General features: G+C 42.8%; 1 protein-coding gene across 1 annotated transcript; it reads right to left on the bottom strand.

Annotated features, from left to right (window-relative positions):
* Positions 1 to 65305: 65305 nt before the first annotated feature.
* Positions 65306 to 132246, bottom strand: LOC121279076 (cytosolic non-specific dipeptidase-like). Its single transcript, XM_041189965.1, has 11 exons — positions 132033 to 132246; positions 115042 to 115185; positions 114581 to 114743; positions 89815 to 89903; positions 82737 to 82937; positions 81941 to 82025; positions 80628 to 80788; positions 77838 to 78002; positions 74101 to 74242; positions 66814 to 66961; positions 65306 to 65445 (listed from the first exon to the last, which is right to left on the bottom strand). The coding sequence occupies exons 1-11, from the start codon at positions 132156 to 132158 to the stop codon at positions 65379 to 65381; spliced, it is 1491 nt and encodes a 496-aa protein (XP_041045899.1). The 5' UTR covers positions 132159 to 132246; the 3' UTR covers positions 65306 to 65378.
* Between the last annotated feature and the right edge of the window lie 11933 nt (positions 132247 to 144179).

The raw sequence follows: 144179 nt of genomic DNA, 5'->3' as shown, positions 1-144179 counted from the left end.
ATGGTATTTTTTGTACCAATAGGCAGGGTATGCAGCATGAATGTTCCATTCGTTGGTAGTAGACATTAAGTGGCCTGAAGGGTCTACTTCAGGTTATATTTTTATTTAAATGTGTTCTTTCATGGAATGTGGGCATCACTGGCTAGGCCAGCATTTATTGTCCATCCCTAATTTCCCTTCAGATGGTGGTGTGTGCCACCTTCTTGAACAACTGCAATTCATGTGGTGTAAGTACATCCACAGTGCTGTTAGGAAGGGAGTTTCAGGATTTTGCCCCTGCGACAGTGATATAATTCAAATTCAGGATGGTGTGTGGCTTGGAAGGGAACTTGCGGGTGGTGGTGCTCCCATGCATCTGCTGCCCTTGTTCTTCTAGGTGGTCAGAGGTTTGGAAGTTGCTGTCAAAGTTGCTTTGGTGAGTTGCTGCAGTGCATCTTGTAGATGGTACAAACTGCTGCTACTGCGCGGTGGAGAGAGTGAATATTTAAGGTGGTGGATGTGGTGCCAGTCCAACTGGCTGCTTTGCCCTGGATATTGTTGAGCTTCTTGATGTTATTGGAACTGCAATCATCCAGGCAAGCGGAGAGTATTCCATCACACTCCTCACTTACAAATCTAAGAGCAATGACAGACAAAAAAAGACCCTTTGGCATATCAAGCATGTCTTACACAACTGTGACACCTTAACAAATATATGTTTCACTCCACACAAAAACCATGGCATGAATTTTCCCATCAGCAATTTGGGGGTTGGGCCCGCTCGCCGATGGGAAAATGATGCGGGATGACATCGGGAGAAACCCCTGACGTCGTCCCGGTCCATTTAAATATTGAGGAAGGCGGGCGGACAGCGAAATCAGCAGTCTGCCCGCTGACCTGTCAATGGCCAATTAAGGCCATTGACAGGATAATTAAGGTAGTTAAAGGCCCTGCCTGTCCAACCTTAAGGCTGGCGGGCAGGCCAGGAGCCCCAGCGGGCAATAGAAAAAACATAAAACCTCATCCAATGGTGGAAAGAGGTTTCATGTCTGCTTTAAAAATGTGTAATAAATTTTATGTGATATTTGTTAACATGTCCCATCTCATGTGTCACATTGTCACTTGAGGGGGACATGTTAATAATTTTTTTATTTTTCTATTTTTTAAGTTTGTAACGCTTTCACTGATCTCCCTGAGACAGCACTTAGTCTCAGGGAGAAGTGCGCTCATTTGCATGTATGCGCGAAAGAGCACACTTTGACAGATGGGGAATCCACCCCCCCACTCACAGGAAGCGCATAGCACTTCCCGTTGGGCAGGACACTGGGCAGGCCTTAATTGCCCACCCACTTAAAATGGCGGCAGAGTTCGGCTGCCCACCCACCGCCGAGCCGGTGGGGCCCGCCTGCCAACCTAGGGCAAAATTCTACCCCATGACATTTCCTGGGAGAAGCGAGAAACTAGATAAAAACTCAGGCCAATTTGGGAAAAACATATCTGAGAAATTCCTCTCTGACCCTTCCAGGTGACTGAAACTAGTCAAGGAGATCACTCTGACCCAATAATTCCTTGCAGTACTCACCTTTTTGTATGCTGGAATCTCTGGGTGGGATTTTCCTCACCCGCCCACTGCCAGGATCGTCTGGTCCCGCCACACGTCAATGGACTTCTGGCTGGGGCGTCGCCTTGCCCACGGCTGGAAAATCCCGGACTCTGTCCAGTCAGAAACTGGTCCAGCTCTCGTTTGAAGGAATTCATTGAATCAGTGTCCATTCTGTGAGCCTGTTCCAGAAGTCTAGTATTCTCAGAAAGCTACTTCCTGATATCTAGCCTAGGCCTGGTTTAAAACGTAAAATTGGGTTCTAAGTCTTGCCTAACATATTTCATTGGAACAAACTGCCAATTAGAATACAATTCATCATCTAATAAACCTCGATCAGGCCCTTAAGTCTACACTTCTTTAAAGTGTAGAGTCCCAGCTCTCTTAGTTTATGTTGATAACCGTGTTGCTTCAAACTGGAAATGACTAATGTGGCCCCTCTCTGCAGCTTTACATGGGCTCAATCACCCACCATGCAAGGAGGCCAAAACTGGACACAATATTCCAAGTGAGTCCTGACCACAGTCTCGTACAAAGATAAAAGAGTATTATTTGTCTTATAGTTGATTGTCCTATGAAAGCAACTTAACACCCTATTTGGAAAAACTCAGCAGGTCTGGCAGCATCGGCGGAGAAGAAAAGAGTTGACGTTTCGAGTTCTCATGACCCTTCCACAGAACTGTTTCCAGCATCCGCAGTTTTTTATTTTTAACACCCTATTTGCTCTATTTGTCACTTCACAGCACTGTTCATGGGCCTTTAGAGATCTATGCACCAGAACACCCGGATAGCTTTCTTTCCCGATCCGCTTTAATGCTCTGATCTCTGACATCTTCAGCATAAGGGTTTTTCATTGTGAATATTAATGCTGGTGACGAACCAGGTAAAATGCACAAAATGTATAATCCATTTACTAAGATTGATGTCAGTTGATGTGGGAAGTGGAATGGGACTACCACAATATGTTGCTAAGAAAATATTACTGTTAATCTATAAATCAGGGGGAGGATTTTCCCCTCATCAGGCTGGCACAGTGGTTGGGCCCAGGAGTGGCCATGCAAAGGTCCGCCTTCTGCGATCGGGCCCTGACTGCAATTTCATACTGGCTGGCCGATTAACAGCCAGCCAGCGTGAAACGTGCGCTGATGACTTCAGCGCTGCCAGGGTGGGGGCGGGAGAAGCGTGAACGCTGAAGTCAGCGCATGCATGCAGGTGTGTTCAGTGAGAGCTCCTGAAGGCACAGAGCTGCCTCAGGGAGGTGAAGATTTTAAATATTAAAAATAAAGTTTTCAAAAAAAAAGGAAAATGTCCCCTCATGTGGCTCTGTCGCATGAGCAGGGACATGTTGAAAATGAGTTCTAACAATGTTTAATTTATTTTAATTAACATTGGAAACCTCATCCCTCCTGTGGATGAGATTTCCTCAAAAATCCAAAGGCCACTTGGCCTATTCGCCCGCCCACCAACCGTAAGGTTGGACAGGCAGTGAAAAATTCTATCTAATTAATTGATTAATGGTCCTCTTAATTGTTGGCTGGCACAGGCGAGAGTCGGCAGCGTGCCCGCCAACTGAAATATTGTGCGAGTGCATGATGATGTTGGGATGCTCAGTTGTTGTCATCGTGCACTATTTTAAACTTGTGGACGTCGGGCATGCGCCTGCACACCAAGCTGAAAATCCTGGGCCAGGAGGTTATGTTTCAGGGGTACTCATACCTTGTTGCACTACAGTGCATTTATCTGAAAAGAAAACGTGATTCCACATCTTAAATGAGGCCTATTTAAATTTTATATTTAACAATAAGCCCTTTAAAGAACTGCTTTGAAATGATATGGAATGATTATAGAATCGATTTCTTTAAAGATTCCATTCAGTCCAGCTGGAGTGACAGATACCCCAGCGAGCCCCACTGTACTTGTTATAGTCCCAGGTGGTGCACTGAAATGTCAGCCAGGTGATAGGAGAAGGAACATTCAGTTGCTTAGCCTGCCAGCCTACACATGCCGTTTGACTTTTAAATGGCAGAAATTCTACTGTAAATCAAATATTTTAAGGAAGGGCATGAGCATGCACAAGAAAATATTTTCAAAGAGACGAGAGGAGGGGTCCCTTTAACTAAACAACTCAGAAAATAAAAATAATTGAAATATAGAAATGTAAGTTTTCATGGTTTATTCCACAGTCTTGCACAGAAACTTGAATTAACTGTAGGAGAGATTGTGCACACAACTGGATTACTCACAATTATTTAATTTTTTTTTATTTGTTCATGGGATGTGGGCATCTCTGGCTAGGCCAGCATTTATTCCCCATGCCAAATTGCCCTTGGGAAGGTGGTGGTGAGCTGCCTTTTTGAACTGCTGTAGTAAACATGGTGTAGGTGCACCCACAGTGCTGTTAGGTAGGGAGTTCTAGAATTTTGACCTAGCGACAGTATTATATTTTCAAGTCACGATGGTGTGTAACTTGATGTGGAACTTGCAGGTGGTGGTGTTTCTATGTGTCTGCTACCCTCGTTCTTCTTGGTGGTAGAGCCTGAGGGCTTGGAAGGTACTTTCAAATGAAGCTTGGCAAGTTACTGCAGTGCATCTTGTAGATGGGACACACTGCTGCCATTGTGCACTGGCAGTGGAGGGAGTGACTGTTTAAAGGTAGTGGGCAGGGTGCCAATTAAGCAAGTTGCTTTGTCCAGAATGGTGTTGAGCTTCTTGGGTGTTGTTGGAGCTGCATTCATCCAAGCAAATAAGGAATATTCCATTCCACTCCTGACTCGTGCCTTGTAGATGACTGACAGTCTTTAGAGAGTCGGGAGGTGAGATACTTGCCTCAGAATCCCCTGTCTTGGACCTGCTATTATAGCCACAGTATTTATATGGCTAGTCCGGTTAAGCTTCTGGTCAACGGTGACACCAGGATGTTGATGACATGGATTCGGCGGTGGCAGGTCAGCAAAAAGTCTGCCCACTAACTTAGTTTCTCTCTCGACAGATGCTGAGTATTTCCAGCATTTTCTGTTTTACGGTAACCTGATCCAGCTTTGTCTACTCTTCTCGAATACTTTAACATTAACTTCAAAAAATCTTCACTTTTTTCTTTGTAAGTTGAATGTTCATGACACTATGCTCTTGAAAATGTTACATGCAGAAAGCCCTGAATGATAGCCTCCTTAGCTTCTTTTGTTGACAGACCTCTGTTTATTCCAGGGGCAGAATTTTTCTGCCTGTTGGGTGGGCGGAGTGGGAGTGGGCATGGGCGGGCGCGGACCCAATTTTACGGGGGTGGGCCAATTGAGACTCGCCCAGCATGAATCGCGGCTCCCAAGGACAGCGGGGGTGGGACTGCAATGACCACCGGGTCCAATGGCGACCCGATGGCCTGTTTTAAAAAGCTGCTTCAGCCTTTCAAAGGCTGCAAATTATGGCCAGTGGAAGGGCTCCCCAGAGCAGGTGAGCAGGAGGTAGAAGCGTAGGGCAAGGGGGCACTGTGCCCCTCGTTTTTCTGACGATTGACTTGCTGCCCTCCTCGAGGGGGGGGTAGCAGCACAGTAGGAGGTCCTCTAATCCCAGGATGGGAAGAGGAGGCCCCACTGATATGACCAAACGTGCCTGGGAGGAGGGGGCGGGGGTAGTGAGCTCCTGCTACGTGGTGCAGCGCACCTGAATCCAGTGTTGCAAGTGCTTCGATGATCTGTTGCGCTCAGGAAGGGCGAGTACCATGTTGGCATTGGTCACTTAACCCAACAGGTAGGCTTCCCGCCCGCATCCTAACTCTGAGTGCAGTGACTGCATCGAATCATTGACAGCATGTGTCCTTTGCTGGGTGGGCCAGCAGATATTGCCCATGCCGAGGTCACCCTGAGAGGGTGGTGAAGAGATGGGCTCTGCACCACAGCATGTGGTACACTGAGACCCACATTACTGATTTGGGGGCAACCTGGAGGAGCTGCGCCTAGGCGCAGTGCTGGAACTCCAGGACATGTCAAAATCAGGGTGATGACATGCTGGAAGGGGAGCTTCAAGGTGGCGTTGGCACTGATCAATCTGCTGCCCTCTGCACTCCAAGTGATTGCACCTCCTTGCTATGGAAGGTTAGACCGTGTGATGCCTAATGTGAAGTAGGCAGCATTTGGCCAAGGAGATGGAGGGATTGGAGGACAGACCTAGCATTTGTGTGAGTGTTCGGCAGCAGTGAGGTGAGGAGACACTGGAGCCCTGCAGTGTCCACTCTGGTTGGGGTGGGCCATCCACAAAGAGAGTCCAGGTAAAGTAGCACTAATCAATGCTCAGGAGACGAACGCACATAATGCCACTGAGCGGGTGAGGATTGGCGGCGGCCCGGCACAGTTGGCGATTCTCAGCTGCTTCGAGCAGGAGGCTCTGGATTTGGAGACATGCCATACGCCCAGGTCCACCAGTGTCGGTGAGGCTAGGGTGCCACGAGCAGATTTGTTTGCCCAGCAGTGAGGTCACCATTGTTCTCCCAACAGCCATGGCAGTGCTGAATGTTCAGCGATTGAAGTTTGCAACATGGCTTGACCATTGCTTATGGAACGATGAGCACATAATGATCCGGGGGACAGAGATGCACATTGACATTGTCTCCACGTTAACTGATCCAATGCCCTTGTTCTTCCTTTCAGCATCAGCAGAGCAGGGCCGGGAGGAGGAGCAGCAGAGGCCCCCTCTCACACCTCAGGGCTCTGAAGTCTCACCAGCATCACACCATCTCTGCCAGGCAGGCACCAGTGCAGATACTAGCATCTCAGTGGGAATTAGAACATCGGCTAGGTTCCCAGGACACAGCAGTGAGGGCACTTCACAGTCACTGGAAGAGCTGGTAGAGATAGAGAGTACCCATGGTGCCAGCAGCCGGAGGCACATGCTCAGACACTGCCTGATGGTGCACCTCTGGATTCGTCCGTGATGCAGCAAATGCAGGAAATGCGGCCAGGTGTGCGGGAGCACCTGGTGGAGACACATGAGGCTACACTTGGTTTGGTGTCCATGGTGGAGGAATCTACGCGGACTGTCGGCGATGCAATGAGCCTCATGGCCGAGCGCCATGCGTCCTCCATGGAGAGAGTGGTGACTCTTGTGTAGAGGCTTCTCCAGGAGACCAGTCAGGACTTCCCGGGGATGCGCTTGAACCAGCAAGCCCTCACATCGGCATTGGCCTCAGCTGGTCATTGCCAATGTGGGAGATGGTCTGGTCACCAAGTTTCCCAGTTCAGTGCCCATCCATTCAGGATGAGCAGAGAGGTCCGAAGCTGCTGCCTGGCGTCTCTGCGGGCTCCTCTCAGGGCGCTCCGGATGAGGGTGGCAGCTCCTCCGCCCCCTACCAGTGACCGTGGCACCCGGTGAGGCCGCGACGGCTGGGGAGATGCCAGCTGTGGAACTGGCCACTCCATTCCAGATGAGGCCAGCATAGGATCCACGGGCCAGAGGACCACTGCCAAGGTCATCGAGGCTAGCAGGACAGCAGATTGAGCAGGCTGTCTCACATGCCACTCCCAGCGAGGGGTCAGCACCAAGGCATAGCACCCGAAAACGTAAACATAAGGCACCTTAGGCACACCACGGGTTTATCACTGGTGCTTTTGCTAAAGAGGTCTTTATGAGTTGGTGTGATTTTTAACACCTTTGTCATTTTGTTTTCTTAAGTTTCTTTGGTTGTAATATTAAATGCAGACATGTCACCATGGCTGAGGTTGCCTTGTTTCTTCTGCAGGTGGGTGGTTACCAAAAATGTTATGAATGTTTTGTGGGACATTCAGCTTTATTAACAAGGACCTTAGTTAATGTTCCTAACCAGGCAGATTTTGCACTTAGGTATTGAGTATGGAGCCTACAGTCCAGGCTTGTCCTGGTGGTCCATCTGTGGTGTGCTAGCTGAAGATTCATTGGATTAAAGGTGTCCCTGCCTCCCTGGAGTATGCCCGGGTCAGCATCTACCCCCTCAGCATTTCCCTGTGCATGTTTATCCTCGGATTCACTGTTGGACTCATCGTGTGCAGCCACAGCCACTGCGTCGATGTCTTCATCATCCATAGCGTCCCCCCTTTCCAGCGCAAGATTGTGGAGTGCGCAGCATGCAGCTACTATCAGCGATACACAATCTGGGGAGTATTGGAGTGCGCCCCCTGAGTGGTCCAGGCTTCGGAAGCACAACTTGAGATGCGCCCGTGCACCGACCCGAAGATTGCACGGGTGCCAAAAAATCGCCATCGATTGCTGCTTCAAGTGGCCGGTTAATTAATGGCAGGTATATCATCGTGTGCCCACCCAACAAAATATTGCGATACAAAAACAGAATTACCTGGAAAAACTCAGCAGGTCTGGCAGCATCGGCGGAGAAGAAAAGAGTTGACGTTTCGAGTCCTCATGACCCTTCGACAGAACTTGAGTTCGAGTCCAGGAAAGAGCTGAAATATAAGCTGGTTTAAGGTGTGTGTGTGGGGGGCGGAGAGATAGAGAGACAGAGAGGTGGAGGGGGTTGGTGTGGTTGTAGCGACAAACAAGCAGTGATAGAAGCAGATCATCAAAAGATGTCAACAACAATAGTACAATAGAACACATAGGTGTTAAAGTTAAAGTTGGTGATATTATCTAAACGAATGTGCTAATTAAGAATGGATGGTAGGGCACTCAAGGTATAGCTCTAGTGGGTTTTTTTTTATTTTATATAATGGAAATAGGTGGGAAAAGGAAAATCTTTATAATTTATTGATGCTGAACGTTCAGTGCTCAGCAAAGGACTTAGTTTCATACCCTTACGCCCTCACCTCAATGAATTTCGGGCTCGGCATGATACTGAACTCTTCTTCCGCCGTCTTCGTCTCCGGGCTCACTTCTTTGGGCAGGAGTCCTCTCCCAGTTCAACGGATCCTTTTACCCATCTTCAATATTCTCCCTCCACCTGGACCCCTCCCTCTGGATTCTTACCTTCTCTCGATCTTTTCATTGAGAACTGTCGGCGCGACATTAGTCGTCTCAATTTCTCTGCTCCTCTCACCCATTCTAACCTGTCTCTCTCTGAACTTACTGCACTCCATTCTCTCAGGTCCAACCCTGACATTGTCATCAAACCCGCTGACAAGGGTGGTGCTGTTGTTGTCTGGCGCACTGACCTCTACCACGCGGAGGCTGAGCGTCAACTCGCAGACACTTCCTCCTACCTCTCCCTGGACCATGACCCCACCACTGAACATCAAGCCACTGTTTCCAGGACTGTCACTGACCTCATCTCCTCTGGGGATCTCCCTCCCACAGCTTCCAACCTGATAGTTGCCCAACCTCGGACGGCCCGCTTCTATCTCCTACCCAAAATCCACAAACAGAACTGCCCCGGTAGACCGATCGTCTCAGCTTGCTCCTGCCCCACAGAACTCATTTCTCGTTATCTTGACTCCCTTCTCTCTCCCCTTGTCCAGTCCCTTCCCACCTACATCCGTGATTCCTCTGACACCTTACGTCACATCAACAATTTCCAGTTCCCTGGCCCCTACCGCTTCCTCTTCACCATGGACGTCCAATCCCTCTACACCTCCATCCCCCACCAGGATGGTCTGAGGGCCCTTAGCTTCTTCCTCGAACAGAGGCCCGAACAATCCCCATCCACCACTACTCTCCTCCGTCTGGCTGAATTTGTTCTCACGCTGAACAATTTCTCCTTCAACTCCTCTCACTTCCTCCAAATAAAAGGTGTGGCTATGGGTACCCGCATGGGCCCCAGCTATGCCTGTCTCTTTATGGGGTATGTGGAACATTCCTTGTTGCAGTCCTACTCCGGCCCCCTTCCACAACTCTTTCTCCGGTACATCGATGATTACTTTGGTGCTGCTTCATGCTCTCGTCAGGACTTGGAAAAATTTATTAATTTTGCTTCCAATCTCCACCCCTCCATCATTTTCACGTGGTCCATCTCTGACACTTCCCTTCCCTTCCTTGACCTCTCTGTCTCAATCTCTGGTGATAGACTGTCCACCAATATCCATTACAAACCCACCGACACCCACAGCTATCTCGACTACAGCTCCTCACACCCCACTTCCTGTAAGGACTCCATCCCATTCTCTCAGTTCCTTCGCCTCCGTCGCATCTGTTCCGATGATGCTACATTCAAAAACAGTTCCTCTGACATGTCCTCCTTCTTCCTTAACCGAGGTTTTCCACCCACGGTCGTTGACAGGGCCCTCAACCGTGTCCGGCCCATCTCCCGCGCATCCGCCCTCACTCCTTCTCCTCCCTCCCAGAAACATGATAGGGTCCCCCTTGTCCTCACTTATCACCCCACCAGCCTCCGCATTCAAAGGATCATCCTCCGCCATTTCCGCCAACTCCAGCATGATGCCACTACCAAACACATCTTCCCTTCACCCCCCTTATCGGCATTCCGTAGGGATCGCTCCCTCCGGGACACCCTGGTCCACTCCTCCATCACCCCCTACTCCTCAACCCCCTCCTATGGCACAACCCCTTGCCCACGCAAAAGATGCAACACCTGCCCCTTCACTTCCTCTCTCCTCACCGTCCAAGGACCCAAACACTCCTTTCAAGTGAAGCAGCATTTCACTTGCATTTCCCCCAACTTAGTCTACTGCATTCGTTGCTCCCAATGTGGTCTCCTCTACATTGGAGAGACCAAACGTAAACTGGGCGACCGCTTTGCAGAACACCTGCGGTCTGTCCGCAAGAATGACCCAAACCTCCCTGTCGCTTGCCATTTTAACACTCCACCCTGCTCTCTTGCCCACATGTCTGTCCTTGGCTTGCTGCATTGTTCCAGTGAAGCCCAACGCAAACTGGAGGAACAACACCTCATCTTCCGACTAGGGACTTTACAGCCTTCCGGACTGAATATTGAATTCAACAACTTTAGGTCGTGAGTCCCCTCCCCCATCCCCACCCCCTTTCTGTTTCCCCCTTCTTTTTTTTCCCAATAAATTATAAAGATTTTCCTTTTCCCACCTATTTCCATTATACAAAATAAAAAAAAAACCCACTAGAGCTATACCTTGAGTGCCCTACCATCCATTCTTAATTAGCACATTCGTTTAGATAATATCACCAACTTTAACTTTAACACCTATGTGTTCTATTGTACTATTGTTGTTGACATCTTTTGATGATCTGCTTCTATCACTGCTTGTTTGTCGCTACAACCACACCAACCCCCTCCACCTCTCTGTCTCTCTATCTCTCCGCCCCCCACACACACACCTTAAACCAGCTTATATTTCAGCTCTTTCCTGGACTCGAACTCAAGTTCTGTCGAAGGGTCATGAGGACTCGAAACGTCAACTCTTTTCTTCTCCGCCGATGCTGCCAGACCTGCTGAGTTTTTCCAGGTAATTCTGTTTTTGTTTTGGATTTCCAGCATCCGCAGTTTTTTTGTTTTTATCAAAATATTGCGATGGCGCGTGGTGACGTCGGGACAATCGCCCGATGTCACCGCTCGTCATATTACGCGCAGGTGTTGGTGGGGCCTTCCCCGACACACCAACAGGAAAATTCTGCCCCTGCCCTTTCTGCTTCAGTTGAAATGTTGAGTATGCATATGGTATAAGATACTCAGCAATGTACAAAATGGGCAGGTTTAAAAGTTGTTGAAAGAGGTAAAATTGATTTTGGCTGATGAGGCACATTTGGAATAACAAATTGGCAGCCATTTTACACCCTACCTGACTAATTTTATCAATGGAAAAAGTATCATTGCCAACACCCCAGGATTGGCTCGAGGTCTCCAGGAACTGAAGATCAAACACCAGGCCATCGCTGTGTGTGCAGCCCTGGAGAAAAATCATCAGGACAATAAAAAAAGATTCTTTTTGTAATTCACTTTACCAGATATAAAAATTTTGAAAATGGGGTGGCGGGGCTGAGAAAGGGAGTGCGGCTGACACGTCATTCAGTTGGGTAATGAGTCTTTTTGCTTTCCAATTGGCGTCGGAAGGCAGTACGTCACAAGAATGGGTGCGTTAGCAACTAATGGCAAGACTGTGAGGGCAAGTCATGTGATGAAATCTCCAGGGGTACATTTAATCACAGAAAATAATGGAAAAGCTCAGCAGGTCTGGCAGCAACTGTGGAGAGAGAGACAGAGTTAACATTTCAAGTCTATAATATGGCTCCTCATCATGTTCTGAAGAAAAATCACATTAGACTTGAAACGTTGGCCAGGATTTTCCGGCCTGCCTATGGCAGGAAAATTTGACCGACCAGTGAAAGGTTTATTGACTTCAGATGGGAATTTCCGGTCAAATCCCAGCCATTAATTCTGTTTCTCTCTCCACTGATGCTGCCAGACCTGCTGGGTTTTTCCAGCATTTTCTGTTTTTATTTCAGATTTCCAGCATCTGCAGTATTTTGCTTTTATTATACATTTAGTCAGAGTTGGCAACCCAACATGTGACATGAGAAGTGAGCCGCTGATTTGCTATCAACCTAGACCATTTTCACTCCAGTGTTGTTTGAAAATATTGCCTGATAAAAAGTCATGACCTGAAACGTTAACTCTGTTTCTCCTTCCACAGATGCTGCCAGACCTGCTGAATATTTCCAGCAATTTTTTGTTTTTATTTCAGCTTTCCAGTATCCACAGTATTTTGCTTTTGAAAATACTAGGATTAGATTTTCAATTTGCTGCCTTGGTGTCTTTGCAGAATTACCTCCTGTTACACAAAACACCTGATTCAACGATATGGGACAGTTATTGAGTGGATCACTGTAAAGGGATTTAAATCACTAATCTTATCAAGACAAAGCAGCCTAGGACAAAAGTGGTTCAAGAAATTCAAATATTGTCCATGCAAATGTAAAACTCATATGCCAGTAGCTTTTATAAAGTAAGGAATAGCAATTCTGAACATTGAATTTATGTTGAAAGGCTTAACGAACCAAATCTACATCATCCCAAACGATAATGTGACACGATTGTTGTAATATGGGTGTTTTAGCTCTCTCAATAATTAGATCTTGAGACTTGTATATTTAAACATGAACCCTTTATTGTTAATCTTTAACTATTTATAGATTCCAGGTTAGTGTCATGCATAGGGCTGTTACTTCCATCCAGGATGGTTGCAGACTTCTCTGAGTCTATTACCATGTGACTCTCTGCATCATACCATGGGCGGGGCTATTCTCCAGTCTCACATTAACCCTTGCTCTGCCGAGCACCTTTACATTACATGGTGTGTCAGTACATAAAATATCATACAACATTTCCCTTCTCCAAAGAAAACTTTCCTTTCCAATGGAGTATAACTAGTTGTAATACAAGTAATCTTTACTTGCTTTCCTTGCTCTCCCATCTCAAGTCTCTGACTTTATAAATTCAGATGGTCTTGAGGCTTGACAGTTCTTCCACATCTCAGTCTGTCACATTTGGAGTAATGGTACTAGTATTCTGTGTTTCTGGTACTTGGCTATCTATCTCCATTTGATTTGCTTTTTGCACTCCTTTGAGTTGCATTTCTCTTTATTTACAATTTGTCTGCTTCTTTTGGACACTGTGGGTTTGTCCTGTTTCTTCTGAGGAGAACATGCACTCTGTTTATTCCTAGAGTCGACTCAAAATTTACTTTTCCGTGGTGTCTGCCATGTTCTTGCTGGACATATGTGCTTCGCAAATGGAACCTACATTCCCGCTTGTTTCACAGTTTCAGCCAAACACTCATTTGCTGTTTTATTTTTAAATCGTTTTGCAAGCTTATGAATCTTTTTCATTCAGTTCAGCTTTTTCTTCTTCTAGGGCCTTGCACTTCAGTGTCAAATTTACATTTTCTGATCTTGTTTCTGTCTTTTTTTTCTTTTTCTGCCACAGAGCTTTGTCCTTCTCCTTCATTTTGTTTTCACTGTTGGCCAGGTCTGTCTCCAGTGAAGTCTTAACTTGTTTCAGTTCTGTAATGGCGCAATTCATGGTTTCGTTATCCACTCGCAGTTTGGTCTACAGCTTTTCTTTTCAATGCCTCATCTTTTCCATTCAACTGCTTCTTCAGTTCTTCAGTCTGTTTCTTGGAACTTTTGGCTTTCTTCTGGAATATTGAACAGTTTTTGCCAAGTCTTCACTGCCAACTGGTTCTTCAGTTTGTTCAGAGTGATGTCAAATTCATTTTGCTTCTCTTTGTAATTTTCCAGAAGAATAATTTTTGTCCTGAGGGATCCTCGTAACATGCGAAGGTCTTTCAATAGGTTTTCCTTTTTTTTGTGAAGCTCGCTTGTTTCACCTTGAGCTTTCCTGTAATTCAATAGAGTCTCTTTAAGTTTCATCTGTTGTGCTTCCATTCTGCTGTTAAAGACAGTCTTCATTTCTTCATGTTGCTGAATGCTCACACATTCCTTTTGCATTTGCTCTTAAAGGACAATCAGTTGTTCTTTCAACTGTTTATTTTCTTGTTGATCTCTTGCAAACTCACTCTAGACTTCAGTGCACCGATTTGTTACTACTGATAATTCCAACGCAGCTTTTCCTGAAGTAATATTCAACATCCTTTTTAGCTCCTCATGTTTTCCATGGCTTCATATTAATTCTTCAAGGAGTCTGTCAGGGTCACAGCTTCTTTGCTTGCCTTTTCTGCCTGCTGTTTTGCCTGGCTGTACATCTGGTTGAGATTCCTCTAACTCCTGCTTTGATTTGCCAACTGTAGAATTGAGGATCGTATTTCCTCCTGGTACCTTTGTGTCGTCTGTGAAATTTGTTTGTTCAGATCCCGAAGAACTTGGCTAATTGAAGGCTTCAGTTTATCATGTGTCCTAAGAGGTATTTACTCGATTTTGTGCTTCAAATCTTCCAGTTCAGCTCTGATGTGAACATTTTCCTGTAGAACAACTTCATTTACTTTTTGCATGTTTTGTCCTTTTGAGTTATCTCAGATAGCTTTCCTTCATTCGCAGCCATCTTCTCACTCTGTATTGCCATCTGTCTCCTACGCTCTGGGGTCTTTTGTTGCCCTCAGCGGAATTGCCCTCTCTCTGGGGTCTCTTATTGCCCTCCATAGAGTTGGCCTCTCTCTGGAGTCCCTTGTTGCCCTTGGCACTTTATTGCCCCCCCTTCTCTTCTAATTTGCTGCTTTTTTTGTTGCAGTTACAGCTTTAAAATGTGTTGCCTTTTTAAAACTCAGTGCAGTAACCATTTTTTCATTTCAGGTTGTCCCTGCAGCTGCCGGTTTTTTGATGTGAGTTTCCCATGCTTTTCCAATGTTGGCAGGTTCTCCAGTGCTTGTGGGCCTTCTTTGTTTAAACTTTTTCAACTTTCAAGGTAGAGTCATATTTTCATAGAGGTCTACAGCACAGAAAAAGGCCCTTCGGCCCATCGAGTCAGCGCTGGTCAAACAAGTACCTAACTATTCTAATCCCATGTTGCAGCACTAGGCCCATAGCCTTGTATGCCATGGCATCGCAAGTTCACATCCAAACACTTCTTAAATGTTATGAGAGCTTCTGCCTCAACCATCCTGTCAGGCAGTGAGTTCCAGATTGCCACCACCCTCTGGGTGAAAAAATTCTTCCTTACATCCCCTCTAAACCTCCTACCCCTTACCTTAAATCTGTGCCCCCTGGTTATTGATCCCTCCACCAAGGAAAAAAGTTCCTTCCTGTCTACCCTATCTATGCCCCTTATACACCTCAGTCATGTCTCACCTTAATTTCCTCTGGTCCAGGGAAAATAACCCCAGTCTATCCAATCTCTCCTCATAACTAAAACTCTCCAGCCCAGGCAACACCTGGTAAATCTCCTTTGCACTGTCTCCAGTGCAATCACGTCCTTCCTATAATGCGGATTCCAGAACTGCACACAATACTCTAGCTGTGGCCTAACCAACATTTTATGCAGTTCCAGCATAACCTCCCTGGTCTTATATTCTATGCCTCGGCTAATAAAGGCAGGCATCCTATATGCCTTTTTAACCACCTTAGCTACCTGTCCCGCTACCTTAAGGGACCGGTGGACATGCACACCAAGGTCCCTCTGATCGTTGGTACTTCCCAGGGTCCTGCCATTCATCTTGTATACCCTTGCAAGTGTCCTGCCCAAGTGCATCACCTCACACTTATCTGGATTAAATTCCATTTGCCACTGATCAGCCCATCTGACCAGCCTGTCTATATCCTCCTGTAATCTAAGGCTATCCTCCTCACTATTTACCACCCCACCAATTTCCGTGTCATCCACGAACTTACTGATCAATCCTCCTACATTCAAGTAAAAATCGTTTATGTATACCACAAACAGCAAGGGACCCAACAATCTCTGTGGAACCCCACTGAATTCAGGCAGTCACAAAAACACCCCTCAACCATCACCCTCTGCTTCCTGCCGCTCAGCCAATTCTGGATCCAATTTGTCAAATTGCCTTGGATCCCATGAGCCTTGGTTATCAGTCTTTCATGCAGGACCTTATCAAAAACCTTGCTGAAGTCCAAGTAGACGACGTCAAATGCATTGCATTCATCTACACACCTGGTCACCTCTTCAAAAAATTCAATCAAATTGGTCAGACATGACCTCCCCTTAACAAAACCATGCTGACTGTCCATGATTAATCCCTGCTTCTCCAAGTATAGATTAATTCTGTCTCTCAGAATTGCTTCCAATAGTTTCCCCACAGCTGAGGTTAGACTGACTGGCCGGTAGTTCCCTGGTTTATCCCTTCCTCCCTTCTTGAATAACAGTACCACACTGGCTGTTCTCCAGTCCTCTGGCACCTCTCCTGTGGTCAGAGAGGTATTGAAAATTATTGCCAGCGCCCCTGCTATCTCATCCCTTGCCTCACTCAACAGCCTGGGATACATTTCATCTGAGTCTGGAGATTTATCTACTTATAAGCCTGCCAGACCACCTAGAACCTCCTCCTTTTCTATGCTAATTTCTTTAATTATATCACAGTCCTTCTGCCTGATTTCCATACCCGTGTCGTCCCTCTCACTTGTGAACACCGACACAAAGTATTCATTTAGAACTCTACCTACATCTTCCAGCTACCACTATGGTCCTTAATGAGCCCTACTCTTTCCCTAGTTATCCTCTTACTCTTAATGTACTTATAAAATAACTTTGGATTTTCCTTTATTTTACCTGCCAATGTTTATTCATGTTCCCTTTGTGTTCTCCTAATTTCCTTTTTAAAGTTCCCCCTTATACATTTTATACTCCTCTAGGGCTTCCGCTGTTTTGAGCCATCAGGTATCTGCATTAAGCTTCCCTTTTCCTCTTTATCCAATCCTGTATATCCCTCGACATCCAGGGTTCCCTGGATTTGTTGGTCCCACCCTTTATCTTTACTGGAGTAAAGATACTACTGTCCCTATTTCCTTCTTAAATGAGTCCCACTGCTCTGATGCAGATTCACCTAAAAGTAGCTGCTCCTAGTCCACTCTGGCCAAATCATATCAGAGCAACCTTTATTTTTTACTTGCAGCTCTCTTTCAGCTGCCCTCTGGATGCTGAGACTTAGGACTGCCAGCTATTCTATAATGTAAGTACAGCAATTTTTTTGTGTAATTTTGCTCACTGTGTTGTGGACAGATCAAGTTCTTTGACTTTGCGCCACTCTGGGTCCTACAATTTTTGTAGTGTTGTTCACTATCTTATGACCAAACTAAGTGTTTTAACTCAGCATCACTCAGGGGTTCTCGCAATGCATTTCCACTCACTGTGGTGGACTCTTCAACTTCTAAGTCTGTAGCGAAGCTTCTTCAACTTTTTCTTCAAGTTTTCTTCTCAGGTGTTCAACTCTCTAGTTCGGCTTCTGCTGCTTTCAGTTTTTCATATCTTGGGAAGCTGTTCTGGGTTCATGCATTTAGCTGCCACCTTTCATATCGCTGCAGATCACCATGCCAGACTATGGTACTATCTCTGAAGTGATATCTTTTAGGAGCTTCCACCGCTGCCAACCATGTTGTAATATTGTGCATGGTGGTGTCTCAACGATAGGATTTTGAGGCTTGTATATTTAAACATGAACCCTTTAGCTATTTGTGGATCCCAGGATTACTGTCATGCATAGTGCTGTTACTCCATGCAGGCTGGTCCCAGAGTGTTCTCTCTGGACTGTTCTCTGCCATGTGTCTCTATACATCATACCCTGGGCGGGGCTATTCTCCAGTCCCATGTTAACCCTTGCTCTGCTGAGCACCTTTACATTACAGTGGCATGCAGGTACATAAAACATCAACAACAATGGCGACTAGGTGATGCGCTGCCGTTCAGATTTTACACTCGAAACCATCAGCAATATCAAATCAACATTTTCCTTTAAAGGTGTGAAATTATTCGTCAATGTCTGCGTGAAACGGCCATGCATTATTTAAAGACTTGTACCATTCCTAGTCAGTTTACCACAGTGATGAAAGGGATTCGTCAATCTCCAGATTGTTTCACCCCCTCCCCCTTTAGTATGATACATGACCCGAATTTGGAACTGAATTAGCCGTTACTAAACTATCATTCTTAGCATGTGTCGCACACTAGCGACTGCTGCTCGTGACAGCGCTGTGTTTAAGGACTGTAATAATGCTCGGAGCAACATTCGCTTTCCAAGAACCCCTTCGATACAGTGCTCATATGGAAAAGAGCAGTTTGGCCACGCCTTTCGAGCCAACAAACACCCGCACCCTCGCCACTTTCAAACTTTCTCTTCATTTAGTTTAGAAAAGGGAGGTTAAACTACTGTGAGCTGGGGAGCCAGCCTAGTGGTGTTGTCATAGCGACCAGACACTTCAAACAAGCTCTATTTGTCCTGGCTTCTTATATTCGTGTTGCAAAATACACCTCCCTCCCCCATCACCCCCATCTGGCCGTGAATTAAGGCTGCGCGCAGCGCGGAATAATTGGTCAAGTGCCTCCTGGAGCGGTCCTGGTGTTAGTGTGAATTACCGTGCCCTTCCAAACCGATAGCCAAACACTGCTGGAATAAACCGCTGGCAGAAAGGGCAGGTTGTTAACTAAAACCCGGGCTCAGTGTTAGATACAGTCACAGCATGTGTAGAAAGGAAAAGGGATGGCAGCCGTGAGCACTAAAGGATGGAGAGAGAGAGATGCTTGGCTAAACCCTAACCCTAAAGCACTCCTGCCGGCTGCTCACCCCTCATATCTCAGCTGCCCCTGAATTACTGGCGCGCCAGTGTTTTAAGTAATTTACTGACAGCTGACATTGTGCATTCGTAAATGTAAACAGGTCATTTTCTCAGCATCATCCTGCACCCCACCTCCCCCGCCAAAGTAAGCACCCCAAACGCAGAGCTATACTTACTGGAATATACATATAGGGAGCCTTTGTCCAATGCACTGGGTTCGCTCGTGTCGTTGCTGCACCTGTTAGAAATGACTGGCAGAGGTGCATCTGTATCCGTGTTGGTGAGCCACGTTGATTCGGTTTCCCTGGTCCAGCTTTCGTAGTACCTGGGTTCGATAGTATCAGCCCGGCTTCCACCACAGCCCATCCTGTAACCCCAGTGCCTTGCCTCCCTCCCAAACAGACCTTATTCCAGTCCGCAAATCAGCAGCAATTTATCTTCGTCTCTCTTCTCATTTACCAATTACGGCATGGCTCATTTGTCCATTGGAAAGCCAAAGGGAAGCATTATCTGTCTGCCTCTCTGGGGCTTTTTTTTTAAAAAAAGACCCTGAGAAGTCTTATTTGGCAGGAGTCTGCCGGAGGAGCTGCTCGCAGGCTCCTCACACGTTTCTGCTGCTTGTCAATCTCAGCAGCCTGACGTCAGGGATTGCGTGCTCACCAGACCAGGCAAGGAGTCATCTTCAATCCTTGGAAATGGATATCATACACCTTGCTGGGAATTACATTCTTCTGGGGAATTCAGTGATGAATCCCTTCGTGGAAACTATAACAGTACAATCCATTTCCCGGAAATGATCGTTTCTGTTGTGTAATAAAAGGCACGGCTGCTCGGAGGCTTATTGGGTCTGTGGTCTAACTGCAGGCACTGTGCAGGGCACTTGAAGGATTGATTGGTGGTCTGGACTTTGTGCTTTTTTTCCATCATTTTCTGCAGATATGTTGGAATCCAGTCTATTCTCAATTTTTGCAAACTCCCATCCTGCACCATAATGCAACACAGCACGAGTGTGTACCTGTATTAGTCAGTTACTGAGGACTGCAGTGATGCTTCTGCATTGAAGTAGCAAGATGTCCAGTGTTTAAAAGCTTTTTCAACGATTTACCTTAGAAAGCACAGTGGCACAGGGTGTTGAGGCACGAGTATGTGATGGGGCACAAGTCTAATTTCTGTTCTTAGCTCAATTTTTGATTGCAGCAATGCTGTTCTGAAGATTCACTGAATGAAGACAAATCACTTCCACAAAGGGGAGGGAGAATGACTTGTGGGTTACTCTCATGTACAACTTAATGGCTGACTTGGAATGATACTGATTGGGTTTTGGGAGATGAACAGTCACCTGTATTCTCAACTGCAGTCAATGACGTCTTGGTGGGATGAGAGCTACCTTAGAGAATAAACCAAAGCATGGTGTGATGGAATGTTAGGACATGGGTTCCTGCTTTCAGTTATTCCATCCAATGAGTTGCTGACCTTTGGTGTAGGAATGATGGTGCACTGAATGCAGTCAAGCTCATGCTCATGGGGAAGGAAAAAGAGAGAGGCATCCTCATGGTACACTCATGCTCCTCCTGGAAGCTCATTCAGAGTACCACAGATAAAATACTGGGAGCAGGTCACTTACCCACCTTATGCATGTTCCAGGGACAGAAATCGAGAAAACTTGGTGTCAATGCCCTAACATTCTCGTATTTATCATTCAAAAATACTTGGGATCGTTTGACAGGCATTTTGATTAGAAAACATATATCTTGGCAGCTTAACTTTTTAAAATTACTAATCAAAAAGTTATTAAACTTTGCTTTTGATGCCCTATCTTATGATCACTTCATATTCAACTGCATAATAAAATTATTTAAATTTGTTTAGATTTTTAATATATTACATTCAAATGACTATTTTTGCTTTTCCACAAAATAGTAAGTATATTATTATCTCTTTCCCAATACTGTTATCAACCAAATTGTTTCTTAGTTAGAGATTGTTTTCCAATGAAACAATAAAATATTCGAGAACCCCTTACAGGTCAATCCTGATATGACTAGTGTAGGAAGCATGAAATGTGTTTATACTTGTAATATCATTTACAATGCATTAGCAGCAACAATAATATATATTTATATAGCACTTTCAACATGGTAAAATGTCCCAAGTTGTTTAAAATGGTGGAAGGAATATTAAGCAAGAATTTCTCTTGAAACCTTCGTGTCTGTGATGTATGTACACTGAAGATCCAGGATTGGTAGAGTGGTTGATAGGGTAGTAATCAAACTGTGGGCTCAGTTGGCATCATAAACTACAAAAGCAAAGAGCAGCCATGAATCAGTCATCTTTACTCCAGGACTCAAACATTTATGTCATCATCAGTTAATGCTATCTGCCTTTCTTCTCTTATTTAACCACTGCAACTCTCAATGATTTTTCACTGCTGCTTTGTCTCCACCACCCTCGTTTTGACTCAAAGTGGTGCAGAATCACATAATGTGCTGCATTCCAAACATAAGCTGAGAAAGGATCTCAGGATATTGGCGTCTTTCAGATAGTGAATTACAAACAAACTTAAAATAATTATATAATTGCTCTAATAATGACCTTCACTTGTTATGGAAGAAGCAATAAAATGAGTTTTACTGTTGCTACTTAATCATTTGAACTTGCTATTGTGAAAGTAAATAAGTTACTGAACCAAAATCAGAATGTGTGTTTGCCCGTTAACAATATGAAGCAAGAAAAACCCATTCAAACTTCTCCCTTCCATAGATTATATTCAGTGTAACCAATCATGGGCTCTCTGTCACACAGTTCATACAAATGCCATCTCATCCCCGAAGTTTATCAACTCAAATGCCAGAATATTTATCCAGCCCAAATCTCTATTTACAGCAGTCCATAGATGATACTCCCAAATCAGCAACACAGGTGCCATAATGTTAGATGAAGTATTTAATCATCTCAATATATACCTAGGGGTGCATGTAACAAGGGTAATGCAATAATCATGGAGGGGCTTTAATCTTCATATAGACTGGACAAACCAAGTTTGCTGCAATAATGCAGAGGACAAGTTCATGGAATGTGTACAAGGTAGTATTCTACATCAGTATGTCAAAGAACCAACTAGATTATTTTGAATCCAGTAGAGAAAGGGTTAAGTAATCTTGGGGTAAAAGAGCCTCTACATGATAGAATTTTATATTGAGTTTGAAAGCATTCTGAAAGTGTTTGAAAGCATTTTAGTTAAATGCAAAACCACCCACTTCAATCTAAACAAAGCAAGCGATGTTGAAATGAGGTGGCTAAGGTAGATTGAGAAACTACGTTAAAAGATTTGATGGTAGATGAGCAATGGCTAGCATCTAAAGAGTTAATTTATTAATGGCAACAAATATACATTTCTTTAAGGCACAAAAACCCCACAGAGAAAGTGATTGAACCGTGGCTAACAAGGTTGTCCCCCTGAGGATTGGAAAGATTTTACAATTTAGCAAAGGAGAGCCAAGAAATTGATAAGGTAAGAGAAAAGAGAATTTTGAGTAGACGAGCAAGGGACATAAAATAAATTGTAAATATTTCTATAGGTATGTAAATAGGGAAAAATATGTAAATGTGGGCCATTAGAGGAAGAGGCGGGTGAAATAATAATGGAGAATAAGGAAAGGCAGGGACATTAAACAAATACTTTGTATCTGTCTTAAGTAAGATCACAAGATCATAAGAAAAGGGGCAGGATGAGGCCATTCAGCTCCTCAATCCTGTTCCGCCATTCAATAAAATTATGACTGATATATTTATGGCCTTAACTTCACTTTCCTGCCTGACCCCATCACCCTTGACTCCCTTGACAATCAAAACCTGTCTAACTCAGCCTTGATGATATTCCATGATCCAGCCTCCATTGCTCTCTGCAGAAGAGAATTCCAAAGTCTAACGACTTTCTGAGAGTAAAAATTTCCTCATCTCCGTCTAAATTATGAACATCTTATTTTTAAACTGTACCCCTTACTTATACCACAAGGGGAAACATCCTCCCAGCATCCACCCTAAGTCCCCTCAGAACCTTATACATTTCAATAGGATTACCTCTCATTCTTCTAAACATCAATGAATAGGCCTAAACTGCTCAACCATTGTATCAACCAGCTGCATCAAACGGCTAAAAAGTCTATATGGAATGAAACAATACAGACCATCCAGCATCGACCTAGGCACTGGAAACAACAATAGCACACTGCTGACGCTGCATTGTCCTCCTTACTAAAATCCAGGGGCTTGTGTAAAAATTGGAAGAACCGTCTCACAGAGTAGTTAAGCAACAGCCCGACATAGTCATACTCATGGAATCGTACCTTACAAACAATGTCTCAGACACCACTATCACCATCCCTGGGTATGTCCTGTCCCACTGTCAGGACAGACCCAGCTGAGGTGGCGGCACAGTGGTATACAGTTGGGAGGGAGTTGCACTGGGAGTCCTCAACATTAACTCTGGACTCCTTGACGTCTCATGGCATCAGGTCAAACATGGGCAAAGAAATCTCGTGCTGATTACCACATGCCATTCACCACCCTCCTACTTCAGCCTCAGCTGATAAATCACTACTCCTACATGCTGAACACTACTTGGAGGAAGCACTGAGGGTGGCAAGGGTGCAGAATGAACTCTGGGTGGGGGACTTCTACGTCCATCACCAAGAGTGGCTCAGAACCACCACAACTGACCGAGGTGGCTGAGTCATAAAGGACATAGCTGCTAGACTGGGTCTGCGGTAGATTGCCAGGGAACCAACAAGAGGGAAAAACATACTTGACCTTATCTTCACCAACCTGCCTGCCGCAGATGCATCTGTCCATGATAGTATCGGTAGGAGTGACCATCTTCACATTGAGGCTACCCTGCATTGTGTTGTGTGGCTCTACCACTGTGCGGAATGGAATAGATTTAGAACAGATCTAGAAATTCAAGACTGAGCATCTATGAGGTGCTTTGAACCATCTCTCTCCATTTTAATATTATTCTGCTTGTGTATTCTTCCTGCCAAGGTGGACAAGCTAACACTTTCCCACATTATACTCCATCTGCCAGATTTTTGCCCATTCACTTAACCTATCTATACCCCTTTGCAGACTCTTTGTATCCTCCTCACAACTTATTTTCCTACCTACCTTTGTGTAAGCAGCAAATTTAGCTACCATATACTTGGTCCCTTCATTCAAGACACAAAAAAATTCTAGAAATAATAAGGAACCAAGAGAATGAGAATGAGTGCCTTAAGAGTCATCTTAAGTAAAGACATAATACTGGAGAAATTATTGGGACTATGTGGCAACAGATCCCCAGAATCAAAAGAGTGATAGTGGATGCATTGATATTGACCTTCCAGAATTCTTTAAACTCTAGTTCTCAAGGATGGGAAAAAGCAAAATACTGCAGATGCTGGGAATCTGAAACAAAAACAGAAAACCTTGGAAAAACTCAGCAGGTCTAACAGCATCTGTAGAGAGAAAGACAGAGTTAATGTTTCGAGTCCATATGATTTTTCTTTGAAGAGTCATACAGACTCGAAATGTTAACTCTGTCTTTCTCTCCACAGATGCTGTTAGACTGCTGAGTTTTTCCAGCATTTTCTGTTTTTGCTCAAGGATGGGAAGGTAGACACACTATTTAAGAAAGGAGGAAGAGAGAAAATGGGGAATTATGGGCATCTTAGACTAACATCAGTAGTGGCAAGATGCCAGAATCTATTATTCGATATACTGTGGCAACAGTGTGTGCTATACAAGATGCACTGCAGCAACACACCAAAGCTCCTTCAACAGCACCTTCCAAACCTGTGACCTCCATCACCTAGATGGACATGAGCAGCAGATACATGGGAACACTACCATCCGCAAGGTCCCTCCAAGCTACACACCACCCTGACTTGGAACCATATCACCATTCCTTCACTGTCGTTGGGTCAAAATTTTGGCACTCCATTCCCAACAGCACTTTGGTATAAGACGTCAGTCCTGAGCTTACAGATTACTATTTGAGCTTGTGATTTGCGAGAAATTACACAGGACATCCAAGTTCTATCTTAAAGATTTTATTATCCTTAAGACAGATTCAAAATCCCAATCTCTATTGCTATGAATTCAAGCTGCACACCAATAATGTTACATACAAGAGATTTATACATACAACCACGCTTCAGATGATCAGTGGGTGGTAGATGTACGGTCAAGCCGCCTCTTTCATCTGCAGCGCTGGTATCTTTTTATCACAACTGTATCTTTTATGCAGTTTTTGTTCTGCTCAGTAAATTCCCATAATGTACAAACTGTGAGGAGCATTCCCCCAAGATTTGGCTTGAATTGTCTCAGCTGTCAAGGTTTCAAACACACGCATTAGGTGAGTTACTCAGTCACAACACACATTGTGCGAAACTCAATTAATTGTCTCCTGTCTCCTTTCAGCGGCAGATGCCTCGTTTCACAACCTCATAGTGCCATTGGAACTGATTGCAACACTTGAGCTGATTGCATCACTGTGTTTGATTAGCCATCCAAACTGCTTGTATTATCTGCACTGATTGCATTCCCTGGCTTTATCTGCTATGTAGAAAATGAGGTTAATGTATCACTTAGCAACACAGTAAGTCTGTCCAAAAGAAATCTACCCATCAGAACTTTCCTCCACAAGTATCATCTAGTATGAAGGGGCTGAGCTATAAGGAAAGTTTGGAAAGTTGTTTAGTTTTGATAAAAGGGAATTAAAGGGGAACTTCACTGAGTGTACAAAATATTAATTGGTATGGAGAAAACTGAGAATATTAAGTCATGAAGTAGGACTAGAGGATTTAGATTGAAGCAGATGCAAGAATATAAGAGGTAAGGAAGAAAGGCAAATATTTGGGAGAATAGTGCAGGTAAATTGTTAGAGATATTCAAAATGTGATGGGATGTTATAATGGGAGAGTTAGAACTATCAAAGCTCATCCTTCTCAAATGCTCATGGCCATCTGTCATCTTTATCTTTTTGTAAGTGCTTTTATCATTCCTTTATCTATATTAAGATATATCTGGCAAATGCCCCGTCCTCCAGCTTAAAAAGCCCAAATCTTTCTGAAAACTCTTTCTTTACCTTGAATTAGTGAAATAATTTGATTGTATCAGCATCTCCTATAAATTGGGGAGGATGCTGTCAGCCAGTTAGATTACTTTATTCATGACTATGTAAGATATTACATCCTAGAGATACATGTAATGCTCTATTTTTTTGGGAGGGGTGGGGTGATGTTACACATTTAAAATAAAAGTTAATATATTGGACATAGGATTGTCAATTGAATGTCTATTAATAATGATAACAGAAATTTCTATGCTTATAGAGAGAAATGAATAACATAACTTAAACAGTGTGCCTCAACAGCTTCCATTGGGTCTATGCTTTCTCCAACACACATAATCCCTCTCTGATTTATCTGACAGTGAGAATAACACAGAGAAAAGACCAATCAAAAGATTATAGATATTACTAAGTAATATGGTACAATATTTTACTTAAGCATGAAAAATTCTCAGTTGCTGATGTATTTTGGTACAATAGTTGAATAATCCAAATCTTTAATTTAGAGGAAGTATTGTCCTTAATGAAGATTATTTAACATGAGAAATGATGCCACAGATTTATTGAAATTGCTTCTCTAACTTTTAATGTTTTATATAGTGCAAATACTAAGGATTGGAAAATTAAGTACTAAATTCTTGAGACATTCCCAACTTCTGTATATTTGAATGAGGCAGAATCTAAACTCAAATCCTTGTGCTGTAGCGCCCTCTAATGATGCTATAGTATATATTTTTATATACTGACGGGCATAAAAGCATCAGTCAGAAGCAATCATAAAGGATATGGGGAAAGGATATCTCAAACATTTGACATTGTTATTTACTGACAACAAAGGCATACTTTGATACATTATCGGGTAAGTGACATATTTCCCATTAATCCACACACACAACTGCATACTACAGGACACAACATTTATTTCATACTAACCAAAGCTGAAAGCTGAAATGCTAACTGCTCTATTCTCTCCACTAATACTGCATGACCTACTGAGTGTTTCCAGCATTTTTGTTTTTTTTTTATAAGATTTCCAGCATCTGCAATCTTTTCATTTTTGATAATATTTACTATTCTTATGTTAGTAACATGACTTACTGTAAAACTTCAGAATTTTTTAGTATCATTTGACCAGTTTCAGTAATTCTGTTGCAGCCTGTTATCTTGTTATCCCATTATCATGTGGCCCTGTTACACTACAGAACTTCAGATGACAGCATAATATATATGTCTCCTGGAGATAAAACAACGAAACAACAATGTGGGTTGAAAATGTTCTTTTAGCACAGGTATAACAACAGCTTATGATAACAATATGTTAGCAAAATAAAAACTGATATGTTCAGAATTCTTATCAGTATTATTTTCAAATAATGATTTTTAACATTTAGGTTTTGTCTTCTAACACATACCAATAGAACTTGTAGCAGCAGCCAGACTGATGAAATAAGTGTTCTAAATTAACTCTTGAAAATGTCCCAAATAAACTGTGAGCCTAAACTATAAGAACATAGAAAACAAATTGTGTAATGTAAAATGACTGTGGCATAGGGTGTAAGACCAATTCAGATTTCACGGCATTATATTACCTATGAAGATTAATGAGACTTGCAATTTATGAGATGAAGTACAGCAGTGAAACATTAACAGTTATTACCCTCTCACACATATTATCCTCTTCATTTCTGACGTTATTAGGTAAGCATTTCTAAAGAATGGCATTATCATTGCATAAATTGCACAGATCAGTCTGGAAATACAAACGCAGATTGCAAGAGGTGAACAAATCCCAAATGTAAATATTGTAACACTTTTGAAAATTGTAACAAGTATATATTATTTTATATTGCTTCATGCTGAGCATGGTATTTTACTCAGTTGCTTATATACTGTATAAATGAAGGTTGCTGGTGCTGGAGAAAGGAATATTTTATGCCCTTTCTTCTCGATTGCAGTATTAAGCATTCACAAGGTCAGCTGAAAGATACAATTTATGATGTAAATCATCCAGCAATTTAATTATAAGCAACTTCACATCTGTTCATCTAATTTACTCAATTGTCAGCTTTATTGGACTGGTTCCACTATAAACTGCATCACGAGCTTGTTACGAGGTAGCCGAGAGGTTAAGGCGATGGACTGCGAATCCACTGTGCTTTGCAAGCATGGGTTCATGTCCCACCTTTGTTGTCACTTTTTTAACTGGTTCTTCGTGAACGCGGTGCTTTTTTAACCACACTTTGGTTTAATGTTTGTAAGTTTCCTTTAAACTTTATCCTTGGTTTTACAGCTGACCTGACTTAGGGGCTGTGTTTGCTTTATCCCTTATTTTGATTGTTGATTTTGTTGATTTAATTGGTTGACTCAAAAGAGTTATAAACTGCATCACTGCAAAACAGTTGAGTCTTGTACACACAATGTTCATGGGAATTAGCCTTAAACTAATTTGAAGACATATACAAGAAATAAATAGACATTTAAAAATGCACACAAACACACACACACATACAGAAGTACTGAAGGTCTGAAATAAGAATGTGCTGGAAATGTAAAATGATCAGCAGCTGAAACATTGCCTAACCCTCTCTTTCACTTCAAACATTTGTTTTCATTTCACAATACATACAGTATTTTAGAATATTTATGAGAGGTCACTGCATCTGCCTGCATTATATTTGGGATACGAACATATAAGCAGACAAAGATACGAAATAGGAGCAGAAGTAGACCATTCAGCCCATCAAGCCTACTCCGCCATTCAATGAGGTCATGGCTGATCTGTTTGTATTACCAATTCCACACTCCCATCTACCCCGATAACCTTTGATTCCGTTGCCTAACAAGAATCTATGTACCACCGTCTTAAAGATATTCAATGACCCTGCCTCCACCACTTTCTGCGGGAAAGATTTCCAAAGTTGCACAACCCTCCGAGAGAAAAAAATTATCCTCATCTCTCTCCTAAAAGGGTGCCCCCTAATTTTAAATCAGTGCCCCATAGTTCAGGACTCACCCACAAGAGGAAACATCATTTCTGCGTCCACCTGTCATGATTGTTCAGGATCTTTTATACTTAAGTCAAGTCACCCCTCACTCTTCTAAACTCCAGTGGAAACAAACCCAGTTTGTCTAAACTTTCCTCATAAGACAACCCACTCCTTCCAGGTATCATCTAGTAAACCTTCTCTGAACCACGTCTAAAGCATTAACATTCTTTGTTAAATAAGGAGACCAAAACTGCACATAGTATTCAAGATGTGGTCTCACCAATGCCCTGTATAACTGAAGCATAACATCCTTACTTTTATGTTCAATTCCTCTTGTAATGAAGGATAGCATTCCATTGGCCTTCTTAATTACTTGTTATACCTGCAGATTAACATTTTGTGACTCACGCACGAGAACACCTAGGTTCCTCTGCACCTCAGAATTCAAGTGTTTTCCATTTGAGTAATGCTTTGCTTTTTTATTCTTCCTGCCAAAGTGAACAACTTCACATTTTGCCACATTGTACTCCATCTGCCAGGTTTTTTGTCCACTCACTCAATCTATCTATATCTGTCTGCAACCTCCTTATGTCCTCTTTATAATGTACTTTCCTACCTATCTTTGTGTCATCTGCAAATGTAGCCACCATGCATTTGCTGCCCTCATCTAAGTCATATAAATTGTAAAAAATTGAGGCCCCAACACAGACCCCTCTGGGACTCTGCTCGTTACATCCTGCCAATCAGAAAATGACCCATTTATGCATACTCTCTCTTTTCTTCCAGCCAGCCAATCTTCTTTTCATGCTAATATGTTACGCCCTACACCATGAGCTTTTATTTTCCACAATAACTTTTGACTTGGCAACTTGTCGAATGCCTCTGGAAATCCATGTACAGTACATCTACAGGCTCCCCTTTATCCATGGCACAAGTTACTCCTTCAAAGAACTCCAATAAATTAGTTAAACATAATTTCCCCTTCACAAAACCTTGCTGACTCTTTCCAATTACCTTGAGTTTCTTAAGTGCCTAGCTATAACCTCCTTCATGATTGATTCTAGCGCCTTCCGCATGAAAGATATCAGGCTAGCTGGCCTATAGTTTCCTGTTTTCTGCCCCTACTCTCTCCTTGAATAAAGGGGTGATATTTGCTACTTTCCAGTCTGATAGACTCTTTCCAGAATCTAATAATTTTTGGAAAATTAACATCACCACGTCTACAACCTCATTAGCTACCTCTTTTAAGACCCAGGATGAAGTCCATCAGGACCTGGAGACTTGTCAGCCTGCAGCTCCAACAGTTTGCTCAGTGATTGTAAGTTCACCAAGTTCACCTCTCCCTTTCTTGTCTTGATTTGCAGCTATTAAAGAAATTTATTTGGTATCTTCTATTGTGAAGACAGAAGCAAAATATTTGTTCACATCATCCACCATTTCCTTATTATCTACCATTAACTCCCCATTGACACTCTCTCTAGAGAACCAACACTCACTTTACCTACTCTTTTCCTGATTAAATAACTATTGAAACTCTTGCTACCTGTTTTCACATTTCTAGCTAGCTTCCGCTCATACTCCTAATTTATTTCTCCTGATTAACCTTTTAATCATTCTCTGCAGTTCTTTATATTCTGACCAATCGTCTGATCTGCCACTCATCCTTGCACTTGTGATTATGTTTAACTAATTTATTGGAGTTCTTTGAAGGAGTAACTTGTGCCATGGATAAAGGGGAGCCTGTAGATGTACTGTACATGGATTTCCAGAGGCATTCGATAAGTTGCCATGTCAAAAGTTATTGTGGAAAATAAAAGCTCATGGTGTAGGGTGTAACATATTAGCATGGAAAGAAGATTGGCTGGCTGGAAGAAAAGAGAGAGTATGCATAAATGGGTCATTTTCTGATTGGCAGGATGTAACGAGCCGAGTCCCAGAGGGGTCTGTGTTGGGGCCTCAATTTTTTACAATTTATATGACTTAGATGAGGGCAGCAAATGCATGGTGGCAACATTTGCAGATGACACAAAGATAGGTAGGAAAGTACATTATGCTTTTTCTTTAACTTTAATGCTTTCCTTAACTTCTTCAGCCAACCAAGGATTGTGGCACCTCCCCTTAGAATATTTCTTTATAAAGAGAATATACTTATCCTGAATATTCTGAAATAGCCCTTGAAATGCCTCCCACTGCTCCTCTATTGATCTATCCCCTAGCCTAGTATCCCAGTTCACTTCAACTGGCTCAGGTTTCATGCCCATATAGTTGCCCTTATTTAAGTTTAAAATACTAGTCTTAGACCTTCTCCCTTTCAAACTGGGTGCAAAATTCAATCATATTGTGGTCGCTGCTACCTAGGGGTGCCTTTACTCTGAGGTCATTAATTATTCCTGTCACATTACACAAAACACCAAGTCTAATATAACCTGCTCTTTGGTTGGTTCCAGAATGTGCTGCTCTAAGAAACTGTCTCGAAAACATTCTATGAACTCCTCATCCAGGTTACAGCTACCAATCTGATTTTTCCAGTTTATATGCAGATTAGAACCACCCATGAATATTGTCATCCCTTTATCACAAGCACTTAATATTTCTTAACCCAATTGTGGTTAGGGGGGCTTTGGACCACTCCCACTTATTGACTTCTTTCCCCTATTATTCCTCATCTTCACCCAAACCGATTCTATATCCTGATCTCCTGAACCAAGGTCATCTCTAACTATTGCACAAATGCCATCTTTGATTAACAGTGCTACCCCTCCACCTTTATCTAACTTCCTATTCTTCTTGAATGTCATATACCCTTCAATATTCAGGACCCAATCCTTCTCATCCTGCAGCCCATCTGTGTAATGGCTATCAGATCATATTTATTTACTTCAATGTGTGCTATCAATTCATTTACTTTGTTATGAATGGGGGGATATTTCTCCCTATTGGGGGAGTTGGATGGGAACCAGTGTGGGCGGGCGCGCAGCTAATCACTACCCGCAATCGGCTACGCGCCGCCATTTTATGTGGGCAGGCCAATTAACGCCCGCCCAGCGTGACGCACACCCAGAAGCACTCGCACACCCAGAAGCACTGTGCGCTCTCTGTGTGGGGTGGGGGGGGAGGGGGGGGGGGGGGGGGGGGGGTCGGGGGGGTGGTGTGGTGAGTAGGCTGAGTCAGGGCCTGCACTCTTTCACGCATGCATACAAAAGAGTGCAGAAATCCCCCTGAGGCAAAGAGCTGCCTCAGGGAGATTAATTTGATCGTTAAAAATTTTAATAAAGACTGAAAAAAAATGTTAAGACATGTCCCCTCATGTGACAATGTCACATGAGCTGGGGCATGTCAATAAATTTTATTGGAAACTTTTATTAAACTTTAAAAACCCTCATTCCACCTTAAGGTTGGACGGGCAGGCCAGTTAAGTATTTTAATTGATATTTAAATGGGCTTAATAGGCCTTTGACAGTTTGGCAGGCATGCAGCCGACCCTGGTGCGTGCCCACCGAACTGAATATCTGAATGATGCATGGTGACGTCGAGATGTACGCCAGACGACACTGTGCGTTATCTTACGTGTTGGTGAGCAGGCCCCGCCCCCGCATGCTGACCCAAAGATTCTACCCAATGTTACGTGCATTCAGATACAGAGCCTTTAGTTTTGCCTTTTTGTTATCTTTGTAACATTTATCCTTGACTGTTGGTGCATAGTTGGGTTTTTTTCTCTCTTTCCCTTCCTGCCATTCTTTGATCCTCATTCCCCATATTACTATTTTGCTCTCCAGCTTTGACTCTACCTCATGATTTGCAGCTTTGACCCAAGCTTGATCTCTCACCCCTCTTGTTTAATTTAAAGGCCTCTCTACCTTCCTAGTTAAACGGCTCACGCAAACACTGGTCCTCGCACGGTTCTGATGTAGACCATCCCAATGTTACCTTCCCCAATTTTGATGCCAGTGCCCAACAAACCAGAACCTGCAACCTCAAAATTCTTCTTTCATTCATACAGTGCCATTCAAACCTTCAGGAGTTCCCAATGCACTTTACAGCCAATGAAAAACTTTTGAAATGTAGTCGCTGTTGTAATTTGGGAAGCAAAACATCCAATTATGGATAGCAAGCTCCCACAAACAACAATGTGATCATGAACAGAATCTTTCTTCAATGGCTTTTGTTGAGAAATGAATATTGGCTGGTTAGAACTATCCCATGGCTGATCTTCTATCCCAACTCCACCTTCCTGCATTATCACCATGTCCCTCAGTTCCCTTAGTACCCAAAAAACTACCGACCTGTGTCTTGAATATGCTCAAGGATTGCACATCCATAGCTCCCTGGGACAGAGAGTTCTAAAGATTCATGAAGTTCCATCTTTCCTGTTTCCAATTCACCCAGGATTACAGATATTTCCGAGACATACAATGTTCCTCGGACTGCTGTTTTCGCCACATCCCTGAGATCCACACTCAGTGCTGTGCGCTGTCACATGTACACACATGATCTCTCACTCTCCAGCAGCACTGACTCACCCTCTTTCAAAGCTATCCTTGTCCCCAGTTCCATTTCATTATTGGTCTCGTTCTATGCTTTAACAAGAAATATTTTCTCTTCCTTTCAAGTGTTAAGGGTTGCAAGCTCCAACAACTTATTGGTACCAATTGGTACCCCCAGATCCTTTCTCCCCTTCCCATCCCTCTAACCCCATCCCTCCTTCAACTTCCAGCTCTTGTTGTGTATTCACTATACCCTCTGACCTTCCCCTCTCTGATGCTGAATGATCTGTGCCCAAGACTCAGTTTTATCCCCTTACACCCTCACCTCAATGAATTTCAGGCTCACATGACGTTGAACTCTTCTTCCATCACCTTCATCTCTGTACTCACTTCTTTGGTCAAGAATCCTTCCCCCACTCAATGGACCCTTTCACCCACCTCCAGTGCTCTCCCTCTATGTGGGCCCCTCCCTCTACATGGGCCCCTCCCTCTGGCCTCTTACCTGCTCTTGATCTTTTCCTCGATAACTGTTGGTGTGAGATTGGCCATCTCAATTTCTCTGCTCCCCTCACTCACTCTGTCTCCCTCTGAATTTGCTGCACTCAGTTTTCTCAGGTCCAACCCTGACTTTGTTATCAAACCAGCTGACAAGAGTGGCGCTGGTGTTATCCGGTGTACTGACCTCTACTTTGCAAAGGGTGAGATCAACTCTCAGACACTTCTTGCTACCTCCCCTTGAACGATGACCCCACCACAGAACAAGCCATTGTTTCCAGGACTGTCACTGACCTCATCTCCTCTGGAGACCTTCCTTCCACAGTCTCCAACATCATAGTCCCTCATCCCCACATAGTCCACTTCCAACTCCTTCCCAAAAAACAACAAACAGGACTGTCCTAGGAGACCCATCATGTCAGCCTGTTCCTGCCCCACTGAACTCATTTCTTCCTATCTTGACTCTATTTTCTCTCCCCTCTTCCAGTCTCTTTCCACCTACATTCATGATTCCTCTGATGCCTTACGTCATCTCAACAATTTCCAGTTTCCTGGCCCTAACCACCTGGTCTCCACTATGGATGTCCAATCCCACTACACCTCCATCCCCCACCAGGATGGTCTGAGAGCTCTCCGCTTCTTCCTTGAATGGAGGCCTGAACAATCCCCATCCATCACCATTCTCCTCTGCCTCATTGGACAATTTCTCCTTTAACTTGTCTTACTCCCTCCAAATAAAAGTTGTGGCTATGGGTGCCTGCATGGGCTCTAGTTATGCCTGTCTTTTTGTGGGGTGCGTGGAACATTTTTGTTCCATTCCTACTCAGCCTCCTCCCACAACTCTTTTCCAGTATATTGATGACTATATCGGTGTCGCTTCCTGTTCTCATCCAGAACTGGAAAAATTCATCAATTTGCTTCCATTTTCCACCCCTCCCTCACCTTCATCGTGTCCATCTCTGACACTTCCCTCCCTTTCTTTGACTTCCCTCTCTCCATTTCTGATGATAGACTGCCCTACTATTCATTACAAGCCCACCAACTCCCAAATCTACCTCAACTACATCTGCTCACACCCTGCTTCCTGTAAGGATGCCATTCCAGTCTCCCAGTTTCTCTGCCTCCATCGCATCTGTTCTGATAATGTTACCTTCCACAATGATGCTGCTGAAATTTCTTCCTTTTCCCTCAGCCAAAGATCTCCCTCCCAAATATAGTTGACAGGGCCCTCAACCGTGTCTGACCAATTTCCCGCACTTCTGCCTTCAATTCTTGCCTCCCAGAACCATGATAGGGTTCCCCTTGTCCTCACTTTTCACCCACCAGCCTCCGTGTTCAAAGGATCATCCTCTGCCATTTCCGACAACTTCAGCCTGATGCCAACATTAAATACACCTTTCCCTCACCTCCCCTGTCGATATTCCAAAGGGACTGATCCCTTCATGACACCCTGGTCCATTCCTCTATCACCCCCAGCATCTCATCCCCTTTCCACAGCACTTTCCCATACAATTGCAGGAGGTGCAACCTCCCCCCTCACCCAAGTCCCCAAACACTTCTTCCAGGTGAAGCGACGATTCACTTGCACTTCGTTCAATTAATTTACTGAATTCGCTGCCCACAATGTGGTCTCCTGTACATTAGGGAGACTAAGTATAAACTGGGTGACCGCTTTGAGGAGCACCTTCAATCAGTCCGCAAGCACGACTCCAGCCTTTCTGTTGCTTGCCGTTTCAATTCACCATCTTGCTCTCATGCTCGCAATTCTGTCCTCGGCCTTCTGCAGTGTTCCAGTGAAGCCCAACGCAAGCTGGAGAAACAGCACTTCATCTTCTGATCAGTTAGGTAAAGGTCATGCCATCCCTCTTTCTAAGTATAAAACACTTAAATCATCTGACAAAAGGTCTTCAACCTAAATGTTAACTTGGTTAATAAGAAAGCATTCCATGTTGTCCTTGCTGTTAAAACATTATACTATAATTCCACACTGAATTGATCAGGATTATTATAAGAGTACCACTGTTACATTGACACTTCTGTTCCAATGAAGCAGGTATTTTATCCAATGCCTCAGCATAAGTTTGATGACATAAAATGCATGGCCTGCCTGAATGGTTGATTCATTAACTAGTTTGGAGCCATTTATTAATATTTAACTTTACTCATCTCCAGCTTATTTTAATCATTACTTACTTCCTATTATCTTCTATAGATCATTCAGATGCAACTAGACACATTCCTTTAAAGGGGAAAGTTAGAGCATCCAAAGTTAATGTGTCCTGGGCGACCAAGGAAATAATGGATAAAAATAAAATGAAAAAGGAGGCTTACAATAAATGTCAGGAACAAGATTCAGTTGTTAACCTGAAAGATTATGGAAAGTACAGGTGAGAATTGAAAGGTTAATACTGGGGACAAATAGAGGTTATAAAAAAAATTAGCTAACAAAGCTAAATTGAACCTTAAAACATGCTATAAACATATAAAATGTATGCACTTAACCGGGGAGATATTTGGACCTGTTAATGTCGATGCCAATGACTGTCAAAGTATGAAATGAGTGTTTTGCTTGTTCTTCACAAAAAAGTGGATGACGTAAATGTTAGACTAAAAGAGAGTGGGGCTTGTATAGACAGGATAGTAATAGATAAAGAACACATACTAAAAAGGTTATCACTATTGACAGTTAGTAAGTAACCTGGCTCAAATCGAATGCATCCTAAGTTGCTGAAAAAATCAAAGGTAGAAATAACAGAGGGATTGGTCACAAGCTTTCAATCCTCATTGCAGATGAGTTTGGAGGGCTGGAGCATTGCTAATGTTCTACCACTATTTAAAAAGGGGAGGTAGATAAACCAGGCAATTACAGGTCAGACAGCCTAACATTAGAGATGGAGAAGTTGTTGGAAACCATTATAGGTCAAAATAAACTTTAATTTGGAAAGGCATGGGTTAACCAAGGATCCCAGAGGTGAACAGTGCAACTGGGGACATCAATGAGAGTGTAGTGAAAACATGAGCAGCATCCATGGTATCAAGGTACAAGGACAGGCAACGTAAACGTCTCCGTGCTGAGCATTTGGTTTGGCTCCTAATTACTAAGCAACTCAATTTCACCTGATTTCGATCAAGTTTAAGTCAAGGTGATAGGTTAGTGCATGTGTGTCAGAATTGAAAATACCAAACTTTGGATCTTTGAAGAGACTGGAACAAATAGTAGAACTAGAAAGAATTTGAGAGAGACCGGAACTTAAAACTTCAATTGGTGCTATCTGTAGGCAAACATTTGAATTCAATCCAAATTCCTCTGCATTTTTTATTTGAATTTCCATTAAACTAGTGAAGAAGACCTGAATTAAGAGTTTTAATTACTAATATCAAAACTTGAATCTTAGATTTTGAGAATCACAAAAATGTGAAAATGCGAATGAAGTGATGGCTCAGGCTATTTGCATAGAACAGATCTGTTCATTTTTGCCAAATTCCTTATACCAGAACTTGGCTCAGTGAGTACCATCCTTGACTCTTGCTCAGGAAATTGAGCATTCAGACTACAGACCAGGACTTAAGGCTGATGCCTAGCTCAGTACTTATGACTGTGAGTTACATCAAAGCATTTTTTTAACCAGGAAGCAGCTGCAGTGGGAGGAGTGTATCATTGTTCTAGATAAAATGGACCATCTTGAATTGAACCCTTACAAAAAGTTCTGAAATCAAGGAACCCTGTCTTTATTGGACCATGTTCAATGGTCTGTGTCATCATCAAATCTCCCAATTGAACATCAGGAATATGGAAAATTATACTTTGCAAAATGTTCAGTTCTAATTTAGCTTTGCCCTTATTTTGCCATCATTTAACTGCTAAGCATTTTGCAAAGATCAATAAACTAAGTATTTAGTGTTACAAAAATATAATTGCACAGTATAAATACTTGCATCCTACTCAATTCAAAGATGTTTAGTTTGAATTGAGTTTAAATTCTGTAACAAAAAATCCTTGTGTGGTTTTATTGATCTTATTTGATTCGTAGAAAACATAGACATAGAAAATAGGAGCAGGAGTAGGCCATTCGGCCCTTCGAGCCTGCTCCACCATTCATCATGCTCATGGTTGAGAATTGATTTGCTGGATTATCCAAATTTATTTTGATAGAAACGAGTGAATAAGTGGTGGCTTCTTCCTGCATTGTTGTTCCAAGGCAGTGAGTCTGCTTCATTCCCTCCACCTCACATTGTATCTTTCCCAAATATTGTGCAAAAGGTCAAACACACTGACTAAAGTGTTCCTGTGGGCATTATCACCCTGAATAAATCATGGTTTGTTTAGTACCAGGAACTGCATTACAGATTGGATGCTTGTCAACAGGATTGACTCTCAGTGTTGATAATGGGCTGACCATTTTCTTTTTGCTGCCTTGGAGTTATTGCTGTCTGTTTCTTGGCTCAGTCCTGATCTGTAGACTCTGCTGTATCTTGGTGTTGGAACAGGCAGCAATGTGCACTGGAATGTTTTCAAAAGATGTGCATTTCCCCAGAATACAAGGAGCAAAGGTTTAAGTTGACTTCTGAATGTATGTGCACCTTGTCTCTTTAACAGCAATCTAAGGGACTTTGGTGACTAATCAGGAGCATGAAGCTGAGAATCGATGGACACTCATGGGGATCTCATTGAAACATATAAACTTCTGACATGGCTGGACAGACTGGGTGCAGTCATGATGTTTCCTTTGGCTGGGAGGTCTAGTAGCAGGGATCACAATCTCAGGATACCGGGTAGGCCATTTAGGACTGGGATGAGGAGAAACTTCTTCACTGAGAGGGTGGTGAACCTGTAGAATTCTCTACTACAGAAGGCTGTGGAGGCCAAGTCACTGAATATATTTAAGAAGGAAAGAGATAGATTTATAGACTCTAAAGGTATCAAGTGGTATGGGGAGAGAGCAGGAGTATGGCGTTGAGACAGAGGATCAGCCATGATCATATTGAATGGTGGAGCAGGCTCGAAGGGCTGAATAACCTACTCCTGCTTCTATTTTTCTATGTTTCTATGTTTCTACTTGAGGGAAATAAAATTGCACAGCTACAGGGATTGGGTGGGGGAACAGGACTGATTGGGTTGCTTTACGGAGAGCCTGCATTGACTTGACGGGCCAAATGGCCTCCTTCTGTAGCTGTAATAACTCTATGACACTGTGCTGTAAGTTTCATTGGTTTTGTGCATCTCTATGTCTCTTACTTTTTGGCTTTTCTTCAATGATTCCATGGGAGGTTAAGTTTAATGTGGAGAAATTCCAAAATATCAAGTGAACTTGCCATCTGTTGGCCAACAAGTATCAGCATGAGATTTCATCATTCCAAGATGATCAGTCACAATTTCACCACACAGCTCATTATCCAAAATTGGCTTTGTCAAGAGCAGACCTGCTGGGACACTTGACATGACCTCTCTCCAAGTTACCCTGCCTGCATTAACTTGTGGCACTTACCTGTTAATAAACCAGGGTGAGACAGAATGTTCTTTAGGTCTTGCTGTGTCCCACTATAGTGATACCAATATCAATAACAAGGTGTTGTCACTTTCTGTGATTACGGACTTCTGCCCAAAAGTGGTGCAAAATCAACAGAGTAACAGGCATCGCCTGCCCGAAATCAGTATCGCGAGGCCCAGATCATTTTCAGGCTTAGCCCTTACTTAAATACTGCAGGAGGCGTAGCAGGCCACCATTTGCGTGAGGATCAGAAATTGCCTGACTCCCATGCTGAGGCAGGGCAGCTGACCCCAGAGGAGGTTGACCGCAGATCATCAGCACTTCTGAGGAGTCAGGAAGTGCCCTGATACCACTAAAATCCTTCCAAGGGAATTTCTGGATATTTTTCCTGAAGGACTGTTCTTACTCTTAAATTCCTGCAAAAAAACCAAATCAGGATCATAAATCTGGCGTGGAACCTGATTTAAACATTGAAGCATCCTCCTGCTGGAAGCAAGCAAGCTTGGGCTGCAATAGGATGGCCCTGGTATCCCCAAGAATTTCAATCACCAGCTGCCATTTTTCAGGCAAGGAGCAAGTGGCAGGCATTTAAAAATCGTCCCCTGTGCACACATACACCTCTGCTGAGGTAAGGGTCTTATTCCAGTTTTACTGCAAAAATAAGCTGGTAGAAGAAAAACCTCCCACAAAATGTAAACACATCACAAGATGCATGTATGATTAGCAGAGCGGCAGCTGCAGAATTCCAACACATATAAATTCCACAGTTCAACTCAGCAGTGCTGCTTAGATGGAAATGTTCAAAATCAATTGAAGAGGTTGTTACAACCTGGAATCCACTGCCCAAGAAGGTAACAGAAGCAGATTCCCTTGTTACTTCCAGAAAGTAATTGGATATATAATTGAAAAATAAAAATTTGCTGAGTTATTCAGAAAGATCAGGAGTTAGGACAAATTGGATAGCTCTTCTGAATGATCTTCTTAAGTGCTCTGTGAAATTTGAAATAATCAGTTATAAACTCAAATGCTGCAGCTTCATCAAATGTATTTCTCAGATCACACCACATGCTGTGGACTGATCCATCGTTGGTTTGACACATACTGTAGGGCAGTAGTGAGTGATATGGCACCCCAGATACTTATGGATGTGAATATATAGTTTCTCACGAGTATGTTCTACATGGAATTTAATATCTTATTAACTGGCTTTGCATATATCCCAATGAAACAGAAAGACACTGGCTTAATAGGGAAAAAACACAGTAACAATTGGGCAATAAGAATACCTGTCCATTTTACAGTACACAAGACCAATTCAGAAATTCAGTAGGGTGAAATTCAGAGTTTGCATTTGTGTAGCCACATTACATTTCATGAAGCTGTGGGGTCTATGAAGGCCTCAACAGAGACAAAGACTTCCCTGGAGTTGTGAAAAGCTTCTTTCCTATCTCATCCAAATGGAAGAATGCAACTTGCAGGAATTAATTGATGGAGCATTAAAAAACAATCGCCTTGGCTATCACAATGGCTAAGAGGAGCTGTGCCAGATATGTGCTGATCAACTTTTAGATTGTACATCAGACGTGGAGACAGTGATACAACCTTTTTTGTGGATATTTGAATTTGGGTTTTGGCAAAAATATTCTGGCCTTTGAAGTGCAATTGCGTTAATAAAAGCCAAAACCAGGCAAATAGTGTTGGAAAGGGTTAGGGTAGGACACAAAGAAGCTAAAAAGGCCAAAACCAGGCTTGTAGAGTTAGAAGAGGTTGAGGACCTATAGAGTTTAAAAAAGGTGAAGGGAGTGACACAGAAATTTGGTTGGTAGACATCTTCATTTCAGAGTTAATTGGGGAGCAGGGAGGCTTCCAAGCAGGCAAAGAGACAGTGAAGAAGATGCCCCACTTAATTGAACAGGCACCTGGGGTTAGTAGTGTTCCAGAGGACAAGGGACAAGTTAGGAGAAAACCCATTCACAAGACAAAAGAGAAAGGGAAGGGAATGTACCCCAAAACTAAAAGTACTTGTGGAGACAAGGGGTACACCAGTGAAATTCATGCAGAGTTATCCACTGGTAAATCACGTGAACAAGTGCAAATCTTAAACCTCAATAAACCCAGCAGTGTAGATGTAAAGTCCACTAAAGATGAACTGCCAGAAGCGAGTCCAACCACCTTGCAGGAGCTTGAAAGCAAATTATGACCTATTAACCTCCTAGATATCCGATCTGTCAATATGCCTGAAGCAAAGCAATTACTCTCATGGGTTATAGAAATGGTTATGTTAAAATATGTCAGACTGGTCCTGCAGCCCTGCAACCAGGAACACTTGCATAATATAAACAATTCCTTACAACAGCTTGTCAGACAGCATTGTGACTGAGAGTCAGTAACATGGATGCTAATGGCAATTTGAGGAACCAAAACAACTAGGTCCCTAGCCCAACTGCTAATTAATTGACTGCTAATAAATGTATAAATGTTCTTGTCCAAAGCCCCTAGATGATACAAAATCAGGATTTAAAGAAGGGAACAGGTATGGCATTCTGAAACAGTATCATTCCTTACACTGGCTGCAAAAAAATAAATTCAGAACCCTAATGCAAGACTAATCTTTTCCAATGAAGCTTGTATTTTGTTTTGTAACTACCATCTGAAAGGAAAAGCAATGTGGCGGCTCATGTCATCCAATTCTAACTCAGTTTAGAATTAGCTGGGCACCAAAACTACAATAAAGCGTAGCAGTAAAGTGAACAAGTGTGCCTGCGTTTTGGTTTTTTTTAATACCTTGTAATGAAACATTCCTACAAGTCATGTTTCATTCCGTGTGATGCGGAGGTGTCACAAAGATGTGCTATGTGGAATTAATTTGATATCTCAACAGTTGGTTTCACATATTAAACATTTTAAAAGGGATATTTCACTGAAACAGAAATGACTGCCAATTTGCATCTGTGTAGTCATATAGAAACCAGAGAAAAGTTACAGCACAGAAGGAGGCAATTTGGCCCATCTTTTCCATGCCAGCCCGAGGACACCCAGGTGCCCTTTTTAATCCCACCTTCCTGCACCCGGCCCATAGCCCTGCAGCTTACAGCACTTAAGGTGCAGATCCAGGTACTTTATTAAAAGAGTTTAGGGTTTCTGCCTCTACCACTAACTTGGGCAGCAAATTCCAGACATCCACTACCCTCTGTATAAAAAAGTTCTTCCTCATGTCCCCCCTACACTTCTATCACTTGTCTTGAATCTATGTCCCCGGTTCTAAAATTCTCCACCAAGGGAAACAATTTTATCCTGTCCACTCTATCTATTTCCCTCATAATTTTGTACACCTCAATCAAGTCACCTCTCAGCCTTCTTTGTTCTAAGGAAAATAACCCCAACCTATCCAATCTCTCCTCATAGCTACACTTCTCCAACCCTGGCAACATTCTTTTAAACCTCCTCTGCACTCTCTCCAGAGGTATTATGTCCTTCCTGTAATGTGGTTACAAGAACTGCACACAATACTCCAGTTGTGGCCTCACCAGTGTTTTATACAATTCCAACATTATATCCTTACTTTTATATTCTATATCTCTGCCAATAAAGGAGAGCATTCCATTTGCCTTCTTTACAACCTTGTCTACTTGAACCGCTGCCTTCAGGGATCTGCGTACTTGTACACCAAGTTCTCTCACATCATCTACCCCTCTTTGTATATTCCCATTTATTGTGTAATCCCTGTAACTGTTTGACCTCCCTAAATGTATGACCTCACACTTCTCTATGTTAAAATCCATCTGCCACTTTACCACCCACTCCACCAACCCATCTATATGATTATGGCTATCCTCTACACTATCCACTACTCAGGGTCTAGATTTGGCAGTACCATTCTTATTTTTGTAGGGGACATGTCTACTTTGTACAATTAGGATCTCGCTTTTTAGTGATAAAAACAAAAAAACTGCAGATGCTGGAAATCCAAAACAAAAACAGAATTACCTGGAAAAACTCAGCAGCATCGGCGGAGAAGGAAAGAGTTGACGTTTCGAGTCCTCGTGACCCTTCGACAGAACTTGAGTTCGAGTCCAAGAAAGAGTTGAAATATATCTTTATCGTGATCTTTATCTTTATATGTCGTTATCTTGACTCCCTTCTCTCTCCCCTTGTCCAGTCCCTTCCCACCTACATCCATGATTCCTCTGACATCTTACGTCACATCAACAATTTCCAGTTCCCTGGCCCCAACCGCTTCCTCTTCACCATGGACGTCCAATCCCTCTACATCTCCATCCCCCACCAGGATGGTCTGAGGGCCCTTAGCTTCTTCCTCGAACAGAGGCCCGAACAATCCCCATCCACCACTACTCTCCTCCGTCTGGCTGAACTTGTTCTCACGCTGAACAATTTCTCCTTCAACTCCTCTCACTTCCTCCAAATAAAAGGTGTGGCTATGGGTACCCGCATGGGTCCCAGCTATGCCTGTCTCTTTATGGGGTATGTGGAACATTCCTTGTTGCAGTCCTACTCCAGCCCCCTTCCACAACTCTTTCTCCAGTACATCGATGATTACTTCGGTGCCGCTTCATGCTCTCGTCGGGACTTGGAAAAATTTATTAATTTTGCTTCCAATCTCCACCCCTCCATCATTTTCATGTGGTCTATCTCTGACACTTCCCTTCCCATCCTTGACCTCTCTGTCTCAATCTCTGGTGATAGACTGTCCACCAATATCCATTACAAACCCACCGACTCCCACAGTTACCTTGACTACAGCTCCTCACACCCCGCTTCCTGTAAGGACTCCATCCCATTCTCTCAGTTCCTTCGCCTCCGTCGCATCTGTTCTGATGATGCCACCTTCAAAAACAGTTCCTCTGACATGTCCTCCTTCTTCCTTAACCGAGGTTTTCCACCCACAGGGCCCTCAACCGTGTCCGGCCCATCTCCCGCGCATCCGCCCTCACACCTTCTCCTCCCTCCCAGAAATATGATAGGGTCCCCCTTGTCCTCACTTATCACCCCACCAGCCTCCGCATTTAAAGGATCATCCTCCGCCATTTCCGCCAACTCCAGCATGATGCCACCACCAAACACATCTTCCCTTCACCCCCCCCCCCATCGGCATTTCGTAGGGATCACTCCCTCCGGGACACCCTGGTCCACTCCTCCATCACCCCCTACTCCTCAACCCCCTCCTATGGCACCACCCCATGCCCACGCAAAAGATGCAACACCTGCCCCTTCACTTCCTCTCTCCTCACCGTCCAAGGGCCCAAACACTCCTTTCAAGTGAAGCAGCATTTCACTTGCATTTCCCCCAACTTAGTCTACTGCATTCATTGCTCCCAATGCGGTCTCCTCTACATTGGAGAGACCAAACCTAAACTGGGCGACCGCTTTGCAGAACACCTGCGGTCTGTCCGTAAGAATAACCCAAACCTCCCTGTCGCTTGCCATTTTAACACTCCACCCTGCTCTCTTGCCCACATGTCTGTCCTTGGCTTGCTGCATTGTTCCAGTGAAGCCCAACGCAAACTGGAGGAACAACACCTCATCTTCCGACTAGGCACTTTACAGCCTTCTGGACTGAATATTGAATTCAACAACTTTAGGTCGTGAGGTCCCTCCCCCATCCCCACCCCCTTTCTGTTTCCCCCTTCCTTTTTTTTCCAATAAATTATATAGATTTTTCTTTTCCCACCTATTTCCATTATTTTTAAATATCTTAAAATCTTTTATGCTCTCCCCACCCCCACTAGAGCTATACCTTGAGCGCCCTACCATCCATTCTTAATTAGCACATTCGTTTAGATAATATCACCAACTTTAACACCTATGTGTTCTTTTGTTCTATTGTTGTTGACATCTTTTGATGATCTGCTTCTATCACTGCTTGTTTGTCCCTACAACCACAGCCCCCCCCACCTCCACCTCTCTCTCTCTCTCTCCGCACCCCCCCCCCACACACCTTAAACCAGCTTATATTTCAACTCTCTCTTGGACTCGAACTCAAGTTCTGTCGAAGGGTCATGAGGACTCAAAACATCAACTCTTTTCTTCTCCGCCAATGCTGCCAGACTTGCTGAGTTTTTCCAGGTAATTCTGTTTTTGTCTCGCTTTTTAGTGCTTCACTCTGGTTTTCCACTGTTTTATCTTTCAGCAGTGCTGTCCAGTCCACCTCAGCCAAATCCCTTCTCACTTCTGCAAAACTTGCCTTCCCCCAGTTCAAGACTTTTACTCCTGCCTTATCTTTTTCCTTTTCCATGGTAATGTTAAATCTAACTGAATTGTGATCACTGTCCCTGATATGGTTGCCAACTGTCACTTCACCCACTTACCCTTCTTCGTTCCCCAAGACTAGGTCTAGAATTGCATCTCCTGTCATTGGGTTTGTCACTAGTTGGTTGAAAAAATTTTCCTGAACACACTGCATGAATTTTTCCCCCTCAGTGCCCCTTATATTGTTTGAATCCCAGTTGATATTAGAATAGTTGAAGTTTCCTACTACTATTGCCCTCTTGTTCTTACAAGCAGAAATTTGCCTACATATTAGTTCTTCTATCTCCCTTTCACTATTTGGGGGTCTGTAGTATACTCCCAGTAGTGGGACTGCCCCTTTTTTATTTCTAAGCTCAATCCATAAAGTCTCATTTGTTGACCAGTTTAGTATATCATCCCTTCTCACAACCGGAATTGATTCTTTAACCATTAGTGTCCCCCCCACCCCGCCCCCACCACCACCTCCTTTTTTATCTCCTACTCTATTGTGTCTGAAGACTCTATAACCAGGGATATTAAGCTGCCAATTTTGTCCCTCCTTTAGCCAGGTCTCTGTTATAGCAATGACATCCTACTGCCATATGTCTACTTGTACCCTTAACTCATCTACCTTGTTTGTAATACTCCTTGCATTGAAGTATAAACAGTTTAACCCCAGCAATTTCCCTTGCTGGACACTTTGTAAACTTTGTTTCTCCTGTAACTCCATGTCTACCACAACGTCCTTAGCTAATGTTCTACCTCAAGTTTGCTGACCTGAATCTGACCTATCTGACCCTACTCCTGGGATCCCATCCCCCTGCCACACTATTTTAAATACTCCCCAGTAGAACTAGCAAAAGCCCCCACAAGGACACTGGTCCCAGCTCTGCCTGGGTGCAGCCCGTCCGGTTTGTGCAGGTCCCACCTTCCCTAGAACCGGTCCCAGTGCCTCAAGATTCTGAATCCCTCCCGGCTACACCATCTCTCCAGCCATGTGTTCATTTGATCTATCCTCTTATTCCTGCTCTGGTCAGCATGTGGAACTGGGAGTAATCCTAGGCTTTGGCACCAAGGGAGACAACATACCATCCTTGATTCACGTTTGCGGCCACAGAAGCATCTGTCAGTGCCCCGAACTATTGAATCCCCTATCACAATAGCCCTGCCACTTGTTTTCCTCCAGCCCCTCTAAGCAACAGAGCCATCCACGGTGCCATGAACTTGGCTGTTGCTGCTCTCCCCTGAGAGGCCATCCTCCCCAACAGTATCCAAAACGGTATATCTGTTAGATAGGGGGATGACCACAGGGGACTCCTGCACTACCTTCCTGAGTCTTTTCCTGTTCCTGATGGTAACCCATTCCCTTTCTGCCTGTGTGATCTTCACCTGTGGTGTGACCACCTTGCTAAACGTGCTTTCCATGACTTGCTCAGCATCGTGGATGCTTCCCAATGAGTCCACCTGCAGCTCCAGCTCCGAAATCCGGTTAGCTAGAAGCTGCATTTGGACACACCTTCTGCACACATGGTCACCAGGGTCGCTGGAGGCATCCCTCATTTCCCACATCCTGCAGGAGGAGCATATCACGGGTCTGAGTTCTCCTGCCATGACGTCCCTCTCGATTAAGCTAGTTACTCCCTTAAAAAATATGCTAGCTTGGGGACCTTGTTTCTTGACTAATTATACATGTACAGTACTACTCTATACGTTTTTGTAGCTCCAATGCAGTATTAAGCAAAGAATTACTTTAATAGATTGAAAAAAAAATGTTAAAGATGTATACCATTTCTTGGAGATGTAGGATCTATGGAGGCCCAGATACAATCAACGAATCTTTATTGATTTACCTTTTTTTTAATCTACACTTTAACTTGGCCAAGTTGAACATTTGATACTCTAAAGTTTTATTTTTCTGCGTGCTTGGGGTTTGAGTGTGTGTTTGCACATGTTAGTGGGAAGTAGGATTTATTTATACATCTTTAACATTTTTAATATTTTACCTGGGTGGGTTTTGGCACAATAAAACTAACCCTTTATGTGTTTAACTCAAAAACACTTGTCTGGCTTAATTCTTACAAAGCATGCCTAGTCAAGCACATACTGAATTTGCATTACAACATCCTTTTTAAAGTTCAAAACCTCTGCTAGAACCAAACGTGGTGTGGGAAAAAGAGGAAAATCACTCCATCCTCACCTTGTTGTAACAAGTTCCTAAATCATATTGGAATTGATAATAATATAACAGACAGCTCTTCTGAATGACTTCCTTTTGCGCCCTATGATTCGGTGATGAATTTTCAAATTTAGAAATGACATATAAGTTATGCCAACTTGCTGTTCCCACTTATGTTCATGTCCACAAGTCAGTGAGAGAGCTGCTTAACTCCAGTAATGCACGTGGGGAGGAACTGGACTTGGCACTCAATATAGTGGCTTTGTGAGTATATTGTGTTTGAACTTGTTTACTATGGAAGGGATTTTCCGCTAATTGCACTAAGTGTGTTAGCAAGTGTCACAAGTGGTGTTTTTCCCGTTGGTGTGCCCTGTTGTCCGCTTCCCGTCACATTAATTATGCACCTGCAGGAAGCAAGCCAGGTCACGGACGGGCAGCCTCTGAATCACCCACCCTGCCATGAGCTCACCACCCCTTCATCTGAGTGCTACATTTAAATGGCACCCGTGCACAGCATTTTTAATGTCTGCAGCCCAGGACTGCTCTGTGGAAGAAGTGGAATAGATTTTTACATCCCACAGGTGGGAGCGTGCCCCACCACTTGGGCATAAAATAGCGTGCAATGATGTCAGGTAAGTGTCCCGACGGCATCGCGTACTGGCATGATATTTCGGTCAGCGGGCACGTGCAAGAGTCATCAGCGCGCCTGCCAACAATTAAGAGGCCTATTAAGGCCATTAAAGTTTTAATTAACAGTGATTTTTCGCTGCCCCTCCAACAGTTGGCATGTGGGCGAATCTCCCAGGCGGCCTTTGCATTTTTGAGAAAACCTCATCCACAGGTGGGATGAGGTTTCTAACATTAATTTTATAAAACGTTTTGACATAATTATGCTTGACAGGGGAGGCGATGGTGTAGTGGTATTGTCGCTTGGCTAGTAATCCAGAGCCTGGGAACCTAGGCTCAAATCCTGCCAGGGCAGGATGGTGGAATTTGAATTCAAAAAAATTTTGGAATTAAAAGTCTAATGATGACCATTAAACCATTGTTGATTGGTATAAAAACCCATCCGGTTCACTAATGTCCTTTAGGGAAGGAAATCTGTCGTCCTTACCTGGTCTGGCCTACATGTCACTTAGGACCCACAGCAATGTAGTTGACTCTTAAATGCCTTCTGAACAAAGGCAATTAGGGGTGGGCAATAAAATGCTGGCCTAGCCAGCGACACCCACATCCCATGAATGAATAATAAGTAAATATGTTTCTGCTCATGTGAGTGAGTCCGATGTGGGGACATTATTTTCCGATTTTCAAAACCTTTATTTTTGATTTTAAAACTTTTCAGCTCCCTGAGGCTTCAGGGAGCTTTCAATGTGCACTTCCCTGAATATACACACACTTCAGGGAGCTTTCAGTGTGCACTCCCCTGCATATACATACACTTCAGGGAGCTTTCAATGTGCGCTTCCCTGAATATACACACACTTCAGGGAGCTTTCAGTGTGCACTCCCCTGCACATACATACACTTCAGGGAGCTTTCAATGTGCGCTTCCCTGAACATACACATACTTCAGGGAGCTTTCAGTGTGCGCTCCCCTGAATATACACACACTTCAGGGAGCTTTCAATGTGCGCTTCCCTGAATATACACACACTTCAGGGAGCTTTCAGTGTGCACTCCCCTGCACATACATACACTTCAGGGAGCTTTCAATGTGCGCTTCCCTGAACATACACATACTTCAGGGAGCTTTCAGTGTGTGCTCCCCTGAATATACACACACTTCAGGGAGCTTTCAATGTGTGCTTCCCTGAATATACACACACTTCAGGGAGCTTTCAGTGTGCGCTCCCCTGAATATACACACACTTCAGGGAGCTTTCAGTGTGCGCTCCCCTGAATATACATACACTTCAGGGAGCTTTCAATGTGTGCTTCCCTGAATATACACATACTTCAGGGAGCTTTCAGTGTGTGCTCCCCTGAATATACACACACTTCAGGGAGCTTTCAGTGTGCGCTCCCCTGAATATACACACTTCTGCGCTCAGCCTCCTCCCGCCCCCGCCCACGCCCTAGCAGCTCTCCGTTAATTGGCTGGCCAGCATGAAATTGCGGTCGGAGGCCGATTGCGGGTGGCGGACGGTTTCCCAGCCGTTCCTGGGTCTGCCCGCCATGCCCGCCTGATGACCTGAAAATCCTGGCCATAGCTCCCAAAGGGCAGAAGCATGCTGCTCCAAAACTCAGTGACTTCTCACTGGAAGGCCTGCAGGATGCAGTCGAGCTCACCACAACGTCCTCTATCCCCATGACGGCTGGAGAAGGTCAGTCAATCTTACCACTCCAGCTTGGCAGGCGCCGGCAGTGCAGGTCAGTGCCAATGCAACACAGGTGAAGTTAACCATCCAGTGTGGAAAGAGGATGAATGATCTGATCCATGCCGCCAGGGTAAGTCAACCATCTCATCACTCTCAACTCACACTCACCAGCCCATCACACATTCACTGGCATCTCACATGCTGTCAGCTCAAGGTACATCACCACTCACTCTCTCACACACAATTTTACATATCCACCTGGCCTCATATCCTCTGCAGTTTGTGTCCTCATCCCATCCATGGCTGCACTCACCACCCACATTTGGCAGGCATCTTTATCATCTGCCCTGACATGTGTCCTACTCATACTCTCCATCTGTCTTTATGCAGGAGGAGTTCACACACAATCGAAGGTCGAGGTCTCAGACTGGGGGTGGAGTGGCTGAAATCAAGGTCCTCACTTCCTGCAGGATTACAGCCATTGAGCTGGCTGGAGAGGACATGCACTGCATCGATGATGAGGTGGTCAGCACACACCCAAATGAGGATTTTGCACCAGTTTATTCCCCATACACTTATACCGTGAGTGCATTGTCCTGTTTTAGAGTCACTATCATGCACTAATTATCTCTCCTTTCTTTCATAGGCACCTCTGAAAAGTGCCCAAGTATCCACAAGCCAGGCTCTCAGCTCCAGCCTCAACAACACCTCAGATGAGGAACCGGAGGAGAGCATAATCGAAGACTCATCACAGTGCTCACCCAGACCCTCTAGCAGCGCAGAGACACACACCTCAGTGGGACCTCGTTCTAGAGCAGCCTCAGGATCACAATCTGGTGAGTGCAGCAGGCAATCTGGTTCACAGCAGGCGGAGGCAGGGACATCCAAGATTGCCAGCACTTGGAGACTGCTGGAAGTCAAGAATCTGCTGAGTCCAAGTCAGATGACAAACCTCTGGACTCGGTCTTAAATCAGTTGGTGGAGCTACAGTGACAATCATGGAAATATCAGGAAGGGATGTCAGCTGTATTCCTCAGATTGCAACAGATGATGGAGGGGTCTGTCCACCTTCAGTCTGAGGTGATAGCGCCGGCATGCCAATGCACCGAGGTCAACACTGGTAGGATGACGGCTGCCATGGAGACCTTGGTCCAGAACATCAAACCTGCACTGGTACAGAGCAGCAATCCATCACTGTAGCCATTGGTGGCATCCATCAGTGGCTACACAAGAGGGGGTTGGGGCACCTAGAGCTCATTCCAGCTGCCCCTTCTCCTCAATGAGTCAGTCAGAGGCCCTCGGACACCCATAGGGAGGAGGAGCAGCAGGTTTACCTCCCCGGGCCACCCAAGTAACTCCAGGACTGTCCGGCTAATCCCAACCTCCTCTTCCTGTGACCCCACCACCTCCAATGCCACAGGGCGAGGAGGGTGTACCTGCCCATGGCAGGATGCCCAAAGCAGGCCGGGGTGCTCCAGGTCTCAGTACTACAGATGATGCCCGCCAAAATCAACACAGACAACAGGGCGTAACAGTCAGCAGGCTGCCTCCATCTCTGCTGTGGATATTGGGGATGCAACCGGATGTACCGGCAGGGTTAGGAAAAGTGAAAAAAAATTAGGAGCACAGTGGTGGCACGGGTGTTCACAACATGTACGTAATGTTCACAACTGTAAATGGAATTGTACCCATTTCACATCTCTTATGTATGCCTCCTTTTTATGATGAGCGGTGTTGCTGCCAATCAGGTGCCAATCAAGTCTCTCCTCCCACTTCGCTACCATGGGCCTCTAGTTTATGTAGTGTGCTTCCATATCACCACAGTGTGTGACTCTTTTTCAGATCATTCTCAACATCAATGATGCCTCAGACCTAATGTTAAGTGTGCCTGTGGAACAAACCTTGTTCACATGCTTTGTGGGGTCAGATCATGTTTATTCTTGATTGCGCTCTTGAAAGGTGAAGGTGCAGTGTACGAGGAGAGATGTGTAAACGCATGGAGAAGGGTCAGACATTGTACAACTCCATGTGCTCTCTGTCATCGGACAGGATTTTCATTCCATGGGCCCATACTCAGAGCTTGTGTGAGCTCCTGTCTGCCAACCGCATTTCCGACTTTCTGAGTGTACATCTGCTAAGCTGACCGATAAATGGGGACACCTTTAGCCACCTCAAGATGCCAAAGCTCTGCCCCTCAGCCACATTATTGCCCTGGCGTTTGAACCTACAGCCTTGATTGTTTCTCACCCTGTAATTATTTGGATTGTGGCTACAATGCTATTGTCACAATGTTGGGCTGCAGCGCTGTGCGTCCCATCACCTAAACATTCACTGTGACAGTGATGTGTATTGCAAATGGTGATATTTGGTGGCCAGTAGAGACTTTGAGCATGATCTGGAAGCTTATATTGTTGCTTTAGTCAATGCAGAGGGGAGCAATGGGATAGGACCAAGGATGCTGAAGCTGAAGTCTGCTCTTTATTAGCAACGACTCGTGACCTTGAGGACTTCATGGTGTCTGAGAATTTTGGAGTTTGCAAGGGCCAGAGCGGGCCATGAGGGTAGAATGTGTGTCTTAAAGAGGAGGCATTTTAACATGTGGCATGCAAGTGGTCAAAAGTCGTCATCCTCAGGTGGTCCACATGCAGAGTAAGGTGAGGATAAAAGCAGGTCAGCATCCCTAACTGAAAGTGCTGGATGTTAATATGATGGAGAAGAAGGTGACACAGAGGATTGAGTCACCTCGGAACAGATGCACATCCACGGAACATCACCGGCTGCTTTGGCCCAAGTGTCACCTATAAGTTTCACCATCGAGGTTACACAGAATGTGTTGTCTCGTTGCTGGAGATGGATCTCCTTGAGGAGCTTTGTCATATTGAAGATGTACAGCTACGAGTCCACTGAGGATAGTGGGACAGCTCCTGAGTCTTGTTGGCTGCTGCTGTGACTGGGATGCTGGAGAGACACTTGAAGAGGCAGCACCTCCTGACGTCTGATGCCGGGACTCCCTCCTCTGGTTAGCACCTCACCTCAGCAAGGTCACTGGTGTTAACGCTGGCCCATGTTGGAGGGCACTTGTTCAAGAGGGTACTCACTGCACCTCATCATCCTCCTCATGGAATCTGGTGGCAATGAGAGCCTCACATACATGCCTGCCTCATCTGGCATGTGGTATGGCCTCTTCCCCTCAGCCTCAGCTTCCTCCATCTCAATGCCCTCATTCCCCTTGATGTCCTCCTCATTAGAGGAGACGTGCAGCACCTCCATGTTGACATCCGGCAAGTCCTCCCCCCATTGCAGTGCCAGGTTGTGGAGTGTACAGTAGGACACCATGATCTGTGAGACCCTTTGGGGAGTGTACTGGATCTATCCAGGCATTGGAATCGCATTTTTAGGATCACTAGGGTGTGCTCCACCAATGTTCAGCTAGTGGCATGAGTCTTGTTGTACCTCCTCTCTGCAGGAGTCTAAGGTTACTGCACGGATGTCATTAGCCATGTCCTTTGCGGGCATCCTTTGTCATCAAGGAGCCAGACCTGGATCCTGTGTGGTCCCTCGGTGTCTGGGATCTGCAACCTACTCAAGATGTATGAGTCGTGGACGCTTTGTGAGTATCTGGCGCAAACCTGCATGATAAGTTTCTTGTGGTCGCAGACCAGCTGTACATTGAGCGAGTGGTAGCCTTTCCTGTTTATGTATTGGAGTGCCTGTAGCCAGGGAGCTTTTATAGGCACATGAACATAGCCAATGCAGCTGTGGGAATGTGGAAATTGCTGCAAAGCCCCGTGCTCTGGTGTCTTGGATTGCTTGATCTCTGTCAATGTTTATGTAATATTGGGCCTTGGCAAAATGGACATTTGTGACCTCCTGAATGCATTTGCGCATGGATGCTTGAGAGATCCCACAGAGGTCCCCAGTGGGGCTCTGGAATGAGCAACTGGTGTAGAAGTTGAGTGCGGCTGTTACTTTCAGAGCTATTCAGAGTCATCCCTCCCAGTCCCTGTGGGGCCAATTTCTGGAGAATGTTGCAAATATGAGTCACCAGATCCCTGGACATGGGGAGGCTTTGGCAACACTGGTTCTCATTCATCTGCAGTTAAGCCATTTGAGTTCTGTACACCCTGGTTCTTGCGAGCTGCCTACACACCATGTTTCTTTAAGCATCATCTTCTGTCTGGAGGGGGCACTGCTGGCCCTTGGTCTTGAGGGTTTGGCTCCTCCCTTTAGTGAGCTAGGCATCTCCATTGCAATCTTCTCCTTCTTCTGTGTGCGATTATGCAGGCAATGATAAATCCAGCCTCCATCTGCCTGATGGTCTCCTGTCTGCAGTATCGGCGAGAAACAGACAAGAATCAGCATTAGTCTCCAAAGGTCCCCTTTCTGTCAATGACTCGTCAGTGAATATGGGTTCAAAGACTTTGTTCCTGTGTCGGCAACAACTCGCCCCTGAAATGATGGCCGGTGTGGGGTGTGTATCAAGGTGCTCCTCCCCTCCTCGCTCTTTATGTGACCGACTGCTGTGAGATTGCTTTGGCCAGCCGCTTGACTGTGCTGCTTTCAGCCCAGGCTCTGGGATCATCATTCATTGCACTCTAAAACTACACTCTTTGGAATAAACATGAGGGTAAATGTTTTGTCAGGAAGTGAGATTATTTGAGGGCAGCTTGAGGCTTCTCTCCTGTGAACCATCCAGCGTCATGATTCTGACATGCTTCTGAAGGTCATCTAGTCACCCAGTTGCTATGGAGTTCATTCTTACTCTGAGGAATTTCCATGCTGTAAACAAGGGGTTGAAACAAGGAGACTGATTAGTGCCACTTTGCAGGATTAGTCTCCTTTGAAAGCACATCATTACTTCACTTTCTTGATTCCCTGTATTGTCATTGAAAGGCTCTTAACATGTCTCAGCTGTGCCTCTCTCCTCATTTGGGAATGCACAGTTCAGTTGGGTGCTCCTTTAACTGAACCCCTGCCTGCACACTCCTCAATGCATGCACCTCTCCTCCAATCGGCCCTCAGAGCTTCTCCCATTTTAATCTTGTACAGCGCCATCACTGCAGGTTAGAAGATGATAGTGCTGAGCTCTCACTGCCAGACCAGCTTGGACCCTCCCTGTGTGGGGATGGAAACCCCTCCCATCATCCAGGAGAAGCTTAATGTGCAGAGCTCTCAACCCTCCCTCTGTATTCCTTGATCCCATCGTGATTGTGGTGAATATCTGTTTGTCAGCCCTGAACATTTTTTAAAAGTTCATTTATGGGATATGGGCATCTGCTCCACCACCCACCCTCACCCCCACACCCACCCCCCCCACTCCCCACCCCTCCCCCCACACAACCCCCACAAACCCACCCCCCCCCCCCCCACAACAATGCAGCACTAACACTGCAGCTCATTAAAAGGCACCCTCGACTTACGGATTGTCTAGTAGGTATAGACTTGCGTCTGAACACGCTGTTACTGAGCCCTTGCCTTTGGAGTCACCAGTAAAGCGGCAGGTGCTGGAAGTTCAGTGTGAGGTACATGAAGGTCGGGTGGAGAATTAAGAAAATTCGCAAGGTGCACTTGGGCTTCATGAGTGAACAGATGCTTATAAGTGTTACTGCTTGTGTGTGTCAATGTTTGTAATAAAAATGTTGGGCCTCTGATTGCCAATTATTCCCAATTAGTTAACTTCAATTCTTTCTCAATCCAATCTCGCCTGACCTTATGGCTCAGGCCAGGTGAGATCCAGGCAGTGCAGCACGTCCCTGGGGCCCAGCATCAAAGGACAACAGAGTTGAATTGAAGGGGGCTATGCCCCTTTTTTATGGCGCATAAACCAGGTAAATTTAAAAGTCCATGAAATTTAAAGATCTTTGACAGGCCGGGGAGAAGGTAAATGTAGTAATTATGGTTTTGCTTAGTGTGTAAAGTACCTTTAAGAATAATATTTGTTCAGGAAGATCACATGATTTCTAATAACCAATAGGAGAGTAGGGTGGGCTACCTCAGCGGTAAGTGTAGAGATAAAGTTGGAGTTGAAAGTACATGTGTAGTTGCTGCTCAGTACATTGTAAATAAACTTAAAGTTTCCACCCAAGCAGCGTCTGTAGATCAACTCTACCATTAACAGCATAACTCGTCCACACTGGGTAGGGGGGGCGGGGGGGGGGGGTGGGGGGGTTGTGGAGGGCATGTGGCGGGGTGGGGGGTTCTTGGGGGGTGTGGTAATGAGCGATGGGCCCACCATCTCTCTTGGGAGGATGTGAGGAGTCCTGTGTGGCTGGGGGAAATCCCATGATTGGGGAGGTATGTCTCCTGGGGGTGGCGGGTGTGGGGGTAATCCCTTGGTTGGGGTAGTCGGGGTGGGGTGAGGTCCATTGGGGTGGTCAGGGTGGTGAGGGAATCCCGTGGGGAGGCGGGGTTAGATGGGGGGAGCCTGCTGTGGGGGGCCGGGGCTGTGGCGGGTTGTGTCGAAGGGGTGGGGAGGGATTTGCCTGGGTCTGTACAATAGTTACCCAGAAGTTACAAGTGATTTTAATCCTTCTAATGTTTTCTGGGTAATTATTGGTGTAACCCAATAGGAATCATCTGAAGATTGTGATTTAAATCGCATTTTCGATGGTTCCCAGTGCAGGGCAATTGCGCAAGGGAAGTTTGAACTTCTCGGCAATTGCCATGCAAACCTCACTTGGGAACATCCGAAGGGGATTCCCCAGTGCATCTTTGGGGTGCCCTCCCAATACGACGTGAGGGATCTTGGAAGTTATGGCCTATTATTTATCTTCTCGACAATTGCATTTATTGTTGGAGGCCTTCTGGAATTGCAGGAGTACCATGGCCCAGGGACCATAGCATGTGAGCTGATTTTATTATGCAGAAGTGCCTGGTGGCACTGGACAAAGGAGCCTGGGCTTGTATGTCCTTTTTTAGAAAACAAATGTCTTACTTTAAAAGCTCAATATGTCCATAAGTAATTTGGGGATAGGGTCCATTGTTATGACAAAGGCCACTGGTTGGCCAGTGGGACCCTTGATGGCCACGTGTGTACAGTTTATCACACCTTGCACTTGGGGGGTCCAGCGATGGCTCTGAATGCTTTGGCTCTCTCAGACTGACTGTCCAAATCCATGTGATTTTGGATGAATTGATTGGCCTTCCTGAAAAGGGCATCTGTTTTGATGCAGTGATGTGCCAGTCACACATGGCCCACTGGAATAAACTAGAGGCATAAGAATCAAGGTCCATGGTAACTCTCACCGTCACTGGTATCAGGTGATCACCAGCTCATTCTCCATCATGGCGCAAAGATCTGTAATGTCTTCTCAAGAGAGGTGAAGTTTTCAGTAACACCTGCAGGTCGCTCCTTTCTGTATGTAGATCCTTACCAGACAGTATCTTCTTCTCTGCGTTGGAGCCTGCTTGCAGTCTCCTATGTGGCCTTCTCCTGTTTCCCCACCCGAAAACTCCCTCTGCAGATGGTCATGAGGTTGCTGTTGTCCAGATCCCTCTGAGCCCTCTCAGGTTCTCCTCCTTGCTGGAGCACCCACCTCTTGAGTGGGCGATGCCCATGGCAGTTGAGCACTGCTGACCTGAAGGGCCACACTCCCAGACTCTTTCTCCAATTGCCCCAACCTAACACCTTTAGCTCCCTTTCAATGCACCCACTTGCCAGCAGCCAGATGGCACTGTGGAGGCTCAACCCCATGGCCCTGGCATCTGAACTCCTTATCTTGTCTCGCAATATGCCCTGGCTATGCTGCCCCAGCCTTCCTGTGAGGGCACACTGCCTCACCCGGCATCTGACAAATTGAGAAATGCTCTGCTGCTGCTTTAATTTATCTGCTGGGGCTACGGCACCTCATGGCACCCTGAACCTCTGGAAAATTAGGATGGGTCCATAAAATACTGGCCATTTGGCAGTTTAATTACCTTAACTACCTTTTAAATGCTCTTTGATTGAAACTGCCTGCCATTCCCTCTTGCCATGCCATCCACTGCTGATAAAACTCAGATCTGGCATGGTATCCCAACTCCACCCCATCACTTCCAAGGCTGTCTGCAAGGAGCTCCTGGCCCTTGTCTTCAAAAAGATTGATTAGGAACTGAAGGAGATATAATATAAAATAATCAAATCGCATAATACAACAAAATGATACTCGGATATTCTGTGTAACATGATTGGGTGGTTTTCAGAATAAATCTAATTAGTGTATCTGACATGTTCCAATGGTTTATGCACCCTGGTATCACTCCCTTTGTGGAATACCCTGTATTTCCATCCTGTTACAGTCAGGTTGTCAAAGAAGATTTGATGAACCAGTGTCTCTGGGGATTGTTGAATATTAAATTCACTACAGCATAATAATCGTCTGGCTGGTTTTGCAGACAGTGAATCAGCATTAACTTTCTGACAGATGGTGACATTCGTGATGTATTTGTCAGTTGCTGTGGAACAGGCAATGCTGATAATGCATAACTCAGGATGATAGTTATTGTGGTTGGGCGCAAGTTGGCAGCATACATCAGGCATCAGGGGTAGACATATTGTAACTAGTTGGATTCAAAGCTTTTACTCTGCCAGTTTCTGTTAAAAGGTGGACATTATGGATGCAATAGGACAAGCTTTTGTTCACTTCTACAGAAATGTCATTGTTATAGCAGGTGTTGGTACTCAGATGGATTAATTGTTCAAATTGATCATGGTATTATTTCTGACTTGAAGTCCAAGATGATGACAATAGAAATAAAAAAAAAAACTGCTGATGCTGGAAATCTAAAACAAAAACAGAATTACCTGGAAAAACTCAGCAGGTCTGGCAGCATCGGCGGAGAAGAAAAGAGTTGATGTTTCGAGTCCTCATGACCCTTCAACAGAACTAGGTGAATCCAAGGAGATGGGTGAAATATAAGCTGGTTTAAGGGTGGGGTTGGGTGGGTGGGGGGAGAGAAGAGGAGGGGGTGTGCGGTTGTAGGGACAAGCAAGCAGTGATAGGAGCAGATAATCAAAAGATGTCACAGACAAAAGAACAAAAGAACACAGAGGTGTTGAAGTTGGTGACATTATCTAAACGAAAGTGCTAATTAAGAATGGATGGTAGGGCACTCAGGGTATAGCTCTAGTGAGGGTGGGGGGGCATAAAAGACTTAAAAATGGTGAAGGATGATCCTTTGAAAGGATCAAAGGATCTCAAGACCTAAAGTTGTTGAATTCAATATTCACCCCCCCGGCGGCATTCCGTAGGGATCGTTCCCTCCGGGACACCTTCGTCCACTCCTCCATCACCCCCTACTCCTCAACCCCCACCTATGGCACCTCCCCATGCCCACGCAAAAGATGTAACACCTGCCCCTTCACTTCCTCTCTCCTCACCGTCCAAGGGCCCAAACACTCCTTTCAAGTGAGGCAGCATTTCACTTGCATTTCCCCCAACTTAGTCTACTGCATTCGTTGCTCCCAATGCGGTCTCTTCTACATTGGAGAGACTAAACAGAAACTGGACGACCGCTTTGCAGAACACCTTCGGTCTGTCCGCAAGAATGACCCAAACCTCCCTGTCGCTTGCCATTTTAACACTCCACCCTGCTCTCTTGCCCACATGTCTGTCCTTGGCTTGCTGCATTGTTCCACTGAAGCCCAACGCAAACTGGAGGAACAGCACCTCATCTTCCGACTAGGCTCTTTACAGTCTTCAGACTGAATATTGAATTCAACAACTTTAGGTCTTGAGCTCTCTCCTCCATCCCCACCCCCTTTCTGCCCCCTTCCTTTTGTTTTTTCCAATAATTTATATAGATTTTTCTTTTCCCACCTATTTCCATTATTTTTAAATCTTTTATGCCCCCCCACCCTCACTAGAGCTATACCTTGAGTGCCCTACCATCCATTCTTAATTAGCACATTCGTTTAGATAATATCATCAACTTCAACCCCTCTGTGTTCTTTTGTTCTTTTGTCTGTGACATGTTTTGATTATCTGCTCCTATCACTGCTTGCTTGTCCCTAAAACCACAGCCCCCCTCCACTTCTCTCCCCCCACCCAACCGCTCCCCTCCCCCTCAACCCAACCAACACCCCCACCTTAAACCAGCTTATATTTCACCCCTCTCCTTGGATTCACCTAGTTCTGTTGAAGGGTCATGAGGACTCGAAACGTCAACTCTTTTCTTCTCCGCCGATGCTGCCAGACCTGCTGAGTTTTTCCAGGTAATTCTGTTTTTGATGTCAATAGAAACTTGTTTTTGTCTTATGTCAGCTGGTTCACATTCCAAACTGGCATCTCGCTGGTTAAATGGTTGATGTTGCACTATTTCAGCAAGAATGATCATATCACCAGCTTAGCAGAAATCATAGGCACTAGTGAAATTGATGTGAGTTATAACCACTGATCCAGCAACTATTGACACTGTAATTCTATTCCTAACTGCATTGGAAAGTTTCGGAGCCATGGTCCATCCTTCATGAGCTTGCGACATGCTTTGAAATGTAGCTTTTGATTAGTTTCCAAAACAAATACTGTTAGTGATGTCATTGTACAATAGTTTAAATATTTGCTGGCTCTTTGCTGGTAAACTCAAGTTGGCCAACAGTAGAAAGAAAGCATCATTTGCCAGAATCAAATGATTTTTCATGTTTATTGAGATCTATAGAAATTCCAGCACTTGCCTACAGAAGACTGATTGCATAAAACATGAAAATATCTATGTATTTGTTTGAATTTGTAAAAATTCACAAACTACTAAGCTGAGATATAAAATAATTTCTTTATGCAAGACATCTCCCTAAGTTGCTTCCCGGTACAGGTCTGCTCCTCTATCTGAGTTCATGACATCTGTTACATTATCCAGCTTCCTTTGTACCTGATCTTGAAGCTGAACTCTGAATGAAGAACTTAAATCAAGTAGCACACTTGCAGAGTTCACCAGTGTCATTCTGCGCATGTTATACAAGCGGACTACAATTCCCTTATCCCTGGAACCATTCTGGTAAATCTCCTCTGCAGCTTCTCAAGGACCCTCACATCCTTCCTGAAGTTTGGTGACCAGAACTAGATGCAATACTCTACATCTGCCATTAGTCTGCCCATTTTGCAAGTGTATCCCTGCCCATTTTGCAATCGAATGGTATCATATTTGCTGTTTGGTATCATTGGCAAATTTTAAAATTTTACTCTGTATTCCAACATACAAATCTATCCATAATATGGCAGATTAAATTTAATACAGAAAAGTATGAAGTGATACAATTTTGTAGAAAGAATGAGGAGAGGCAAAATAAAATAAAGGGTACAATTCTAATGGCGGTGCAGAAACAGAGAGAATTGGGTGTGCGTGTATACAAATCACTGAAGGTGGCAGGGCAGGTTAAGAAAGTCGTTAAAGAGGCATAAGGGATATTGAGCTTTATAAAGAGGGATAGTACAAAAGCAAGGAGGTTATGATGAACCACGAGGAAGCACTGGTTTGGCCTCAGCTGGAGTATTGTGTCCAATTCTGGGCACTATACTTTATACTTTAGGAAGGATGTGAAGGCTTCAGAGAGGGTGCAGAAAAGATTTCTGGGAATGGTTCCAGGGATAAGGGACTTCAGTTATGAAAATAGATTGGAGAAACAGGGGTTCTCTTTGGAGAAGATTGAGAAGAGATTTGATAGAGGCTTTAGAAATCATGAGGGATCTAAACAGGGTAGCTAGCGAGAAACTGATTTAAGGTGATTGTCAAAAGAGCTAACAATGATATGGGATAAAACATCTCTACACAGCAAGTGGTTGGGTTCTGGAATGCACTTCCTGAGAGCGTGACAGAGGCAGATTCAACCGTGGATTTCAAAAGGGAATTGGATATGCTTCTGAAGAGAACAAAGTTGCAAGATTACAGGGAACGTATAGGGGTGGGAGTTGCTCCTGCAGAAAGCCAGCAAGAACACGATGGGTTAAATGGCCTCCTTCTGCTCTGTAACCATTCTATGGTTCAATTTTTATAGAATCCTACAGCACAGGGGGCCATTCGGCTCATAGTTTTGAAAAAGATATACAATTAGACCATTACCCTTACCCCATAGCCCTTAAAATTTTCTCTTCAACCACCTATACAATTCCCTTTTGAAAGCTATTATTGAATATATCACCCTCTCAGGCATTTCATATTATCCTAACTTGCTGTATAAAAAAAATCTCAACTTGCCTCTAGTCCTTATTACCTAAAATCTGTGTCCCCTAGTTACTGACTCAACTGCCAGTTGCAACAGCTCCTCCTTATTTAATGTATCAAAATCTTCCATCAAGTTTCCCCTTAGCCTTCTCGGCTTTAAGGAAAATGGTGCCAGCTTCTTTGGTCTTTCCATATAACTGAAGTCCTGATACTATGCTTGTAAATCTCCTGCAAACCCTTCTCATCTAATGAAAAAAATCTTTCTTTATATTTCTATTTCCTCAAATGGCATCAAGCAAACCTCAAAGCTGATTCATAAATAATAAAGTTTAAGAAAGTAGCTAAGGAAAGGGTATGGCTGATTAGAGACCAAAAAGGGAACCTGTGTTGGAAGGAGGAAGATGTGGGCATGGTTCTTCATGAATATGTTGTTTTCATAAAGAGGGTGATGGCACAAATATTGTAATTAAGGAGGAGGAATATAAAATATTGGGATGGATAAACACAGACAGAAAATATTAAGGGACTTAGCATCTTTAAGTAGATAGATCACTAGGACCAGATTAAATGTATCCCAGGCTGCCAGGAGAAGCAAGGGAAAAAAATTGCAGAGGCTCTGACCAACATTTTGCAATTTTCATTCGTTTGGGGTGAAAATTTGACCAAGTTTTTTTACTGGTACCTTGTAACTTGTTTCAGTCATATCTTGGTGATATTGGTCTGAGGATATTTTTTCTTAAGGTTTCAGGCCAGGATGTGGTGTCTTGCCTGTGTTTTTGTAAGTTTTAACCGAGTCATGGTGACTTTGTGTCAGGTACTGGGAATACGTTGTTTTAAATTTGGGGTTTTGTACTGTGGGGTTGTGGGTGATTCAATAAAGCAATTGTGAATTATCAGAAGAAACTTGTCTCACTGTTAGGAAGGGAGTTCTAGGATTTTGAACCAATGACAGCGAAGGAACAGTGATAAAGTTCCAAGTCAAGGTAGTATATGTCTTAGAGGGGAATTTGCAGATGGTGGTGTTGCAATATCTTATGACTGAGATGATTGACCTCTAACAACCAAAATCATCTTCCTTCATGCTCGGTATGATTCCAACCAGAGGAAAAATTTCTCCCTTGACTTCAGTTTTGCTAGGGCTCATTGATGCCATGTTCAATCAAAAGATGTCTTGATGTCAACGGCAGTCACTTGCACCTTGAGTTCAGTTCTTTTACGTTTGCTCGTCATTTCCTGTTCCTAGGTCAATGCCGGATGGTCTGCCCGGTTTCATTAGTTTTAGACTTATTGCAGTTTGAAACAACTGAATGGCTTGCTGGGCCATTTCAGAGGGAAGTCAAGAGTCAACCACATTGCTGTGGGACTGGAGACACATGTAGGCCAAATCAGATATGGATGTCAGATTTTCTTTCCTAAAGGATGGGTTTTTATGACAACTTATGATAGTTTCATGGTCACCATTACTGAGACTAGCTTTATATTCCAGATTTATTAATTGAATTTAAATTCCACCAGTTGCTGGGGTGGGGTTTGAACCCATGTCCCCAGAGGATTAGCCTGGGCCTCTGGATTACTAGCCCAGTGATATTACCACAATACCATCGCCGCCTAATATTGAAAAGAAAGCTGTAGCAGGAAAGTAGAAATGGGCCAGTCGGGAAGGCAGAAAAGTAGCAAATTGAATTTGATCTGGAGAAGTGCAAAGCAATGCACTCGGGGAAGGCAAACAAGGCAAAGAAATACAGAAATGATGGGATACTGAGATATGATACTGAGATCTGTAGAGGAACAGAGCCACATTGGAATGCATGTCCACAGATTCCTGAAAGTAGCAAGACAGATAGGAGAGCTTGCTTAAGAAGGTATAATTTTCTTTATTAATCAAGATATGGAATATATGAACAGGGAGGTTATGCTAGAAATGTATAAAACACTTGTTAGGTTGCAGCTACAGTAATGCATTCAGTTCTGGTCACCATATTACAGGAAGGATGTGATTGCACGAGAGAGGGTAGAGAGGAGATGTACAAGAATGCTCCCAGGAATGGAGAATTTTAACTTTGAGAAAAATTTGGACAGGCGAGGCTTATTTTCTTTGGAAAAGAGGTGTAATTTAGATGTAATATATTATGAGGGGCTTACACAGAGTGGATAGGAAGGGCCTATTTCCTTAGCAGAGATGTTAATAATCATTTTGCATAAATTTAAAGTGATTGGTAAAAGGATTAGAGAGTTGCGAACTTCTTTTCTCCCAAAGGGTGGTTGGGGACAAGAGCTCACTGTTTAAAACAATGGTGTAGGCAGCAACTCTCGCCACATTTAAAAGTACTTGGAAGACACTTCAAGTGCTGAACCCTACAGGGCTACAAACCAAAAGCTGGAAACTGGGAGTAGGCTGTATTGCTCTTTCTCAGCCAGCACAGAAATGATAGGCTGAATGGTCTTCTTCTATGCCACAAATTTCTATGATTCATACCAGGCACCATCCTTGTGGATCTGCAAGAGTATCTCTCTATGTCCTCAATATCCTTCCTCTGGTGCACATCTTAAGACTGGGTTGGGCCCAGTACCCGTGTGTTGGAACCACAACTATTTCTAATTCACATTAACAATTTGGAATTAGAAACTCAATGCAAAATTGGTTAGATTTGCAATTGATACCATATTGAGATGGGACAAAGTTATTAAAGGAAGTAGTCCCGAAATTACAGAATATGATCAAATAAAATGAGTGGGCTAATGCAAACAAATGCAAAGTATTGCACATAGGAAGTGGGGCAGGTGTGAAATAAAATTCAGCTGGTCATTACCCACTGGTTGTTCTTGTAAGCTTAGTACTGGACTATATCAGCAAAGCTGTATGGACTAGGAACATTGGAATTGAGGTATTTTAATAAAAGGCTGAGAAATTTATATCTAATGGATCAAAAACTTGCATTCCTTTTAATTTCAAACCGAAATTCCATATTTGGAGGTTTCAGCTTTTAATTGCAGCCATTTTACCACACCATTTACAAAATTGAAACCAAATGTAACTGGTATAATAATTCATAATACTTGAGCAAGATGAGTGATTATTCAGGACATTCAAAATTACAGTTAAGCAATAAAGAGAACAAGCCAGGATCTCTAATATTTACACCTTGATTTCACAATACTGTATCTACTTCAAAAGACATTACATACTGTATGAAGATATTATTACTGGATAATTAAAGGAATTCAGTAGGATGTACAGTTTTAGAAATCACTTCAGCAATTTTATCATTCCAGTGCAATTTTTCACTTCAAAGAAGATATTTCATGGAAGTAGGCACCAAGCACCTTGATTCCCTGAATATAGTTGGTCCTGTTGGAGAAACAACAATAAGTTAAAAAAAATCTATGAATTGAAGTCTCCATCATGGCATCATTCCTCCCTATCCCTAGTCATATTCTCCAGCTTGAAAACCACCCCTCAAACGCTGTGTTCCTCTTATGGATTCTGCCTGTCTGTGTCTCATCATTGGCAGCAGTGCCTTCTGCGCCTAGCCCCCAATGCTCCAATTCTCTCTTTAAAACCCTCTTCTTCCTTAAAACCAACCTCTTTGACCAAACTTTTGGTCACCCCTAATTTGGCTCAGTGCTCATTTTTTGATTGCTGCTTAGTCAAATGCTGTGACATTTTTACACATTAAATGTTGCTACATAAATCTAAATGCTTGTTGTATCACTGTCAGAGTATTACGCCAAATATCAGTGGAAGTGCTGGAACAGGTTAAAAAATCTGAACGGGCACATTTAAAAATAGAATAAGATGCAAATACACGCCAATAGTTATTTTATCAAGCTGCATTTTGATGGTTTGTGCTTGGTTACATTGTTGTATTTATAAGGTGAAGCTAGGTGAGTACATGGGGGAAGGATTGGAAGGGCATGCTGACAGGTTTTGATGATGAAGGATGGGTGGAAGCTCAGGAGCATAAACACCAGCACTAACCAGTTGGGCTGAATGGCCTGTTTGTGTGCTGTAATTTCTATGTTATACTTTTATTATACAGATATATTCCCAGCTTCAGCTTAAAGCACAGGATTCTCATTTTGAGGACAGAGATTTCAGCCTGATATCCATATGGACTCACTTAGCTCTTCTAACTAAGTATTTTGACTGTCTGCAGAGTACAGCAGAGGTGTCACGGGTGCACTCAATACAGTGAACTGCAAAATGTGAATTGATCCCTCAAAAGAGGGCAACTGTCTATATGCCCCCAGTGATGGTAGATGGATTGTCAGGAGAGGCGAGAGGGAATTAAAAACATTAAGGGAATGGTGTACATGTGCATAACTAAAAGGATAATGGACTAATGGGGCAACAATGCAAACTCTGTGATTTGCCTCAGTGTCCTGGGCTGTTGTGGCCAGGGTGGGGAGGCAGCAGAGTGTGGGTGTTAAGAGAAAAGAATACAAAACCCTATCTAAGATTCCTACTTATCCTGCAGGCCTATGGGAACATTATGTAAAGGCAGGGTTAGGCTTCCTCCTGTTCTCTCCTCCCAAAAGAGGGTAGTAACAACCCATGGACCACAATCCAACACGAGAGTGCTTTTAGGAAGAAAACTGTGAGCAGGTAGGACTTAAAATTATTTCACAGGAATTTAATTATATAGATTCACATTATCAGGACTAATTGACCAACAGACTCATGAGGACAATGTCTAACCAGAATATTGTCTCTTACCGGTTGATTTTCTCATTCTGTGAATGAGCGCCATCATCTGCAGCTCCAATCGGCAGTAACATAACACTTTTTCCTGTAGCTTCCTGGAATGTCAAGGTAACTGGAATTGTTGCACCTTCTCTGGTCATATCTGGCTCAACTCCAAATACTAAACAAGAAAAGTTTATACATTTTACATTGAAAACCAGACTAAAGATACAATGTGATATATACAAACTACAGCATCCATTAGTCATGCTCCAATCATCTATTTGAAATTTGACTAGAATAAAGCTTTGCATGAGATGTTGCTTCATTGCTCAGATCTACACCTCCAACTTCAAGCCTAAAAAAAGGCAAATTCAACATATTTGTTTTGTCCTCTCCCTCAATTTCTGTGTTGCTATAATATAAAAATGTTACATTCCTAATCATCTGTTAGTTCCCATTATCCACCTAGAAGCCTTCTCCATCATGGCAAATAAAAAGCCCACTGTCGCACAATTACCCTACAGCAATTGAAAAGTAGAATACTGCAGATAGTGGAAATCCAAAATAAAAAAACAGGAAATGCTGCAAACACTGAGCAGGTTATGGCAGCATATGTGGAGAGAGAAAAAGTTGACATTTCAGGTCCATGACCTTTCATCAGAACCTACAGCACTTGTTTAATTTGCTACCTTTTTCTAACTTCAGTTGTATTTTGCAGTGACATGTCTTCAGCAAATACTGTAGGATGTATTTTGTACTTTCCCCTCCAGGTGCAGAGCATCACCCACTAGGAGCATAGGTGCAGCGTTCAGATGGTACAGCGGGATTTTTGTAGGCAGACGGGAATGAATCTGCAAGGCCCCCGCTTGAAAGATCAATTTTCAATCCAATTACACTCGTTTTGTTGTAGGTGCAGTTTTCTTAGGTGTTCAAAAAAAATGTTACTGAAGTTAGCAGACTATAAAGGGAAAAATATGAACAAGAGGCATGTGATATCATTACACCATTTATTGGGCTAACCTAGGTTGGGTGGAGGCAAAACAGTCTCAATTTTAAAAGATGCAATTGTGCTATTGTGTGTTGGCGAGAACTGGCAGATTAACACGGGATCTTGAACAATTGGATTCCACCTGTGCGTGGGGAGATGGTGGCATAGGTGTTGCTTGGATGGGTAATCCAGAGCCCTAGGCTAATGCTCTGTGTGATATGGGTTCGAATTTCACCATGGCAGCAGGCGGAATTTGAATTCAGTTAATAAATCTGGAATGAAAGCAAAATGCTGAGGATGTTGGAAATCTGAAATAAAAACAGAAAATGCTGGAAAAACTCAGCAGGTCTGGCAGCATCTGAAGAAGAGTCATATGGACTTAAAATGTTAACTTTGTTTCTCTCTCCACAGATGCTGTCAGACCCAATGAGTTTTTCTAGCATTTTCTGTTTTCGTTATAGTAAATTTAGAATATAGTCTCGATAATGGTGACCACGAAACTATCATTGATTGTCTTTTATGTGGTTGACTCCTAACTGCCCTCTAAAATGGCCAAGCTAGGGCAATTAGGGATGGGCAACAAATGCTAGCCTTACCCATATCTCATGAAAGAATAAGGAAAACATATTGGGAGGAATGAAGCTTCCTTTAGATCAAGATTCCCTCGTGCTTTCCGGTGCAGATGGTACTGCTCTTGGCTGCTGGAATCTCGGTGCACAGCAGGACTGTGCATTACTACAAAAAGTTAGAAGTAATTCACAGGCTTTCTATTCTATGTATTTATTGTACAGAATACAATGGCTGGAATTTTACATCACCATTGGCGTCGGGCGTCATGGCGGGTATGAGAGAACAACACGGCAAGAAGGCCAAAATAGATTTCATGATGTCATGAAACCAGTTTGCAATTGTCTACTTCACCTGTCAATGGCGGGCTGTGTTTCCTGCTGCCGCACAACAGTAACATCATTTTAATACATCTGCATATAATTATAATTCCTGCTCGCCAGAATTACCTCCCCATGTCAAATTTACCAATTACGTCGGCAGGAAAACACAGTGGCCCAGAATACACCTTGACAAGTGTGATGTGCAGAGGTCAGGACTTAATGTTAGGCCCTTGCTCACATTGCGGACATCCGAGGAGCAGAGGATACTGGAGTCCTACAGCCAATAGACCCTGGAGGAACGTACGCATTGCATGCTGGGTGGATTATCATGGACATGGCTCCACTGCGAAGCAGCTCACGGAAGGTGGGAGGCCTCCGTTGATGTCTTGGGTCTGTTATGGGACATCAGGATCTTGGCCATAGGCAGCTATGGATGATTGTCGAGGGGGTGGAGAGAAGATCCAGCTGAGAGCGGAAGAGGATGGTATACTGGGGTGGTGGGGTGGGACGGGAAAGCCTAGGTTTGACTGGGAGAGGAAGATGTACCTGGAGTGGGAGGGTGAGGTTGGGAAGGGGGGAACGAAGGGATCGGGGGGGGGGGGTGTTGGTGAGGCTGGAAGGGGTAGGAAGAAGGATGTGATGGGGGAAAATGCAGAAACTGGGGAGATAGGTGTAAGTGGGGGGGTGGAAGGTGTAAGGGAAGGAGCTCGAAGTGGAGAAGGAGTTTAAAGGGGCAAGGAGTCCAGGGGGTGGAAGGAGGGAGTAAGGGGAGGGGGACATCCAGGTGAATGTGCAGAGAAAGGGTCTGTGGAATCAATGACTGCCTCCTGGTGAGCAAACTGAGGGTGGGCGTGGTTGGAGGGAATGGTGAGTATGAGAGAGGGCAGAGTGAGCCGTTGGGTGCAATGATAGTGGTAGAAGGGACGGCAAGGGTGGTTGGTGGGGACTCGGAGGCAGACACAGAACCTGGTGGTGGAAGGAATAGGTTGTGGAGATCAATGTGGATGGGGGTGGGATTATCGGGAAGTTAGGGAATGTGCACGTTCACCTTGATATCCTGGAAAGAAAAAACGTTCTGGTTGGTAGATGACTGTGGGGATTGGAAGGTGATGCCAGTGGGGTTAACAGTGATGGGGGAAAGGACATAGGTGACTGGGGGAAGGGAAAGGATGGAGGCCCTGAAAACAAACCTTACACAATGACCATGCTTCTGAAATCAAAAGTGAGGGAAGCCTCACGTTGGACGGGCATGCGTGCTGCGTACAAGTGCTATCAGTGTGTGGGTGGAGATGCAGGTCAGCTCAGATAGGCAATTGAAAAAGAACCCCAGCAGGGCCTTATACCAACACATCTACCACCTCATTAGCCACCTCTTTTAGGACCCTAGGATGACATCCATCAGGACCTGGAGACTTGGCAGCCTGCAACTCCATCTGTTTGCTCAATATCGCTTTCCTAGTCATTGTACTTTCACCAAAGTTTCTCTCTCCCCTCCATCTCCTGGTTTACAGCTATTACCAAAATGTTTTTGTATCCTCTATAGTGAATGCAGAGGCAAAACATTTGTTCATTTCATCCGTCACTTCCTTATAATCTATTAACTCCCCATTCTCACTCTCTAGAGGCTCAACACTCACCTTACCTATTCTTTTCCTTTTTAAATACCTGTAGAGACTCTTGCTATCCATTTTTATATTTCTAGCTAGCTTCCTCTTTGTTGTAGGGCAGCCAGGTTTTACTGTTAGTAATAGAGTTGATCTGCAGACACTTAAGTGGTAACATTAAGTTTATTTACAAAATACTCAGCAGCAACTACACGCGTGTGTTTAATTCCAAGGGCTGAATTCTCCGGTCAGCGAGCGGGGATGGGGCCCGCTTGCTAACGCATAAAATGACGCGGGCAGGCATCCTGACGTCACCACGCATCATTTAGATTATCAATTCTGTGGGTGCGTAGCTGAGTCGCCTGCGCGCCTGCTGAACTGCCAAAGGCCTATTAAGGCCTGTTAAAAATTAATTTAAACAATTAAGGTTGGTGGGCTGGCGAAGAGCCCAGGCGGCCTTTGCATTTTTCATGGAACCTCATCCTCAGGCGGGATGAGGTTTCATGAACTGTTTAAAAATTCAATAAAAATTTTTTTTTAAAAAATCATTGATAGTGTCACATGAGCTGGGACATATGTGTCACATGAGGGGGCATGTTTTAAAAGTTTTCAAATACTTTATTTAGAAATTTTAAACTTAAACAAATCTCCCTGAGGCACCTCTGCGTCTCAGAGATTTCTGTGCTCTTTCATGTGCATGCACTCCTGCCTCGGGGAATCCTCCCCACCAGCCCCCCCACCGCCACGCCTGCTCAGCGCATCCAAGACAGCGTAATGCTGGGCAGGCCTTAACTGGCCCACCCATGTAAAAAGGCGGCGCGCACCCGATCAGGGGCGCCAATTGGGTTCGCGCTCGCTCCTGCCCGCCCCCGCACAACCCCTCCAACGGGGGGAAAATTCAGCCCCAACCCTATTCTACACTGATGGCTGAGGTAGCCTGTGCTACTCTCCTATTGGCTACTACAGATCATATGATCTTTCCTAACAAGTATCATTTTTAAAAGGTACTTTATACACTAAATAAAACCATAATTACGACATTATTCCTACTTTAACTCGGCTATACATATTATATTTACAAGTACATATTTTTCAAGATAACATAATAATTACACTGGGTAAGGAATTTACAAGTTCAGTCTTTCAGGTGGTTTCCTGGTAAGTGTGGAACATCGCAGCTCCACAACTTCAGGTTCTTTGTCAGGTGCCTCCTTTTCCAGAGTTGCCTGAACATCAGGTGCTTCGTTGGGCACTTGCAGTTCTGTATCCTCAACTCTTACAGGAACATCAGACATGTCAGTCCTGGGTTGAGTGCTTTCAACAGGAAATGCAGACCCGGTCATGATCACTGGTGGAACCAAATCTTGGTGATTTGTGTCTCACTTCCTTAAATAGTCCACATGTTTACGGATGGTTTGGCCTTCTACTTCCACGTGGTGAGATACAGATCCAGTCACTGCACTTATTTCACCTGGTAACCACTTTGGTCCTTCCCTGAAGTTTTTCACGTATACTGGCTCACCCATGGTAAATTTCCTCTCGCGACTATGCCAGTCGTGTCTAGTTTTCTGGCTTCCCTGACTCTTTTCCACCTTCCCCACCGCTCCCTGCTCCCCCAGACATTCCTTAAAACCTATCACATTTCTAGCTTTTCTTAGTTCTGATGAAAGGTCGACATCTAGAAATGTTACCTCTTTCTCTATCCACCGATGCTGTCAGACTTGCTGAATATTTTCAGTTTTTGTCCTGCTTGTATTTCAGTTTTTCAGCATCCACAGTATTTTGCTCTTGGTATTCGAAAAGATAAAACTCTGGTCCAATAGATTTCATCCACACTTATTAAAAAATGTTAGGGAAATGGTGGCTGAGGCACCATTATGCATACATAATTCATTAGGAAAGAGAAAAGTGCCAGATGATTGGTAGGCAACTGTTACTTAAAAAGGGAGACAGGGCAAGTCCAGAAAACTATAGACCAGTTATCTTAATGCCACTAGGACGATAAAAAAATAGAAAAATCACTGAGAAACTGAAAATATAATAGAGTAGTCAGAATGGAGTTCAAAACAAAAGGTCATTCTTACCAACCTCATTGAATTGTTTGGAGCAAAAGACAAGGATAATGTAGTCAAAGTAATATATTTGAATTTTCAGAAGGTACAACATACTAGATTCATGACTAAAGTCATAACTTGGGAGTCAGGACACATAGCAGAATGGTTAGCAAACTGGTTACAAAACAGAAAACAGGGTCAGGGTCAAGGTTAGCTACACGGACTGGCAAAAGGTGGGAAGTGATGTTCCATAGCGATTGGTGCTGGGACCACTGTTGTTCACAACTTAAAATGATTTGGATTTGGGAATCAGAAGTACGATTTCTAATTTTGTAGACAACACCAAATTGCCTGGGGTGGGGCAGGGTGAGTGGGTGGGGAGTGATAATTAATACAAAGGATGAATATGACAAAATACAGGTATGCATCAATAAAATTAAAGAATGGATGTTTAATTGTCTAAAGAAAATTAATGTAAGTGTGCGATGATGCATTTTGATAGGAAAAATAAGTCACATACACCTGGGAAAAGAGACTAAATAGAATAGAGAAAAAAAGTGATCCGGGGGCACAGACTCACAAATCACTAAAAGTAATGGTGCAGCTTAATAAAACTAAAAAAAAAACACAACAACAAAACCAAGTATTGGAGTTCATTTCCAGAGAAACAGATGGAAAAGTAGGGAAGGTGTGTTAAACTTGTAAAAAAAACTTTGGGTCAGGCCACACTTTGGAGTACTATGCAGAGTTCTGATGTTTATATTATAGAGGGGTATAGAGGCATTGGAGAAGATCCAAAAAGATTCACCAGAATGTTACCAGAATAAGAGGTTATAAGCATTATGAAAAACTGAACAGGCTGGGGCTTTTTAATAATGAAAGTGCTTGTAAAAGTTTAATTGGGTAGATGTGGAGAAAATGTTTCCACTTATCGAGGCAGTCAAAACAAGAGTCTCTAAAGATAAGATAATCATTAACAAATTCAAAAGAAAATGCAGGAGAAATTTCTTTATCTAAAGAGTGATAAGAATGTGCAATGCGCTTTGACAAGAGATAATGAGGCAAAGAGCACAGATACATTTAAGGGGACGCTCATTAAACTCATGGCTTGGAGCATTTCATGTTTTTTTAGAATATGAAGTTTTGCAGTTACGCAGCTAATCACAATAAGTCAGCCACACTGTCACAAGTTTCATGTTGTTTTGTAGCATTTCTTCGGTTAATTTTTTTCTGGGATATTAGTGAAGTTGAGTTGTGGAGCTGGTATCTGGCAGCAAAATTGGGGATAATCACACCAAAGATTCGTTTAAACTTTGGAGCTAATGAGGAATAAGAAAATACACTCGTTTCCTTTCAAGTCATTTCTGTTAGTACGATGATCCAATGCATGCAGAATTGTTTTGTAACCCGTTCCATTCACATTACAAATGGTAAAGATAACAATCCATACAGATGGAGCACAGATTAGCAAAACTTAAAGCTGTTTTTAAAATTATTTGCAGGCAATACTTGGTTATCAACTTCAGTAATTCAATGCAATTACAATGCACACAGGCTCACAAAGAAAGTATTCATGTAAAAGCACTAACACCGTAACCTGAAACTGCATCTTTCAGATGCTAATTGCCCAAATTATTAGATCTGCTCCTCCCACTATACCAGGAAAAAGAACATTTAGTACAACTTTAACAATAGGATATGGATGCTTGTGCAGGTATTAGCATGTTAAGGTTGCTTTACAGCATGCAGAATGAGTATTCAAGTCAGATTCCTTCACCAACCTGTTTTCATTGCATTCCTGCCAGCTCTGTAATGAGGATGGTTATAGTCTGCTAGCCAGGCCTTTGAACTAAAACTCATGTATACCTTCAATGTGTTGGGACTCCCATGTTCAGCAAAGATTTTTGTGATGTAATCCACTACCTACATAACAAATAAAAAAAAAATCAAATGAATAAAAGGGGGACGGGAAATGGGAGGAGGAGAAAAAGCTGGAAATCTGCAATCTCTTATGTTATACAGAAAGTATCCAATCGCTCTGAATTTTGGTCCTAAATAATTTTTAATCCGGTTCCACTTTATCAGTCAGCATAGGTTTAACAAGGGGAAAAAGAGGAAAGCATATGACCAATGTAACAACACTTCTGCCAAAAGATATTTCAAAAAATACGCTATTAAGAGAAGAAAAGGCCATTCACCTCACTATTGTTTGCGTAACATATCTGTGCATAAATTGGTTTTCTCATTTGCCTACAAGAAACAATGACACAGCTCAAAAGTAATTAATAGGCTGTAATGTGATTTATTAGGACATTGTTTTCTTTTATTTGTCCATGACATGCAAACGTCACTGACAAGGTCAGCATTTATTAACCAGCCCCAATTGCCTTTTCTTCATTCTTTCACAGGACATGGGTGTCGTTGACTGGGCCAGCATTTTTATTGCCCATCCTAATTGTCTTTGAGAAGACAGTGGTGAGCTACCTTCTTGAACAGCTGCAGTCCATGTAGTGTAGGTACACCCACAGTGCTGTTAGGGAGGGAGTTTCAGGTTTTTGACCCAGTGACAGTGAAGGAATGGTGATGTATTTCCAAATCAAGACACTGTGGTTTGGAGGGGAACTTGCAGGTGGTGGTGTTCCCATGCATCTGCTGCCCTTGTCCTTCTAGGTGGTGAAGGTCACGGGCTTGGAATGTGCTGTTGGAGGAGCCTTGGTGAGTGCTGCAGTACATTGTATAGATCAGGCTTGTCCAACCCATGGCCTGCGAGCTGCATTGCGGTCTGCAAAGCCCCTCCATGTGGCCCCCAGCACGATAGCTGAAAACGCTGGTAAGACATATTATTGAGTTTGAAGATTTCTTCAGGGACCTGTTCCTCCAATCACAGCCCATTTTCCTCCCACATTTCCTGCTTATAGGCCCACTATTGAGCCCATCAGCATCAAACATGGAAGAGAAGCCAGCTGTGATTGGAGGAGCAACAAACACCAGCAACTGTGTGTATTTGAAGGTAAAGGGGTTCTGGGGCACATTCACCATGCATTCCCATGGCTGCCGATGCTCTAGCCCGGCTGCGGCACTTTTCCCATAGCTGCCGGTGCTCTGGCCAGGCTGTGGTCACTTTCCCAGGCTTCTGGTGCTCTGGCCCAGCTGCAGTTGCATTCCCCAGCTGCAGCCACTTTCTCCAGCTGCTGGTGTTCTTGCCCAGCCGCGGCTGCATTTCCCCGGCTGCGTTCCACCAGCTCCCGGCCCTCCCTTCAGTGGGCACCCGCGTTTGGGCGCTGCTAGGCCTCAAGCCTCACTCCAGTTCTCATCGCAGCTCATCCTCAATCCAATATCGGGTGAGAGGGTGGGTGTGCGGGTAGGTGAACGAGTGTGTGGGTGTGAGGGTGGGTGTGTGGCTGTGAGGGTGGCTGAGCGAGTGTGTGGGTGTGAGTGTGTGGGTGGGTGAGCGGATGTGTGGGTGGGTGAGCGAGTGTGAGGGTGGGTGAGGGTGAGTGAATGAGTGGGTCTAAGGATGGGTGGGTGAGGGTAGGTTAATGGGGAGTGAGTGAGTGAGAGAGAGGATGGGTGGGTAGGTGAGTGAGTGAATAAGGGAATTAGTAAGGAAATCAAGGTTTATGGGGAAAAGGCAGGCAAGTGGAGTTGAGGATTATTAGATCAGCCATGATCTCATTGAATGGCGGAGCAGGCTCGATGGGCCGAATGACCTTCTTCTGCTCCTGTGTCTTATGGAGTGCGCAGACATGACGGTGTATGTGTGGGGGCATGAGGATGGGTGAGTGACTGAGTAAGTGAGCAGGCATGAGGGTATGTGAGTGAGTGAGTGTGTGGGTGTGAGGATGGGTGGTTGCATGCACGGTCATGTGTGGGAAAGGCTGAGTGTGTCCACGTGTGGAGTGTGTGGCCCACTCCCAGTCTCAGGGTTTTAATTCACCCTCACCCCTACATACCAACAGGCACTCTCACAGTGGGTGAGGATGAGTGAGTGAGCAACCTGAGTCTGAGAGTGAGCTGGACACACACACTCTCACTCTTTCACACTCCAATGGTCATCTTTATTACTCATTTTTTAATTACTAATTTATTGTTGAGAGTTTTTTTGCTCAGCAATTTGCTCCTCATCATACATCAGCTTTTTCTTGAAATTCATGTTTAATGTTTGCCAAACCTTATCTTTCCAAAATTTGGTCATTGCCACCCCCCCTCCCCTCCCCCACCGAGTGTGAGAAAAATAGAAATGTAGTCCCCCACTTGAAAAAGGTTGGACAAGCCTGGTATAGACGGTGCACACTGCTGCCACTGTTCATGTAGTGCACATGGTACAGATACTGCCACAGTGCTGTTGTGGAGAGAGTTCCAGAATTTTGACCCAGCTATGCTGAAAGACACATATATGTCCAAGTGCGGATGGTGAATGACTTAGAGAGAGAGGAACTCTGAGGTGATGGTGTTCCCAAGCAACTACTTCCCTTGTTGCTCTATTCAAGTAGATCATGGCTGAACTGTGCTTGAACTTCATTTACTTGCCTGCTTTTCATATGGGAACACAGAGACAGGAGTAGGCCATTAATCCATTCCAGTCTGTTCCACCATTTGATGAGATCATGGCTGATTTCATATCTCTTGATATCTTACCTAATAAAAATCTATTGACATTAGTCTTGAAAATTTTAATTGATTCATCATCTGCAGCCGTTTGGGGAAGATAGTTCTAGATTACCATTACTCAGTGTGTAAAGACCTGCTTCTTGATTGCATCCAAAATGGCCTGCCTCAATTATAAGATTATGTCCCCTTGTTTGTGATTTCTCCAGCAAAGGATGGTTTATTACCTGTCCTTGCTGTCCTTCTGCCTTGAAGCCAGCTAGCAATTCATTCTGCCACTTAGCCCCCTGACGCATCATTCTCTGACGTTATTCATTAGTCTATTATGGGACACTTTATCAAAGGCCTTTTGAAAATCCAGATAAATTATATCTACTATAAATTTCATGACCATTGTCTATTCTCTCTGCTACCTCTTCAAACGATTCATTAAGGTTGGTAAAGCCAGATTCTCCCTTTTGAAGTCCATGCTGACTATTCATAATTATATTTCGCATTTCTATCTGGAAATAAGTACAGGCTACACAACCTCATTTAAATTGGATCAAACCCCCTCCTAATCAGTCTTGGTTGGTTTTGAACCAGGGTACCTGAGGTCAAAGGACATACTGCTAACACACTTCAGGTCACCCAGATTCCAGTAATACACCTATAACCGAGCAGTTAATTTTACATTGAGATCAAGCTGATAGAAATGCTAAAATTACACACTCTTGCATTCATCACTGGGTAACTTGATCAAATATATTCAAGCAGATCAAGGGTTTAAATTACCAGTGTAAGAGCGCACAGGGTCTTAGCAGGATGTACAAGTGAATAAGGGAGATTCTGCAAAGTGTACAGGGTCTAAGGAGGGTGACTGAGAGGACTAAAACACATGGCTCTTGTTTCCACAGTAAAAGTTCCGTACCTGCTTCTGAACTACCTCTGGATCCATGTTTGGCACCAACCGAATAGAAAACTTCCCGATAACTTTCCTAGGAATGACTGTTTTGTATCCTGAACCAGCAAAAGCCCCCTGGATTCCATGTAAAGATAAAGAAGGGTATCTCCATCTGTGCATCAGAATTTGTTGCTGTAAACAATAATCAGACAGAAGTGAGCAGCAAAGCATACAAGATATTCAACAAGTGTAAAATACTCCTCATGGACATTGATGTCAACAGATCAGACATATTTAAGATTAAATGGCATGTTTGTTCTGGATTTCAGCATATCTTGATGTGGTGCCAAGTTGCAACATCTGATTTCATTCCAAAGGATTCAAAAAACCTTCTTAATGCTTCCAACAAAACCCAATATCAGAAATCAACCAGTATTGTAACTTTTACAATTCAGCATTAATTTTCAACATCTTTAAAATGAGCATTTTGTTTTGTGGATTTAAATCCAAAGACGGTAGTCACAATAATCTCCAGCCTCAAACCATTTTCAATACTGTCTAATGTGGTTCTGATAGGAGTTCATGCTAACCTCTTTGGAAACAATTCTACTGAATTACATATCATGTAACAGCAATTTTTAAGCTCAATATCAGCATCAATTTAAATGCAGCAAATAGTTTTTTTTACTTTTAAAAAGTCAACCTTTCTGAATGTTAAAACTTTTTCAGAAGTACCTGTAGTTAAGAATATATTATTACTCCAAGAGAATCACCTGGGCTGATGTCATCTTAAACACTTCCACTCTACTAATTGATAAGTACACAGATCTCCACATTGCAAGAGTCAAAAAGTAGTGGACTGGGAAGAGTAATGGTGAGGCTATCAGTGCTCACCATCACTCAGGAATAAATCAGCAACTTCTGGTGCCCCCCCCCCAAGACACAGTTACTCTCCTCCACAGGTTTTGCTATATGGGTATCTTGTCGAGAAGATTGTCAAGTTGTAGTCCTTAAACACTATATACCCACTAAACGTACCAGAAAAAGTTAGAGTTGTCCATTGAAGTGTAAGGGAATTTTGAAACTTAATTACTGCCAAAGAACTATTCTGACACTGAAAATTTACTATTTCAAATGCGGAGTTTCATTACTTTAAGATTTTAATTATTGTATTATATAAAAAAATTAAGATAAACTTGATCCTTACTTGCGTTTGTTTCTTATCTATCTCTCGCTTAATCCCATTTTTCTTTCTGTCATGTCCCAAAAACATGAAAGGGATCATAAACTGCTTAAATCAAACCTTATCTTTTTCCTTAATAAGTGGACCTTGTTGAACCAAAAGAGGGCTGACAAATGTCAAATGATTCACAAGTTGGCTACAGTTTCTGTAACTGCTGTTGGAAATTTACAAGACAAAAGCTCAGCCCTCATCCTTGTGGAATCTCACACCTCTCATTGTGAGATCATAGTATAATCAAAATGAAACCAGTGATCAGCAAACATCTTGCCTTCCCAGCCTGGACTATAACAAAGAGAGCCATTGAAACTTGTTATACCTGCAGAGGCAGTAAAAGTCACAATTTATCTCCTGAGGTGAACAATGGATTTTGATCATTGGCGCATAGAAGCTGCTGGTTAGCCTGCAACTGACTCATTAATGGGCAACATCACATGACCTAATCTTCAGGCCTTTGGAAAACTTTAGTATTACATTTCTAGAGTTGCAAATCAGTCTGCTGTTCACACTCCATCCTGCAAACATTAAGGCAGGACTCCAGGTTGACCAACAGCCTGCATCAAGTCTAAGTCCTCAGAGCCTGTTTCCTCTGGAACATTCCTACCATCATTGACAAGCACACCAAGTCTCTGTATACCAACCTCATCTCACTGCATCGCCATCAACTCTAAAAGAACTCTACAAACTTCTGCTTCATCTAGCTGAACCCTCCTGAACTGCAGCTCCTCTATGAAGGAACCCTCACTGGACGCTGATATTCCGGGCTCTGTCAATCACATAAACTGATATCCATATGTGTAGTGCTTTTTCTTTTAAATAAGTTATTCATAGTTGTAAAAACTTCTCTTTCCTATCTTCTTATTGTGTGCTTTTGTGTGTGTATGAGTTGCGACCATTCCCCAGGTTTGAATGTGTGAATAAACTATGCTTTTGATTCAATCCTAAAGAGAGTTTGCTGAGAGGCACTTTAAAAATTGACCTCACAAACAGAGGGTTTGGGGAAACATGCCACAGCCTATTTCAAAAAAGTAAAACACCTCTGCTTACTGACATATAGCAGGAAAAATAAAGGAGTTTGGTTTGCCTCTCTCCTCTGTCTGTAACATTTCCTTCTCTGTAATTTGCTTTCTGTACGTGATTTTACATTGAATTCCTTGTTTAGACTCTATGTGCCTCAATAAGGGTTCTTCAATCTGATTGGTTAAGGAAACACTCAGTTGCTAACCCTTCTCACAAGGTTCTAGGTTTCCTGTAGAGGGCGTTGTGATGAAATAATAAGTTCCAGTGCAAAAGCTCACAGAAATTCTATGGGAAAGTATAAGTGCCATAGTGACTGCCATTCATTTCCCACTGACTGAAAAATCCAGGTCAGTATAAACAATTTTAATGATTCTAATTTAGACACGTACAACTGTTTAATGATTGCAGTTTCAGTTCCCTTCAGATTCCCGCTCTCCAAATTCACATCAAGTGTACTGAAAAGGGGAGAAGTATGTAATTCAGAAAGATTGCCAGAAAAAGTGTTTTAAACCTACATTAAAACTCTGATCACAAAGTTTAATCACATATAAACGTACCTTAGTGTCATGCAGCAGCTTACAGGCACCTACATCTTTACAGTATTCTTCCATATCAAAGTCTATTTTATCATACAATGTCTTTTCCTCCTCCGTGAGTGGTGCCACTGATTCATCAACACCAGGAATGAGAATTTTTCCCTTTCTGTCCACCAACTTGCCTAGTCAAATTGGAATTTTGGTTAGACAGTTGGCGTGACATGCCTACAAGTCCTGGTACCTCTGCATCAAATAGCATGCAAATTAGCACAACAAAGTTAAGTAAGCAAATGGTCTAAAACTGGGCCCGAAGATCCTTTGGAATTCATAACAAAGCTGGCTTGCTCTGTAACTAGGCCTTTGAGCACAACAGAGAATCTATATTCCCATAAAAATATATTCTTTTCTTGAAAATTTTAAATATGGAAAATTCCTGGTGTGTCTCACACCCAAAAACAAACTTTTTTTAGATCCAAGTAATTCACACAGTAAATGTGGGATGCACGTTTGTGACTGAAATATGTTATTATTGGTCACTGCTATGAATTAAAGCCCACACTTCAATCCTAATTCTCTCCAACAGGTGCGGTGCCAGCAAACCAGCACAAAGTGCACAATGGGAAATGTTCCATGTCTTTGGCCCCACCTGAGCCAAGCTTGTGAGGGCTTTTACAAGTTCCTTGCCTCAACTCAGAGGTTGTATAATTTTGTCGGAAAACACCATTACAGAGAACTAGTTACTTATAACCAACCACACTTTTATTGCATTTGCTCAGCAGACTGTGATGGATTGGTGCTGAAAATGGAAGCATACAAATTTTAATTTTAAAAAGTGCAGCAAACTCTATGTAAATACTTTTAAATTAAGCAATAAAACAACAAATGGTGTTGCAAACTTTCCTGTTGTTGGCAACAGATCTGTGCTGTGTCCAATGTCAGGGGGAAAAGAAAACACAACCCAGGATGAGGTTTTGCATGTAAGCTGATCATACCAATTTCTTAAAGGAACAGTGTCCCTAATGTTCCCTTCCTCACAATGAAAGGATGCCAACATCCTACCTGTGTGTAAAAACTGAATAAATAAGGACTTTAAAAAACCTGATCTGGTACATAAAGAGAATATGTCTCTAAATGACCAATGTATTTTAGGAAATAAGCTCTTTGGCCCACAGTTGACGGGATTCCATACATTTTTCATTTTCTCCCCTCATGTCATGAATTCTTTATTCAACATTAGAATAGACAGGCCCCTTTAATTTCAAATTATAAAACTGGGTTGATTCCTGTCAGCCCACTTATATTAATCCAGGCGTCAGCAATTCATGAGTTCTTACCCAGTAAATATATCAGGTCTGTCATCGCTTCATGTATTGTACCACCAAAGACTCCAGAGTGCAGATCCTTATCGGAGCATTCAACCTGAACATTGAAACTATGAATTATCATTTGATACTTCATATTTACACAGCATATTTCCATTCCCTAATGTTGGGTTACTGCAACAATGAAGCACAATTGTGTATCAGGCTCCAATGCAGTCCTTCAAGCACAAGGTGTTCTAAAGCAGTTACATCCAGCAGAGATCTCCCACTAAGCCTTCACCACACTGATCCAGAATCAAAAAACATGAGGCAAAATACTCCAGATGCAGGAAATCTGAAATAATGCATTTTTACACCTTCTCTGGACCCAACTTTTGTTTTTTTACTTATTACATCACAAGTTTCTTTTTGCCTTGCACTATTATCACTTTTTTCATTTAATCAATCCTGCCCTCCACCCTACCCTTTAGTCCTTTCCTCCCATAACCTTATTTCTTCCTGCCTCTGTACTTGCTTAGGAGCCGTTAACTTGCTAGCTTCCAGTTCTGATGCAAGGTCATTGATCTGAAATGTTAATTGTTTCTATCTCTACAGATTCTACCTGAACCTGCTAAGTATTTCCAGAATTTTCTGTTTCTAAAACTTAACAAAGACTCCACTGCATATTGAACCTGGCATTTAAACATTGCAAGTATATGAAGCAACACTGAATTTAACCGGCATACAATTCATCTTTAAACATTTAAATAATGAAAGAAAGCCGCTAGGACCATATAAAATGCAAAATAAAAGAAACTAAAAGATGTACCTCCACACAGAAGTAGCAGCTGCCTCGGAGACCATACGTTATACAGGGTTTCTTCTTGCCAACCCAGTAATTATCGGAAATGCAGACAAAATCGACACCCTTGAAAAAGGTGTCTTTGCGAGCATACACTAGGTCATCGAGACCATCTGATCCAGACTCCTCCATTCCTTCAAAGCAGAACTTGATATTAACTGGGATATCCTACAGAAAAGGCCACAAGGAAACGGTCACAGCTCTCGAACATTAGAATTTACTCATTTTATTTACAAAATCTGACAATTTAAATTGTTATAATCCCAACTGATACTGGATAAGTCAGATCCCAGAGTAAAACCTGGCTTGGGACATCCTTACTTTGTCTTTTTTTAGAAACTTTAGAGGTCAACTCCTGAACACATTCAGAACAGTCTGCCAGTACACTGTTTATACAAAGAATAAAACGTCTACTGAACAAAAAAGAAATTAACTATATTATACTAGACAAAAGGGTTGGAAAGGTTTCAATACAGATACCAGAAAATGATTCAGACTCTCATTATTCCTTTTCTCCCAGCAACACTTACAGACAGAAAAACCCAGTGAAGATTTATGAATGTCTCAGCACCAAGGTTTCTTGCTTGAGTTAGCTCAGTTTCAAATAGTTTTCTTCCAGCGGACTCCTGAACATTCACTAAATGTTTTCCTTCAGCAGATATCTTTCCCTAAGACACCCAAAAACTACAATCTAAACTCACTATTACTTCAACTTACATAAAAAAATAGAAGATAGGAGTAGGCCATTTGGCCTTTCGAGCCTGCTCTGCCATTCAGTATGATCATGGCTGATCATCCAACTCAATAGCCTGCTCCCGCTTTCTCCCCATATCCTTTGATCCCTTTCACCCCAAGAGCTATATCTAACTCCTTCTTGAAAACATACAATGTTTTGGCCTCAACTATTTACTGTGGTAGCGAATTCCACAGGCTCACCACTCTCTGGGTGAAGAAATTTCTCCTAATCTCAGTCCTAAATGGTCTACTCCGTATCCTCAGACTGTGACCCCTGGTTCTGGACTTCCCCACCATCGGGAACATCCTTCCCGCATCTACCCCGTCTAGTCCTGTTAGAATTTTATGGGTTTCTATGAGATCCCCCCTCATTCTTCTGAACTCCAGCGAATATAATCCTAACTGACTCAATCTCACCTCGTATGTCAGTCTGGCCATCCCAGGAATAAACCTTCGCTGCACTCCCTCTATAGCAAGAACATCCTTCCTCAGATAAGGAGACCAAAACTGCACACAGGATTCCAGGTGTGGTCTCAGAGCAAACACATGGGAGAGAATATTCCCCCCATCGGGGCAGTTGCGTGGGGGCGGGCACCGCCAATTGGGTCCACACTGCCATTTTACATGGGTGGGCTAATTAAGGCCCACCCAACATATCGTGTGCCTGGAAGCTCTGTGTGCTCCCTGTGCAGTCGGGGGGCTTCCCTGAGTTGGGAGTGTGCTCTTTCGCGCAGGTGTCACATGAACTGGGACATGTCAATGAACTTCAATGAAAAAATGTATTTAATTTATAAACCTTTCATGAAACCTCATCTCGCCCGTGGATGAGGTTCCATGAAAAATGCGAAGGCCGCCTGGGCTCTTCGTCTGCCTGCCAACCTTAAGGTTGGACAGGCAGCTTTCTCAATAGCCTTAATTAGTTAATAAATGGCCTTAACAGGCCTTTGACAGTTCAGCGGTGTGCAGCTGACTTGGCTGTGCTCCCGCCGAGCTGAAAATCTAAATGACGTGTGGTGCTGTCAGGATGTACACCCGACGTCACCCTGCATCATTTTACGCCTTGGTGAGTGGGCCTCACCCCCGCTCGCTGAGCCAAAAATTCTCCCCATGAGTTCACAAACTCAGTTCCCCAGCAAGCTTGCAGGATTTCTTATTAGAGAGATTAGGCTTTCTGCCTGATTCGCTGGTACACACACTAACTGTCCTTCTGTGTTTCCCTGTTTGTGTGTGCGTCTCTGGACACCTTTCGCCATGCAACAGCACAGTTTTTTTCTGTTCAAAGTTTTCCTTTTTAACTTCACCAAACTACTAACCCCTTGGTAGCACATCTCTCTTCACCTCATATGTTGTAAAACCTCATTTAAAAAGCATGTATACAAACAGGACCTCAGTCTCCTGGGCACCCAGCTCACAAAAACCTCTAAATGAAACTAAAACACAAAATATAAATTAAACTTAAAGCTATGCATTGCTCCTAACAAAATGTGTTGAATGGAAATCCAGGACAAACCTGATGGTGTAGTGGTACTGTCAATGGACTAGAAATCCAGAGACCCAGGTAATGTCTGGGGACCCAGGCTTGAATCCCCTACTCTAGCAGATGGTGGAATTTGAACTCAATAAAAATCTGGGATTTAAAGTCTAATGATGACCATGAAACTATTGTCGATTATCGTAAAAACCCATCTGGTTCACCAATGGAAGGAAATCTGCCATCCTCACTTGGTCTGGCCTACTTGTGACTCCAGCCCCAAGGTAATGTGGTTGACTCTTAACTGCTCTCTGAAATGGCCTAGCAAGCGACTCAGTTGTAACAAGCAAGTAAAAAGTCTAAAAGGAATGAAACCGGACGGACGACCCGGCATGATCTTAGGCACCGGAAACGACAACAGCAAATTCAACCCTGTCAACCCAGCAAAGTCCTCCTTACTTAACATCTGGTGGCCAGTGCTAAAATTGGGAGAGCTGTCTCATAGACTAGCTATACCTTACAGAAAATGTCCCCCACCATCAGCACCATCCTACCAGCAGGAGACATGGTGGCACAGTGGTATACAGTTGGAAGGGATTTGCCCTTGGAGTCCTCAATATCAACTCTGGACCCCGTGAAGTCTCATGGCATCAGGTCAAACATAGGCAAGGAAACCTCCTGCTGATTACCATGTACCGCCCTCCCTCAGCTGATAAATCAGTATGACTCAATGTTGAAGTCCACTTGGAGGAAGCACTGAGGGTGGCAAGGGCACAGAATGCACTTTGGTTGGGGGACTTCAATGTCCATCACCAAGAGTGGCTCAGTAGTATTGCTACAGACTGAGCCCTAAAGGACATAGCTGCTTGTCTGGGTCTGAGGCAGATGGTGAGGGAACCAACAAGAGGGAAAAATAAAGTTAACCTCATCCTCAACAACCTTCCTGCTGCAGATGCATCTATCCATGACAGTATCGGCAGGAGTGACTACTGCACAGTCCTTGTGGGGACGAAGTTGCGCCTTCACATTGAGGATACCCTCCATCACATTGTGTGACACTACCACTGTGCTAAGTGGAATAGGTTCCAACCAGATCTAGCAACTAAAGACTGGGCAGCCATGAGGCACTGTGGACCATCAGCAGCAGCAGAATTGTACTCAACCACAACCTGTAACCTCATGGCCTGGCATATCCCCCATTCTGCCATTCCCACCAAGCCAGGGGATCAACCCTGGTTCAATGAAGAGTCCAGGAGGGCATGTCAGGAGCAGCACCAGGCATACCTAAAAATGAAGTATCAACCTGGTGAAGCTACAACACAGGTCTACTTGCCAAACTGCAGAAGCAGCAAGCGAAAGAGCTCAGCGATTCCACAACAAATAGATCAGATCTAAGCTCTGCAGCCATGCCGCATCCATTTGTGAATGGTGGTCGACAATTAAACAACTCACTGGAGGACAAGGCTCCACAAATATCCCCATCTTCATTCAATAAATGGGGAGCCAAGCACATCAGTGCAAAAGATAAGGCTGAATTATTTGCAACAATCTTCAGCCAGAAGTGCCGAGTGGATGATCCATCTCGGCCTCCACAGGAGGACCCCAGCATCACAGGTGCCAGTCTTCAGCCAATTCAATTCCTGTAATATAAAAAGTGGCTGAAGGCTCTGGATACTGCAAAGGCTACGGGTCCTGACAATATTCCGGCAATAGTACAGAAGACTTGTGCTCCAGAACTTGCTGCACCCCTAACCAAGCTGTTCCAGTACAGCTACAACACTGGAATCTACCCGGCAACATGGAAAATTGCCCAGGTGTGTCCTGTACAGAAACAGCAGGACAAATCCAACCGGGCCAATTACCGCCCCATCAGTCTACTCTCAATTATCAGTAAAGTGATGGAAGGTGTCATCTACAATGCTAAACAGCACTTTTAGTAATAATCTGCTCATTGACGCTCAGTTTGGGTTCCACTAGTGCCTCTCAACTCCTGCCCTTGTTACAGCCACAGTTCAAACATGGACAAAAGAGCTGAATTCCAGAGGTGAGGTGAGAGTGACTGCCCTTGACATCAAGGCAGCATTTGACTGAGTGTGGCATCAAGGAGTCCTAGCAAAACTGGAGTCAATTGAAATCAGATGGAAAACTCTCTGCTTGTTGGAGTCATACCTAGCACGAAGGAAGATGGTTGCGGTTGTTGGAGGTTAATCATCTCAGTTCCAGGACATTGCTGCAGGTGTTCCTCAGGATAGTGTCCTAGGCCCAACCTCTTCATCAATGACTTCCTTTCTATCATAAGGTCAGAAGTACGGATATTCGCTAATGATTGCACAATGTTCAGCACCTTTTGCGACTCCTCAGATACTGAAGCAGTCCATGTCCAAATGCAACAAGACCTGGACAATATCCAGGCTCGGGCTGACAAGTGGCAAAAAGCATTCGCGCCACCCAAATGCCAGGCATTGACCATTTCCAACAAGAGAGAATCTAGCCATCGCACCTTGACATTTAATGGCATTACCATCAATGAATCCCTCACTAACAACATCCTGGAGACTACCATTGACCAGAAACTAAATTGGACTAGCCATATAAATACTGTAGCTACAAGAGTAGGTCAGAGGCTAGGAATCCTGTGGCGAGTAACCCAACCCCTAACTCCCCAAATCCTGTCCACCATCTGCAAAGCACAAGTCAGGAGTGTGATGGAATACTCTCCCGTTGCCTGGATGAGTGCAGCTCTCACAACATTCAAGAAGCTTGACACCATCCAGGATAGAGCAGCCTGCTTGTCCCATCCACAAACATTCACTCCCTCCACACCGACTCACAGTAGCAGCAGTGTGTACCATCTACAAGATGCACTTCAGGAATTCACCAAACCTCCTTCAATAGCACCTTCCAAACCCATGACCACTAGAAGGACAAGGGCAGCAGATAAAAACAAAAAAACTGCGGATGCTGAAAATCCAAAATAAAAACAGAATTACCTGGAAAAACTCAGCAGGTCTGGCAGCATCGGCGGAGAAGAAAAGAGTTGACGTTTCGAGTCCTCATGACCCTTCGACAGAACTTGCGTTCGAGTCCAAGAAAGAGTTGAAATATAAGCTGGTTTAAGGTGTGTGTGTGGGGGGGCGGAGAGATAGAGAGACAAAGAGGAAGCAGATAGATGGGAACACCACCAGCTGCAAGCTCCTCTCCAAGCCACTCACAATACTGACTTGGAAACATATTGCTGTTCCTTCACCGCCACTAGATCAAAAACCTGGAACATCCTCCCTAACAGCATTGTGGGTTTACCTATAGTAAATGGACTGCAGCAGCTCAAGAAAGCAGCTGACTGCCACCTTCTTATGGATGGGCAATAAATGCTGGCTTAGTCAGCAACACCCACATCCCATGAATGAATATAAAAATATGAACCACCAGAAAAATTGTCACAGAATTTGTTAGGATTGGTTATTTACTGGCCCAGTGGTACAGAAAGAAAGCAAAAATTATTAAATTCACATATCGAAAGAAACAAACATTTCATATAACCAAACATGACTGATCAACCATGCTTAATTAAATACAACACAGTATTTTGAGTTCACTAATACTTGCATTTAGTAGGTAAAATTTATTGGTCAGCAAGATTTATTGATCCATATATCAATAACTTAATAAATAATTATAAATAACTGAATAAATAAATAAATTAGCCAGCACTTTGGACTCTAGTACACAATGTGCTGAAGCACTAATATAGTGTACAGTAACCGTATCATTTTCACCCAGCTGCCGTCTACTGCTGCAGAAAGGTGCAAGTTAAAAAATCACTTGGATCATTTTTGTTGTCATTAAGAAGCTAAAACGTAATTGGGACATTTAACTCTTCAGCATAGCTGATAACCCATATGGCTTCATTGAAGTGGTGGAATCCCTCAGGGTTATCCTCATCAGATTCATTATGTATTCAGAGTTGTAGCACCAAGCATACCCGGACTGAACCCTCTTCAGGAGCTTTCCTCATCTTATTTACTTCATTGTAAACCCTGGATTCCTCAAACAAACTATAAAGTTCCCAGGCTTCAGCTACAGTCTATGTTGCCCTCTCTGTCTCATCAGGACAGCATTAGGGATGCTGTCAATTAGTTCAATATCCGTGGGCTGGGAGAAATGAAAGCTGGCCAGTGTTCCAGTTCATGGCTGCTCTCAAGGGGCTTCATACTGAAAGCATAGGCACACTGGCTGCTGCAGGATTAAACTTAGTTCCCTAATGCTGGAATGCAAGTCTTTCTCCCGAGGCAAGTCCCATGAAACCGTATTCCAGCAGGATTCGAGAAAGAAGCAAGGAAAATTGAAGGGTTTGGGGAAAGGGGAGAAAAAAAAAGTGTTGCATTGTTCGTAATCTGAATCTAGTAGTTGAACACACATTCCAAAACTGAACTGGAGGGGATCGTTTTTGTATTTCAGAAAATGTTCCTGACCAACAATGTTTCAAGGCTTAGTTAGCTCTGAATATATGCTCACACCTTTATCTGTAAAATATTTAAATAGTTCAAGTCTTTATTCAATGAAAATACCAATTTTAATCTCTCAAACTCTCAAAAACGCAACATTGGCAAAGGGACAGAAGTTACACTTCTTATGTAATGAAATGCCCGTTCAAAGTTCATATTCCAAGGTGTGCCCACACAGCAATTGCGATGTCAAAGACCCATCATTAAATTTTGCACCAATTTCAGGAATGTAAGTTTAGCAATTGACAAATAAAGACTGAGGTTAGCATAAATCTTTGAACTGTTCTTTGCCTTCCAGAGATAAAAATCTAGCACTAAAGATAAAGTTTATTACCTCCTTTAGTTTTTGAAGAGCTTCAATACAGTTCAGCCATGCCAGCACTGGTCCTTTGTCATCGGTGGAACCTCTCCCATATAATTTTCCTATAAAAGTTTTAAACATTAGAATTCTTTTTATAGAGCAAGGGGTAGTCTTTTTTAAAATTTATTCACAGGAATGTGGGGAGATTGGCAAAGTTGACATTTATTGCCCATCCCTAACTATCCTCGGGAAAGTGGTGGCAACCCCAGGATTTTGATGCTGGGGGAATGAAAGATGGTAATCTCCTTGAATGCCAAGAGGAGGTGGTTAGACTCTCTTTTCGCACATGATCATTCAATGGAATTTGTGTGGTGTGCATATTACTTGCCACTTACCAGTCTAAATCTGAACATTGTTCAGGTCTTGCTGCATGCAGCCGTGGGTCACTTCATTCTGTAAGGAGTTGTGAATTGTGCATTCATCAGCAAACATTGCCACTTCTGACCCACAATGAAAGGAAGGTCATTGATGAAGCAGCTGAAGATGGTTGGCCATAGGTCACTGCCCTGAGAAGCTCCTGCAGTGATGTCCTGGGGCTGAGATGATTGGCCTCCAACAACCACAACCATCTTACTTTGTGCTAGGTATGATCCCAGCCAGTGGAGAATTTTCCCCTTGATCGTCACTGACAGAAATTTTACTGGGGCTCCTTGATGCCATACTCATTTACTCTTAGCTTACCTCTAGAAATCAGCTTTTTTGTCCATATTTTTTATATGACATGATGTTTGGACAGCTGTAATGAGGTCTGGAACCGAGAATCCAAACAGAGCAGATTATTGATAAGTGCCGCTTGATAGCGCTGTCAATGATTGCTTCAGTGCTGATGATTGACAACAAGCTGATAGGGCAGGAATTGGTTGGATTGGCTTTGTCGTGTTTTTTATCATACCTGGGCAATTTTTCACATCGTTGAGTAGATGCCAAGTTGCTATGATGGAATAGCTTGGCTAGAGGCACGTGTAGTTCAGGAACACATGCATTCATCACTATAGCTTGGGCATTGTTAGGTTACATAGCCTTTACTGATATCACGTGGAGTGAGTAAATTTTATTGAAGACTGGCATCTGTGATGCTGGGCACCTCAAGAGCAGAGTCGAGATTGATCATACACTTGACATTTCTGGCTGAAGATAATTGCATACCCTTCAACCTTGTCTCCTGCACAGATCTGCTGGGCTCTGCCATCATTCAAGATGGAGTTATTCATGCAGCCTTCTCCTCCCCTTATCATTTAATTGTCCACCACCATCCACAACTGGATGGGGTAGGGCTGCAGAGCTTTGATCTGATTAATTGGTTGTGGGATCCCTTAGCTCTTTTGCCACTGTTTAGCATGTACGTAGTCCCGTGTTATAGCATCACCAGATTGGCACCCATCTTAGGTATGCCTTGTGTTGCTCTAGGCATGCTCTCCTGCATTCTTCATTGAAGTCCTGGCTTAGTGCTAATAGTAGAGTGACAAAGGGATATAAAAACAAGTAACAGAATAGAAAAAAAATACAATCTCATCAGTATCTACATTTTAAAACCCCTACAATTATAACCTACATCCATTGATTTTTCAAGTCTTATTGCATAAACAATGAGTTCTCATTATTACAAAGCAAAACATTTGAAGAATACTTTGTGGGGAGAGAATTAATGCATAAAGGATTCTGAAGATAACCCAGTTATAAATAATCAACTGGTCTAACAATGAGAGACCCTTTCATAAAAACTGACTACCTAATCACTTTCGTGCAATCTTATTGCATTCAAGTGCTAAACATTTGTGCCAAGACTAGGTTGGAATTAAGAGGGGAGGGATGAGATATTAAGAGGGATAAAATAAACACATACACAGACGACTGCCATGGTTTGTGGCCTGAGTCAACAGGGAGGGGAAATTTCCCAAAAATAATGTTACATGTAACATCTTGAGCCCTGCGTGGGATGCTAAAGTTTCAGTGAGATGAGTGATCCAACCTAGCTCCGTGCCCTAATCTCTGATGTGGTATATTAATGACCAAATAGTTGCTCATGGTCAATGAATGGATGCCCTTTGTCTCATTAGGAGTGTCACATCTAGTAAACATGTGACAGGCCTTCATTGATCGAATGCCATATATGATACAGCTGTGCCTCCTTCACGATTGCCTGCATTCCCAAATTCTACATTCTTATGTGTTACTCTTGAGATGCAGTGACTGATGTGAAGCCACTGAGTTCCGAATAGCCCTTTAACAGTGCTCATGAAGCCATTGGCTTTAAATAACTTTCATTGCAAGGAGGTATTCTTCCTTTTTTTCTAAGCAGACTCCTGTAGCAACAAGAGGCTAGTGGATGACACCAGAAAGGCTCCCATTGTGCTTGCCCTTCCACAGACACTGCCATTCCACAGACTTTCCTTCCTGTTGCCCGCCTCGTGTTCATCAACCCGACCCTCACCTCACAGCCCACCCTGGTTGAAGTGCTAATTTCTGAAAATGGAGGCATGCATGAGTACCACAGCACAGCGGTGTCCCTCGGGGCAATGAAAGCAAAGAGAAGGAGCAGTCCAACCCTTCAGCCCCAACAGACCACTGCAGTGCCATGGCAGATATGTTCCACTCACCTCGAAGGTACCAGTGAACTGGGGTTCGACTTGTGCATCTCACCCTTTAATAAATGAATTTGAGGCTGGCGTAATTTCCCACTGGCATGATGAAAGATTGGAAGGCATGGCAAGATTCCAGTGTGCAGCTGTTTTAATGAGCATTCATGACATGCTAATGAATGCAAATGGTGTTCACGCCACTAGTCGGTGGGATAACCGACCCACCATAAACACACCTTCGGGAGAATTGTGACTTTTTATGGTAGTGAATTTGCGACTTTTTGCCTGCCGCTGGATTTTCCACTCCCACCCACCACGAAACCTGCCACGGGTGGGATGGGAGAATTCCGGCTGAAGTCAACTGTGATGAGGATAGTCTTGAACTACAAAATGACATAGGTCTGTTGGTGGATTGGGCAGAGAGGTGACAGATGTTCAATGCAGGGAAGTGTGAAGTGAATCATTTTGGCAGGAAGAATGTGGAGCAACAGTATATAATAAAGGGAGAAACTCCAAGGGAGGTGCAGGAGCATAAGGACCTCAGTGTATATGTACATAAGTCATTGAAGATGGCAGAGAATGTTGAGAGAGCAATCAATAAAGCATATAATATCTTAGGCTTTATTAATAGGGGCATTGAGTACAATAAAAAGGAGGTCATGTTGAACTTGCATCAGCTACTAGTTAGGCCTTATCTGGCGCACTGCATCCAGTTCTGGGTGTCATACTTGAGGAAGGATGTGAAGGGATTGGAGAGAGTACAGGAGGAGATTCACAAGAATGATTCCCAGGATGAAGAACTGTAGCTATGAGGATAGATTGGAGAGGTTGGGACTGTTTTCCTTGGAGAAAAGAAGACTGAGAGGAGACGATAGAGGTATTCAAGATCCTTAGGGGTATGGACAGGGTAAATAGTGAGAAACTGTTCCCACTCAAGACAGCATTAAGAACTAGAGGGTACAGATTCAAATTAGTTGGCAAAATGTGTAAGGTGATGTGAGAAAAAATGTTTTCACTCAGAGGATGGCTGGAGTTTGGAATGAATTTCCAGAGAGGGTGGTGGGGGCAGGTTTGATTGAGGTATTCAAAAAGAAATTGGATTGCCATCTGAAAAGAAAGAATGTGCAAGGTTACAGGGATAAGGCAGGGTCATGAGACTAGGTAGAATACTCTTTCAGAGAGCCAGTGCAGACTCGATGGGCCAAATGGCCTCCTTCTGCGCTGCAAAGACTCTGCGATACTATGCTTCATTTCATCAGCCTTCCTACCTCACCAACAATCAGCTGGTCAACAGGTAGACATCTAATTACATATATCAATTTTGTATCAATAATGGACATTTGCAAGACAGGCATACCTTGTCCAGTTGAATCCTGAACATCAAACAACAGCATAAATGATTGTTATGAATACTAGTCAATAGAACCCAACACTCAAAAGGAATCTTGAACTCAGGAGTTAGCAAATGGGGGCCACGGATTGAAACTGAATTTGCTGAAGACCATACTGGACCACAAAAGAAGTGCAAATGATAGTGGGAATTGGATGGAACTGGAAAAGAGCAATTTAAAGATTCTTATAAAACAATAAACAAAATGCAATAAAAGGCCACTGTGCCAAACTATTAAAACAGTCATTTTAAAATAGTCTTATCTTATCTTAAGATATTTTCTGCCTGTTAGCTAATCCTTAAATCATGCCAGTATATTGCCTCTTATCCTATGTGCTTTTATTTTGCTAATCAACCTTCTGTGGGGACTTTATCAAAAGCCTTCTGAAAATCCAAGTATACTACATATATCGACTCCTTTATTAATTTTGTTAGTAACATCCTCAGAAAACTCCAACAAGTTCTTCAAACATAATTTCCCATTCGTGAATCCATGCTGACTTTGCCCAACCAGATCATGATTATCCATTTATCACATCCTTTATAATAGATTCTAGCATTTTTCCTGCTACTGATGTACGGTAACAGGTTTGTAGTTTCCTGTTTTCTCTCTCCCTCCCTTCTTAAATAGCAGGGTGACATTTGCAAACTTCCAATCTTCAGGAACCATTTCAGAATCTATGGAATTTCGGAAAATGATCAGCAATGCATCCACTATCTCTATAGCAACCTCCTTCAACACTCAGATGCAGAATATCAGGTCCCAGGGACTTAACTTTAATTTCTCCAATACAACATTCTTACTTGTACTAATTTCCTTCTGCTCCTCATTCTCCCTTGTCCCTTGGATCTCTAAATCTGGGAGATTTCCTATATCTTCATGAGTGCAAACAGACACAAAGTAATCATTTAGCTTCTCTGCCATTTCTCTGTTCCCCATTATGAATCCTGACTCTGTCTGTAATGGACCCACATTTGTCTTAGCCAAACGTTTTCTTTTCACATACCTATAGAAGCTTTAGCAGTCTGTTTATATGTTTTTTGTTGTTTACATTCAAATTCCATTCTCCCTTTCCTTTACCAGCTTCTTGGTTTTCCTTTGCTGTATTATAAAAACCTCCCAATCTTCAGATTTTCTACTACTTCTGGCAACTTTAAAAGCCTTTTCTTTTGATCTTATACAATCCTTAATTTCATTTGTCAGCCACAGTTGACTGACTTTTTGGGGGTTTTTGCACCTTGAAGGAACGTATAGGTGCTGTAAGCTATGTAATAATTCTTTGAAGACTATCCACCGCCTATGTACAGTCATACCTTTTAGTGTATCTTCCCAATGCACCTCAGCCAATTTGTTCCTCAAGCCTTCATAATTTCCTTTATTCAACTTTAACAGAGACAACTCCCTCACTCTCAAGCATAATGTAAAGTTCTTTCACATTGTGGTCACTCATCCCTAAAGATTCTTTTACAACAAGTTTATTAATTAGCCCTTTATCATTACATAATACTAGCTCTAAAATAGCCTTTCCTCCAGCCAGCTCCTCAATATACTGCCCTAGAAAACCATCCTTAACACACTCCAGAAACTCATCGTCAACAGCATTAGTGCTCAATTGGTTTACCCAGTCTATATGCAGATTGAAGTCACCATGATTACTGTATTGCCTATGCTACATGCTTCTCTCATCTACTGATTAATACCATGCCCCATATTACCATTACTATTTGGTGGCCTATAAACAAATCCAACCAATGTCTGCTGCCTTTTGCTGTTTTAGCTCCACCCAAACTGATTCCACACATTGTTCTTCCGATCTGAGATCCTCCCTTACTAATGCACTGATCCCATCCCTTATTATCAGCGCAACTTCACCTCCTTTCCCTTCTTATCTGTACTTCCAAATGCCGAATATCCTTGAACATTCAGTTCCCAGTCTTGGTCACCATGCATCCATGTTTCCATAATGGCAATTATATCATACCCATTTATAATAGATTCCAGCATTTTCCCTACTACGATGTAAGGTTACAAAGTCTGTAGCTCCCTATTTTCCCTCCCTCCTTTCTTAAATAGTGGAGCAACATTTGCTACCTTCCAATCTTCAGGAACCATTTCATAATCTATAGGATTTTGGAAGATGAACATGAATGCATTCACTATCTCTTTCAACATTCTGGGATGTTGGTCATTACGTCCTGGGGATTTATTAACCTTCAGTCCCATTAATTTCTCCAATACAACCTTCTTACTAATACAAATTTCTTTCAATTCCTCATTCTCCCTAGTCCTTTGGATCTCAAATTCTGGGAGATTTCTTGTATCTTCCTCAGTGAAGACAGACACAAAGTGATTATTTAGCTTCTCTGCAATTTCTCTATCACCTATTATAAATTCTCCTGACTCTGCCTGTAATGGACCCACATTTGACTTAACCAAACATTTCCTTTTTAGCGCACCTAGAGAAGCTTTTATGTTCTTGGCTAATTCACATTCATATTCTATTCTCCTTTTCTTATTGGTCCTCCTTTGCTGTATTGTAAAATCCTCCCAATTCTAGGGTTTACAAATATTACAGGTAACTTTATAGGCCTTTTCCTTTAATATTATAGAATCCTTATCTTCCTTTGTTAGCCACAGTTGACTGACTTTTCTTTGAGTTTTTGTGCCTCGAAGGAATGTATAATTGCTGTAAACTATGCAACGATTCTTTAAAGACTGTCCATTGCATTTGTACAGTCATACCTTTTAATGTATTTTCCCAATCTACCTCAACCAATTTGCCCCTCATACCTTCATAAATTTACTTTGTTCAAATTTAATACCCTGGCTTCAGATTGAATTACCTCACTTTCAAACATAATGGAAAATTTTATCATATTATGGCTAGTCACCCCTAAAGGTTCTTTTACAACAAGGTTATTAATTAGCCCTTTTCTGTTACATGATACTAGATCTAAAATGGCCTGTTGTCTAGTTGGCTCCTCGACATACTGCTCCAGATAAACATCCCTAACACTGTCCTGAAACTTGTCTTCCACAGCATTATTACTTATTAGGTTTACCTAGTCTATATGCTGATTGAAGTCACCCATGATTACTTATTACCCATGCTACATGCTTCTCTAATCTACTGATTAATACCATGCCCCATTCTACAACTACTGTTTGATGGCCTATTAACATCTCCTACTTCCTTACAATTTGAGCTACCTCTGGTTCCATACTCACACCCTCCCCGACAAGCTACTTTAAACCACCCCCAATAGCACTAGCAAATCTCCCTGGAAGGATATTAGTCCCAATCCCATTAAGTGTAACCTATCCATCTTGTACAAGTCCCACCTTACCCAGAACTGGCCCCAATACCTCAAATCAGATGCCCTCCCTCCTAAACCAATTCTCCAGCCACGTGTTCAATTGCTCATTCCTCCTATTCCTATTCTCACTAGCATGTGGCACTGGGAGTAATCCTGAAATTACTGCACTGGAGGTCCTGCTTTTTAATTTTCTTCCTAATTCCCTAAAATCTGCTTTCAGAACCTCATCCCTTTTCCTATCTATGTCATTGGTACCACGACATCCAGCTATTCACCCTCCCCAGAATGATGTCCTGCAGCCATTCCGTGAGATCCTTGACACCAAGGAGGGAACACACCATCCTGGAGTCACATTTAATGCCACAGAAATGCCTGTCTGATCCACTGACTACAGAATCCCCTATCACTATTGATCTCCCAATCTTCTTCTCCTCCTGTGCAGCTGAGCCACCCATGGTGCCATGGACTTGGCTCTGGCTGCACTCCCTTGAGGAACCATCATGCTCACTGGTACCCAATATGGGAAACCTGTTAGCAAGCTAAATAGGCTCAGGGGACTCCTGAACCACCTGCCTGGATCTCTCAGACTGCCTGGCAGCCACCCATTCCCTCTCTGCCTGCCCACTCTTAATTTGTAATGTGACCACCTCCCTAAATGTGCTACCTACTTAGTTCTCTGCCTCATGGATGCACAATAGTGACTCCAGCCACTGCTCAAGTTCTGAAACCAAGAGCTCAAACCTCTTCAGCTGGTGATACTTCCTGCAGATGTGTTCATCTAGAAACACGGTGAGTCAATGACTTCCCACATAGTGCAGGATGTACACCCACTCAGCCAAGCTATCCTGCCATACCATAACTCTAAAAACTATTATTACAATTAGAATAAGTAGAATAACTTACCAGTTACTCACCAATCAGCTTATTTCCCTGTAGCAAAGCTAGAGCTAACTACTGGAGGCTGAAGAAGGACAGAAAAAGTGATTGAGATCAATCACTTACTCCGTTGCTCACCAAACTCCAACGTAAGCAGCACACCAGTGCAGACAAGGCAAAACTGAAGATGGCCTGTTTTATGTTCCCTAATTCAAGTTTCTGAAAGCCAGTTTAAGCCAGTTATCTAATTAACTAGCTGCAGCTGCTCAGAGTGCCTGTATAGCTCCTGTTTTAAAGCTGGAATAAAACTCAACTTCTCTCAACCCAGAGAGCAACTTGTAGTTAATTGCTGACTAGACTTTAGATAGAAATTGACCCTTAAAACTCCCTCACTCACCAAACTCCAACTTAAGCACTCTAATGCAGCCTAAAGCAGCACTCCAGTGCAGGCAAAAACCTAGCAAGGAAAGCGTTCCAACCATGGCTAACAAAAGAAATCAAGGATTGTATTAGATCAAAGGAAGAAGCATATAATGTTGTCAAAAAGTAAGCCTCAGGATTTGGAGCATTCTAGAATTCTGCAAAGGAGGACGAAGAAAAAGATTAAGAAAGGGAAATAGAACATGAGAATAAACTAGCAAGAGGAAAAAATGGCCTGTAAAAGCTTCTATAGGTTTGCAAAAAGGAAAAGATTAATAAAAACATATGTATGCATTATAAATTCCAGACTCTGCTTGAAATGGGGAATAAGGAAATTGCAGAGAAACTAAACACATACATTGTGTCTATCTTCACGGAGGAAAATACTAAAAAACCTCTCAGAAGTAATGGAGAATCAAGGGACGAGTGTAAATGAGGAACTGTAAGATATTAATATTAATAAAAAATGGCACTAGAGAAATTAATGGGACTTAAAGTAGATAAATCCCCAAAAACTGATAATCTACATCCCAGAGAATTGAAAGAGGTCGGTGCAGAGATAGTAGATGCATTTGGTAGTCATCTTTCAAAATTCTATAGACTCTGGAATGGTTCCTGTAGATTGAAAGGTGGCAAAATGTAACTCCACTACTTAAGAAAGGAGGGAGACAGAAAATAGGAAACTATAGACCTGTTAGCCTAACATCAGTCATAGGGAAAATGCTAGAATCTATAATAAAGGATGTGATAACAGGATACATAGAAAATAAGGACAGTGTCAACATGGATTTATCAAACAGAAATCATGTTTAACAAATGTTTGGAGTTTTTGGAGGATGTAACTGGCAGAATAGATAAGGTGGAACAGGTGGATGCGGTATAGTTAGATTTTCAGAAAGCTTTTGATAAGCTCCCATAGAAAAGGCTAGCTAACAAAATTAGAGGACATGGGATTGGAGGAAATATAGTGGCTTGGACGGAGAACTGCTTAACGGGCAAAAAACTGAGAGGAGGAATAATGGGTCAATTTCAGCTTGGTCGGCTGTGATGGGTTCGGTACTGCAAGGAACAGTGCTTGGGCCCCAGCTGCTCACAATCTATGTCAATGATTTGAATGTTGGGATTAAATGTAATATTTCCAAGTTTGCATATGAAACAAAACTAGATGGTAGTGTGAGTTGTGAGAAGGATGCAAAGATGCTTCAAGGAAATTTGGAGAGGCTGCGTGGTCAAAAATGTGGCAGGTGGAATACAATTGGAGAAATATGAGGTTATCCACTTCGGTAGGAAGAACAGAAATAAATGGTGAGAGGCTGGGAACTGCTGAGTTTCAAAAGGACCTGCGTGCCTTGTCCACGAGTCACAGAATGCTAACATGCAGGTACAGCAAGCAATTGAGAAGCCAAATGGAATGTTGGCCTTTATTAGAAGAAGGTTTGAGTATAGGAGTAAAGATGTCTTACTACAATTATATAGAGCCTTGTTGAGATCATACCTGGAGTATTGTGGGCAATTTTGGTCTCTTTACCAAAGGAATATATACTTGCCTTTGAGGGAGTGCAATGAAGGTTCCCCAAACTAATTCCTGGAATAGAGGGATTGTCCTATGAGGGAAGGTTAAATAGACTGGGCCTTTATTCTCTGGCATTTATAAGTATGCGAGGCGATCTCATTCAAACATAGAAAATTCTTACAGGTCATGACAGGGTAGATGCAGGAAGGATATTTCCCCTGGCTGGGGCATCTGGAAACAAGGGACACAGTCTCTGGGTAAGGGGCAGGCAATTTAGGATTGAGATAAGGAAAAATTTCTTCACACAGGGAGTAGTAAACCTTTGGAATCCTCTGCCCCAGAGGGCTGTGGATGCTCAGTCGTTGAGTATGTTCAAGACTGAGATCAATAGATTTCTACATATTAAAAAGATCAAGGGATACGGGGATAGTGCAGGAAAATGGTGTTGAAGTAGATGATCAGGCATGACCTCATTGAATGGTTCGAAGAGCTGAATGGCCTACTACTGCTGCTATTTCTTATGTTCTCATGAACTACCTACTTACAACTAACTTGAGAGCGACATTGGCAGACACCAGAAAAATCTGCATGATGGACAAACAAAGAAATATATAAACTTTCAACTAGACTCTCCCCTCTAAATACACATGAAGTAAAGTTTTAGTATTCTGACCATCCTTTTTCCTTTGTGCGTAATATTCAATTAGAAGGAACTGTTTCATGATTGTTGCCAGCAATGCAATTTATTCTAGTTGCATAGTTGATTAATTCAGCCAAGAACACAGCACAGGGTCAAAAACAAAATCAGTAGAAATAAATCAAATCACTACAATAAGACACTTATGAAGTAATTAGGAAAACCGTGCACAGATAAGTCAAGGGCATTTTCTGAATATCTGATTTCTCAAAAATTAAATAGGAAAATTTCAATTTTAATTAATTGTATTTTCCAGTCCAAGCAAAGGTCCATCAATATCGATATCAATGAACACATTTTCTGGGCTGAAGGGGAAGAGCAACTTATTTGGCTGATGCCCTAGACAGAAGTTAGAATGGTAATCTGAATAGCCTCTTTATATTTGACAGGTCTTCTCTATCCAGAATGACCTGTAATAAATAATGAGGGAAATCTCCCAACTGCACTGTTCCATTGTTTGACCTGGACCAATACAGTTAAGAGGGTTGCCTCCAAGAGCAGTAGAAATTGTGTTGGTGGGACTAATAGGGGCAGAAATTGAAAAGCAAGAACAGATTCCAACAATAAAAGCTAAAACAGAAAATTACAGAAACACTGAGCAATCTGAGCAAATTTGTGGAAAGAACAGACAATTTATCATTTTGGGTGCATATCCTACTTCAAAACTGAAAATACTACATCGGCAGGTGTATTACTATCATTCAAAAAGGTGGATAATAAGACCATACAAAAGTGTGGGCAGAGAAGATTCAGAAAATTCATGTAAAGGAAACAGGGATAAAGTTGGTGATTAACAGTTTTTCAGATCTTTGCTGAACTCATTCTTTGACAATTTGCTGATTTTTTTCAAGTAACCACAAGCCACCAATGACAAATCTTCACATGACATTTTAATGTTTTCAGTTCCAGATGACTTCATATTTTTCTTTCTCATATTTTTAAACTACTGACAGGATTTTTAAAAATCATAATTATTGGGAACAGGATCTGGATACAAAATTAGAAGGAAGTGGGCCGGTGTTAAAATATTAAAACATTTTCTCAGATCAAAATCTAATGATAATAATCAAAGGCAACTAGGGAAATGAATATTGCTGCAAATGAAAGAGCGAGCAGAAAAGACCAATTATCACATGCACTCTCTTTTAATTAATCTTTCATGACTGTGGGAGAGAGAAAGATCCCCCAATAACCTTCGACTCCCTTGTCAGTCAAGAATCTATCTACCTCTGCATTAAAAATATTCTGCCTCCACCACTCTCTGGAGAAGAGAGTTCCAGAGATTCACAACCCTCATAAAATATTTCTTCTTATCTCATTCTTAAATAACACTTTTATTTTTAAAAAGTGTACCCTAGTTCTAGTCTCTCCCACAACTGGAAACATCCTTTCAGCATCCACCCCATCAAGTCCCCTCAGGATCTGATATGTTTCAATAAGATCACCTCTCAACTTTTTAAACTCCAAAGGTAATTGTCCAACCTTTCTTCATAAGATAATCCTCAGCCCCCCACAACCCAGGTTTCTAATGTATTTATATTCTTTCTTAAGTAAGGAGACCAAAAGTGTACACAGTGTGGTCCCACCAACGCCCTGTGTGGTATTGGTCTCACAATCTGAAAGTTGAGAGTGCAAATTTTGCAATAAGTTGTAAAATTGAGTTCAGTAAATAGACTAATTTGTGAGCTAGCCCATAAAAGATACAAGTTTTGTCAGAAAACTCCAACTGGTTTCACCAATGTGCTTCAGGAAAGTATCCAATACAAGATTCCAGTCCCTAACTCTATGCTTGAATTTAGTGCCCTCAGGCAGAGGTGGGCAATAAACACTGCATTGCCAATGACACCCACATTGGAAGAACAAATAAAAGAATCTTGAAATGCTGCAGATACTCAGCAGATCTGGCAGCATCTGTGAAGAGCAAAATAGTTAACGACTCATGTTGCGACCTTTCATCAGCCTGGGATGTTAACTGTTTCTCTCTCCACAGGTGCTGCCAGACATTCTGAATGTCTCCAGCATTTTCTGCTTTCAAGCACCTGATACTTCATTTTTGTAGAGAAAACTTGCATTGATGTAAGGCCTTTCACATCCTTAGGATGTCCCAAAGCGCTGAAAACCAATTAATTACATTTAAAATGCAGTCACCCTTGATTTGTAGGCAAGCGCTGCAGCCAATTTGCACACAGTATGATCCCACAAATAGCGATGAGACAGATGACCAGATATAACTGGCTTTCAGTGACGTTGGTCAGATTTAAAGTTTGGCTAAAACACAAGGAGAACTCCTTTGTTCTTCAGGTGGTATCGTAGGATCTTTTACATCCACCTGAGAGTGGAGAAAAAGCCTCAGTTAAACTGAAATTTAGGCTCTGAAATGTTAGCCTGGATTATATGCTCAAATCTTTGGAGTAAGGTGTATAGCCAAAACCTTCTCACTTAGCAGTGAGTACGACCAACTGAGCCAGGGTAAATGAGTGCCTGCACTTTTTAAATAAAATGTTAACTGAAAAAAAATGCAACCACTCTTACTCCTGAAATGTCAGTTCACGTTGGAAACAGCAGCAGCTAACCTCTGGCACCTCGCTAAAGTAACTGATCTTCATTTATGCTTGGCAACAGGCTGTTAACCACTAGGTTCATTACTATTAAAACCTCACTCACTACCTTGCAATTCCAACAAGAACAGTGATCAAAACTATAGCCAATTTAAACCTACATATTTCTGGGATGCTGCAGTTCAGATCAGAAAGGATTGAGTATAAACTCTCCAGGTCTGTGTGGCTCACCACTACACTGTCCAATGTAATTACCAACTGATCCATTTGAATCACTGAAGTATAATTTATCTTTCATCTTTGTCAAAGCATTCAAAGGCAATCCTATTCCAACCACTAATGAATGCTAGTAATTTTGCTGAATGCTCAGGTTTGACCTCAATGTATTAGGAAATGAAAGAGAGAGACACAGTTGTGTTCCCCATGAAATACACTGCATTTTTATTTGTCCAACAGGAGCAATGCAAAATTGAGTAAGTGAACTTTCTTTTGGAACTGTCAATGTTCCCCAGACTGACAAAGTTCATAGCCCAGAAATGAAGTGAAAGACCAGAGACCAAGTGATCAAACCAGGGGTGCATTCAATGAATCACAGAATTCACAGAATTGCTACAGTGCAGAAGTAGGCCAGTCAGCCCATCGTGTCTGCACCAGCTTTCCAAATGAACACATCACCTAATGCTGTTCTCCTGCCTTCTTCCCGTAACCCTGTGTCATGATTTAAAATGATATAAGAGCACCAATCATTCATAAGAGATTTGGTAACACATTGTGGGTTCATTTATTAAGACTAGGCAAATGGAAACAGCTTTACAAAAATATAAAGCTCGAAGATATGTCAGAGCTGCAGAGCTGTGTGTGTGTGTGTGTGTGTGTGTGTGTGTGTGTGCTCTGTTGAAAGAAAAAATGAAACGAAAACTTGATGGCACAACACACTTCCTTTCTAGCGATGTCATGCTGCAATCCCTTAAAAGCATATTACAGCATCCCTATTTCTTTTAAAGTTACTTTTCCCCCTTCCAAAGAGGTATAACTATTTGCAGTACATTTTCATGTTTAGTTATCATTACATAAGTGTATAGAACTGATGAATGTATGAGTCTTTAAAGTGTAGAGATAATCTCTGGTATGCCCAGATCTTTTGCTGGTAACCTTGTCTGGAGGCTTCTTACAGTGATCTGTGGGACTGTCATTCTTAGATGTTGTTTCTGCTTTCATTCAGGGTCTTGTCCTAGATGCAATAGGACTGGATACAAGTTGAGGAGGTGGAATGGATTGGATTTATCCTCGGTCATGCCTCACTGTTGTACCTATCTGTGTAATCCCTCTGTAAGATCTTGGTTCCGAACAAATCCTTGTCACCTCGGCTGGTTGTCATGTACCTTGTGTGGAATCCTGGATGTGAACTTGTTGTCCCAACTCTAAACTTGGCAGTTCTGCACCTGCCTTTTTATCGTGCCTGTTGGTTATTTTCCCTTGCAGTTTTAAAAGTTGCTCTCTAGTGTCTGAGTAGAATGGGTAAGAGCAAGTAAATTGGTATGCACTGGTCTGCCAAACATGAGCTCTGCCGGTGAAGTTGCACTTTAAGGTGTCGCCGTCAGATGTAACATAGCAATGTGTAGATTTTGCTTGGTCTGGCTCCATTTGAGAATTAGGGATTTCACCATGTGAATCATTCGTTCATCTAGGCCATTAGATCTAGGATAATGAGGAGAAGTGGTGCAATTGATATTCCACTTTGTACACAGATCCTGAAATGGTTTACCGATTAATTGCAGACCATTATCCGTAATGATCTCTCTGGAAACACAAAATAGCACTTAGGATGCTTATGACGGTGGTGCTTGGCATATTGTGCAATTGTCAAATAATGGGAAAATTGGTAAAATAGTCGACGATAACAATGAATTCAGTGCCATGGATGTGGAAACGGTTGGTTGTGATTTTGGACAAAGGATGGATAGGAATTTCATGTGGAATCAATGGTTCCTTGTGCTAACTTGGCATATGCACTGACATGCCTTTTTGACGACGACCACAATGTCATTGTTCGTAACCGGCCAATAGACTGTCCCTCTGGTGAGTCTTCTCATCTGATTTATGCCTGTTGCGAGTGATGAAGTCGTTGATGAATATCAGGTCACACCAATTCCAATATGATGACCTGCCTGCCTTTAAAAATGACACCTCAAGAGATGCTAGGTTCATCCTGGTAAGGCTAAAATGGTCTCATGCATTTCTGGACATTTTGAAATGAATCAGGCCATCCTTCAATAATGGTTTTCCACAGTTTCTATATGGTATAAATTTTTGAAGTTTCGTCTTAGAGGTTCTGGTACTTGCTAGCAGGTCCACTGACCGATTTGCCTTCTCCTGCAATTTTAATGTTGCAGCTCCCTTGAAGCTGTCAGTTTTCTTGAAAGGCTCTGGGTATTTCTATGTTAAATCATGAACTAAGGTGATAGGAGTTGTTTGTGAGGTTGATCTACCTTGCAAAGTTTGAATAATTCCACGGTTTGTTATTAGTTTCAGGTAATTAGGTTCAGGGCTGGTAGGTCTGCAATTGCTAGGCCTTTTGCCTCCACAATGTAGAACAGTGGTGGTTAACCTACGGTCAGTGGACTGTAAGTGGCTCATCAGGATTCTGAGTGTGGCCCACAAGACATTTTGTCAACTGCTACCCATGCATAGGGTTGGCCTGCTATGGTTCATGCCCTGGATGAAGATGAAATTAACCAGCTAAAGAGGAAAGGTATACAAGAACCTTGGTTGAATATCCTGGTCCAGTTCTCTGGCAAAGCTGATGTATTTTTTTGGATCAACATACACATGCGAGCAGACTTTTCCTGCTATGGGACACATCAAATGCAAAAAGCTCAACAGGCTAACAGATGGAAACCTCAGTACTGAATTGCAAAGTGTCTGCACATCCCAGAGTCTTGATCTATTGAAAGCTTGTGGAGGACAGATCCAACCAGAAGTTGCACTGAGTATAATGTAGGTAAGGCAAGCGCAAATATTTGTTTTGTGTTTACTATTTGGCGACAGTTCTATTAATATATGAATGATTAAGCATTTTCTGTAACCATTATGAATTATTCGGCGTGTATTAAATGTATTTAATTTTATTCATGGGGGTCATGGTTAGTGCACATACCCGATTTCAATCTTGCAGCCCACTGAGGTGAAGGAGGGCCACTCATGCAGCCCAGTCACTAGCCTAGGTTGACCATCACTGACGTAGAACATCTGTGGCACCCAAGAGGACTGATTGCATGTGAACTCCAGGATTATGAATCTTGTGCATGGAATTAGTGAACCATTGTACGCTGAAATTTTCATAGCAGTAGGTTCCACCATAGCAATCCATGTCTGTGAAGTCATGGGATAGGATGTTGGCGCTTGCCCATGCGTCAATCTTGGCCAATAACAAATAGTTGCCAACTTTCTTAGGGAACATAATTTGAATCTTGGCAAGCGCTTTGGATGGTGAGATGACATCCATGTTTTCCACGAGAATGAGAGTGTGAAATGTGTTCACCGCTCTTCATCTCGTGCACATCATCGTCATTTTCTGGTTTGTCAATCACCTCATGTATATGTTTCTGTTGGGATAGCGGATGTTTGTTCTTAATACTTGACGGTACCCGTTGGGTACAGTTTGTTCAGATCAGTGCACGGCTCTTAGTAGTTGCATCAGCCTTTGCTCTAGTGCACTGCCACTGCCAACTTCTCTTTCTAGCACATGCCTCGCAGAATTTCTGGGAAGATTCGCATTTCCTTGGTGCATGTAGAAGGCCACACCTTCCACACCTTTTGCTAAGTTTAGGCGTACAAATAAGTGTGTCAACATTTGGGGTTGTACTTAGGACCTGTAAGCTTTGTCAACCTGCAAGGATTGCTTTGTACTTACATCCATCCTTGAGCAGCTCTTTGGGCTTGTCTAGTAGAGCTTTCTGGAATTCTTCCATGAGAGTGGATGTGATGACCAACTCAACAATTCTGTCTGCTAGCTCTCTGTTTAAAAAAAATCACAGTACTTACACTTTTCTCTGCATCTGCCTTCAAAGTAGCCTATGGATTCTGCAGACTGCTGTTGAATTGATATGAACTCTATCCGATGAATATGGAAGTTTAATTTGATTCTGAACCGGTCTTCCAATGTGATCCATGTCTTTATGGGATCCATTAGCTTTTCTGCTATCAATCCTAACATGTTCATAAAATGGGGAATTTTGTGGACATTTTCACAAGTTCGTTTTGATGTTTCTTCTCCTATAGCACCCAAGATGAGTGCTGCTGTAGCCGCTTCTCCACTGTTCTTCTCAAACTTAATATAATTGCAAACTTCTCTGGTCCGAATTTAACAATGGTTTTGTTTGTTTTTTTTGGTTGACTCTACATTTCTCAATATCGATCTGGCCCACACCCTGGTCATTCTCCTTTTCCGACTAAGCTAACCCGGTGCTGGTCTTTTCATCGCACAGTCCCATTCATTGAATTGACAGACCCATAGCAATGTGGTTGACTTTTAAATGACTCTGAAATGGTCCAGCAAGCCACTCAGTTGTATCAAACTGTTACAAAGTCTCTAAAAAGGTATGAAACCAGACGGACCTCCTGGCAAAGACCTAAGCATCGCAATCTCAGCCCTGCCGAGCCTGCAAAGTCCTCTTTACTAACATCTGGGGGTTAGTGCCAAAATTGGGAGAGCTGTCTCACAGACTAGTCAACTACAGCCTGATATAATCATCCTCATGGAATCATACCTTACAGATAATGTCCTAGACACCATCACCATTCCTGGGCATGTCCTGTCCCACTGGCAGGACAGGCCCAGCAGAGGTGGTGGCACAGTGGTATACGGTCAAGATGGAATTGTCCTGGGAGTCCTCAACATCGACACTGGACCCCATGAAGTCTCATGGCATCAGATCAAACAAGGGCAAAGAAACCTCCTGTTGATTACCATGTATCACCCTCCCTCAGCTGATGAATCAGTGTTCCTCCATGTTGAACACCACCTGGAGGAAGCACTGAGGGCGGCAAGGATGCAGAATGTACTCTGGGTGGGGCACTTCAATGTCTATCATCAAGAGTGGCTCGGTAGCATCATTACTGACAGAGCTGGCCGAGTCCTACAGGACATAGCTGCTAGGCTGGGTCTGTGGCAGGTGGTGAAGGAACCAACAAGAAGGAAAAGCATACTTGACCTCATCCTCACCAACCTACCTACCTCAGATGCATCTGTCATTGACAGTATCAGTAGGAGTGACCACCGTGCAGTCATTGTGGAGATGAAGTCCCACATTCACATTGAGGATACCCTCCCCCGTGTTGTGTGGCACTACCACTGTGCTAAATGGGATTGATTTTGAACAGATCTAGCAACTCAAGACTGGGCATCCATGAGGCATGGTCGGCCATCAGCAGCAGCAGAATTGTACTCAAACACAATCTGTAAGCTCATGACCAACATATCCCCCACTTTAACATTATCAGCAAGCCAGGGGATCAACACTGGTTCAATGGGGAGTGCAGGAGGGCATGCCAGGAGCAGCACCAGGCATACCTAAAAATGAGGTGTCAACCTGATGAAGCTACAACACAGGACTACTTGCATGCTAAACAGCATAAGCAGCAAGTGTTAGACAGAGCTAAGTGATCCAACAACCAACAGATCAGATCTAAGCTCTGCAGTCCTGCCACATCCAGTTTTGAATGGTGGCGGATAATTAAATAACTCACTGGAGGGGGAGGCTCCACAAATATCCCCATCCTCAATGAAGGGGGAGCCCATCACATCAGTGTAAAAGATAAGGCTGAAGCATTTTTTCAGCCAGAAGTGGATGATCCACCTCAGCCTGCTCTGAAGAGCCCCAGCATCACAAATTCCAGTCACAGGCCAATTTGAGTCACTCCATGTGATATCAAGAAATGTCTGGAGGCACTGGATACTGCAAAGGCTATGGGCCCTGATAATATTCCAGCAATAGTACTGAAGGCTTGTGCTCCAGAACTTGCTGCACCCCCCCACAGCCAAGCTGTTCCAATACAGCTGCAACACTGGCATCTACCCGGCAATTTGGAAAAGTGCCCAAGTCTGTCCTGTACACAAAAAGCAGGACAAATTGAATCTGGTCAATTACCGCCCCTGATTATCAGTAAAGTAATGGAAGGGGTCATCAACAGTGCTATCAAGCAGCACTTGCTAAGCAATAACATGCTCATTGATGCCCAGTTTGCGTTCCACCAAGGCCACTCAGCTCCTGACCTCATTACAGCCTTGATTCACATATGGACAAAAGAGTTGAACTCCGGAGGTGAGGTGAGAGTGACTGCCCTTGACATCAAAGCTGCACTTGACTGAGTGTGGCATCAAGGAAGTCTAGCAAAACTGGAGTCAATGGGAATCAGGGGGAAAACTCTCCACGCTTGGAGTCATACCTAGCACAAAGGAAGATGGTTGTGGTTGTTGGAGGTGAGTCATCTCAGCTCCAGGACATCACTGCAGGTGTTCCTCAGAGTGTTGTCCTAGGCCCAACCATCTTCAGCTGCTTCATCAATGACCTTCCTTTCATCATAAGGTCAAAAGTGGGGAGATTTGTTGATGATTACACAATGTTCAGCATCATTTGCTACTCCACAAATGCTGAAGCAGTCCATCTCCAAATGCAGCAAAACCTGGACAATATCAAGGCTTGGGCTGACAAGTGGCAAGTAACATTCATGCCACACAAGTGCCAAGCAATGACCATCGCCAACAAGAGAGAATCCAACCATCACACCTTGATATTCAATGGCATTACCATCACTGAATCCCCCATTATCAACATCCGCGGGATTAGCATTGACCAGAAACTGAACTGGACTAGCCATATAAATACAGTGGCAACAAGAACACGTCAAAGGTTAGGAATCCTGCGATGAATAACTCACCTCCTGACTCCCCAAAACCCGTCCATCATCTACAAGGCATAAGTCAGGAGTGTGATGGAATACTCCCTACTTACCTGGATGATTGCAGCTGCCACAAAACTCGAGAAGCTTGACATCGCCCAGGACAAAGCAACCTCTTGATTGGCACCACATCCACAAACATTCACTCCCTCCACCAGTGACACACAGTGGCAGCAGTGTGCACCATCTGTACATAAGATGTAATGCAGGAATTCACCAAAGCTCCTTAGACAGCACCTTCCAAACCCATGACCACAACCATCTAGAAGGACAAGTGCAGCAGATAGATGGGAACACCACCACTTGGAAGTTCCTCTCCAAGCCACACATCATCCTGACTTGGAAATATATTGCTGTTCCTTCACTGTCGCTCGGTCAAAATCCTGGAACTCCCTTCCTGATAGCACTGTGGGCATACCTACACCACAAGGACTGCAACGGTTCAAGAAAGCAGCTCACCACCACCTTCTCAAGGGCAACTAGTAATGGGGAAAAATGCTGGCCCAGCCAATGAAGTCCATATCCCATGAATGAATTTTAAAACAGCCCTTCCTTCTGTACCATCTTTCCAGTCATGCATGCATCTATCTATTTCTCCTCTTTCTATATAGACTAGGAAAACCAAATGGGCAAAGTTAGCGTAGATAAAGAGTTCATAGAATATTTTTGAGATAGTTTCTTAGAACAGCACGTCCTGGGGCCAACCAGAGAGCAGGCTACACTAGACACTGTATTGTGCAATGCGATAGGAATAATTGATAACCTCATAGTGAAGGCACCCCTAGGTAGCAGCCATCATAATAGAATTGAATTTTATATTCAGTTTGAGGGAGAGAAGAGTGGGCCCAATACAAGTATTTTAAACTTAAATAAGGGCAATTATGAGAGCATGAAAAGGGAGCTAGCTAAAGTGAACTGACAAACGAGCTTTAGGGATAGCTCATTAGAGATGCAGTGGCAGATATTTAAAGGGATATTTCAGAATACACAGAATAGATACATTCCAATGAGAAAGAAAAACTCCAATGGGATGACCCATTATCTGTGGTTAACTAAAAAAGTTATAGACAGTATTAAACTTAAAGAAAAAGCATATAATTGTTCAAAGACAGGTGACAAGTCAGAAGATTGGGCAGAATATTTTAAAAAAAGACAGAAAGATTAATGATGGAAAAATTAGAGTACCAGACAAAGCTAGCCAGAAATATACAGATGGATAGTAAGAGTTTCTATGAATATTTAAAATAAGAAAAAAATGAACACAGTGAATGTTGGTCCCATGGAAATTGAGTCTGGGGAATTGATGATGGAAAATAAGGAGATGGCAAATGATTTGTTCATGTATTTTACATTGGTCTTCAATATAGAGGATTGAAGTAATATCTTAGAAATTGCTGTAAAGCAGGACATGGAACGGAGGAAGGAACTCAGAAAACTTCTAATTACCAGGGAAGTGGTACTGAACAAATTGTTGGAGCCGTGGGCTAACAAGTCCCCTGGTCCTGATGCATTTCATCCTAGAATCTTAAAAGAAGTGGCTAGTGAGATAATTGATGCATTGGTTTTAATCTTTCAAAATTACCTATATTTGAAGAAGGTTCCATTAGGTTAGAAAATAGCAAATGTAACTCCTTTATTCAAAAATGGAGGGAGACAGAAAGCAGGAAATTATGAGCCACTTAGCTTCACATCGGTCATAGGGAAAATGTTAGAAGTTATTAATAGAGACGTTATAACAGGGTACTTAGATAAATTCAAGGTAATCAGGCAGGGTCAACATGGTTTTGTGAAAGGGAAATCATATTTGACCAATTTATTGAAGTTCTTTGAAGGAGTCACATGAGCTGTGGATAAAAGGGAATGGGTGGATGTACTGTATTTAGATTTCCAGAGGCATTTGATAATGTGCCACATCAAAGGTTATTGAGGAAAATAAAAGCTCATTGTGTAGTGGGTAACATATTGGCATGGATAGAAGATTGGGTAGCTAACAGCAAATAGGGAGTAACTATAAATTGATATTTTTGCAGTTGGCAAGGTGTAATAAGTGGTGTGCCATAGGGATTAGTGCTGAGGCCTCAACCTTTTACAATTTATATAAATGACATGGATGAAGGGATCGAAGGTATGGTTGCTAAATTTGCTAATGACATAAAGATGGGTAGGAAAGTAGGTTGCGAACAGAGGCTACAAAAGGAGGCTACAAAGAGATATAAGTGAATGAGCAAAGATGTGGCAGATGGAGTATAATGTGGGAAAAGGCTTGTATGCAGGTACAGCAAGATATTAGGAAAGCTAATATAATGTTATTGGTTATTATGAGGGGAATTAAGTGCAAAAGTAGGCAAGTTATGCTTCAGTTGTACAGGACACCGGTGAGACCACATTTGAAGTACTGTGTATAGTATTGATCTTCTCATTGAAGGAAGGATGTAAATGCATTAAAAGCAGTTCAGAGAAGGTTTACTAAACTAATACCAGGAATGGGCGGGTTGTCTTATGAGGACAGATTGGACAGGCTAGGCTTTTATTCACTGGAGTTTAGAAGATTTATTGAAACATATAAGATCCGAGGGGCCTTGACAGAGTGATGTGCAGTGGATGTTTCCTCTTGTGGGAGAATCTTGAATTAGGGCTCACTGTTTAAAAATAAGGGGTTGCCCATTTAAGACAGAGATGAGGAGAAACTTTTTCTCTCAGAGGGTTGTGAGTCTTTGGAACTCCCTTCCTCAAAAGGCAGTGGAAGCAGAGTCTTTGAATGTTTTTAAAGCTGAGGTAAATAGATTCTTGATAAACAATGGGGTGAAAAGTTATAGGGGGTAGGCAGGAGGTCATAACCAGATTAGCCATGATCTTATTGAATGGTGGAGCAGTCTTGAAGGGTTGAGTGGCCTACTCCTGCTGCTAATTCGTATGATCATATGTTCTATGCTGACCTGCACGTGACATTGAGATTAATCCAGGGATTACTATATTTAAGGTCCTGCTAACTTTTTATTTAGCTCCTAAATTCTGACCGCTGACCATATCCCTCTTGCTACCTATTTTGTTGCTACCGATGTAGACCACGGCTGCTGGCTGTTCACCCTCACCACTCAGGGTGCTCTGCAGCCAGTGATATCCTTGACTCTGGCACCAGAGAGGCAACAAACCATCCTGGATTCACGTCTGTGGCCTAATTATCGAATCACCTATCACTATTGCTCTTCTAGACTTTCCTGTATTCCCCTGTGCAGCTGAGCCACCCGTGACACCATGGGCTTCACTCTGGCTGCACTCCCCAGATGAACCGTCCCTCTCATCAGTATTCAGAATTGAATACTGGTTGGAGGTTGGGATGCATTGAGAGACTTCTGCCCTATCTGCCTGTTCCTTTAGCCTGCCTGGTGGTCACCCATTCCTGCATAATCTTAAACTGTGGGGTGACCACATCTATAAACATGTTATCCATGTACCTCTCAGCGACACGGATACATCACAGTGACACCAACTGCTGCTCAAGTTCTGAAATCCGGAACTCAAGCTGCGGCAACTGACGACACTTCCTGCACAAATGGCTGTCCAGAACATGGGAGGTGTCCTGGAGTTCCCAAATTGCACACGATTTGCACTCTCAAGGTGGAGCAGCCCTGCCATTCCTTTATTTATTAGTTAACCTTACTTCTGCTACAAAACCTTTCAGGTACTAATACATCTTACTAGTGCTGACAATACTGCTAATAATTAACACACGTTACTAGATGTAACAAACCTTACTTAAAAAAAGGATAAGAAAACACTCATTGGCTACTCACTTACTTCTTCTTATTAATTTTTTTAAATAATTTTTAAACTTCCAGTTGCTGAGACTCAGTCCCTAAGCAGCAATATTCACCATCCAATCAACTCATGAGTTTCTTCTGATGTCACACCTTGATTTCTGTTTCTTAATGTGGCTCTGAGTTTTCTCAGCGGACATTCGGTCTGCTCGCTGAACTCTCTCCGCTTGACTCTCTGCTCGCTGAACTCTCACTGCTGGTCCCTCTGTTCTCTGAACTCTCGCTCTGGTCCCTCTGCTCCCTGAACTCTCGCTCTGGTCCCTCTGTTCCCTGAACTCTCGCACTGGTCTCTCTGCTCCCTGAACTCTCGCACTGGTCCCTCTGCTCCCGGAACTCTTGCCGCTGGTCCATCTGCTCTCTGAACTCTTGCTGCTGGTCCATCTGCTCTCTGAACTCTCGCCGCTGGTCCCTCTGCTCTCTAAACTCTCTCCGCTGGTCTCTGTGTTTCCCGAATTCTTGCTGCTTCCTGCACTTTTTTTTGGCCCTTCTGTCTTGTAGATGGTGATTTCTGCCTTCTGTTCTTCTTCTCCCCACTCGTCAAGTCTGTTCCAGAACTCAAGCTAGAAATGGAATTCTATTAACTATAAACGACAAAAAAAATCTTTCTTACCATCTTTTTCTACCAATGTGAATGGCTCAGTGTCCCATCCATCCTCAATTTGGGCAGGTTGAACATCCAGATGACCATAGATACATAGAGTCTTCTTTTTTGGATCATTGCCTAGTGTGGCCAATAGGATTGGAGGAAGAGGAATCTTTGTTCCATCAGGCAGCTAATTTAAAATTAAATAGAGTACACTGCATATGATGAAATTTATGACTTAAAGAAGATTGTAAAACTTTATTGCAGAGAACATTCTGTATAATTTCAGATGTACAATTCCAAAGAACTGATTACATGAATAAAACTACCAAATTTCTAAAAGGTGTGAAATGAGCTGTCAAGCCCCAGGCAACCATGTCCCAAGTTTCAACATTTTGAAGAGGACTAAAGAGAAAAGGAAAAGAAAATTTGGAAGAGACATACTTAAAAAATTGAACGGAGTTCCAATATGATCCATTAGCTCTCACCGTTTGTTGTCCAATATCAGCCAGTTCCACGGATCCACCCAGTCGTTCTATCTCTTTGCCAACAAATTCCACCATCCTTTTGGTTTCGGCTCTCTTCTCTGGCCATGCCGAGATGCTCTGAATTGCCACCCAATCTGCCAGGCGCTATGGAAACAAGACTGTCACTCACTCACTTTTCCAGAATTGCTTCATCCAATTCAGGGTCACGGGGAGTTGAAGCCTACCCTGACAGCTAATGGGCACTCAGGGTACACCCAGGGCAGGACGCCAGTCCAGCACAGTGACAAGCCAGTCAAGTAACTAAATTTACCTTAATGTCTGTGATTTTTGCCACAGATTAAAGATGAATTACCTGTCATTTGAGATTATGAAGAGGGTTTATATAAACAAAATGAAACCTCCGACGCCCAATCTTGATCTTGTCTACGAGAAATGTTGTTTTCTGCAAGCCATCAGTACCAAACATAAGTTCCATTTTTAAAATGATTCACAGTGCATCCATGCATGGTTGATATTTAACTATCTGGTTTCTTGCTTTTTTTCCTGGCACACTTACCATTTTAACAGGGTAACACAAGAAATAGGAGCAGGAGTAGATCACACTCCTTAAGTTAATGAAAGGCTTGGGTTCCAGGGATGATTAGTGAGGTGAAGTCACAGTGAAGTTTTTGTGAAGTTTTAAGAGACCTGTACAATAAATGTAAAGGGATGATGTGGAGAAAACTGAGAAATATAGAAGAGATACTAAAAGGGAGTATGAAAGAATTAACATTAATCAAATCAGCACACACATGCATGCAAGACAATCTCCAAACTAAATACAATGGTTCATTTCTAGAGGGACAGAGTTGAAAAATGTTCAATTTGTATCTAACTGTGGTTAGGCCACTCGTGAAGTGCTGTGAATAGCTCTGATCTCCACATTACAAAAATATATAGGCATTGGAGAAGGTGCAGAAAAGGTTGACAAAGGATGACAACAGAACTGAGAACTTATTGTGAAAGGCTGAACAGGCTGGGACTGAGTAGGTTGGGGGGGGTGACCTGATAAAAGTCTTAAAGACTATGACAAAGTTTAAAAGGATAGATGTACAGAAAATGATTCCACTTGTGGGGGTGTCCAAAACAAGAGGTCATAAACATAAGACAGTCACTAATAAATGCAATAGTGAATATCCTGATGCTGTCACACAGAAGTCTGTAGTTTGTGCAAGTTATAAGTATTTGTTGTGTCTAACGTTGGAGTCTTTTCACTCAAGAGCACTTTGCATTGGACTTTTTTTATGATTATGAGGTTTTGGTAAAAGTATTAATCATCAGTGAGCACCATAGCCTTTAATTACCTCCCTGCAGCATTATTTCATCTCCGCTTTTAAGGTTTATTCCTTTATTTGTTCCCACTCTTCCTATGCATGATGCTGAGTGATGGAAGTTGGTTCCACTCGATGACATTGGAAACGTCTGCTAGATGGGAATGACAGTGTGATGTCAGAGAGTGTGCACATCCTGATGATGCCCCCTGCTTACCTGTGAGGATCTTACTTTGCTCCTGAATGGCTGCCTTGTGTTTCTTCATGGAATCCCTCTGTGAAGTCACAGAATGCCAATCAATATGGAATTTATGCATTACTGTGCACTTAATGACTTGGGGTTCATAGAAAGGATTGGCCTTTGTGAAATGGACAATATCGAGGACTGTAATGCTATGAAAGCAATGTTCTAGCACATCTCCTTAATGCTCAGCAGTATCTATGAAGGGAATAAGTTATCATTGACTGCTGTGTCGAAGCTGATCGGGCCACATCTCTCCCAGATACCAAGGCAATGCAGGAGGTAAACTTGGTAGTCTTCCGATGAATGTAGAGTAATGAGTGCTTGTCAATAATCAAATGATGAACTTGCTGAACCATGCTCTGTGAGGACCATGTTAACATAACTTGCAGTTTTGTATCCAACTGTCGTGTAACAAATCATTGCATCCTGATGTCCTATGGCATCTTGGAGCTCAGTATCAAGATGCGTCCTCTGCATTAATCATGCATGAGAGCTGGTGTTTGGAGAAATGGTGCTGTCTGGATGTAGCTCCCTATTGAGACGATCCAGTGCTAATCACTGACAAATGTTATTCCTCTTAGAGCTGCCTTACTAAGCAGCTGTCACACTGGTATGAGTGCATCCATATGAGCAATGGTGTTTCAGCTTCTTAAGAGATGCCATGGTCACTAACTTGCTTGCGCCATGGTAGGAAGAGCTGCACTATGTGTAGTTGCTTAACGATGTGTGCTAGTGGAGTGCTGATCACATTCCAAAATGCCCACATGTTCCCTAGGCTACTGTGCCTTCCAAGGATGAGCCCATCATTAGGGTTGATGACGACTTATGCTTGCTCTGTGACCATTGTGAGATTGATGAACTTATGAGGCATGTTGAAGATGACAGTGAAAGCGTTGTCTCCCCTGCAGCGAAGCATGAAGGATACTGTGCTCATAACAACTGGTCTTCACTTTATTTCTCCTGGAATCTACAAGAGGTTGTCACAGGCATGTCTTCCATATCATGCCTGTGCAATTGCCTCCTCCTGGCTTTGCCCTCTTCAGATTCATCCCCTTCAATGTCCTCCTCATATGAGGAGATGTCCAGCTCCTCCACGTCTCCTTGTGGTAAAACATCTCCCTTCTGCTAGGTTGTGTGGAACGCAGCAAACAACAATGATGCAGGACATCATCAGTGGTGTTGTATTATTGTAATGATATAAAAGCACCAATCACTTATAATGGATTGGATAAACATATTGTAGGTTCATTTGTTTAGACTAGGCTCATGGGAATATTTAAACATAGGTAGAAAGCTTGAAGACATCAGGTCTGTGCTGTGTTCTGCTAACAGGTAAAAGTAAAATGAAAACAGGATCACATGACATGCTGCCCTTCTAGTGATGTCATGCTGCAATCCCGTAAAGGCATGTTACAAAATCCTCCCTTTGTTTTTAAAGCTACTTTCCCTCTTCCAAGAAGTATAACTATTTACAGTACATGTTCATATTTAGTTACGCCATTACATAACTGATGAATCTATGAGTCTCTGAATTGTAGAGGTAATCTGTTGGTATGCCCAAATCTTATAATGGTAACCTTATCTGGAGGTTTCCTTAATAGCTCACAGTGATCTGTGTGATTATCATTCTTGGATGTTGTTTCTGGTTTCATTCGCAATCAAGTCCTAGATGCAATAGGACTGTGCAGTAGTTGCGGAGTTGGAATGGATTGGATTTGTTCTCGGTTATGCCTCACCATTGCGTCTATAGGTGTAATGATTTCATAGAGCCTTGGTTCCAAACAAATCCTTGTCACCTCAGCTGGTTGCCACATACCTTCTGTGGGATGCAACATGTTGCCACAACTGTAAACTTGACAATTCTATACCTGCATTTTTATCATGCACATTGGTCATCTTCTCTTGCAGTTTTAAAAGTTGCTCTCTAGCTTCTGAGAGAGTAGAATGGTTAAGAGTAGGTAGATTGGTATGCACTGGTCTGCCAAAGATGAGCCCTGCTGGTAATGGAATAATTGCGCTTCAAGTTGTTGCTCTCAGATGTAACATTGCAATTTGTAGATCTTGCTTGGTCTGTCTACATTTGAGAATTTCACCATGCAAATCATTCATTCAGCCAGGCTGTTAGATCTAGGGTAACGAGGAGAAGAAGTAGCGTGATCTATATTCTACTTCTCACACATATCCTGAATAGCTTACCAATAAATTGCAGACTGTTATCCGTAGTGATCTCTCTAGGTGCACCAAATAAACTGAAAATAGCACTTTGAGTATGCACGACAGTTGTGCTTGACGTTCATCCCATGAATGAATAAAGAAAAAGACCTTTCTGTGGGGCATCTATCTCCAGAGTAGTTGTCTCCATAAGATTGTAAAATTACAATGTCAATACTTCTGATAATGATTGGTTCAGTGCTTCAAAGAGGTATTGTGGTCTTTGTGCCACTGGAAAGGCACATCATTTCTCAGCAATTCCCTTAGTGATGAAGATTTTTAAGCAAAATTGGGAATGTATCGATACAAGGAACTAAAAAGACCTAGACATCTTCAAATATTGTCCGTATCCTGAAGAGTTGGCATGGCCTTAATGTCCTCTATTTGACTTGTATGCCAGCTTTGGAATAAATAGAACTGAATAAATTGATTGGCTTCACGTTGATGTCATATTTCAGACTATTGAACACCAATCCTCCATTAATGCTGCCTGTGTCAATAAGTGCAAGTTATGGTCATATTCTTGCTTTGTTCTTCCCACAATGGCAGTGTCATTGGTAATTCAGATGCATCCTGCCACAGTGCATGTAATGCGGTCCATGTGAGCTTGAAACAGATCCTGGCTAATAGCCTGAAAGGAAGTAATTGAAAACAGTATTATCCAAATGGGGTATGAAATATACTAAGCTCTTGGGACTTTTCCCTAGAATGTACTGACCAGTAGCCATGCTTGACATTGAACTTCAAGAATTACCTGCTAATCTCAGATTTAGCTCTTGTAATGTGAGTATTCTGTAAGGACAATGTTTCAAAGCTGTGTTCATACACTCTTGATGAGCCACCTTTGTTTATGACACTTGTGACTGAGCTGCATCAACCTTTCTGCTCTTCTGCTCTTCTTATGATACTGTCTTTCCCAATTTTGTCTAGTTTGACCTTTAATTTGCCTTGTAAATGGATGCTGCACTTAAATGGTGGATCAATTGATGGACTTGCTTCCTCCTGCAAGAGTAATGTTGCAGATCCCTTGAAACTGCCAATTTTGTCGAAACATTATGGATATTTCAATGTTAGGTCATGAACTGAGGTGATAGTACTTTGAGGTTGATCTGCCTTATGAGGTCTGACTGATTCCATGGATTGACACTTAGGCAAAGTCACGGCATGCCAGTTAACCTACATTTGTTGGGTCTTTAATCTTCATGATGTAGAATGTTTGTGATACTCAGAAATACGAGCAGCCAGGGGCTAAATTAAAAAGGAGAACCAAAAAGATAATAATCTCCTGATTACCACCTGAGCCACAAGCTAATTAGCCCAGGGTTAATAAGATTAAAGAGGGAAATGCGAGCCTCAAAGGTTGGTGTGGGAGAAATGGGTTCAAATTCATGGGACATTGGCACCAGTACTGGGGAAAGAGGGAGCTATTCCATTCGGATGGGCTGCATTTGAATCAGGCTGGAACCCGTGTCTTGGCAAATCGCATAACTAGGGTTGTAGATAGGGCTTTAAACTAAATAGTGGGGATTGCATGGAAATATAAAAAATCAAAGTTTAAGGAGAGGGTAAGAGTGTAGGTTAGTGACGTGGCTGATAGTTGGCAAAAAGTGAAAGGAAGGGACAGAATGTGTGAATGCCACATTGCACCAAAGAATCATATAAGAGTAGGGAAAATTGACAATAGGGCAAACTTAAAGGCTTTGTATCTGAATGCATGTAGCAGTCAGAATAAAACTAATGAGTTAACAGCTCAAATAAAGATAAATAGATATGATTTGGTGGCGATTACTGAGACGTGGTTACAGGGAGAACAGGTTTGGGAGTTGAATATCCAAGGGTACTCTGTTTCGGAAGGATAGGCAGGAAGGAAAAGGAGGTGGTGTAGCTTTGTTAGTAAAGGAAGAGATCAGTGCTATAGTGAAGAATGATATAGGCACTGGAGAGCAAGACTTAGAGTCAGTCTGGGTGGAAATAAGAAATAGCAAGGGAAAGAAGTCCCTGGTGGGAGTAATCTATAGGTCCCCAAACAGTAGTTCAGCAGTAGGGTACAGTATAAACCAAGAAATACTGGGAACATGTAAGAAAGACATGGCAATAATCATGGGTGATTTTAATATGCATTTAGACTGGACTAATCAAATTGGCAAGGGTAGCCTCGAGGGAGAGTTCATAGAGTGTATTAGAGACTGTTTCTTGGAGCAATATGTTGTGGAACCAACCAGAGAGCAGGCTATTCTGGATTTGGTTTTGTGTAATGAGATGGGATTAATTAATGATCTTAAAGTATCCTCTAGGGAAGAGTGATCATAGCATGCTAGAATTTCAAGGTCAGTTTGAGAGTGAGAAACTTGAGTCTCTCACTAGTGTTCTGGAGTTAAACAAAGGTAACTACATAGGCATGAGGGCAGATTTGGCCTGAGTGGACTGGGCAAGAAGACTACAAGGTAGGGCAGTTGATGAACAGTGTCAGATATTTAAGGAGATATTCAATTCCTCCCAAGTAAAATATATTCCAAAGAGGAAGAAAGATGGTAAGAGGGGGAGTTAAAGCAAGGAAGTTAAAGATAACAAAGTCAAAAACTAAGGCATGCCAAATTGCAAAGGTCAGTGGCAGGCTGGAAGATTGGGAAACATTTAAAGATCAACAAAGGGTTACTAAAAAAATAATAAAAAGAGCAAAGATAAATTATGAAAGAAAACTAGCGCAAAATGTAAAAACTGATAGCAAAAGTTTCTCCAAGTATATAAAAGGAAAGAGAGTAGCTAAAGTGAATGTTGGTCCCTTGGAGGATGAGATTGGGGAGTTAATAATGGAGAATGCAGAAATGGCAGTGACGCTTAATCAATATTTTGCTTCCGTTTTCCCGGTGGAGGACACCAGTACTACCCCAATAGTAACAGGTAGCACAGAGGGTATAGAGAAGGAGGAACTTAGAGCTATCATCATCACTAGAGAAAAAATACTGAGCAAACTATTGGGATTAAAGGGTGACAAGTCCCCAGGACCTGATGGCCTACATCCCAGGGTCTTAAAGGAAGTGGCAGTGGAGATAGTAGATGCATTGGTAATAATATTCCAAAATTCCCTGGATTCTGGACAGCTTCCAGTGGATTGGAAAAATGCTAATATAACCCTTATTCAAAAAGTGGGGGGGGTGGGGGGGGGGGGGCAGAAAGTAGGAGACTATAGTCCAGTTAGTTTAACATCTGTCATTGGGAAATTGTTGGAATCCATTATTAAGGAAGCAGTAATGGGGCATTTGGAAAGTCAAAATGCAATCCATCAGAGTCAGCATGGTTTTAATAAGAGTAAATTGTGTTTGACTAATTTGCTAGAGTTCTTTGAAGATGTGACAAGCAAAGTGGATAATGGGGATCCTGTAGATGTAGTATAGCTGGACTTTCAGAAGGCCTTTGGTAAGGTGCCACACAAAAGATTAATGTATAAGATAAGATTGCACGGAGTTAGGGGTAATATATTAGCTTGGATAAGGGATTGGCTAACCAACAGAAAGCAGAGAGTTGGGATAAATGGGTCTTTTTCTGGATGGTAAGTTGTAACTAGTGGGGTGCCACAGGGTTTGGTCCTTTGGCCCCAACTATTTACAATCTATATTAATGACTTGGATTCAGAGATAGAATGTACTATAGCTAAATTTGCAGATGACACCAAAATAGGTAGGAAAGTAAGTTGTAATGAAGGAATAAGAAACTTACAAATGGATATGGACAGGGTAGGTGAATGGGCCAAAATTTGGCAGATGGAGTTTAACGTGGAAAATTCTGAGGTTATCCATTTTGGTTGGAAGAAAAAAAAGGTGACTTATTATTTAATTGGAGAGAAACTTCAGAATGCTTAAGTGCAGAGGGATCTGGGTGTCCTCGTGCATGAACCGCTGAAAGCTAGGATACAGGTAACAAGGAAGGCAAATGGAATTTTGGCATTTATTGCTAAAGGAATAGAGTATAAAAATAGGGAAGCATTGTTGCAATTGTACAAGGCATTGGTGAGATCGCACCTGGAGTACTGTGCACAGTTTTGGTCTCCTTATTTGAGGGAGGATGTAGTTTTATTGGAGGCAGTTCATTAGTTTGATTTCAGAGATGCAGGGCTTGTCTTATGAGGAGATATTGAGCAGTTTAGGCCTATACTCACTAGAGTTTAGAAGGATGAAAGGAGATCTAATTGAGGTATATAAGGTGTTAAAGGGGATGTACAAGGTAGACGTGGAGCGGATGTTTTCCCTTGTGGAGCAATCTAGAACGAGAGGCCATCGTTTTAGGCTAAGGGGTGGTAGATTTAAATTAGAGATAAGGTGGAATTACTTTTCTCAAAGGGTCGTGAATCTGTGGAATTCGCTACCTCAGAGGATGCCAGGATGCTGAGTAAATTTATGGAAGAGCTAGACAGATTTTTAATTAGTAACAGGTTGAAAGGTTATGGGGAGAGGGTGGGAAATTGGAGTTGAGGCTGAAATGAGATCAGCCATGATCATATTGAATGGTGGGGCAGGCTTGAGGGGCTGTATTGCCTACTCCTGCTCCTAATTCTTATGTTCTTATGATACTTAGGAGGATTGATTGCATTTGCACTCCAGACCACGGAACCTGCACATGTAATTAATGAATCGTTGTACACTGAAAGTTTCACAGCAGTAGGTTTTACCTTGGCCTTCCATGTCTGTGAATACATTTTTTTTTAATTTGCAAGGGTAGGATGTTGGCACTTGTCCTTTTGACAATCTTGGTCAATAATGAATATTTACCAACTATCTTAAGGCAGATTATTTGAATCTTGACAAACACTTCAGACAGTGTGATGGCATTTGTGTTTTCGCAAGATTTACGGTGTGAAACATGTTCACCATGCTTCATCTCATTGTGTGCATCATCATCATCATCATATTCTGGTTTGCCAATCACTTCATGTATACATTTCTGATAGAATACAGGGTGGTAATTCTTATTGATTGAAGATACCTGTTGTGTACGGTCTGTTTGCATCAGTGCAATGCTCTTTGTAGCTGCATCAGCCCCTCCTCTAGTGCACTGCCTCTGCCAACAGCTCTTTCTGCCACATGTCTTGCAGAATTGATGGAAAGTTGGGCATTTCCTTGGTGCATGCAGATGGCCACACCTTCCAAATGTCTTGCTAGGTTTGGGTGTTCTAGTGAGTACATCAAAAATTGGTGTTGTACTTAGGACCTGTAATCTTTGTTGACCTGTGAAGATTGGTACTTATGTCCACTCTTGCTATACATTTTGGGCTTGTCTAGCAGATCTTTCTGGAATGCTTCCATGGGAGTGGATGCAATCACCAATTTAACAATTATGTCTGCTGGCTCTGCCTCTGAAAAATCACAGCACATATTCTTTTCAATGCATCGTCTTACAAAGTGGTTTATGGATTCTGTAGGCTGTTGTTGAAATAATGGACTCCAGTCAGTGAATACAGAAGTTTAACCCAATACTGAACCCGTCTTCCAATATAGTCTACATCTTTCGTGGATCGTTTAGCTCTTCTGCTGTTAATCCTGATGTGTTCAGCCTGTATAGACATTCATTCCCAATTGCTAGGTGAAAATTTATGGCTTGCTTGTCTGGCTCAGACACACCTGAATCAGAAACCATCGCTCTGTACACTGTTTAAACATTCTGAATTTAGATTGTAGGTCAGCTGTATCCCAATTTAGACTGGGGAATTTGTGGACACTTTGGCAATATCCCTTTGACCTTCCTTCTCCTAGAGGGGATATAGCCGCTTTTGCACACTTCTCCGAAGCTCTGCCTGTTGTAATTGCAACCCTCTCTGGTCTGATTTTTATGACTTTTTTGTCTGTTTTTTGTTTGACTCTCCCTTGCTTGCTATTGATCCAGCCCACACTCTGGTCACTCATCTTTCCCGACTGATCTAACTTGTGCTGGTCCTCTCCATGCACTGCCCTGCTCACCATGAGAGATCTGTCTGCCTACTAGCACTTTACTTGAGCACTGCATCTTCAAAGCTTTTCTGCACAGTCAGCAAGCTGTGAGTTCAACACCGATGCTGCAACTCATTGCAGTCCCTCCAAAACGTCAAGGGTTGTCTTATGCCATGTAGCACAACCTAAGGCTGTTCACCATGCCATACCTGTACGTAATATTGCTGCCACGTTATTTGACCACCGCACAACACCATGCCGTGTTGTTATAATGATATAAAGGCACCAATCACCCATAAGGGATTGGGTAAACAGGTTGTGGATTCATTAATTTAGACTTGGCACACAGGAACACTTATACATAGGAAGAAAGCTTGAAGGCTTGTGTCTTGCTCACGGGTAAAAGTGAAACTAAAAGTACATGACATACATGACATACTTCCCTTCTAGTGATGTCGTGCTGCAATCCCTTAGAAACCTATAAAATTCTAACAGGACTAGACAGGGTAGATGCAGGAAGGATGTTCCCGATGGTGGGGGAGTCCAGAACCAGGGGTCACACTCTGAGGATATGGGATAGACCATTTAGGACCGAGATGAGGAGAAATTTCTTTACCCAGAGAGTGGTGAGCCTGTGGAATTTGCTACCACAGAAAGTAGTTGAAGCCAAAACATTGTATGTTGTCAAGAAGGAGTTAGATATAGCTCTTGGGGTGAAAGGGATCAAAGGATATGGGGAGAAAGCGGGAGCAGGTCATTGAGTTGGATGATCAGCCAAGATCATAATAATTGTGGAGCAGGCTCAAAGGGCCACTCCTGCTCCTATCTTCTATGTTAAAGGCATATCACAACAACTGCCTCCTAATTCCTCTTCATCCTGTCACTATCCAGCCTCATCCTGTTACCCTTGAGCCCATCATTATTCTGTTGATATTCTTGTCCTCCCCAAACTCTTTAATGTTGATGTACACATGCCTTTTGTCAACCTGACCCCTCCCCTTTGAGGCCACATGTACCCTCACTTTCCGGGACCCCCCCCTCATGAGACCATCCAATAACCCCCATGACTTTTCAGCTACTGACTTACAGGATGCAGATAGAACCACAGAACTGTAGAACCACAAATGCCTCCCGATTGTGACTGTGCCACCTGCCTCAGTGTGATGCCTCTCACCCCCTGGACCAAATTTCTTAGGTGACTAACCATACCCTGCATACCACACTGTGCATAACTGTCACTGCCCAGAGTGGCCTTCCCCTGCCCAAGATCAGGACCAAGACATGCGTGCCTTGCACAGCCCTCTAACGTGGCCCATACAGCCCCAGGACAGTGGCTTCAAAATGCCCTCGACATTGCGGCCTCAGACCGAGGACAGTCTCCTGTCTTCCAACCCCATAGTCCTGCCTCCATCTTCCCCCTCCCCATTGGTATTGCCTCCCATACCCAGCTTTGGTGCAGCTTCTGGTATAAGCACCGAAAATCTTGCAGCAACCCTCTCAAAGGTAGGAGAAAGCAGGGTGTATGTACCTTGAAATTGTTGTGGAAGTGAAACTTGCCATGTGCATGCCACTTATAAACAATCGGGAACAGGCCGTTCTAATTATCCGCTGGTGGGGAACTGAATTTGGAGGGGGAATGCAATTCCGGCAAGTTGGCCTTTTAATGAGCATTCATGTGATACAATTGACTGCAAATGTGGTTCCCAACAGATCAGCAAGAATCCCGACCCGCCTTTAACTTGCCATCAAAGCAAAATTCCAAACTAATTTCCCACTGACTTTTTACATCTTTCCAAATTTAGTGCCCTAGCCCACCATGATTCCTGCTACTGATGGGAGCGAAAAATTCTGCCCTAAACCTGCCGATCACAGATGGTCTTCTCATTTAAAAGCAGCTTTGGATTTATAAACTGTACACTGCACTAGTGCCAAAATATTTTCTTAAATTAGATTATTGTGGAGTTGCCTGTTCTACGATCATATGGAAGTACTGAGCCCACTGAGTACCTGACGTAGAACCAGTCTCCTCAAAAAGGACAAGGATGTCTCTATTAATTTGCATAAACATTAAACATTTTTTCTTGTCAGTTCACTCCCAGCAATGACTCTCAATTAACAGGTCAAATATTCAACTCTAACACCTCAACCTTCTTTTTCCCCCAGGTCATTAATGCTCCGAGATTTTTTTCTCTGTATCAAAAAAAGTGTTTGTAGAAATGTTAAAGAAGCAGTAACAGTAAAAACTTACTTTGACGTACAACTCCTGGTTGTCATCGATGTACTTGAAAAGTTTGGGAATGTACGACATTGCTCAGGTAAGCAGACTGCAGTTGAAGCTCTGAAGTATAACTATGCTGAGTACTGCAACTAGATTTGGCGACTTCTTGTTTTTAAAGGTTGAGAAACCCTGAAGCTCCACCCACCCAAATCTGCAACCACTGCACGATCCTGAATTAAGATGCATTGTCATTCTGCTAATTCGTTCTTTGTCATGCCCAAAAGTTGGCAGCAATATAAAACCTTCCTTTTAAAAAAAAATCTATAGAACTGAGGCAGGGTTCATGCAAGGTTGAAGGAAAGCTTCCATAAACCACGTTTTTCGCCAAGCTACATTCTCACTCCAGGCATCCAGAATTTTCTAACTTCTACAGAGGATAGCCTTCCCCTCCCCCATCAACAATAATTTAGTCCCCCCCTTGCCTGTGCAGGAGCTCAAAGCCGTAAACAAAGGCAGGCAGCTGGAATGAAAAGTGCAATTGCAAAACTCAATTCCATTCTATTCTAATATGTCAAATATAATACATTTTTGAAGAGTTATAGTCTTCTCATATCAGTTGTGGGTGGACATGCACGATGGCGATCACCCGAATCATCTTTCGCTTTATCTGGAGGTCAAAAATGGATCGTGTCTGCAGAGACGTGATGTACAAGCCTCTAGATGAGGGGGGAAGAAAACGTGTCCAACATTGCCCTCATCCTGATGGCCACCTTTGTGTGTGGCTGCATCAAGCTGTGCATAGACCCTCGGTACGCAAACACCAAGTGTCACTATGTGCTGAGGTTCTACCTGTCCCTGGTGTTGCGAAGGATGGGTCTGGCCACGCTGCCGTGGAACGCTCCAAGTAGCTGGACCGTGCCATACCACCTGTCCCTAGTGGAAAAATTTATGCAGAGAAACACCTTCGACAAGTCCATCAGGCAGTGGTCGGCATGTAATGTCCCAGAGGCCCTGCGGGAAAGGAGATGGTGGATCCTGTTGCATGGTTCCCTGAGCAGACTGTCAAAGTCATTTGGCAGAATGCCTCATTCCCAGAACTTTCCAACAAGCACCAAGATGTAGCTTGGCTGGTGGTGAGAAAGGCCCTCCCCGTCAGATCCTTCTAACACGCCAGGAGTCTCACCCCCTCTGCACATTGCCCTTGAGGTGGCTGTGGTGGGGACAAGACCGTTGTTCACCTCCTTGTGGATTGTGCTTTTGCAAAGACGGTCTGGAGAGAGATACAGTGGTTTCTGTCAAGGTTCAACCCGAGCAGTTCTGTGACACATGACTCTGTGCTCAACGGGCTGTTCCCAGGGGCACACACCGAGACAAACATCAACTGAAGCTGGAGGATCATTAACTCAGTGAAAGATGCTCTTTGGTCTGCCCGAAACTTATTGGTCTTCCAGTGCAAAGAATTGACCCCGTACAAGTGTTGCAGACTGGCACATTCCAAGATCCAGGACTACGTGCTGAGGGATGCACTAAAGCTTGGGGCAGCCGCCGCAAAGGCACAATGGGGAAAGGTCACTGTCTAAGACCTTTCTGCCATAGTGCACCAAGGAGCTGGGAATTGTATAGACCCCTCGGGATGTACGGCTCACAATGAATATATGCATTGAATACTAATTGTATTATAATTGTATTGAAGCACGTCAGAGTGCAACATGATGTATGTTGAGAACTCCAATCCCATTGCACTGTCTGACTGTAATGACCATATTAAAATGGTTGAAATATTCGTTGATTGTATTTAAGCACCTCATAATCCATGTGTAAAAGTTGAATCTGATTGGACTTTTTTGTGATGGCGATTTAGAAATGTTTTGTAAGGTTCTTCCAGATATTTTATGAATAAAATATATTTTTTTAAAAAAATCAGTTGTGGGTGGATTAGAATCACATTAAACATTGACGTTATCAATGAGGCAGAGGGAATTCACCAGCACAAGTAACAACGCAATGGAGTGGCAGAACAATAGGCTCTATTCCAATCTGATGTGAGCTATAGAGCACACAATAATGGGAGGTTGGAGAAAAGTGGAAATAAATAAGACTGGAGAGATGGTGAATCCACATTGCTTTCACGCTTCTCACAGGGTACATTTACTTTTGTTTTAAAACTGCACTTCAAAAGCACGCAAGGGTAGTTTCTGTTTTGCACGTAGTCGAAGATCTGGCACAAACTGTGCTAGTTTTGAGAAGTACTGTTTCCCCTTTTAGTTATCTCTCAAACTCTATTTGCATATCAGTGAACATAAATCTGCCATGAGGCGATGTAATTGGGCAGGGTTTCAAAATGTAAATTGTTTAAAAAAATTCCTTGATACATTTAAGAGGTAAGTTAGTGCAGTGCGATTCATCTGGCTGAAAATGGGGCTTCTCACAAAAAATATACATTTTTAATCAGTGTTTAGTCCACTACCTGTGAGTGGCACAAATTTTGATATGTGACTGAAAATAACTTCAAAATTGATATAACACCATTTGCTAGTTACATTGGTGGACCTGTATAAGTTTCTTGGCAAATTAAAATAACGTTATATTCAAAGCTTTTAAAGGTACATTTATGTCCTTTAGCTAAAAATGGCTTAATTTTAAGAGCTGCTTCAAAGGCTCACTAACAGGCGCAATTTTTGCTAACTTTCAATGGTAATTGGGCTGTAACTTCAGACTGATGTTGGAAAGAGAATGCCCGCTGCAAATACAACAAAAAAATGGATACTTACCTGCCCTGCAAATTTACGCCGAACATTCCGATCCCGGGAGGCACATGAGGCCTGCATCGAAGGACTCTCCATGGACCCCAGCGAAGTGCAACTCTGGTGAAGCCACGCCCCCCTCCTCAATGACGCAACCGGACCAGGGTAGCTTTTGACAGAAGAATTTTAAAGAGAGAAGGGGAAGTCCCAAGTATTGCCCATAATTTTAAAAGGTATTTTCCAGCTTTTAATTTTTTTTTTGTCATTTCTTTTAAACAATCAATGCTATTACTATTGACTCATTTTCAGTGTAATTAATTAATTCCTTTTAACGATTGAATATAATTTTTAGTCAATATTTATAAGTGAGCTTAGTTTTTATTTATTTTAAATCTGTAATGTTATTGAATGACTTGAAGCATAGCATGCTTAAAAGTACTCATAACTTTGCATTGTGAAGATGGCAACTCACGATAATGTGGTGAAGAAGAGGAGTCTGACCCTCACAGATGAGGAATTGAATATTCTTTTAAACAAGGTGGTAGAAAGGTGTGTGTACATCCTAGGGCGTGGAAAATCTAGCCCTCCAAGGAAACAACAAAGCAATGGCTTGGAAACAGGTTGCAGCAGTTCTAAATGCCAACAGCATTGTGCCTAGGACGGTGGATTAATGCTGTAAGAAACTGGATGATTTTAATGTGTTCAGCCAGGGTATGTATATTTCTGAATATATAAAATAATTTCTGAAATTTGCAATCCTAGTTTTTGACTTTAAAAATTAAGAAAGGTCAGAAATGTTTGTTCTGTCTACTAAGTTTATGAGGCTTCAAAAAAGCAGTAGTCATGGAGACACTTTGACCTAGTTAGATCCAATCTTAATAAGACAATACAGTTTCTTGTGTCACGACTCACTGGGGATAGTGTACTGTAATATCAAGCTCCACTGTTCCCTAGGCCACAACAAATGTGAAAAGTTTGACCAAACCACCAGATTGCCCCAATTCTACCTGTTTAATTTAGGTTAACAGAATATGAGCACCAAGTTTGTAAACTTAATAAGTAAATAACTGTTAATTGAACAAATTGTCTTTAACTAGTGGCAAAAGAAAGAAATGTGAGCTGCTAATTTCTAATGCTATAACCTAACTTTACCCCCTTAAATCCCTATACCGTGCCCCCCACACCGCCGCCCGCCCCCACCCCCCCGCCACCCCCCACCCCACTCCCACCTGCCCACCACCCCCCACCAACCCCCTCCCCCCCACCCCCATACACACACACACACACACACACACACATACACAAGACATATAAGACACACAAAACATGGATTTTAAGGGTGGGATAAAATAGTTCAATAGCACCAATCCAGAGTACAGGATTCGATGGATTGATTTTGATCGATGTCTTCCAAATTCCTTCAGTTTTTGCTGATGACACGAGGTGGTCTTCCAGCACTTTCAGGATTTAGTTCACTGGGTGAGAACTTGATTTTCAATGTCTCTAACAGTGGTTTTCTCCATTTCCATTTTAAAGGGGTTTCCTCAGAGATACAGCAGGTTATAGAGATATGAGGAAAAGAGATTTCAGATATTTTCTCCTTGTAGGCCAGGAAATTTCTGATGCATTGCTACCACACAAAACCTTGGTCAGCTGGTCAGGAGCCAATTAAAATGATGTTGCCAAGCAGATCCCTTGGTCTCCTTTCCGGCACCACCCTGTCTTTCATGGCACACTCTGTTCCAGGACTGCAACATTGTATATATCTTTCATCTTGTTCCAGAGGACATGCCTTTCAACCTGCAGCCATTGTAATTCTAATCCACAGTCCAACATAAAATAAAAAGATATGTTCCTTACATATGCTAACTTTGGGGTGTAAAGAATGCAGTTGCTTTGGAGATGCTATGAACTAGTTCCATCCAATCTTGATAAGACAACACAGTTTCTTTGATAACTTTGAGAGGTGTTAAAAATGCAGATGCTTTGTTACATTTGTCCTAATTTTGGTTTGTGTTGTTTATTAATATTTTTATGCCTTCATTTAAAAATGTTCCCGTTCAAATTTGTTGTTTATTTGAGTTATGTTATTCAATTATAGTTATTTCAGTTATATATTTAAGAGTTCAGTGTTTTTGATGTTGTAATAACACATTTGTAGCGGTCTAAAATGTTTTATGAAAAACATTTCTTCACAAAAATAATATAAGAGATACAGAATCTTAATTTTTGACAACACAGAAACCTTTATCTTAAGCAACTGCACTATGACATTCTGAATAATAACTACCTCAACTTTTTCACATTTTTAGAAATAAAATGAAACTTTAAAAAAAACTTTACCGCAATAGACCAGGTGATCCCTGGTGGCAGCTGAAGCCTGGACCTCCTCACGTGCTCCAGGAGGCATGTCTGCATCAGTCTCTGTATTGCACTCCTCCAGCTCCTCCATTTCTGGTGCCAAGTCATCTTCAGGGTGAACGTTCAGTACTTGCTGGAGGGCAAAGTTGTGCAATGTACAACATACTACAACAATCTTTGGGACGATCACATGTCCTTACTGTAATGTGCCCCCTGACTGTCCAGGCATCGAAAACGTGACTTTAAAAGTCCAATTGTCCTCTCCATCACCTGACACATTGCTATATGTGCATGGTTATATCGTCTTGTGCTTCATTGGTTGTTCTCCGAAATGGTGTCATAAGCCATGTTCCCAGTGGGTATTCCTTATCACCCAATAGCCATCCTATAATTCACAGAATTTTAACAGCACAGCAGGAGGCCATTCGGCCCATCATGTCTGCACCAGCTCTTCAAATGAGCATTATGATCTGGTGCCATTGCCCTGCCTTTTCCCCATACCCTTGCACATTGTTTCTATTCAAATAATCATCTAATGCCCTCTTGATTTAACCGGCTGCCACCACACTTCCAGGCAGTGCATTCCAGACCCGAGCTGTTTGTTGTGTGAAAAAGTTTTTTCTCATGTCACATTTAATTCTTTTGCAAATCACTTTAAATCTGTGCCCTCTCGTTCTTGGCCCTTTTATGAGGGGGAACAGCTTCTTCGTACGTACTCTGTCCAGCCCCCTCATGATTTTGAAGATCTCTATCAAATCTCCTCTTAACCTCCTTCTCTCCAAGGAGAACGTCCCCAACCTCTCCAATCTATCTTTGTAACTGAAGTTTCTCATCCCTAAAACCATTTTTGCAAACCTCTTCTGCACTCTCTCTAATGTGTTCACATCCTTCTTATAGTATGGTGCCCAGAACTGTACACAATACTCCTGCTGAGGTCTAATGAATGCCTTATATACATTTAGCAAAACTACTTGCTCTTGTACTCTATGCCCCTATTAATAAAACCAAGGATATTCTATGCTTTATTTACTGCTGTCTCCACCTGTCCTATCACCTTCAATGATCTATGCACATATACACCCAGGTCTTTCTGCTCCTACACCCCCTTCAAAATTTCACCCCTTATTTTATATTGTCTGTCTATGTTCTTCCTACCAAAATACATCACCTTACATTTCTTGGCATTGAAATTCACCTGCCTCCTACCTGCCCACTCCACCAACTTGTCTATGTCCTTTTGACATTCTACACTGTCCTCCTTGAAGTTTACAACACTCCCAAGCTTCGTATCATCCGCAAACTTTGAACTTGTCCCTTGCGCACCAAGATCTAGATCATTAATATATATCAGGAAAAGCAAGGGTCCCAATACCAACCCCTGGAGGACTCCACTCCAAACATTCCTCCAGCCTGAAAGATATCCATTGACCATTACTCTCTGCTTCCTATTTTTCAGCCAATTTGTATTTATGCTGCTACTGTCCCTTTTATTCCGTGAGCAATAACTTTTCTCACAAGTCTGTTTTGTGGCACTGTATCAAATGCCTTTTGAAAATCCATGTACACCACATCAACAGCATTACCCTCATTGACCTTTTCTGTCACCTCTTCAAAAAACTCCAGCAAGTTAGTTAAACATGATATCCCCTTTGGAAATCCATGCTGGCTCTTCCTTATCAACCCATATTTTTCCACGTGACTACTAATTCTATCCCAAATAATTGTTTCTAGAATCTTTCCCACCACTGAAGTTAAAATGACTGGCCTGTAACTGCTGGGCTTATGCTTACAACCTTTTTTGAACAAGGGCATAATGTTTGCAATTCTCTAGTCCTCTGGCACCTCTCTTGGGTCTAGGGAAGACTGAAAAATTATGGCCAGTGCCCCTGAAATTTCTACTCTCACTTCCTTCAATATCCTTGGATGCATCTCATTCGGCCCCAGTGCCTTGTCAGTACTTTAAGTACTGACAGTCTATTCAACGCTTCCTCCTTATCAATTTTGAACCCTTCCAGTGACAAAGTTTCCTCATCTGTCACCATGGCCTGGTTAGCATTCACCTCCTTGGTAAGGATGGATGCAAAGTATTTATTTAATACCTCGGTCATGGCCTCTTCGTCCATGTGTACATTCCCTTTTAGGTCCCTAATTGGCCCAACTCCTCCTTTTACCACCCGTTTGCTATTTATATGCCTACAGAAGACTTTGAGATTCCCCTTTATGTTGGCTGCCAGTCTTTTCTCATAATCCCTCTTCGCTTCTCCACTATGCTTTTTCACCTCCTCTCTGAACCTTCTGCATTCCTCTTGGTTTTCAATTGTATTTTCTACCTGACACATTTCCTGGTGATGTTGTCATCGTCTGGTGCACCATTGAGTTTGCCAGGATGAATGAGTCATGGGCATTTCCCCATTTGGGCATCAAAAACCATCGTCACATTTTAAAAATGGAAACTCTTCTTGTAGATGAACAAAACAGCCTCATCAATTAACTTTCAGGAAACCAGCAATCTTGTGGAATGCGAGGGACCTCTCCTTCACCCTTACAGGGGATATGTCAAAATAATAACCTCTGAAGCCCTATGAAAAATTGCCTCAGTGACCTAGCGAATGCAGGCCCTGACAGCATTCTGCGATATGTTGCACATGTCACTATTTCCATGTTGAAAAGATCCAGACGCAAAGAAATTAAGTGCTATTGTAAGTTTCATTTCCACTGTTAAGGCAGTGTGGCATTTCGAGTTTGGCTTCAGGATTTCCTTCAACTTTTCACAGAGGCGGCCCTTCACTTCCTCGCTGAAGCATAGTCTCCTGACACACAGCTCCTTTGGCATCATTTCCAATGACGTCCTTTGCCTGTACACTCTCTGGGGTGGGTAATTGATCTGCTTTCTCAGCAGGTGGACTGACTATCCTCTCATGGCCCCTGCGCCTATGTCGAGCCCTCAACATGAGTAGTGTTGTTCCAATAAGCAGAGCAGAAACTGCGATGTGCTTGGGGTTGAACAGGACTCCAGATCAAGTTTGCAATCTGCACTAGATTCTGGAATACCTGTCAGAGAGATAGTTCATATCAGCTTATATATGTCCTTTTAAGCATTTCACTTTTCCAAGGCATTTGAAATAGCCAAATTATGTACTTGTAACAGTAAATGCAGAAAACCCTTTCACATACATCAAATTTGCTATTTAAGAGGCTTCTAAGAATCAACATTGCATTAAAGGGACTTTTAAAACTGGAATACACCACACTGCATTACAAAGATTGTAAACACATATTTTACAAATTAACTTTATCTGTAGCTTATTTCAGGCACTTTTATGAGTCAAACCCACATTGTTAAACGTGAAAGCACTTTTTAATGGAATAAACAGCAGAGTTGCATGACAAAGCTGTAAAAAGATTAAAATTTCTATTTTCTTATGCTTTTAGCCATTACATGTACTTTCAGTATCTTTTAAACAAATATAAAAATGTTCACCCACCTAAAGAATCTCTCTGAAATGTCTGCTGTCTCTCCTCACTGCAGTTAGACCAAGAATGAAAGTGCATAAAGAAACCCACGTAAATACTTGCCTATCATCGGGGCATCTAGGTGAAGTTAGCACTGTGACATCAATTTAAACAGAAGCCCTTCAGCGTAACATACTCAGCTATGCAGTTAAAAATCCTGAGTTGGGAGTTTGAATGCAGTGCACGCTGGGACTTTGCGGCGTTCCGACGTGCAACATTCAGGCTACGCTACCGGAGCGCCGGTAAGTAATGAACAAGTTAAGGGCCATTAACTCGGAGACGGGTATAACTAGCTTTGTGAGAGAGGCTTGCTTTTCGAGAAAAACTTCATGGAAGCTTGATTTGCACTGAACTTAAATTTGCACTCATCTCCTTTCTCGCACCTAGGGTCATGAGGACTCGAAACGTCAACTCTTTTCTTCTCCGCCGATGCTGCCAGACCTGCTGAGTTTTTCCAGGTAATTCTGTTTTTGTTTTGGATTTCCAGCATCCGCAGTTTTTTTGTTTTTATCTCTATTGTTGTACTCTTGGTTCTATTCCAATTTGATGCAGCCTATGTTTTGCCACACCACTGTGTTGTTACTTTGGTGGTGAAATCCATGATCTTTTGCACAGGTTTTGGTCAGTAAAACAGTGCAAACTAATGCAAACCCCAGCCCATGTTGTCTCTGCAGCATCATCTGCAGTAGGAGTGACATAAAAGTGTTATAGGTCTTTTCTGAATCTTATGAACTGCTACAAGATTCAGCAGCTCTGACTGTGCTCAGCATTTGACGGAGAATGGGGTGGAGGTGGGAGTGCAGTTGGAAATGTGAATAGGAATGTGGGGTTAAGTACTGTACAGCACCACTATTAATATATTAGCATTCCGGACACCCTTCTGCTTCAGCTTTGGTTTGAGCTGATTGTGCCACTTTACTTAACTCTGGATTGGTTTGCTGAGCCACAATCAGAGATGACTTATTAAACGCTTCCTTTGGATTGTCCAAATCTGCAATGAAAGTTTTAGATAGCCAAACATCTGTTTGTGGTGCCAATTTTACCTCTGATGATGGGCTTGTTTAGTCATTGCTTGGGTCACTACACAAGAAGGAAAAATTCTTGGAACCCTTTCCTGCAAATGCTCTGTTTCCTTGGCCAGGATTTTATGGCTCCTCCCACTGGGATTTAAATGGTTCACCGCATCTACCGGAGGGGAGAAAGGCTGCGGTGGGGCTGTAAAATCCTGGCCCTTGACTTAATTTGGGCTTTCCGTAACTAACAGAGAAGCTACTACTTTCGCTCCAGCCAAATCATTTCCAAGGAGTAAGTTAATTCCATCTGCAGTCAAACTATGAACAACTTCTGCTGTCACCATCCCAGACATTAGGTCACATTCCAGGTGCACCCAATACAAAGGTAGGGTTATATACGCCCCACCAATACCATTCACTAAAACCTTAGCATTTAGTGAACTCGCTGGTGGAAAACTCAGGCCTTTCCCCAGCAAAAGAGTTTGGGTAGCCCCTGTGTCCCCAAGTATAACTATAGGTTTACCTGCTTCACTTGAGGAATAAGGCATTACTTTTCCTTTTGAGGAGACTTCCCTGTAGCTTTCAGATGTCTTGTTCACCTCAGCCTCACTCACAGCAGCATCCACACTTGGACTCACAGCTTCAGTTAACATTACAACTTGATCTGTTGTATTTTCAGTCCAGGCATTTTTTCCTGAATCATTCTTACATAACACAACAAGTCCCATGGATTTTCTATGCAATTTCCAGCAATTCTCCTGATTATATTTCACCTTGTTACAATGGAAACATTTAGGCCTTTGGACATCATTCCCACTCTCAGAACTTTCCTCTCTGGTCGGAGGAGGAGATTTCAGCACATTCCCAGTTGTCCCTTCTCTTCCCTGGCTACTTGCCTTCCTTCCACACTCCTAACTTCTATCCTTCTTGGGTTTTTGGGGGGGATGGAAAAAGGGTTTGGATTTATGGACAAGCTCATAATCACTAGCCATCACCGCTGCCTGTCTAGCTGTTGAGACCTTTTGGTTTTCTACATGAGTTCTTACTACTGGAGGGAGTGAATTTCTAAATTCCTCCTGGGGAATTACTTCCCTAAGGGTCTCGTGCGTGGCTTCTCCTTTTAATGCCCATACCCAACAATCAAAGATAGTTTGCTTTACCCTCTCAAATTAAATGTAGGTCTGCCAAGGCTGTTTCCTTATGTTTCAAAACTTTTGCCTGTATGTCTTAGGGATCAACTCATGCACTAAGAAAAACCTTCTTTACTGCTTCATAATCTATGGACCCCTCTTCCGAAAGTGATGCATAAACTTCATAAGCTCTGCCCAATAACCTATTTTATAGGTTAGTTTTCTAGTTTTCTTTTGGCCACTTCATCTGGTTAGCTACCTTCTCAAACAAAATGAAGAATGCCTCTACATCCCTTCCCTCAAACTTTGGAAGGTCATGGACAAATTTAAACATCACCCCACTGGACTCTGGGTTGGGATAAGTTCTTCTGTCCACAAGACGTTCCCCAATGTATGGTGCCTCTGTTTTAAATTCCAGCCTTTTAAGCTGGTATTTCCTTTCTCATTTGTTCTCTCTTGGCTGAAATTCCAGTTCTAGCTGCTTAAATGCCCTTTCTCTTCCTGCTCTTTCCCATTCAAGTTTAAGTTTCTCCATTTCTTTTTTATGTTTGAACTGCTTCATTTGCAATTGAATCTTGGCTAATTCAATTGACTCGCCCCCCCTGGAGAATATGGTCCCTCTTGAATCCCTTCCAATTTCAAATACCGCGCTATTACCTCAACCACATCTGCTTTCCTTGCCCTGTCGGTTAATTTTAACTTCAATTTATGCCAATACATAGAAACATAGGCCAGCATTTTCTGTTTGGTGTGTGGGGGTGGGCCCTGCAAGCCGACACGTAAAATGGTGCGCAGAGACGTCAGGCGTGCATCCCGACGTCACCACGTGTTATTCCGATCTTCCATTTGGCAGGTGCGTACCGGAGTCAGCTGCATGCCTGCCGAACTGTTAAAGGCCTGTTAAGGCCATTTACAAACCAATTAACCCAATTGAGAAAGCTGCCCATCCTATCTTAAGATTGGTGGGCAGGGGAAGAGCCCAGGTGACCTTTGCATTTTTTATGAAACATCATCCATGGGCGAGATGAAGTTTCATGAAGGTTTTATTAACTAAATAAAAATTCTTATGAAAATTCATAAGCATGCCCCAGCTCATATGACACTGTCACATGAGGGGACATGTCTGAATAATTTTATTTTTTCCAACTTTAACAATGAACTTAATCTCCCTGAGGCAGCTCTGTGTTTCAGGGAGATTTCTGCGCTCTTTTGTGCACATGCACGAAAGAGTGCAGGCCCCCACTCTCCCTCCCCCCCCCACCCGCACAGGCAACACTGAGCAACACCGGGGGGGGGGATCCCCATAGAAAATAGAAGCAGGAGTAGGTCATTTGTCCCTTCAAGCCTGCTCCACCATTCAATACGATCCTCTATTTCAACGCCATATTTCTTCCCTCTCCTCATATCCCTTGACACCTTTAGAGTCTAGAAATCTATTTCCTTCTTAAATATATTTAGTGACTTGGTCTCCATAGCCTTCTGTGGTACAGAATTCCACAGGTTCACAACCCTCTGAGTGAAGAAGTTTCTCCTCATCTCAGTCCTAAATGGCCTACCCCATATCCTGAGATTGTGACCCTTTGATCTAGACCTCCCAACCAGAGGAAACATTTCCCTGCATCCACTCTTTCCAATCCTGTCAGAATTTTATATGTTTCAATGAGATCCCCTCTCAGTCTTCTAAACTCCTTTCTTAGGTAAGGAGACCAAAGCTGCACTCAATACTCCAGGTATGGTCTCACCAAGGCCCTTTATAGCTGCAGTAAGATATCCTTGCTCTTGTATTCAAGTCCTCTTTCAATGAAGGCCAACATACCATTTGCTTTCTTAACTGCTTGCTGCACCTGCATGCTTGCTTTCAGTGATTGGTATATAAGGACATCCAGCTCCCTTTGTACATCAATATTTCCCAATCTATCACCATTTAAATAATACTCTGCCATTCTGTTTTACCTACCAAAGTGGCTAACTTCACACTTATCCATGTTATACTGCAACTGCCATGTATTTGCCCACTCACTCAACTTGTCTAAATCACCTTGAAGCCTCTTAACATCCTCCTCACCACTCACATTCCTATCTGGTTTTGTGACATCAGCAAACTTGGAAATATTACATCTGGTTCCCTCATCCAAATCATTGATATAGATTGTGAATGCTTGGGTCCCAAGCACTGATCCCTGCAGTACCCCACTAGTCACTGCCTATCATTTCAAAATAGATCCATTTATTCCTACTCTCCGTTTCATGTCTGTTAACTAATTTTCAATCCATGCCAATATATTATCCCCATCCCATGTGCTTTAATTTTACACACTAACCTCTTATGTAGGACTTTATCAAAAGCTTTTATGTTATGACTGATGCAGTTGGTAAAGCGAAGTTATTTAAAAATCCCAGAGGGAAACTTTAAACAATTGTCATAATCAATAATTTTAAGTGTTATGTTTGAGATGCGACTCTAAACTCAGGTATCAGACCACTAGTTCTTGAAGTTTTACATTAAACTAAATGAAACATTTTATTAATTTACACAGTTAAAATATATGTACACATGGCTACAAATTGCTACTATCATAACTTATAACAAATTCCAAAACTAATCTTCATTGAGGCAACAGCAACCTATTGACTTAACCAAACACCAGGCAAAACATTTTCACCTTATGAATTCAAAATGAGGTTCCTTTCACTATGGAGCCAGTTGGAGGCTTGCAGCTGCCTTTTGATCTTACATTGCCTCTGCCAGCACACCTGAAAACTACTGAAGTTATACCTACCAGCCCCATTGAATGTTAATTCTCATTGTATCAACAACCTCTTTGAACTTCACCTTTTAACAATGAAACCCCTTTCATAGTACCAATTTTATTAGTAATGTAAACATATTGCTTGGTAGCTGCTAGATAGGCATCAGTTTTCATCCCACTTCTTGAATACTGTTTTCAAAAAATGCAAATGCACGCTATCTCTTTGTTTACATCTCCAACTAGTACATCAAAACACCCAGACTAGCTGGCTTTAATCCAATTATAGACATAACCGCAGACCAAACCTCTATTTTAAAAGAAAAATGTTTTCCAAAATATTATATACATTAATAGCTTCGTGACATTTCTGAAAATCCAAATCCATTGCATCCATTGGTCCTCCCTTATCTATCCTGCTAGTTACATCCTTAAAAAGCTCCAGTAGGTTTGTCAAACATGATTTCCCTTTCATAAGTCCATGTTGACTTTGTCTAATGCCATTGATATTTTCTAAGTGTCCTGTCATCATATCCTTTATAATAGACTCTAGCATTTTCCTTGCCACAGATGTTAGGCTAACTGGGCCTGTAACTCCCTGTTTTTTCCCTCCCTCCTTTTTTAAACAGTGAGGTCACATTTTCCATCCTCCAGTCTGCCGGGACTGTTCCAGAATCTGCAAAATTTTGGAAGATGACAACCAACGCATCAACTATTTCAATGGCCACCTCCTTTAGTACCCTGGAGTGTAGATTATCAGGCCCCAGGGATTTATCGGCTTTCAGTTCCATTAATTTCTCCAGCGCTTTTTTTTAGTAATACTAATTTCCTTCAATTCCTCCTCCTCACTAGAACTTCGATTCCCTAGTATTTTTGGGAAGTTATTTGTGTCTCTCTCCATGAAAATAAAACTAAAGTAGTTGTTTAATTGCTTTGTCATTTCCATATAAATTATATATTATAAATTCTCCCATTTTGGATTGTATGGGAACGACATTTGTCTTCATCAATCTTTTCCTTCATACATGCTTATGGAAGCTTTTCCAGTTCTCTCTTATGTTCCTTGCATGTTTACTCTCATACTTTATTTTTCCCCTCTTAATCAATCTCTTGGTCCTCCTTTGTTGAATTCTAAACTACTCCCAATTCTCAGGCTTGCTAATTTTTCCAGCGACTTTAAATGACTCCTCTTTTGATCTAATACTATCCTTAATTTCTTTTGTTAGCCATAGATGGGCCACTTTTCCTGTTGGTGTTTTAGTGCCAGAAAGGAATGTATAACTGTTGCAATGCATACATTCATTCCTTAAATATTAGCCATTGCCTGTCCACCTTATAATGAAGACTTTTAATGAAGCTCCCCAAACTACCTTAGCCTCATGCCTTCATGATTTCCTTTGTTTAGATGTAGGACTCAAGGTTTGGATTGGACTACTTAACTTTTCAACCTAAGGAAGAATTCTATCATGTTATGGTCACTGTTCCTTAAAGGACCCTGCACAACGAGATTGTTAATTATCCCCTTCTCATTGCACAAAACCAAATCTAGGATAGCCTGTTCCCTAGTTGGTTCCTTGATGTAATGGTCTGAAAAACCACCTCGTACACAGTCCAGGAATTCATCTGCCACAGTATTATTGCTAATTTTCTTTGCCCAGTCTATATGTATATTAAAGTCACCCATGATCACTGTAGCACCCTTGTCACATGCATCTCTAATTTCCTGTAGAATAGCATCCCCTAGCTTACTACTACTGTTTAGAGGCCTATAGACAACTCCCACTAATGTTTTCTGCCCCTTCTTGCTTCTTAGCTCCACCCAGATTGATTCTATATCTAGATTTTCTGAGCCAATTTCCTCTCTCACTATTGCACTGATTTCATCCTTAACCAACAATGTCATGCTACTTCCTTTTCCTTTTTGCCTGTCCTTCCTAAATATTGAATACCCTTGGATATTCAGCTCCCAGCCTTGGTCATCCTGCAGCCATGTCTCTGTAATTGCAATCATATCATATCCATTTACATCTATTTGCACTGTTAATTCATCTATCTTATTGTGAATGGCCCATGCATTCAGATACAATGCCTTTAGGCTTATCTTTTTACACATCTGTTTTTGTACCAGGGCCCTATTTGCTGCTAGCCCCTGTTTCCTCTGCCTTCCACTTTTGCTTTCTACTTTTCTGTATTTCATTTCTATCTTTGTTTCCCTCTCTTGTGTCTCCCTACTCAGGTTCCCATCCCCCTGTTACTCTAGTTTAAACCCTCCCCCACAGTACTACTAAATACCCCTGCAAGGATATTGGTCCCAATCCTGCTGGGGTGCAACCCGTCCAACTTGTACAGGTCCCATCTGCCCCAGAATCATTCCCAATGCCTCAGGACTCTAAATCCCTCCTTTCTACACCATCTCCTCAGCCACTAATTTATTCATTCTGTTCTCCTATTCCTGATCCACTGGCACGTCGTGCTGGGGGTAATCCTGAGATTACTACCTTTGAGGTCCTGTTTTTTTAGTTTATTTTCTAGCTCCTTATATTCTGCTTGCAGGGCCTCATCTCTCTTTTTACCAATGTCATTGGTATCAATATGGACCACGATCTCTGGCTGTTCACCATTCCTCTTCAGAATGTCCTGCAGCTGCTTAGTGACATCCTTGGCCCTGGCACCAGGGAGGCAACATACCATCCTGTGTCACGTCTGGGGCCGCAGAAACGTCTGTCTGTTCCCCTTACAATAGAATCCCCTGTCAGTATTGCTCTCCCACTCTTTTTCCTGCCCCCCCACCCCCCCACGGACTTGTCTCTTGCTGCATTTCCCTGAGAAACCATTTCCTCCAGCAGTATCCTAAATGAAAAACCTGTTAGGAAGGGAGATCAACCCAGGGGACTCCTGCACTACCTGTCTAGTGCTTTTACTCTGTCTGCAGTCATCCATTCCGTTTCTGCCTGTACGCTCTTTACCTACTGTGTGAACACTTCATTGTACATGCTATCCACAAAGATCTCAGCCTTGCTAGTGCTCCACAGTGACTCCAGCTGCTGTTCCAGATCTGAAATGTGGATTTCAAGTAGGTGCAGCTGGAGACACTTCCTGCACACGTGGTCACCATGGAGACTGGAAGTGTTCCTGACTTCCCACATCGCACAGGAGGAGCATTCTACATGACCGAGCTGCCCTGCCATGGCTTACCCTTAAATTAATCCCTTTACTTTTACTTCCTCTAGCTTTAGAGAATATTAAGGACTGTAAAAATATTCACCACGTCCGACTTACCAAGGCCACTGCTCTTCTTTCTGAGGATAGGTAGTAAATGAAAGGATGACCGACAAGGCAGCACTGTAGATGGCCTTCTTTTATGCTCCCTGAATCTAGCTCCTGAAAACCTGTTTAAGCCAGTTATCCAGATTTGCACTGTGTGGTAGCAGGCGGATAATACAACGTTTTACCCATTGGCCTCAATGACAGTTTTTCACATCGTATCATTCCAAACCTGTCACATTAATTATGCTTTCCTGGAAAACACATGGTTTCCATGGCGGGAGGACTCTCATTCGCCCGCCACACCATCACCTCACTGCTTCATCATGCCTGGTGCCATATTTAAAGTCCAGCCACGTGTGCACATCTCAGTACTTCCAGCCCATGACTACTGCAAAGAAGACATGGCCCTGAAAGGGAAAAATACTGCAGCTCCCAGGTTCAATGATGCATCCCTCGAGC

The sequence above is a fragment of the Carcharodon carcharias genome, chromosome 6 (genome assembly GCF_017639515.1).
Source record: "Carcharodon carcharias isolate sCarCar2 chromosome 6, sCarCar2.pri, whole genome shotgun sequence".
Classification (NCBI taxonomy): Eukaryota; Metazoa; Chordata; class Chondrichthyes; order Lamniformes; family Lamnidae; genus Carcharodon; species Carcharodon carcharias.
The sequence above is the reverse complement of the archived record's forward strand: the minus strand, read 5'-3'. Positions and strand labels throughout refer to the sequence as shown.

What these genes read in the sequence shown, in the direction of transcription:
- LOC121279076 (XM_041189965.1), bottom strand. Translation starts at nt 132,158, where the DNA reads ATGACTTGGCACCAGAAATGGAGGAGCTGGAGGAGTGCAATACAGAGA. An exon ending in GGATCACCTGGTCTATTGCG is followed by an intron (nt 115,186 to 132,032) that starts GTAAAGTTTTTT and finishes TTGTTTCCATAG; the next exon opens with CGCCTGGCAGATTGGGTGGC. An exon ending in AGCTGCTGCATGACACTAAG is followed by an intron (nt 78,003 to 80,627) that starts GTACGTTTATAT and finishes TATTGTTTACAG; the next exon opens with CAACAAATTCTGATGCACAG.